Genomic DNA, 127218 nt, shown 5'->3' with positions numbered 1-127218 from the left:
ATTTTTATTGACTATAAGAAATACAAAAGAACATGATACTAGGAATACAGTCTAAGTAGAATTTCTAATTAATCTAACATTTAAGACAATTAAAAAAAAATGTATTGCTTGTTATGAGCTGCCATAAATCATGAGTCTAAATCTACAACCTCTGTCCTGTTCCATTCACAAGAACCACAACTAGATCAAACGTGATTAGTTCAGGGAGTTGAGAGGAGCTGTTTCTTGGAGACTACAGTATAGTTAAGGGATGAATTCTGAAGCCTTTGGCTATGTCATGGATTACATGAATTGCTCAATTGAACATGAAGCTAAACACTTCCTGCCCGTTGCTCTGCCTGAGATATTTATCATGATACCTGTCATGGATATGTACACAGTTTATGGAGAGTGCACATTTACACAACAAACAGTTTGCAGAACACATTCAAATCGGTTAGGCAGCTAAAACCCAATCACACTTAAATAGTTTTAACTTCTTCAGTTTAAGAAATGTAGGAAATGGGGGGCACACAATTGAAATGTATATGGGGAGGATTAACTAAAAGGGCAGCATAACGTGAAAGTCACCTGAGCACAGGCGCCACAAGGTTCTACCAACTAATTAAAAAGTATTACCGGATGTTGTTTTTAGCCTCAGATAGCATATAGCTAATATTGTATTGTATATATGAGTAGAGGGAGAAGGACGCGTGGAGTTACATACTAAACACACCGCCTCTACCTCTCACTCATTGATGCTGCAATAATACTATTGCGTGTTTAATAACTGATAAACCTCAGAAGGATTACATAATACAATATCGTAGGTGAGAGCTTCAAGAGTCCGCTAACAAGAATGCGGTGGTGACGTCATAGGAGGATCCACCCCAGACGACGTCAGCCAATAGAAGAGTCCGGAGAACCCCATGTGACAACAAGCGACCAAAAGGATCCAGCCCCTGCTACCAACCAATGAGAGCGCGAGACCGGAGCTCGCCTTATTTTGAAGTTGTTTATTTTATGACCGGGGGATGGTTCTATAACAGATGTTAGTATTGTGAAATCGATCTCTTTTTTTATTCCGGACCGCCAGACAGTAACTACTGATGAGCTCCACTCATTCAGCAGCCTGTGGACGCATGTTCCGGGCTATTGAGCCACAGCTGTGAAACTTTTGTAAAACGTACTGCTGCATCCGTTTATTAAATACTCCTTTTAAAACTTATATGAGGAGCTTCACTTCCTTTTCGTTTTATATCGACTCCTGGGCTTTGAATAAAAGAACATTTCTTACAATTTGGTGACCCCGACGTGATTTAAAGTGCCAGGACAAGACAGGGATTTCGCAGAGTTTCGGCAGAACCCCCAGACACTCAGATTGGATCCCATTTAAAACGGTAAGCAGAGCCTGTTAATTTCAAAATCTGCATAGTTTATGTAGCATTTTTAGATGTGTGTCTGGAGGTTAGTCGTTAATCGTGATAAAACTGTCTATTTAAAGTTAAGAGTTGAATATATTAAAATTAACTGTTGTGCGGTTCTGGGTTTTGAAAAGGTTTGTTTGTTTGTTTGTTTGTTCAGTGTTTTTACCAGTGAAAGCTGGTGAAGTGTTTGTCCTTTTAAGCCACAAATAGTAAAGTGGTTTAGGTAAATTAATACGTAAATGCCGATTAGAGGTCGGCAACGTAGCAACATTGATGCTATCATTTTGATGAGAAAGGAAGATAAAAAATTCCTATTGTTCGTTAAGGCCTGATCTATAGAGTGATCAGTGATTGAGTCAGTAAACGTAATCTTTGCAACAGAATTACGTTGAGAGTTGTGAGGACATTCCAATTGTCTCTGATTAGCGTGTTGCTTTATTGAGCAATCATAGTTGGTAATAGCATTAATATTTAAAGGAAGACCACTTCGCCAAGAGTGGCGTGGTACTTCAGGTTAAAAGCCGCAGGACCACTGTTTGTTGAAGGGAGGAATTCTGTGAGAGAGAGAGATGGTTGGAAGCCCTATCCTCTGCACTGATTCTGGAACTTAACAAAGCATACTTCATAGATAAGTTAAGATTGGATTAAATCCGACTAAGTAGGATTACAAATTTGGACTATATAAGAATAGCCCTAATAAAAATTACGCAACTTTATATCATAAAACCTGAAATTGTCCACTTAAACCATCTCCATATCTTCATTGTCTGTATATGCAGGTGGATCATCCTGCTCTTCGATCAACAAATGTAACTGCTCTCTTAACAAAAATTGACCTTGATGTTGCTCTCTTGAGAGGGCCGTGGTGATTAGACGGTTAGCCAAAGTGCAAATACATTGTATACAACAACATCCACATAGTATCAAGATTGTAGCCATTCCCACAATAGATAACATTGCACTCATTATCATGGTCTTATATTTACCGAACATTCTTTCAAATGCTCCTACAAAGGGGTCCTCCACTCCACTATTGTCTGCCAATTCAATGCTCAGGGTAATAAGTCCCTTTAATGCTCTGGTTACGGATCCATCTGGGGAGGTGTTATTTGGGATGAAAGTACAGCACAAAGTTCTGAATAGTCTACATACACCCCCTTTTCAGCCAAAAGCATCCTATTTTGCCAGGCCATTAGACTGGTTTTGTCCAACTGCTCGTGCAGCCCTTTCACTGCATCTCGGGTGTAATTTATGAATCTTTGCTGGTTATAGTAAATGTAGTTAATCCATTCAACATTCTTGTTCACTGTTGGCCAGAGAAATATCGTTTCGAACCCTGCGGTTATCTGATTTCTTGCTTTAAACTCATCTGGAACTCCCCTGGGCACCCCAATATAGTCAATATAAACTGAGGAAATAAAACTCCCTCCTGGGACTGACCTTTTCATTCTGCTGGTCTTGGGGTGCAGCGTCTGGCTGTCATTGGTACTGCATAGAAGGGCATCACTAACTGCACCAGTGCACATGTTCCTCTCCAGTCATGTGGAAGGACTGGATATAATGTTTTAGCACCACAGTACCACCAAACATCTGCCCTGGGGTATTGCATGTCAGCCACAACAATTCCTGAAAGAATGCCCTGGCTGGTTACTGCTGTTGTGGAATTGCACCATCGTAACGTTCCCATATTAGTGCCTTTCGTGTGGTTCTTCACAATACAATCATAAAGTCCCTCATAGGGAGTGAAAACAGGTGGAATGTCGTTTTCTTTTATGATGGGGTACATTAATGCAATATCAGTACAGCCTGCTGGGGATTTTTGTTCATAGAGTCTATACATGCACAAGTGTCCTCTTGGGTCATTGTAAGCATTTAGAGGGAAAGGCACAGTGCCGAGACTGGGCCTTGCAGCAGCACATGCCATACAGCCTGACATCTTACTCTGTTCTACGGAATACACAACCCAATCTAACCATGCATTAATGCCTTCATACCCTGTTTCCACCGCTATAACCTTCTGCAGAGTCGATGTACTCAAATATGTCACCAGTCTGTTATTATCCTGTGAGTAAGCCTGCGCTGTTCCTGTATTAGGGACTGAGATCAGGGAAGAATTTGAATCTGCTGGTTCTTCGGGGGTAAGATCAGGGACTACGTCCGCTTGGGGTTCGGTTATTTCTACCAGGACCGACCCATGCTTTGAATAGATGAGTGAGTGTGTCTTTAAAGGAGATTATTATAGGATTCCGTTGGTTGTTATCCCCACGATAGTGCCCTTTAGCTAAGGATATCTGAGTCTGAAACGTCCCCTGTTTCCCTGTACGTGGAGAAGTGGTATCCCCTTCAGCCCTAGAATTCCAGTACACTATGTCCCATTGGGGCACCAGGTGTTATCATCTGGTGTTCCCCAGGGGAAAATACAACCGTATACATCATGTCCCGTCCAGTCTAGCGGACCCTTTCCACAATTCACCACGTCGCATAAATCCAGACTGACAGTGACAGCTTTCCCTCGTGGAACCAAGATTACTAACCTCCCATCCCCTTGGTCGGCCGATCTTCGAGGTCTGAGGAGAAAGGAAGGTTCCTGTAATACAGCTTGAAATTCGTGATGATGATTTAGTTTTAAAGGAGGACCCCAATTTTGCTTTGGCTTAATCACTGGTTGTGAACCTCTTTTACACACATTCATGACAATAACAGGAGTTCAGACAATGAGAGTAAAACAATGTAAATAGAAATAATGAAAGTAAGATGTCAAAAATAATGTAAATAAAATAATAAAAGAGAAAAGTAAAAAATAATGGCTTCTACTTTATGGTAACCTCTGAACTCCAAAGGGAATTTGCTTTTTCAACAATTTCCTGCAGTTAGTGTTTATGACTTTTGTCTTAACTCTGCCAAATCAGTCCTAACTTCCGAAAGGTGTTGTGGGAGCACAATGTGTAAGGTGGTACCAATTAGCTCCTGTTTTACCTTTAACCCGGAGTGCGTGAGAAGTTCGTTCAACAACTTCGCACGGTTCCGACCACCTAGGATCTGCCCACTTTCGTTTGTGGACTGTGATCCTCACCCAATCACCTGGTCGAACAGGAGCCTCTTCTGGTGTCTCACACGGTCTCTCCTCAGATTTTCGAACAGACGAAACTGAAATCATATTACTCAGAGCTCTGACATAATCATCCACCTCAATCTGTCTCAGGTCCAAAACTGGACCATATCCCCCCTCCCTTAGAGGTCCCAGCATTGGTCGCCCAGTTAACAGTTCATGGGGTGACAAATGTGTTTTAGCACTCTGAGAGGTTCTCATTGATATGAGCGCCAAAGGCAAAGCGTCAATCCAGTTTACTTTGGTACCATAAGTTACTTTTGCAATTTTCCCTTTTAGAGTTCGATTTGCTCTCTCAACTATGCCTTGAGATGCTGGGTGATAAACTGCACCAAACTTATGAACACAGAAATGTGTAGTATACCATTGTCTGATCCGATTACTCGTGGAACCCCATATCTTGGTATAAGTTCTGTTTGGAGCCACTTAATGACCGTTTTTGCATCTTCTCTCCTGCAGGGGATGGCTTCAATCCACCTGGTAAAATGATCAACCATTACCAACATGTATCTAAAGCCTCTGACTACTTGGTCTGCTCCCATATCTGTGTAATCGATACAAATTTCCTTAAATGGAGCATCTCGGACAGGATAACTTCCCATTTGGCACTTATATGCCTTTTTTACATTGAATGCACCACAGGTGTCACAATCATTCACAAAGTTTTCAACCATCTCTCATGTAAGGATGCCACCACTGTTGCTCAATGTCTCTTGTGGTTCTTGATATATTTATGTGTGTGGGACAATGTGATTGCTGTATTAGCAAGTGGAATAACTTTGCAGGTGCTACTAGGCGGCCATCATGTGCTCGCCACAGGCCATCTACTTCTGTTGCACCTTGAGAATCCATTGATTTTGCTCATATGGTCCCGCAAATTTCTGCATCTCTTTGATATGTTCGGTGGTTAGCTCTCCTTGAGTGTCGCTGTTTATGCATATCATTTGTTTATCGTATCCTCCTGCCTTCTTTGCTGCTTTATCCACTGCATCATTTCCCTTTGATATTGTGTTATCCAATGCCTCAGCATGGTTTACTGGTGTTTTAGATGATGTCAGAAACCCTCTTCTTATCCACTGGGGTCCATCTACGTATATGCACTGCTCCGTGGGCATATGCTGAATCTGTATAGATGTTGACTGTTTTTCCTTCTGAATGAAAGTGCAACTACTTCAGCTAGTTGAGCCGAAGCAGGTTGAGTGAGGATCTCTGCTTTTAAGAGTTTGGTATGTTCTCCCTCCTGCTGTACAACTGCATAGGAGGCCACATTTCCATCATCCCCCTTGTAGCAGCAGCCATCACTAAATAAAGTGATGTCCGGTTCAGCCAGAGGGTGTTTCTAGATCCGCTCTTATCTTCAGTTCCTTTTGAGACACAAATCCACAGTCATGAGGTATGTGATCATTCGAGACCAATCCTTTGGCAATGTTTGATAGGCCTACTTCATAGGTTATGTGTGGTTTTAACAAGCTACTTTGAATTTTGATTTTTCTGATTGGAGAAAATGTAAATGCTTGCGAATTTAGAAATGCCACAACTCCATGTTCTGTGTTTACTTTCAGTGGGTGGCACATTACCACATGCGCAGTCTTCTCGATGGCTTTCGCTAGTGCAGCCAGATGTCTTGCACATCCTGTCTGCCCTAGTTCTATAGTACCTAACTTTGAGCTGTGATACATCAACACCTGTCTCACTCCCCCTTTTTTCTGAAACAGGGCTCCATTCACTACCCCTCCTGATTCAGAAACATCAAGGAAAAAATCTTTGGTATAGTCTGGGGTTGAGAGGTGTGCCGCTTGACCTAGAGCTTGTTTTGTTTTGATGAAGGCTTCTTCGGCCTATGTTGTCCATTCCAGTATGGCAGTGAGATTGCGGTTTCCAGCCTCTGCAACAATGTTTCTCAATGGTTGTGTCAGGTCCACATAGTCCGGTATGTATCCTACTGTATCCCGTCAAGCCCAGGAATGCAAGCATTTGTTGAACCGTTTTCGGTTTTGGTTGAGACAGAATGGAAGATCTTTGTGACTGTGTCAGAGTGAGGCTATTTGCAGAAATCATTCTCCCTAAGAAAGTGACCGTTCTCCTCGCCATCTGTGTTTTCTCTCTTTTTACTTTATATCCTACTTTGACTAATAGGAGTAGCAGTTGTTTTGTTGCAGACAGACATGTTGCAGCATCTGGTGCGGCCAGAAGTAAGTCATCTACATATTGTATCAGAGTTACTCCCTCTGGTAAATGTAAAGCACTCAAATCTTTCTTCAAGGCCCGATTGAATAACCCTGGACTGTCTTTAAATCCCTGTGGCATACCATTATAAGTATATCTTTGTCCTCTATATGTAAAGGCGAATATATTTTGTACTTTTGGATCTAATGGTAAGCAAAAGAATGCATTAGCTAGATCTATGACCGTAAAATACTTATGGTTTGGATTTAGATTCTGTAATGCTACATAAGGATCTGGAACAGGGATATTAGCAGTCTTAGTCGCATTATTCACTTCTCTCAAATCATGGACCATTCTCCATCCTTTGTTTCCAGCCTTTGGTACTGGTAAGATGGGGGTGTTCCAATTTGAGGAAGTAGGTCTAATTACTCCTGCTTGTAATAACCCCTTAATGGTTTTCCAAATTCCATTCATCTGTTCTTGCTTCAGTTTGTATTGAGGGCGCCAGCGTGCATTTTGATGGTCTTTTACTTCCACCGAAACTTCATGATCAACCAACCCAACATCATAGTCTCCTGTGGTCCATAGATGTGTTGGAACTTGTAACAGCATGTCTTCTGTGTCTGGATGATTTGTATGTTCTCTTCTCTTCCATGATCCCTATCCAGTTCTTGTTTTTCCAACTGCCCTTTTTCCAAACTGTTATTTCCTATTCTCCACATTGTTTGGTCTTCTGATTTCCACAGGAGGGGTGAATGTGTGGGTAGCCATTCTGTGCTCAGGCCTGTCTTCACCATTGGTCCCAATGATCTGGCTTCAGAACCTATGGCTACAGCCAAGGTGACATGAGGAACAGATTCTTTAGATAGAACGTACCATTGTTGTTGTTATTGTGTGAGTTTTACAGCTGCTGCTACCCCTTGTGGTCCCACATATACAGTATGTGTATATATATACATCATATGTATATATATGTATGTATGTATGTATGTATGTGTGTGTGTGTGTGTGTGTGTGTGTGTGTGTGTGTGTGTGTGTGTGTGTGTGTGTGCGTGCGTGCGTGCGTGCGTGCGTGCGTGCGTGTACGTGTGCGTGTATGTATGTATGTATGTATGAGTATATATATATATATATATGTGTATGTATATATATACATATTGGACTTGACTGTTATGTGGTCCTCTATGAGCTGTTGGTTTCTCCAGCTCTACAGAATGACTGGTTTTCCGAGTTAAAATGATTCATAAAATATTATACTGCCTCTTTGCCTGGGGGCCGCACAGACTACAGTGTTACATAAACAGATCCTTAACCAGCTAGATTGCAGAGCTACATTTCTGAAAGGATTCTGTGTAATCCCTTAGGCAGAATGCTTTCTCCTGGGCAGGTAGAATGCCTGTCAGTGAGGAATTCTGGTGTTCAACCTGTTCAACGGCTTCCCACTGCAGGTTCACTGGTGGGACACCCACAGAGAAATAAATAGTAAGTAACTCAAAAAATGGCCTTTAATCACAAAGCTGCTGCTGAAGCTCTCAGAAAGATGGCTCAGCTGTTGAGCTTGAACAGCTGTCTTTAGCTTTAGTTTGAGGAAGGCTCCCTCCAGTGGCTACATGAAGTTAATCTCCTAAATACTCCAAGTAGGTCTGACCATGACAGAATCATGGTGATTTGTTCATGAGTTTATACAAAATAAAATAATACCTTTGGTGAAAGACATGTCGAGGTACTTGAACTTTACTTCAATTCACACATCTCCATCTTCATGGGGGTAATGGTTGGTTATAAAGTATATCACAAGAGTGCCTTAATGTTGCATGACTTGATATGCAGAATAAAAACACCGACCTGAACTCTGTAAAATAAATCAATTTGCTTTAACATTTTGTAAAAGGATAGAGGGTATTATACGCAAAGATAAAGACACATTTGTGACTTGACTGCTACTTGAGTGGAAGATATTTTCGTTCTGACCACACAGGAGAGACATTAAAAACAAACAAAGACCTGTATGGAAGTAGGTTTATTTGCTAACTCACATCCTGTGAGTTTTGTTCATCCATTTGAACGTACAAGAACATACTGGTCATAATACTGACGTCTGTCATCATACACAGTGGATCACTACACAACAATAATCACATCACAAAGGTCAGACACAGGAAACCAAAAGCAAACTGAATTTCAACAGGAACAACACACGGATGTTTACTGACACAATGCATGAGACAATCCAACAAGTATGTACCACTCCAATGCTCGGTCTACAGCTACATATATATTCAGAGGGGCTTCATGTTGGCATTTCCAAGTTTTTCCGAAACATCACTGCAAATATGATTGTTTGTACCGTATGGCATGGTTGCGACTGTAAGGGAAGCACTAGCAACAAAGGAAAAGAGATGATTCGTAGAGGACAGGTTCTAGAATATCCACAGAAAATGTCAAAGCATGTTTTGCTCTGTGAATCAGTGTAATAATTCTCCCAGTGTACTCTGTTAGCTTTCATTTACAGCCCATAATCCCTGAATCTCATTTTATCACCTAAACTAATTCACACACGTCTATTTTCTAAAAAAGAACTGCCCACAATAGACAGTAGACATCATTACAGACAAATAAAATATTGTCGAGCAAAATGTGATCAACATCAACACAGTCGTAAATCCTACCAGAGAAAAACAACAGAATTTGATACAACATGAAGTGTATGTGATGCATCATGCTGGGGGGGTGGTTTGTTGTTACTGCTGAGGGCTGAGGATGGACCACTGCTCCAAGTATTTGAGGGCTTTCAGAAGGCGAGAAGGGATGCAGATGCAGGGAATCCTGGAAGACAAAACATGTGGGATGATCACTTTTTAGTCAGATTATCGTAGGGAAGTATTGTAATGATAATAACATATACAACATTTAAGGAAAGCCCCTTTTTTAATGTCTGTTTGTCAACTCAGATTGCTCTTATAGACATCATTTTTTCTTTTTTCATCATTTTTTGTGTCTGTTTGATCATTCCAGTTTAAACCACATTCTTTCAGTCACCTGAAACAGTATCTTAGTTACTCTTAACCATACGCTTACCCGAGTTTATTGTGTTGTATGTTGTGTTCCCTAACTTATACTTAGTCCAGTTGTGATGTGCAGATACCACAGTAACTGAGAACTGTAAAAGCATTGACAAAAAATAATCAATTGTTTTTAAAAATCATTGCATATAACAACAACAATATATTCTTGATTTTCACCCAGGTTATACGGCCCATTATATTGTCCTATAATGTAATTTTAAATATCCATGTTAATTTATTATGGATATTGTAGAGATGACTTCAACTTTCATAACAATTATAGATGCTCAACGGGCTCCTGGAAATATTTGAGAGGATTTCATGTTTGTGGGGCCGATATAGCATGACCATTACCACTGCCATGCTATTGTTCATAGTTTTCTGATGCAACCATGAGTTATTACTGACATTTCAGTTGCACTCACTGTCAGTTTTACAGGCCCCCAATTATGCAAAATGCACTTTTCAATGTCTTTTCTACATAAATATGTGTCCCGGTGTGTAAGGAGACTCACAGAGTGTCAGAAAATACAACCTCTTTTCCTGCTTACCCACATCTCTAAAAACAGGGGTAGAAAACGGGCTGATCCAGATTTTCTGTCCATATGACATAATAAGGAAAATGTGGGCTGGCTTTACATTGAACACCTGGCAACATCCCACGTGCATGACATGTCCCAACCTATTGTCCCCCATATACAGTTGGCGAGCTGAATCTCCCCCCCAGCTGTGTGTGTGTATTCAACAGGATGTCTGCAGGAGGGACTTAAGAGTAAAGTTGTTAAATATATATAATATATATAATGTCACTGTTCTAGCGGTAAACACTGGAGAAAGAACAAGCTATTTGCTGTATCAGAAACAATGCGCAACGTGTTCTGGAAGTAATATGGTCTGTGTTTACATTAGCAAGCAGCGCTAACACTCAGAGCTAACGCTGTACTGGAGAGACTGTGTAATATAAAAGGTCTGTATGGAGCCAAATCAGGGTCATGAGTTTTGATCATACCAAAAAATACAATTTATTTGAAAGTTCAAGTGTTTATCATGGACTTTGAAAAATAAAATGATGTATTCAAACACAAAAAAAGTATTAAAATAATTGTTCAGGTTGAATATTATTTTGGTTCAGTTCAGCAATTTTGGGGTATAAAATATGTATTATCATAATTCACTTTTATACATATTTTGATATCTGAATCCTTATTTTTTTCAGTGGCTGATTTTACGTTTTCAGTTTCAAATCTCGTTTTTTCACTTTCACTTTAACCTCTTTTTTTCCCGCTTTCAGATCTTTTTTTTTCCGCTTTCAAACTCGTGGCACTGATGTTGCTTGGGGGGCGGGGCTTACCAAAGAGTAGTTTGGTCAGTGTCTGTCATGTCACCTTCATGGACATTAGGTAGCGCAAGAAATATAACTCAACACTTTCTATACACAATCCAGCCAAGCCAATACACGTTCACGGAGCTACGTGGAAGTGGGAAAGGACATCACTAAATAGCGGATACGTAATTTCACATTGTAGCACAGTTTATTGGTTTTATACCACGATTGTTGACAACTTCGATACTCAGCATCTCGCTTAACTGAACTTTGACACTGGTATCAGTTTGTTTACAACCAATCACGGCATTATTGTGTATAGAAAGTGTTGAGTTATATTTCTCGTGCTACCTAACATCCATGAAGGCAACATGACAGAGGGAGGGCTGTCACTCAGGATGCCAATCTACTATTTGGTAAGCCCCGCCCCCCAAGCAACATCAGTGCCACAAGTTTGAAAGCGAAAAAAAGATCTGAAAACGATAAAGTATCTGAAGGCGAAAAAAATGTGAAACCTGAAAAACGAGATTTGAAACTGAAAATATAATCGTTTTGAACCTGAAAATGTAAAAAAAGCAACTGAAAAAATTCAAGTATCAACATATGTAAAAACGTGAAATATGAAAATAAATATTTTATTCCAAATACCGTTTAGCTGAGAAGAGATCATGACGCTGCAAAGGGGCGTGGCCAGCAGCAGCTAGTTCATTTAAAGCTACAGTCACAGAATCAGCACTTAAGGAACAGGGCTGAGATAGAGGGGGATGAGGCATGCTACAATGGGGGATCTGTTTGGTATTTTGAGCAAAACACTTCAGAGACATGTTACATATATTACAATATATTGTTCAAATATAGCATGATTGAGGACCTTTAACTCAAAATAATGTGTGACTTGCCTGGATAAACTGTTGACTGTTTATCAATTTGTTTGTTGATTCTTATAATGTGAACTTGGTTGCATTAATGTCACTGTGTCGGACACATCTCAACCTTTAATATATTTTGTAAATTCACCTGATAGAAATGTTCAACAAAACAATGAAAATGAAACCCAAACACAAACAGCTGCTGTGAGTACGGCTTGTCATTTTTTGTAATGTATACATCATTAGCAACGTAAAAGTGAAAAAACAACAGTTAATGAACCCTGATTCATTTCAGAAATACTTGGCAAAGCCACTACAGCAGATGTCCTTGTGTATTGCTCTTGTTTTGGAATTTCGGTGAAGGTTAATCTTCAGGAAAAGCAACGACTAGTTCAGCTGCTACAGCTGACATGCGACCTGATCTACCTTTATGAATGCTGTGTGTGCCAGTGACAGAGTGCTTCTCTCTACATCTGGAAGCTTCAGAAGCCAGACTTTGGAATACACACCATATATCACATCAGGCTGTGACCATTTATTTAAGGGGAGGGACACAATAAACACTGGTTAGAAAATACAAAGACAGTATAAAGTAATTGTGTAAAATAAACATAAAATACAGTAATTGGTATTTCTTTCTGTACAGTTATTTATTTCAGCAACTTTAAGCTACAGTTCTTTGTTTCAGTATTTAATTATTTTCATTTATAGTACTTGTTTTAGTAACTAAGTTATGATTTTATTTATTATAAACTTTTATTTACTTTCAAATCTCTTTTCATTCAGCAGGCGGCTCTTCTGGGCCCTCTGGAGGGACGTTGGGGTCCAGGAAGTCTGGGTGCTGTAGTTCCTTTAGATACTTCGGGGGGGTCAGAATATGGGTGGAACCTATGGAGAGAACAGCCTGAAAGCTCAGCAAGGACTCAATCCTGAATCTTGGGTTATAATACACATCATATATTAGACTGGTCATGACAACAACACAATTCACATGGTCTTGAAAGTTACAGGTTCCTCATGAATAAGACTGTCTGAAGTCCAGCCCTGCTGAATCAAACATGTCAAACCACATTAAGAAAAATAATGAATAATACAACACAGTGAACTATGAGGTTGAATATTGTGTCATTGTGAATAATCCTTTAGATTTAAACTAAGCATTTATATTTCTCTAGCTGAACTCTTTCTTCTGAATACGCATTTGAACTGTATTTCATCTATGTATGCAACAGTAATGTTGAAATTGAGTTTTAGACACGTGGATAGGAATAACATTTACATTAAACACTGTCAAGTATGTCTTGTGTTAAAAAATCATAAAAAATGGTTATTCCAATCATGTTGTCGTGCTCTTCAGTAGTGTGTGAACTCACCGATCAAAGCCTCCCACTTCCCGTTGGCCTGTGTGACCTCATACACGCAGCGCATCTCGCTGTACGTCATCCCTCCAATAATAAAAACGATGATCCTGGGCCCTGTCTTCATCTCTGTGGGGCCCCTGTTCTTATGCCAGTTACCATAGCGAGCACTGGAAGATGTCAAACAAGAGCATACAGAAGCATTAATTGCAAAATACTAACCATGGTTCAACTCTACTAAGTTACTTATAAGATATCAAAGCAGTTCTTTGTATTTTAAAGCGTTACACAAAGTGTAGGCTCCATCCATTGAAGACTACACACCTTGATGGAGCGCTGGCTTTGGAAGATGCTTGTCGCTGGGAGATGTACGGGTACTGCTTCGGGTCAAGTTTTTCCTCAATGGCATCCTGTGGGAACACACTCCAATTACTACAGTTTGCACCAAAGACAGACACCATGTTACATATCTTTCCCAAAATAAAGTCACATTCAGAGAGGATGGTTAATAAAACTTCTAAAAGATACCATAACGAAACTAGTTCATTTCCCACTGAAGCTGTGGGTGTGGATGCACCAGGGAGAAGGAAGGTTCTGGATCTGAGCTGCTTTACAGTCAGGCCCACACTACCCAGACATGTTGTCCTAGGAAAGCAGGTTCTTTACTCATTTTCTCTCACTATTTATCTATTGTGCTCAAGTGTCTGTCAACACTTGCTACGCAATAGCAAAGAGGCTAATGGCTAAAAAATAGCTTTTGTTAATCACCGAACAACAACAACAACAACAACAAGGTCTGTAACCCAAACAGTAAACAACAGGGTCATGGAGCGGAGCGACTGTAGCACACTGTGACTGAACTTGTTAGAGAACAGATTGCAGAGATGCACGCCCCGAGGTCTGGGTTTGTAATGTTTGTCATGGGCAATGAATTAAATTATGTTTTAATATGTCTGTTACTCTTTATATGAACTCAGTGAAGTGTAACTCAATGTATTTTTTAATTTCTGTCAACAACAAAAGGGGTATTACCCAATTATTGCATTTTTTACAACAAACACATCATGATAGCCCACACTGGCAAACTGAGTAGCAAAGAGTAAATTGCCCACCTCAGTTTCAGTTGGTGCAACTCTTGAAATGATAGAACTCCAATATAAGTTAGAAAAGTCGTTCCACCGAGGCTTCATTTAAACTTGAGCATTCTGTAGCTGCAGTGCATTCAGCTGATATTATCCAAGAGCTTGCTCTCTGTATCTAATTCTGCCTGTAAGTACTGTTAATCATCACATACACATTCCAAATGGCAAAAGTTACTGACCAAACAGTTCATGTAAAATTCACCAACTTCCACCAGAGAATGTAATCTTGTCCAAAATTGCTCAAACTGCCAAAACATTTTAAAGATGAAAGCAAAGCATAGTACGGTGTAGCGGTCAAAATCCTAGAAGCTAACACAGAAAATTCACTTAAAAGTAAACTGCCGTTTGTTCCACAGTAAATCTTAAGAGTCACCGTTTGTGCGTTTATTTGCGTGATCCAATATCATTTAACAAAAGAACAATTACAATTCTTAAGCCTTTCCCTTGGCTTTTCCTTAAGGCCTGAATCAACTGCTCCCACCACCACCTGTCTCCAATACAATAATCACCCAAACATGCCTTCAAAATAAGAGCATGGAAACTAAATTAAGTTTCTTAAGTAACAACGCTAAATAACAATAATAATAATGCTAATAATAATAATAATTATTATTATATATTCATTATTAGCAACAACAGCAAGTAAATAAATGATTATTAGATAATATAAGGCAATATATAGCTCCAACATACGGTATATTACAGATATTAAGAGACTATGCTGTAATTGTCTTGATCTGACTCAATTGTAGGCCACATTACTTAGTTACAGGAAATTGTTTAACATTAATAAATGTTATTGAAGCATAATGTTTGAAAACAGCATGAGATGTACCTCCATGAGGTCCTTCACCAGAGGCGTCCAGCGGGACAGCTGGTAGGTCTGCTCACTGATCCGCTCCTTACGATCTGGCTTCTTGGCCTTCTTCACGGTTACCTGTGCAGAAACAGAGTTGATCACACTCGTTGAGGTTAAAAATATTGGGGCCAAATGCCACAGACAGAATATAGAACACCAGCAGCAAGGGAGAGTGACTCTTCATTTGGTTCATGATGAGAGACTCAGCTCACCTCAGAGACAATGGGGATGCCCATGTGGGCCATGTTGGAAATGATGTCACTGTCCTCTGGTGGGATATTAGCATGCTGAAGGAGCTTACACAGGTTCTCCTCAGTCACACCTGGCACACACACAGACATTAACACATGCAGCATGCACCAAGGAGGAAAACTAAAAGTGAACAGCAGTGGAGAAAGAAAAACAAATTGTGATGGCATGCACATTCAGTACTCTAGCTGTTCCTTTCTGCTTTTGTCATTAAAGGAGAAATAAACCTCCTTCAGAATGAGTTGACTTGAAAATCATTAGGAACAGTGAATACCATTCTTGAGGAAAATGTAGAGCAGGATAATGCGGATTTTGTCAGACACAGTGACGTTGGCATCCAGTAGAATGGGTACAATGAGTCTCATGGGATCCTTGATCTTCTCCCCCTCTGCATCTATGCCCATCGCCAGATCCTTGAAAAGAGTCAGAAGAAAGCAAAGCTTAACTTAAGTTCCAAATAAGTTTCAACAATACTGATCAGAGCTTCAGTGCAGTAATGCAGTGTAGAAGTTAAAGAGCCTCTGGAGTCTTCAGGGAGCTGTCTGTATCTCTCTCTCTCTCTCTCTCTCTCTCTCTCTCTCTCTCTCTCTCTCTCTCTCTCTCTCTCTCTCTCTCTCTCTCTCTCTCTCTCTGTCTCTGTCTCTCTCTGTCTCTCTCTCTCTCTCTCTCTCTCTCTAGAGGCAGGCCATTTTGACTTCCTGCTCCACTGAGCAACTTTCATAGGAATGAATGAGGTCCCGCCTCCAATGTGTATCTAGTCCTCTGTATACCTCCATGGGGCAGACTGGCAGTGTAGAACCGTTGCTCCTTTACACGCGAAGAGGCAGCGGCTCTATTCTGATTACTCCCAGATGACTGAACTACTCACCTCAACACTAAGTGAGAGGCCGACCACCCTCCGGTGGAAACCCATTTTGGCCGCTGGTGTTTGCAATCTCATTCTTTTGTTCATGACTATGTACAAGTATAACAATGTTTAATACATGTTATTTTTGCCCCCTTGAATTCTACACACTGCTCCTCTGAGTAGTCGATGATGATATACAGACAAGATAATGAATACAACTGTCTGTTGGGGATTAGTTCCATTAGATGGGATTTTCATGTAGCTGGTGAAATTCATGTCCATTTTGTTTCTAAATTATGATATAAAGTGCATGAACAAAGCACATTTGGAAGAATGACTCTCAAAATCAGGAAAGGATGCTATCAGCATTGCTTTCTACATTCAGACTGTATTTGTTCATATTTTGGCAAATTGTGGAATGACCTTCAGAGCTCTTTAATTTCCAACGCTATAACCCTGGAAACAGATCTAATTTAAAGCATCTGTGTGATTTACCTGCTCTATACGACAGAGTTTGTCCACAGTGCCCTGGTAGCGGTTCATACAGTCTTCAGCCAAATGCAGATGGGTTGAATACTGAACAGAGAAGTGAGCTGAGGTTAGTGACACAGTGGGCAAGCCCAGCTCAAAAAACATGCTTTTCAGGGATCATAAATACACTTTTGGAAATCTGCACAATAAAGTTGACAGCTTCCTAGTCCTGGATATTGAGAATGTGTGTATATACAGTTAGGCCCATAAATATTTGGACAGAGACAATGTTTTTTAATTTTGGTTCTGTACATTACCACAATGAATTTTAAATGAAACAATTCAGATGCAGTTGAAGTGCAGACTTTCAGCTTTAATTCAGTGGGTTGAACAAAAAGATTGCATAAACATGTGAGGAACTAAAGCATTTTTTAAGCACAAGCCCTTCATTTCAGGGGCTCAAAAGTTATTGGACAAATTCAATAACTGAACATAAATGTTCATTTCTAATACTTGGTTGAAAACCCTTTGCTGGCAATGACTGCCTGAAGTCTGGAACTCATGGACATCACCAGACCCTGGGTTTCCTCCTTTTAAATGCTCTGTCAGGCCTTTACTGCAGTGGTTTTCAGTTGCTGTTTGTTTGTGAGCCTTTCTGTCTGAAGTTCAGTCTTTAACAAGTGAAATGCATGCTCAATTAGGTTGAGATCAGGTGACTGACTTGGCCTTTCAAGAATATTCCACTTCTTTGCTTTAATAAACTCCTGGGTTGCTTTGGCTGTATGTTTTGGGTCATTGTCCATCTTTATGAAACGCCGCCCAATTACTTTGGCTGCATTTGGCTGGATTTGAGCAGACAGTATGTCTGTGAACACCTCAGAATTCCTCGGGCTGCTTCTGTCCAGTCTCACATCAGCAATAAACACTAGTGACCCAGTGCCACTGGCAGCCATGCATGCCCAATCCATCACACTGCCGTGTTTTACAGATGATGTAGTATGCTTTGGATCATGAGCTGTACCACGCCTGCTCCATACTTTTTTCCTGCCATCATTCTGGTAGAGGTGGATCTTGATTTCATCTGTCCAAAGAATGTTCTTCCAGAACTGTGCTGGCTTTTTTAGATGTTTTTTAGCAAAGTCCAATCTAGCCTTTCTACTCTTGAGGCTTATGAGTGGCTTGCACCGTGCAGTGAACCCTCTGTATTTACTTTCATGCAGTTCTCTCTTCATGGTAGACTTGGACATTGATACGCCTACCTCCTGGAGAGTGTTGTTCACTTGTTTGGCTGTTGTGAAGGGGTTTCTCTTCACCATGGAAATGATTCTGCAATCATCCACCACTGTTTTCTTCCGTGGACCAGTACTTTCTTTCTTTCTCAGGATGTACCAAGCTGTAGATTTTGCCACTCCTAATATTGTAACAATTTCTCAGATGGGTTTTTCCTGTTTTCGCAGCTTAAGGATGGCTTGTTTCACCTGCATGGAGAGCTCCTTTGACCGCATGTTGTCTTCACAGCCAAATCTTCCAAATACAAGCACCACACCTCAAATCAACTCCCGGCCTTTTATCTGCTTAATTGATGATGACATAACGAAGGACTTGCCCTCACCTGCCCATGAAATAGCCTTTGAGTCAATTGTCCAATTACTTTTGGACCCTTTTAAAAGAGGGTGGCACATGTTAAGGAGCTGAAACTCCTAAACCCTTCATCCAATTTGAATGTGGATACCCTCAAATGAAAGCTGGGAGTCTGCACTTTATGTCCTTGTCCATTATATAACTATAATTGGAATATGTTTCAGTAAACAGGTAAAAAAACAAAACTTGTGTCAGTGTCCAAATATATATGGACCTAACTGTATATAGTGTATCCATGACATGCTGAAACAGCACTCACCTTGCTGAGCTCTTTCTGATACTGAGGCATCTTCTTCAGCATCTGAGCCAGCTCCTTCATGGTGGTCTGAAAGACAAAGAAGAGTGATACACTTTAGTGATATCCAGGCTCATATTGTATTTCTCATTTGTAATTAAACATCTTCTAAGCTTTAAAGTTAAAAAACAACATGCATTTTTCTCACACTGTTTAAGTAAACCTTGGTTTGGCCTCGATCTGAAATGCTGTTTTAGTGCCCCCTTCAGAGTCTGATCCTTGGGCTCTTTTTTCACCCTTGTGTGTGTGTGTGTGTGTGTGTGTGTGTGTGTGTGTGTGTGTGTGTGTGTGTGTGTGTGTGTGTGTGTGTGTGTGTGTGTGTGTGTGTGTGTGTGTGTGTGTGTGTGTGTGTGTGTGTGTGTCCTCTACCTTTTCTCCAGTGTTCATCTTTTTGCTGGCAGAGAAGTCTTTCAAAGAGCGAGTCACAGCCCTGTGCAGACACACAAGACAGAAATGGATGAGGTCAATAAAGGAGGAGGCTTTGTGATGGAGCTGTGGGGGTGTGCCTGTGTGAGGAGAAAGACAAAAGCCCTTACGTTGACACTTCTGCAATGTGTTTGTGTCTCAGAGTCAGCCACAGGTCGTCATCTTCATCTAGCAACACCTCCTTTGTCCTCGTCTCTCCCATCCCACTGGTCTCAAAACTGACAGAGAGGGTGAGAGAGGTTTACAAAGAGAGAGAGTTTAACCACATATACACTGACGAACATTTATCTTTCTGTTGTGCAGTGCACTATTGTTTTGTTGTTTTTGCTACACACACAGTTATAACCAGAGGTGGTGTGTAAAAGTAGAAGTACTCAGGTCTTGTACTTGAGTAAAAGTAGAAGTACTCAGATCTTGTACTTGAGTAAAGTAGAAGTACCAGAGTGTAGGAATACTCTGTCACAGTAAAAGTCCTGCATTCTAAATGTTCCTCCAGTAAAAGTAGAAAGTACTCTCATCTAAATGTACTTAAAGTAGCGACAGTAAAAGTAGTCATTGTTTGATTGGTCCATTTCAGAATAATATCTCTGATATGTTTTATAATTATTGATCATTAAAGTGTTCTCAGAGCTGGTAAAGGTGCAGCTAGTTTGAATGGCTTTGTATACTGCAGGGTAGCTGCTGAATTTACTCCAGGTGAACTAAAGTCTGATTTAAGGGCTGATCATATTTACCATCATTAATCCAGATCTGTAAAGTAACTAAAGGGGTTAAATACATGTAGTGGAGTAAAAGTACACCATTTACCTCTGAACTGTAGTGGAGTAGAAAGTAACATATAATGGAAATACTCAGGTAAAGTACAAGTACATTCTCAACATTTGACTTTAGTACAGTACTAAAGTAAATGTACTTACAGTAGTTACTCCCCAGCACTGAGTATACCCAAACTAAGTGACAGTCACAACAATGAATACATTCAAATACAGATATGGACAAATGCTCTGAATCCCAGCTGTTCCTCTGGGAGAGTCTGTACCTGTACACGTCATTTTCAATGCCCAGCAGGTCGTAGGACATGGCCTGCAGGGTGAGCTCATGCAGGATGGGTGACACGGGATCAAAGCTACGGTCCAAAATGAGCAGCTGAGTACGAGACTTGTCTGGACCCTGAAGGCATCAGAGCAGAAAATAAACACTGGACACACATTGGACTCAACATTTAATATTGTTACATTTCCCAGGATCCAGTCACCGGCCCGCCCAGATCCATGTTAGCAGCCCATTGAATGACCAGTTAAATGTATCTTTAATAAAGCATGTTAAATACCCCTCCCGTAGGACCAAATGTGCATAAGCAACTCTATTTCATACTGAAGTCTGATCATATCAAAACACTGATATGATCAGACTTCTGATTAAAAATCTCACATTTCCACTTATTATGACAATTAATATAGTTTGAACTAAATTGACTATTTATTGGTTCATTTAATATGGTCTCTAAACCAATATGGCAAAGTCAAAACAACGTGTCACAAAATTGTGTTGAGTATGTTTGAAATATCCCCATTAGGAGAGGATTCATGTCACATACTTCTGTGCCATATTACGGGGGAATGATGTTTGTTTTATAGGGCATTATAAAGCTGGATAAATGTACACATATACATATTTTTCACCATAAGTAATTTAGCTCCACTTCCTTACCTCTCCCATGGTGGGGTCATCAGCCTTGTAGCCGTCGAGCTTCTCCTGAAGCATCTGAGCCAGGACTGCACAGTCTTTGTAATCTCTAAACGCGCACACACACACACACACACACACACACACACACACACACACACACACACACACACACACACACACACACACACACACACACACACACACACACACACACACACACACACACACACACACACACACACACACACACAAACTGCTTCAGAGAGTAGCACAGTATACAACTTGTTAGATAATTACGAAATTAAGAACAGGCAAGTTCAGAATACTGGTTCACTGCAAGGTGAATAAAGCCACACAGGATGGGCTTTGCCTGTGAGTTACTGTAAAGACAGGAAAGTATGCTGAACATCCTGTTAGATTTATCCTCTCATTAAGACAAAACGGCAAGAGACACCAAATGCACTAATGCTATATATAAAAGAACATTTGTAACATAATTGCAAAACAAAAAAACAAGACAAAGCCATAGTGCTGCTGGCTGGGCTCACCCTCGGTACCGGACTCCAGGGTACTCTTTGAGCGTGGCACACAGGGTGGCGATCTGCTCAGCACAGCGCTCCAGCATGTTGTTCTTCACATCAGCCTTGAAGGGGCTGTAGAAGTCCTGAAAGGCATCAGCTTTGTCCAGAGAGAAGACCTGACAGAGGACATGACGGAGAGACAAACATAAGATCGATTCTCAGCTGCAATCCGCCGCCCAACAGTTCCACTCCCACACTGCAGACTGTTCGTCTACAAAGAGCTTAACCTGCATTTATTAAATGTATCTGTTTGTTTAATTTGAATCATAATTGTTTATTTATTTATATAAATATTTGTATTTCTCTCGACCTCTGTTTCTCTTGCTCCCTCTTTCCTCTACCCAACAGATTACAAATTGCATGGTGTATCCGTTTCCTAGACAAGATAAGGTCTACTCCAATATCAAAAAAGCTTACAGAGCTAGGCAACTCCCCCATCTAGGACAATCAGACCACATGTCCCTGCATCTCATACCAGCCTACATTTCCATCAGGAAAAGAGCTCCTGTAACAATCAAAACAGTGAGGATCTGGCCTGAGGGGGCCATGGAACAGCTGCAGGACTGCTTGGAGAGAACACTCTGGGAGGTTTTTCAAGCAGAGGACCTCGAGCAGTACACAGAAGCGGTCCTGGCGCACATCAAGCACAGCATAGACACTGTTAAGGTGGAGAAAAGCATCCAGGTCTACCCCAACAGGAAACCCTGGATGACAAAAGAAGTGCAGAGCCTTCTCAAGGAAAGAAACAACGCTTTCAAGAAAGGTAACCCAGATTCATACAGTACTGCCAGAGCCAATCTGAAGAGAGGGATCAGTGAGGGCAAGGCTGATCACAAAAGGAAGATTGAAGAACATCTCCTGAGCAACAACTCCAGGGAGGTCTGGCAGGGAATACAGCACATGACCAACTACAGACCCAGCAAACCCTCGGCTGATGGCAACGCCTCCCTAGCGGAGGAGCTAAACTGCTTTTACGCCTGCTTTGAGAGGAAGACACCGGTGGCCGCCACATCAACACCCCCTCCCATAGCCAACAACAGCCCACACCCAGTCAGACCAGCACCCCCTCCCACAGCCAACAACAGCCCACATCCAGCCCACAGCAGCCAAACGCTCACGCTGGAGGTGCATGAGGTGAGGCGCACGCTGAGAGCGGTGGACCCAAAGAAGGCTATGGGCCCTGATGGTGTCCCAGGACAAGTACTGAGAGATTGTGCAGACCAGCTGGCAGGGGTCTTCACCAAGATCTTTAACCAGTCCCTCTCTCAGGCCGTCGTTCCATCCTGCCTGATGATCTCCACAATCATCCCAGTACCGAAGAAGAACACCATCAGCTGCCTGAACGACTACCAACCAGTTGCACTCACACCCATCACCATGAAGTGCTTTGAGAATCTGGTCCGGTCCCACATCTCCTCAGCCCTCCCTCCCGATTCGACCATCACCAGTTCGCCTACAGAGATAAAAGATCCACAGAGGACACCATCGCCACAGCTCTACACTCTACTCTGAGCAACTTGGAGCCGAGAGGGAGCCACGCACGGCTGCTCTTTGTGGACTACAGCTCCACTTTCAACACCATCATCCCTGACAGGCTGGTGACCAAACTGCTTGAACTGGGATTTTCACTCTCCGTCTGCCTGTGGATTAGGGATTTCCTGTCGAACCGCCCCAGAGGGTGAAGATAGGCTGCCACACCTCATCAAGCCTGAACCTCAGCACCGGCTCTCCCCAGGGCTGCGTGCTCAGCCCCCTCCTCTAGTCCCTCTACACTTACGACTGCACCCCTGCCCATCCCAGCAACTCCGTCATCAAATTCGCAGACGACACCACGGTGGTGGGGCTCATCTCCGGGGGAGACAAGTCTGCGTACAGAGACGAGGTGGTGAAGCTGTTGGAGTGGTGCACGGAAAACAACCTGGAACTGAACACTGCCAAAACCAAGGAGCTGATCATCGACTTCAGGAGGAAGAAAACAGCCACCCAGCTCCTGACCATCGGCGGGGACGACGTAGAGAGAGCCTCCGACAACTGATTCCTGGGCGTCCATCTGAGTGACGACTTGACCCGGAGCACCAACACCACTGCTACCACCAAGAACGCCCAACAGAGACTGTACTTCCTGAGAGTACTCAGGAACAACCATCTCGCGCAGGAACTGTTGGTGTCCTTTTACCGGTGCTCTATAGAGAGCATCCTCACCTACTGCATCTGTGTGTGGTTCTGCAGCTGCACTGCCGCAGAGAGGAAAGCGCTCCAGAGAGTCGTCAACACCGCCAAGAAGATCATCGACTGCCCTCTCCCCTCCCTGGCTGACCTGTATAGCTCCCGCTGTATTAGGAAGGCCCACAGCATCCTCAAAGACCCATCACACCCCGGGCAGTGCCACTTTGAACTACTGCCTTCAGGCAGACGATACAGAAAAATGAGAGCCAGAAACAACCGGCTCAGAGACAGCCTCTTATCCAAGAGCCATAACTGCGCTCAACATGCCCTGAACACTACCACAGTATCCTTCTCCGTCCATGTTATCCTAGATATACTGACCGTACTTAGAAATAACCTGCCTCCAAACACTTTAACTACTGACACTTTGTTATTTATACCTCATATGTATAGTATGCATATTTATATTTTGTAGTTTTTAATTAATTAATTATTTATTATATTGCTCTATTTTTACTATTCTTGTTAACGCACTAGGGGATTGCTCCAATTTCGTTGTTCTGGAAACTCGTTTTTTTAGTAGCAATGACAATAAAGAACATTCATTAATTCATTCATTCATATATGCCCCAATCTATGCCTCAGTCCCACAGACAGCTCACTCGAAATATATAAATGCCCCCCCACCACGTTGTTTTATTCAGTTTCCTTTAGTCGCCATTGGTATTTTGACATGTGTCTTACTTTGTCAATCATTTTGTCTGGATGTTACTTTGTTCTTGTCGCAACTGTGCTGTATTCACTTGATCAAACTGATGTTTTTTTTGTGGGGACCAAAACGTATAAATGTAAATAGATTTCCAATCATTGTAAAATAATTAAAAAACCTGATATACCGTGATACCGTTATCGTTTTGTAAAATACCGTGATATGAGTTATTTGTACCGCCCAGCCCTACTTGATCACTCAATAAAATAAAAGATACAAAATAAAACTCAATTAATAAGAAGAAAGGATTGTATTTAACATGGCAACGCATCAATATACTTTTTTTAGAAACTTCTTTTATCAAGAGTTTTTGTGATCTATATGGATTTTAAAGGAAAAAGAATAACTTTTGGGGAATCTAATATTGTTGTGTTTGTGCCGGAGCCGCTTCATCCAAAACAGCACTCCAGTAAGAGAGACGACACTGGAAGGGAAATACAGTCTTTTCATTTTATTTTGTGCTTGTTTCAATACAGATGTTTTTCTTCATGAATGCATTCTTTATAGTGTCAATATAACCGCATATAAAGAAAACGGCAAAAAAGTCCGGCGCACATCTAAAACAGATCAACGACCCTGGAGCTGCGCTACTTAGCTGTTCCTAAATGTGCCTGACTAAAAAGGATAAATAATATTACGGATGAACAAGAGGAATTTACAACAGCCGCCCCCAAAATAGCATAGCTATTATGTAAACAGGATAAATTCCCTAAGGTGCAACAGAAGTCCAAGGATCAGCATCGTCGTCCGGTACAGCTGGTAGCTGGACAAGATGTGCCACAGGTCGCAGGTACGTCTTGTCCCAGACTTGAACCTCAGCCGACCTGATGGATCCATCAGCACCGGCATTAAGCGCGACGACTCTCCCCACTAGCCAGTGGGCATGTGGAAGCTGAGGATCAACTATCACTACGACAGTACCTTGGAGAAGACCATCAGTGTGCTGCCGCCACTTCTGGCGAACTTGAAGGGATGGTAAGTAGCTTATGAGGAACTGCACCCAGAAGTGGTCAACCATCATTTGACAGTGATGCCATCGCCTCTTGCTGATGGTGTCTGTATCATAGGGCACTTGCGGCAGGGAGGCATCCCACCGCCCCATCAGCAACATGTTTGGCGTCACAGGATCTGGATCGACGAGGTCTGATGACACATAGCCTAAGGGTTTGGCATTTAAGATGCCTTCCACTTCGACTAGCAAGGTGAGGAGGACTTCTCCCTGGACAGACTGAGCGCCGATCACCACTTGTAGAGCCTTCTTGACCGATTGTATCTCGCGCTCCCAGGCCCCACCAAAGTGGGGAGATGCTGGAGGGTTAAAGTGAAACTTGATCTGTTTCTTGGCAGGTTCCTCTTGCAGTTGGGCTTCCATTCCAGCAAACGCCTCCTTAAGCTCCCTATCTGCTCCTCGGAAGTTTGTCCTCTGATCTCAGAGAATCTGGAAGGGGGTACCTCATCGAGCGATGAATCACCTCAAGGCCAGGAGGAAGGCATCTGCGTCAATGCTGTTAAGCAAATCTAGGTGTACACAGCGAGGGGTGAGACCAGAGGTGGGACCAAGTCACTGTTTGGCAAGTCACAAGTCAGACCCAAGTCTTAGCAGTCAAGTCCAAGTCAAGTCCCAAGTAAAGACAGAGAAGGGCAAGTCGAGTCCAAGTCTGAGTCACATCAAAGCCAAGTCGAGTCCAAGTCCAAGTGTCGATCTTTTTCAAGTCCTGAACAAGTCATCATGTACTCTTCACTTAATATTGTAATTATTAGACTATCGATCATAATTGTAACTTATCAATCTAATCTACAGTCTAATTTTATACATACAGATTGAATATGTTCAATGTTTCTGTATTGAAATCTTTTACGATATACACATGCGCCTTAAGACCTTCAAAGTATCTTAGAGAAGAAGTGAGAGTGAATATTGGGTTTGAATTGTATGCACGGAAGGCACTAATGTGACCATAAAGTTAGTAAAGCACCTTAAACAGTGAGGCATATGAGCTGTGTGGATGTCTGAAAGCAGTGCTTGAGCATGCCAATTACAGAACATAAACAATTTCCTTTAATTACAATGAGACTTAATATTTCAATAAACAATGTTTAATCTGCATTACAAAACTACATTACAAAAACAGCAGAGAGAGAAAAATAGGGGCAGTTACGAAGTGTACTAATGTAACGGGGTGTGTGTGTGTGTGTGTGTGTGTGTGTGTGTGTGTGTGTGTGTGTGTGTGTGTGTGTGTGTGTGTGTGAGAGAGTGAGTGAGTAAGGGGTAGTGTACAGTGCATGTGACAGCAAGGAGATGTCTGATGAGCTCAAGATGAATTGCATTTGCAAAAAATCAACCTAGATAACAGTGTGTCTGAGATCTGTGACCGATTGTGGCCGCATTATAATACCACCATGGCTGAAAACGTGCTCTACCGGGGCACTGGAAGCAGGAACAGCAAAGACCCTCATGGCCACAGGGAACAATGATGGAAGGTTACTCTTATTCGTTGCCCAAAAGAATAGAGCATTCTGACCTTCACATTTTTCAAGATAGTGACTTAGCTGAAGTGCAGGACTGTCAACAAAGTCCTTCTTGGGTCTTTTGTATGTTGCAAACAGGCCCTCCTCTTGGCCAGTGGAATCTGCCTGCAAACCATTTATTGGGCTGTCAGTGATAACTGGTGACGAAAAGAATCTTCATGCAACATAGTAAACCGCTGTTTAGTGTGTGATTTATTAAGTTTCCTTTGCAGATCGGACGGAAAGCTCTCGACTAGGCTTCCCTTTCGCGGCGCAATTGCATCTTTTCCGTAGGTGAAATCCGGGAAAATCGTGAATATTAATGAGGGGAAAGCCTGGGATTATCCAATCACATTGGTTAAATCCCTGTTCCAATCCAAAAAGGCCAAATTCCGCCACATGATTGCATCGCTCGCGTTTGCCTGCCTTGATTTCATATCCTCTGTAAGAAGGGGTCGAACGACTTATGAGGAAGAACGGCTGTCCACAGGCAGTTCCAATTTTAACAGACTTTATTGCAGGGTGATGAACTGAACATTGATGTAGGTTTGGTAGGGGTTAGCGTGTTATACAGGGATGTTCTATTGTGTGGTTTTGTGTGTGTAAATGTGTGTGTGGTCTCTGTAACATAGAGAGGAAGCAGAAATCAGTAAACAGGTAATGTAGAGGGATGATACAGTTGTCGTCTACATTAAGAAAGGGCACAATTGGCTGGCCTATGCTGCCCTCTATTCGCCGAAGGCCGCAACACCATAGCACCGACATATGCAATTACACAAGGTCTAACTATTATAACATACACACATAACAAAGTACAGGAATGCACACGATTCTATATAATAACTGCAGTGTACATAATAATGCTTACATTAGCCCTGCACTTAATGGGTGGTAGCATTATACATTAATACAGGAGAGGAGACAAGCCCGAGCGTGCCTTACCGAACCCTGGGCTGCCAAGTGCTCCGCATGGCAAGGCTAGCTGCTATGGCTAACTAACCTCATTTATGGAGTTAGCGGGGTAATTGCGGACATAAACTTCCTGATCACTCAACTGGACAAGCCTACATGTACTTACATTTTTCATGCACGCACACGCATGTCCACAACACACAGACTCCGCCAACACTATAACACAGTTATGCGGTTATAACACCATAGTGACAGTCCGATCGCCATCAGTCTCCTTGCTTCTACTAAACAGCAAGTGCACGTTACTAAACTACGCAACATGGTTGAGGGCAGAGGGCAAGTCGGCCATAATAGGTATCACTGGCTTCCCCATCCACCTACTGCATCCTGTGCAAGTCCTCTGATGATGCTTGACGGCCTGTCTCCCACGCAGGACCCAGTACTGGCGCTTTGTTACAGTGAAGACTTTGTCGGGCCCTGGATGGAGCAAGCGCTCGTCCATGTCTTTAATGAGAAGTTTTGTGACTGCATGTCTGGGATCGAGAACGATGGGGTGAATTTCCATAGAAAGAGGAAGTCTCTAATGCGGCGAAATCTTCCACCGGCGGGGATCAGGCCCATTGCAGCATCAATCTCTAGTGAAAGCATACTGAACTTACCAGAGTTGTGGACTCGAGTCACATGACTTGGACTCGAGTCAGACTCGAGTCATGAATTTGATGACTTTAGACATGACTTGACAAAATCTAAAAAGACTTGCACTTTGACTTGGACTTTAACATCAGTGACTCGCATTTGGACTTGGACTGGCCCCTTTTGACCTGAAAAGACTTGCTACTTTCCCCAAACCCAAAGATTAAAAAGTATGTTGACGTGGACCGCGCTATCTCTCTTTGCACCTGTGTGCAACTGTGTGCGTAACGTGTGTGTGGCACGACATCCAATCAAATTAGATCCACGTTGTTTTGATCAGACAGCATCCAACCAATCAAAGTACTGGACAACCACTGAGGCGGAACAAACTATAAGGCGCCAAGTAGGCAACAATGATACCACGGGTAGTTTCGTTTGGATTTAAAAACGTTGAGGTGGTCAACAAAAAAATAACTCTAGTCTGTAAAACATGCGGGACGAAGATAACAGACGGAGACGCGACAACTTCCAACTTCGTTCGACATTTGAAGTTACACAAAGAACGGTAAGTTTTGAATGAAAGCCAACACTAGCTTATTGGCTAATTGCTAGCTAGCTACATATCAGACTGTAAACGTCACCTTGGCTTACGAACACGCTAAACCGTATCTCCTGTGGGTTCATTAATGGATAAGTTCACTATTTTGCACTTTGAGCCCCCTTTCTGGGTCGTCTTGGATGAAATAGAAATGTTGAAGATTGGTCCAGTCTCCAGCTTTTGGCTAATTTGGAATCACCCCCTGCTTCAGAATGGTTGGCTGCAGGCATTAATAACATTGTCCTTAAAACGATGAGCAACTCACCGAGTGGTAAGTGGTTTTCGTAGTTGTTTAAAAAAAATATATCGGCGAAATATTTGGTTTCCATCTGTGTTATTTGCTATTGTGGAACTAGCTATGTTTTCAGATACCTCACTGAGTAGGCTATTAACTTCCGCTTGATATTTGGAATACAAAATGGCAAATTAAACACGACAGAAACTGTATTTCGCTAAGACACTCGTTTTGGAGCATCACCACTAACCAGTGACCACTCAGTGAGTTGCACATCTTTGAAAACGAACGTTTAAGGTTGATTTAAGGATCGCTTTATGAATGCCCGTACATGAAGCATGGGGGACCAATCGTTAAAATTTCGGTGTCAAACACACTATTTCATCCTAGACAAACCAGAAATGGGGCTCAAAGTGCAAAATAGTGAACTTATCCATACTCATATTGTAAAAGGATAGTTTTGGATTTTTTGAAACGAGATTGTATGTACTTAGCAGCTAGTCAGTGGATCATACATAGTAAGACTTTGAACCTGCATGACTCTGATGTCAGCCAGGTCAGTCCAGAGATAGGTCTGGGTGATGCTTAGGGTGAGCTCTCGATGGATGAGAGAGGATAGCTGGGCTCCTGTCAATGCTGCAAAGAGCTCCAACCTTGGCATCTACTGCTGGCGCTTCAGGGCCATCCTAGACCTTGCCATAACAAATGAAACGTGGACTTTGTCACCAACCTTCGTTACGAGGTAAGGTACACAACCATATGCTTGTTCGGAGGCATCACAGAAGACGTGCAGAATGTAGTCTGTGGCTTCAGTTGCAGCCTCCAGTGGCGTGTAGGTTCGTGGCAGGGTGATGTCTGCCAGCTTGGGGAGTTCCCTCTCCCAGCTGGACCAAGCCTGAACGATGTTAAGAGGAAGGTTCGGGTTGTCCCAGCTCCTCTACTTTGCCCACAACTTCTTAACAAGCACTTTGGCCCTCGTAGTGTAGGGAATGATGACTCCGAGAGGGTCATATTGCCGGGCAAGCACCTTGTATATGTGGTACATAGTGGGAGTCGCGCTCTCCATCGGCCTCGACCGGTAGCCAAGTCGATCAGTTGGACAGTGCCACAGCAAGCCCAGAGCTGGCTCTTGAGGGTCAGCACTCTTTTCTGCTAGCCATAGCTCCATACTCTCTGACCGAGCGGTGGAGGGTAGATGGGAGACAACAGCATGGATATTGCTCGCCCACTGCTGTATCTCAAAACCCCCTTAGGCTAGACATTGACGCATCTTGTTCACAAGGAGCTTGGCAGATTCAGGTGTTGAAAGGCTCTGAAGGCAATTGTCCACGTAGAACGACTGCTCTATTGACTGCAGGATGTCCTCATTTCCCTCTGCGTGGTCTTTGATGTGCTTTTGCAGTACAAACGTTGCGCAGCAGGGGCTGCATGTTGTGCCGAATGGCAAGACATGCCATTGGTACACATCAGGTTTTTCCTCCCTCTGCAGGTTTCTCCAGACAAACCTCAGCAGTGGCCGGTGCTCAGGCAGGAGAGGAACTTGATGGAACATTGCTTGTTTGTCCCCACTGATGGCAACAGCATACTGTCGGAATCGCAGGAGTACACCGAGAAGGGATGGTCCAAGTGTTGGACCAGGGACGAGTTGTTCATTAAGGGAGAGACCACAGTTGGTGCAGGAACAGTCGAAGACCAGACAATCCTTGCCATTGTGATGAACGAGGTGATGGGGGATGAACCAGGATTCGTGGGACTCATCCACTTCTTCTGTAGAGAGCTTGGTAACACACCCTGCATCGATGAGTTTTTGGATCTCCGCTTTGTAGGCTTTGGCCCTAGCTGGATCTTTAATGAGTCTGCGCTCTGTGCTGCGAAGCACAGGCATAATTGAGTCAATAGTGGCCTTTAAGGGTAGATCGTTCCTGATGCAGGGAAGAAGTGTAGCACACCTCGGTGTGTTGCCAGCCTTCACCCTCACAGTGCGGGCTTCCAGGATACTCACTGCTTCCTGGTCCAATCGGAAACGTACTGCTAGCTTTTTCACTCTTGAAGGGGAGCACATCAAGCTCCCAGAGACATTCAACATGTTGGTAGAGGTCATCTGCTGCTGGCTTGACAGATGTGAAGTAGCATGAAGTAGACTGAGATGTTAGCCCATCTGGACCCTGAAGTCCCCAGTCGAGTGCTGTATTGATGGCTGAGGGTCCACCTTTGGGGCCGACCCTGACTGGCTCTCTGGATGGGATCAGATGGGTGCAATCTGTGCCAATTAGCAGTAGCGGATTAACCTTACTGAAGTTTCGCAGCGGAAGCCCCTTCAAGTGGCGAAAACGCTTCTGGAGTGCTGTCACAGTGTAGGACTGCTCTGATAGGCCTATCTGACCCGCTGTGAAGGCACCAGTAATGAGATTCTGCTTATCAGGCTGTCAGAGAGGCCAAGTAGAAGCCAACAAACTCACCAGTGAGGCTGGCCACATCTTTCAAGGTTTCAAGGTTTTATTGGTCATATGCACAGCATATACAACGTATATGTTGGCAATGAAAATCTTATATCCCATGCTCCTCCAACAACTCAACATACATGGTGCAAATAAGATAAATAAAATAGTGCAAAAAGAGAGAAGAATATTTACAATAACAACAATAAAGATTTGAGGATGTGAAATATATACATATGTGGAATACATTGAAAGTATTTAAATACTTTACACTGTTGAATGAGGAGGTATGAACAGATGCATATATTATGTATAACAGATGTATATGGCAGATATGTATAATATATAGATATGTGTACTAGATCTTGGCGGATTGTCTGTAAGAAGAGAGACTCGGCTTCCCCTTTGAATTCCAATTGCTGAACTGCAGCTGTTCAGCTCCATCGTCCAGAATCGCGTAGGTGTTTAGCGACTTAACCCCCTGGCTGATGATGACTGGCACCACCTTGAGTTAGACCTTCCTTCCTTGCTTGGAGTTGGAGAGCGCAGCACGATTCTTTGGCGTGATGAGGTAAACACCTGGACTTGGCTTAGCAGCACAATTGAGAACTCTGAGGTGGATTTCCTGGCACTCACTGCATGCTTTCTTCAAGTTACAAGCATCCTGCCTGTGGTTGGTACAGCCGCAGTTACGGCAATATTTGCCGTCCAGGTTGTACGGGTTTAGGCTGTTTGTGTTGAGGCGACCTTGAACCTGAAGATGCTCCACAAAGCCGTCCCTTGAATGCATAGGGAGCTTGCTAAGGAGCTGATCAACATGGCCGGTCGACATCACTTCCATCCCGTTGGGTCCCTCCACCAACGTCAACATACCTACTAATAGGTCCACGCATCGTGCAAAGCTTTGGAATGCTTCGTATCTCCAGCTTTGAGGTCAGGAGAGTTCAGTATTGTTGCAATCTCGCTCTGTACGAGCTGGTGTGGCTGTCCATATTGGCGTTAAAATGCCTGCATGGCGGCAGTGTAGGGCTGGGCGTAATGCCCGCAGAACTGGGCTATTAGCTGGGCCTCATCCAGCACTAGTTGTTCCATGAGAACACAGTAGGCTACTTGTAATGCCCATAAGTTCAGAGTGGTTACTGAGTAAGTCGTCCAGTACCATCTTCAGGTCAGTAAATTCTGTCGCTGTCTTCCTCCATGAGCTCCAATTGTAGCTGCTGCTATTTCCTGTGCATCCATGGCACTGTCGTGGGTGAAGCTATCTGGCTCGAAGGACCAATATTGGGGAATCTAATAGTGTTGTGTTTGTGCCGTAGCCGTTTCATTCAAAACAGCAGTCCGGTTAAAGAGACGACACTGGACGGGAAATAGTCTTTTCACTCTATTTTGTGCTTGTTTCAATACAGATGATTTTTCTTCATGAATGCATTTTGTATAGTGTCAATATAACCGCATATAACGAAAAACGGCAAAAAAGTCCTGCAGACATCTAAACCAGATCGAGGACCTCGGAGCTGCGTTACTTAGCTGTCCCTAAATGTGCCTGACTAAAAAGGGTAAATAATATTATGGAAGAACAAGGAGAATTTACAACACTAACATTTGGGCTTGAAAATGGATAAGCTAAAAATAATGTATATATTATAAATATATATAATTATATAGTATAAATATTGACCACCAGAGACTTTTGTCCTTCAAACTGGTATCCAAACGCTGACATAAAGAGACACTTCCACACACACTCAAATAATACATGTGTGCACCCATCTGCTACTGACTGTGTCACATGACAGCACTCTGGGCTATCTCCTGTCACACATCTGATCTGGGCTCCCATTGGCTGCAAAGTATGAGCATTGGTTATGTCATCCAATGAGCTAAAGGGGGGGGGGGGGGGGGGGGGGACAACAGAGGATTGAAGCCAAAGCTGCTGATCCTCTGTAGCACTGCCCCCCCCCCCATTGTAAATCTGCCATCACCTTTATATTTCAATCTCGTCAATCTTTCAAGTTGTCAAGCTACTAGGGAAACAGAAAGGTGACACTGGATTTCTTTTGCTGAAGAAAGACTTCATGTTACATCTGTTTAGGTTGAAAGAAGGGATGCTGTTCCCTCAATATCCAAAATGATAACTCAATAATTCACATATGTTTTTGAAATGGCTATAATCAAAAAATGATGAATGATCAGATAAACATATGTAGCCTTATCCAAAAGTCTAGACGATGTGTACCTGAGACTCGTAGGGCAGAAAGGCGACGTGGATCTCAGTCAAGGCCTTCATGGCTTTGGAGGCGCGGGATTTGGTCAGCAGCCCAAACAGAATGTCTGGGATCGCTGGAGAGCAAGACAGAAAAACATAACAGGTAGGAAAATGGTATATCAATCGTGAATATTTCAACTTTATTACATTAAAATTCATACAGTTGATCAGTATTGATTTATGAAATACAATTGTTCACAGTTTGAGTACTACACAACTTGTACAATTATTTATAAAGTCTTCTGTGCGCTGGAGAAAAACCTTATGATGTCATTAGTTCTTTTCATTTGGTCTCAGAGGCAGTGGTTGTAGGCCTGCTGTTCAAAGTGGGACATGGGGTTGTAAGAACATGCAAAGTCGCAAAAGTAAAATCTCGTAAAAACAAGAAGTGTTTCAGTGAGACCTGACCCAGGACCCCAGTGCTTTAACATGAAAAGCCCACTAAGCGAGGCTTTGTATGAACATTGGGGAGACGACAATGGTACAAGGTACAAATACTTCTACCAGGAATGTGTGCTTACACAGATGTCAGTGGGTAGTACAGAGAATTGTTGGATGACGTTGCATTGCTGTAAAAGTTGAACATTTGCTGTATATATATCAAGGAGGCGAGGAGGCGCACGTTCGAGAAATTAGGAAGGGCTAGACAGGAAGTAAACACCAACAAGAACACGGTATGGGCTCTACAGTTTTCAAGGACTTGTTAGCGGAACAGAAACTGGGAACAGACTTGGACAGTTACAGAAAACCTCTATCGGTGCTGTCATTCCTTTTAAATGAAATACTCAGTAAAAAAAATTCAATTCAAAAAGGGAGTCGTTAGTCTGTTTAGTATGTGAGCGTGTAATAAGCTCAATGATCACCCTGTCGGGGTTCTTTTTTCAATCATGACCGCCTCGCTGCACGTTATCCCTTATACAGTTTGCAGCCTGCTCTACTTCACTCTCTATCTTTTTAAGTATGTTGGATTTAGGAAAGATTTCCACTTTCCACATTTTCAGATAGTGTGCAAAATTGTAGACTTGTCTAATCCAATGACAAAGTCGACGAAGAAAGGGACATAACTGCCAAAAATATCATGATGATGCAGTATTCTACCTATAAGAACACGTTGCTGTGTGCATGTGTGTCTGTGGATAGATTGTTTAACTGCCATAATGGCCTCACCCTGCAACTACAATATCAATTGTACGGATGTGTGGTTAACATCAAAATAAAGGTTGACCTGTAGGATGGGCATGTACCAAGCTTTGGGGGTTGGGGCAATTGGATGGTTTCTACTTTAAGATTGGATCAGGCACAAGCCGCTCCTGACAGGAACTGGATTAGGGTATTTCAACAAAAAAAATATAAATGTTCAAGGAGTCACTTTCACTATATCAAATATATCTCTATAAATGTGTATGTTGTTGCTGAGGAATGGATGTACTCACTGTCGGTGAAGAAGACGTGAGCCCCTCGGTATCGTGGAGACTGCGGGTCTCTGAAGTCATCGATCAGACCCTCAACAGACTGACAGCAGAACAGGGCTTTAGTTTAGAAGTTATTCATTCTGTTCAAAAGATAGTGAAATGAAAAAGCCCAGAGTGCTTCTTACTTTATCTTCATGCAGAACTATAGCAATATATGCCTGCCAGGCAAGATGTTGGTTCTAAAACACTGTATCGTAAGATACTATGTGCAGATATGTTTTTGTTTTCAAAAACACTTGTCTGAATATGAACATCAGTTTTAAAAGAACAAAAATGTAAATCTTCATAAACCACACTAACCATAAAACCAACTGGAACTGCATTTTGAACTTTTCCGTTGTCAGTTGCTTGACAAAATAACAAAAGACTGGAGGATGAATGAGTTGCTGACAGAATGTCTACAGTTAACTCCTGAGGAACCTGTGTGAGGAGCTGTGGCACGTACCTCATCTGAGGGGGTGATCAGGTAGATGGCCTCCATGCTGGGGAGAGGCTCACGCCGCTTGCCTATATCTTCTACAACTGGAGAGGAGGGGCAAACAATAATCAATATTCATCATCAGAAAGGGAACCAGGCCTTCAAGCAAGTCCTTCGAAAAAACTACTGCCTTTTCAGTCACGCACAGAGGAACAGACGAGCTGTTGATTTACAGCGAGGGTGACCAGATGAGATTGGCTGAAATTCGGGACGGTGTTTGGATGACGTCATGGGGGGGGGGGGGGGGGGTACAGGCTGGGGGGCTTGGTGTCCGCGGCGCACGGCGGCCTATTAAGCGACATAGACTGTACACACAATAATGTTATCTAAATTCATGACTGGCTGCAGGACGACTCAACCTCTACGGACATATTTAATGGTTTATCAGCAATAACTACTCAAGATTCTGATTTAGTATAATTTCGGGACAATTAGGGCTGGATTCGGGATTCAGGACAACAGCTTAGATTTCGGGACGTTTGGTCACCCTACTTACAGCAAACATTTAACCAGTGATAACAAGATCCTCACATGTATCTTCCTCATGTCATGTCAGTGATGGACAGCATGCACCGAGTAACCGAGAGCTCAGTGCTGCGACGAACAGCAGCATAGAGCACCTGAACTCATTAGTGCGGCTGCATGGGATCTTTATTTCTGATAGACATGTAATACTTTACATTATAACACATGCAAATCAGGATGCATATTTATATTATCAACCTACATATAATTTTGGTTTGCAATAGAAATATAATGACTTTTGAGATAAACATTTTGGGTTAGCACAATGAGCAGGGCTTAACCCTTAGGAGTCGATGGTCTCGCCGGTGTGATCAGATCACGTGTTCATGTTCATACTGGCGCTGCATAAAACCAACAGTCCGGACAACATTGCCGGCTGCTTGTGTCGAAAGTACTGGCTTGAAACTCTATGCCAGTCTTTGTTTCATCCAAATTGACCCAGTAAAAACGGAGATGCGATGGTTTCAAGTTTATACAATAATATTGTTTTCAAGCGCTCAAAAGTTTGAAAAATGGTAGCGCATATTTTAATCTCTTCGCCGTATTTTATCATGTTACAGAGCGGAAAAAGACGCTGGAAACTCTAGACCCTGCTCAACAGGATGCATTTACCAAGGAGGGGGAGGGGTATTTATGTAAACGGAGCTATACGAAGCCAGACGAAGCAAGACGATGAGACACGTAGAGACACGGCGGGAGCCGAAGAGAGACGGCGGGAGATTGAGACAGGCGAAGATAGACGAAGAGAGACGGCTGGAAACGAAGAGAGACAGCGATTGCAGAAAAGTGACAGACAAACATTGAGAATTATATAGTTAAATAGATGTACAGTTTTGAAGATACAATACCTTACAATACTCTGTGTCATGGTGGACAGAACTTTGAGTAATGAGTGAAACACGTCTATGGATGCACCTGCTATTTGTTCATAAAATGTGTATATAGGTTCATGATACCTCAATCAAACTTTTACATTATCATAGTGAAAATATATATATTTCCAGCTTTCAAAATGTTTGGTTGTGCATGTTTGTGTTACCCATATGAAAAATAACATAATTTTAAAATACGTTTTTTGTGTGATTTTGGGTCCAAAATGTTCATATAGTATGTCAAAATGAAAAAAATAACTATCAGGTTATATAGGTGAGGTTCTCTTTAAAAAAAAATATATATATATATATATATATATATATATATATACCAAACATTGACATGCTAAACATTTCTTAATGGGATTTAGTAAGACAAAAAAAAAAAGTAGCTTGAAAACGGCCAAATTAGCCCAAAGACTCCAAAGGGTTAATAAATTGCACTTCTCATTGCGGCTGCACCTCACATATTACTAATCAGAGTTGTGACATTGTGATAGCCATTTCATCCAACATTATAACCATTAAATCGTACCATTATTGGTCGGTGTGTTTCTGCACAATGAGACACGTCGTGAGCCTTTGAGCATAGCAATGCTAACGCCCTCCTGACGAGCTAGTTCTGCAGTCTACTAAATTCACATGAGATGAGATATCAAATCTTCAGCCTCTGAATTTAAAACAAGCTATTCCTTTAAATCAACACTTAAAAATCACATGAAACGTGTTTGAAAAGCCATTGTGAGCAATTCAACACAGTTCCTCCATCCATAATTACTTAAATTAAACCATCTAGAAATGACGCATCTACCCTATAGTGCCTGTAAACAGATCCTTCCAGCTGACCTCAATTCATTTATCCTGCATAACATATGGCTAAAGTTATTTCAAAGCCGCACCTGTACAGTAGTGAGGTGAGGGGCCGGGTTGAACTTACTTGTGATTCCCTCGGACATGATGTCTGTCATCTTACAGCACGAGGAGATCATTCTCATGCTCAGCCTGTCCACCACTAGCACCTGCAGCACAGGGACACAGCAGGGGGCTTAAAAATCATTCTCTTTTACATCTTATGCATATCAAGTGTGAAGATCGTAGGGGAATGACGCCATATTTAATCACTGCAACAGGACCGTTACCTTCCATTTTCCTTTTTCTCTTGCCTTCTTGATGACATCATTCATTATCTCTGTAAAGAAGGAAAAAGTCATTATAGTCAAGACCTCAACATAAAACCTGGACTTCACATACTATTGTCAACTCTGATTGTCAATGGCAAAATGCTAATTTGATCTCAGGCTTGTGGTGAGCTGTGATAAAGCATAGTATAACCATGATGATCATCTTTTATCGTGCTTTTATTGAGTCAATGTCATGGTTTGGTAACCTGACTTTCAGGAGCAAAAACTGTCTCAGTCAGATTATAAATTGGTTCAGCAAAACCTGAGAACCTGTACCTCAGGCAGTTAAAGCAGTTATCCGATGACGATGACTCTCACCGTCTGCACTCAGAATTGAAGCTTCTTCCTTCAGGCCAGAGGTACATTTAGTAGTCCCAAAGAATAGAACCAAGCGGTATAAAAATAGCTTTATCCCAGCAGCTACTGTACAAATGAACAAATCCTAGCAGCGTCACACAGATTCATTTGCTTATGTATGAATTTTGAATGTCCATGTTTGTACAAGAGTTTTCTTTTTAAATGTCTCGAGATTTGACGGAGCAGGGTGTACTGTTATTAGAGATGTGTGTGTTGTCTGTGTTCGTTTATAGAGTGTGTCAGGATGGATCCCTTGTCTTTATATCTGCAAACTAAGTCTACCTACGGGTACAAATAAATAACCTGAACCTATGGCGAATGACTTTGAGAATTTTTAGTAGTTATGTCCAAGAGAAATGCCAACATGTTGATTTACTTCTGCTTCTACCAGATTTCCTGCCACAGATATGACATGTCTCAAACTGCACTGTACTGCCCAGATCTGATGGCACAGGCAGTATCAGCAAGGGCTTATGGGAGAGAGCCCAAAGAGAGACAGAAAGAGAGAATGAAAAACAACAATATAAAATTAATAACAACAACAACAACAATAATAATAATAATAATGAAATGTAATAAGCTGTTCCACACAGTTTCAAGATATTTGGTGATGTGATTGATGTGGGGTCTGCATCGTGGGGCCCCTGTAAAAGACCCATTGTCAGAGCCGGTTCCCCCTGGCTCAGCACCACCTCCATCCGTTTAATTTATTTATCTGGCCATCAGCCGTACTCTTATCTTACATTTGAACTTGAATGGCACAGCATGAAGTTACAGTATAGCCTTGTTCTCTGTTGCAGCTGCAGGATTCAAACTAGGAATAAAACTCTGCTCCCCTCCCTAGGAATAGCCGGCAAAAAGACTTGAAACTAAGTAAATTTGTTCTCTGCCTGATTTCAGAATGTTTGTGGGTGCAATGGCAAACAGATCAGTTGGTACGCTGCTGTGCATATCAATGTATTCTTCTTGTTCTTTGTGTTGGTTATTGTAGTCTGTATCTTTTTATGCTGCGCTCTCCCTCATAAAAGAGAAGGTTGATGTCGAAGGGTCTTACCTAGATAAATATGGGTTGAATAAAAAAGTATTTTGCAGGTATTGTTAGCAGAATTAACGATAAAGCAAATGCTCAATCCAATTCTAGGAACAGAACTTCCTTCAGCATTTAAACATTTTTGGCAAATATGACTGATACACCGTATGTTTTCAGTACTAAGCAATAGGTTGGTGGGAAATCATTTATTTTGTAGGATTCACTATGGATTCATGTCCAATATGATATATTTACTGTATATTGTTTCACTTTATGATGGCACACTGCAAAGGAAGCTGGAATTATTATTTTCTAGATGAAGTTTATCGAAAAATACAGCTCCGGAAAAAATTAAGACAAATAAGGTTTGTCTTTGAGTTAAATAACTTTTTTTTTTAGTATTCTATAAACTACTGACAACATTTCTCTGTGTTGGAATTCAACAGACACTGCAATGGCTGATATATATGTAGAAATTGAGATTTAAGAATAATGTGGAGTGGTCTGTACATTTTTTCCAGAGCTGTATATTGTCCTACTTTTAAAAGTGATACAAATATTAGAAAGACAAGCACACAATGTCACAACACCCTGATCGAATCCCTCTGCAGGAGTCAGGTTATATCTGCGCAGCTGCAGCAGGAAAACAGAGGGACAACGTGATCCCTTATCACCACGGTAACACAATTAAACCATATACTCTTTGATATGATAAATAATAGCGTGTTATTCATGTCTATTTGCGTCTAGATCACGATTCTTGGCTGCCCCTGTTGCCGTGGCACTGCCCCATATTATTACTTAGGGGTGGCACCTAGAAGATTATCACATGGACTGGCTATGTTGTACATTTATTGTTTTTTTAAATACACGCACAACAATCTGCTTCACATCAGTCCATCCTTGGAGGGTGTGACGACTCACACTGTTACCCTAGATGTAACTGTCATGTGTGAAATTTGGCTGTATGAAAAAAATGTCATTGATTGATTGATTGATATTAGAGTCAAAATGACATTTAGGAACACCTGGAAGATGCTGATGCATGAATCACACTGATGAGACAGAATCCAATATTCGACTTGTGAAGAAAGGGGTGAGTATCTGTCCTCTGTCAGACGGACATGAAGGGACGCTGCAATCACTGCTCTAATCTGCCAATCCTCCCAATCCTCTTACCGTCCTCCATCCCAGCTATTCCTGTTTCTGTGTCCACACACACACACACACACACACACACACACACACACACACACACACACACACACACACACACACACACACACACACACACACACACACACACACACACACACACACACACACACACACACACACACACACACAGTGTGTGACAGACATAAGGGCAGATGGAGCAGAATGTATTTTACCCTTCTCATGTTTGGGAGTTTAGGCTACATTTTGCATACATTACATGTTGTAGTAGGAAAACATCCAACATACACATGAAGGTGTTAATTTGTTTGTAAATAAGCACATGTTTTTATTAATATATTGCCTCATTTTCACATCTACATATATAACGTTTCAGAAAACTTGGCATACAAAAAGGTTTCGTGGTGTTATCTTTCAGTTATTCATTTTTTTACTTTTCACCTGTGGTGTCTCCAGGATTACCACAAATGCTTCCATTGGGGTGCATCAGATGTTTGTGTCTGCTGTCTGAGGGGGGGCTGGAGGCAAGGAGGGGGAGAGGCCAGGTGAAGCAGACAAGAATAGGAGGAGGTGTGTGTGAAAGAATGGGACACCACCGTACCAGAAGCTTTACGGTGGGACAAACAACAACCGGCTGTAATAATCCAGATGCAAAGTTTGATTTAGACATTTGAAAAAATAACTAATTTATTTCTACCGCTGTAATACTAGAGAGAGTCAGAGGTGTGGAACAGGTTAGCATTCACAAACCTTATGTAATGTCTCTCAGAAAACCATCCCTAATGGATCTCAAGATGCTGCTCGCAAAGCCCAGACCCATGCCGACATGTGCGCCTCGGATGGTCCTACCTCACAGGTTGGGATGTCTGTCTTCCAATATTGGTGTTTCCATAAAGAGGATATATCACAAGAAACTCACTTGTGATTGTTCAATTACATCCTGGTATCTAGAGAATGCAGCTAATGGAAACCAAACCAAGGCTCTGAGCCCCAGCAGGGAGCTGAAAGGTACTGATAACTCATGTGGTTAGTCACTGCAGTAACTCAAAAACACTTTGAGTATCAATAGTTTCCCCTCTCCTCTAAACTTCCCAACAGATACCCAGTAGGTTACTTACACAAATACTTTGGGTATAAGTAATTCTCAAAAATTCCAAATTGCTAGCCTGCTCCTTTGTTCCACTGTATTTTAGCAACTGGTTGATTTTATGCGTTGAATTATACGACACCATAATGGAAAATGAATGACGTGGTAAATGCCGGGTTGTATTATGAAGTACAATACTCAGTAGCTCAGTGAGGGCTTCAGATGCTCAATGATTCAAATCCCTGCAGAGACAAAAAATGTTTTATGTTGTGAACTGGTACCTGGTTAAGTGACAGTTCACCTCCTGGTACTTCCTAGATGCCCTTGAGCAAGACACCAAACCCCCCAGCTGCACCATTTAGCAAAGCTATGGAAGCCCCTTCACTCTCACCTCTCCACCAATGCATGCTTTTTTGCATGTGTGTATGTTCGGCCTAATGTGTATATCATGCATGTGTGTGTTTGAGCTGTAACCAGGGTTGGAAAGTAACGGTGTAAAATGTACTGTACTTTAGTGCATTTTTAAAGGATGTACTTTACAATGTGTGCAGAATTATTAGGCAAGTGAGTATTTTGACCATATCATCATTTGTATGCATATTTTCCAACTCCAAGCTGTATAAACTTGAATGTGTGTTAGATTTGAACAGATCAGGTGATGTGTATTTATGTAATGAGGGAGGGTGTGGCCTAAGGAGATCAACCCCCTATATCAAGGTGTGCGTAATTATTAGGCAGCTTCTTTCCCTCAGGTAAAATGGGCCAAAGAGAGATTTAACAGACTCTGAAATGACACACATTGTAAAAAGTATTTCAGAGGGATGCAGCTCTCTTTAACTTCTTTGCCAAAGATCTGAGAAGAATCAAACATTAAGCTACCAGGAGGCCGTTATCCTCCACTGCTGTCATATTCCAGAACTGCGACCTACCTGGAGTGCCCAGATGGACGAGATGTTCAGAGCTCAGAGACAGGGCCGAGGTAAGGACAGCTGAAACCAGACCACCACTGAGCACGACACATCAAGACTGGGCCAAGAAATATCTGAAGACAGATCTGTCAAAGGTTTCATGGACTGATGAGAGGAGGGTGACTCCTGATGGAACAGATGGATGGGCCCAGGGCTGGATCAGCTCCACTTCCACCAGCAAGGTGGAGGTGGGGTTCTGGTGTGGGCTGGTATTATTGAAGAGGAGCTAGATGGACCTTTTGTGGTTGAAGATGGACCCAAAATCAATTCCTGAACCTACTGACACTTTTAAGAAGACCCTTCCTTCCCTCAGTGGTACAGGAAGAAGTCTGCATCTTTAAGAAGACCAGGATGAAAGAATAAGAACATGGCCCCCTTCCTCACCTGACCTAAACCCTACTGAGAATGTGTGGGCCCTTCTTAAGCGGAGATTTAGGGTGAAGGGAGACTCCTCTCTGAACAGAGTCTGGGAGGCTGTGGTTGGTGGTCCACAGATCCAGAACTGACAGACTCCAGGAACTGAAGGCTTGGGACTGTCAGTGAAGAGAAGGGAGGCTATGTTGGTATCTGGTCTTTTTTTAAATGTCAGAAATGTTTATTTGTACATGTTGAGTTCATTATTCTCACTTTAACAGGGGAAATTAAACAAGTGAGATGGGAACTGTTTTTTCCTTTAGTTGCGTAATAATTCTGCTCACTAATAGTTGCCTAATAATAGTGCTCATAGATATTCTCCTAAGAAAGCCAAAACCTCACTTTCACTTTCTTAAATATTCATGTTACGTTCATCAACATTTGGATTGACTGAGGGCTCTGTAGTTGTTCCATAATAAAATTAATCCTCAAAAATAGAATTTACAAAGTTATGCTACTTCATTAAAATTTGGAAGCAAATATTGTAGTTTTTACTCACTGCATTTATTTGACAAGATTTGTTACTTAGTACTTTTGGAGTTTCATATTATAAACACAAAAATTAAATAGACAAATGAAATGCAATGTGCTATAACGGATAGAGACACCTGGCAGCATAAAAAAACCCAACCCTGTAACAGATATTCCTACATTGTAGTATTATGTTTATTTTCTATTATTACTTAAGTACAACATCTGAATACTTCCACCTCTGGCTGTAACTGGGTGTAAACAGAGTGAAACCTGGAGTCAGCCTTCTGAGTTATTCAATTATTTTAAAGCCATTAGCTATTTTAAGGCAACCCACATGAAGGTACCACTTCATCTAACACACGTTTACTCCCGAGACCATGACCTGGAGCCCTGCGTCATCACAATGACTACATGATGTGTGGTAATGACCAGCGCATACTGATGGTAGAACAGCAGAAACACGCACTTGCTCAGCGGACAGTGAGGCTCTCCTCTCTGAATGATGTCAGAGCACTTAATCCGCAGCCACAGATTAGTGAGGCCGGATTTACACCAAATCCTGACTGTGCTCTATAACCGACGTTATATACAGCAATAAAGGCTCAAAAAGCAATGTAAACTCCACTCAGTCTGCCAAAACAGACCGAAATATTTGTGTGTGAATCCATTTTACATTCTGAGGGGGAGACAGGCAAGCATGGCTCGGATGTGTCCGTGCGTCCATGCGCATTGAACTACCCAAAATAAAAACCAGTTGAGCATATATGCATCGCTTTACATTACCACCAACAATCAGAAAGAATCATAAAGCAAGCTGCCTTATTCATCAAACCCTCATGTTTGTGAAGGGTTTAGCCCGTCATTCACTACTTTAAATGCTTTTAAAATAACGACCAACAAAACAGCTATGGAGTATATGCCAACCTTTCAGTAGAAAAGTACAAATATACTTATAAATATAATAAACTCACTTTCTCCGACAATGGCTTTTAGACCTAGTGGTGCCATGATGCTGCGCGTCCAGATCTCCACAGCGTACTGATCAGCCAATGCAGCTGCTGTCAAGCTCTGCATAATGAGCCACGCACATCCGTTCCGATTATTCCAAAATAAAAGCCTTGTGTGAGTAGTGGCAGTGGGCTTTTGGTTAAAATACTTAACAAACTGGTTATTAAATGGACATCTGTATGTTTCACCATCAGTGTTGAAATGACATACTGTATATCCCCTGGGGCAAATCATCTGAAGTCCCTCCCTGTCAACATCAGCTGAGCAGACGGCTCACAGCATCCACTGTAAACACATTTCAGCAACCGGTTGCTTCAGAATGGTCCCAAAAGTTTAAACACACAGAGGGGAAATTTAAATTCTGTATCGGTTGTCTAACCATCACTCAATGTTCTCTGTGGAGAATCTGTGGAGTGATGAGGCCCGAGCCTAGACGACAAACTCAAACTAGCCTATATGCTGCCTCTAATAAACATATCAAAGAAACACGTGAGCTGTCTGACTGAACGTGCATAGTTGTATTACTTTTATTGTATAAAACTTTGAAAGAAAGCCTTTTTTGCTTAGCTTTACATTTGGAATAAAAATGGGGCTCTATATCTTACAATGGACTATTGTTATCAGCTTCTGTTTTGAAAACAATATCTCAAATCCAGAAACCCGGTGCCTGCTGACTAGTTCTTACCTGATTTCAGAACACATTTAAAATGAAAGGAAAAAGAAAGGGCAAATTGAGGGAAATAAACACATTTAATCAGTTAAATCTTATTAACATATATTGTTGAAGTTATCTTTTAACATTTAAACATTAATTAAATACGTATATTCTTGATATAGGAAGTAGCTACTTCCTAATATCAGAGCTTATAGAAGATATTTGTTACAGTTCCAGAAAAAGGGCCGTCATTAATAGCATTTGGTGCCATTTAGGGCCCCCAAGACATTATTGTATTGGCTAATGCTTATTTGTAAGAGTTTGGTTTTACATGTTTAGTCCCCCTCATAAAAAATAATGTTATATATTCACATTTCTAAATAATCACTCAGATGTTAGCACAAGTAGGCCAAACTTTCCATGTCCCAAGTCATGTTTGCTCGACTTCCATAACAGATATATAAAAAAATCAAACTAATTCCGTGTTATTTATTCATTTGTATTGTTTAAAGTTTAAAAAAACAATACAAATGAATTTAAAAAACGCCCAACAAGTCCACCCTGTTACTATTTTGCACAGCAACAGTAATTATTTGAACTAAAATCCTGAGCTCAACCAAAGTATTGTCTTCATTCTTTAACAAGCCATCATTAAGATTAAATAAAAATATCATGGAAAATGGCAATTTTTTATATTTACATTTGCATGGCTGCAATGTCACCGAATGAAAGTCCATGAGAGGGCAGCAGAGGAACAGCATACATCACTACAACACGCTTTCATTCTTCTGGGGTAAACATGTCATCCCAAACTTTTTGCACTTTTTTTTTTGCATTTGTTCTTTCAGAGCTGTGTTTTTAAATATGTTTGAAATATGCAGGCCGATTATTGCCAGAATGGTTTCAGGCTATTCTTCAGGGGTCCTCCCACAGATGTGTCTCTGCTGGCAGTGTAGGGAAGGCTTGAACACAGTGTTAAACCTTCAAGTTGAGAATCAGCAGTGCGTTAATATCCTAATAGTTCTAACAGACTTCAGACTGAGGGATTGAAGGGGAGAGTTTAATTCCCCCACATGACCTGAACGCAGCGCAACTGGGAAGGGGGGGTTTAAAGGAGGGTGTGTCCCTCCCCCACAGCTCCGTCAGTTTGTCCCTCAGCTAACTTCCATTACCTTCTGCTTCAGTCGTTACCGACCCTCTGACTGCAGGCTCCGGGCTCCGGTGATGTTGGACAGCTGGTGACAGCTCAGCTTCTCCAGGAGTCTTCGTTTTTCCGGCTCGGTTCCCTTCTTCAGACTCTACCCATACCAGGAGTCCATCTGTGGTTCTGAGTTTCCTCCAGCATGGGGGACGTGATTTCCAGTCACCTGGATGAGGGCAGGCGCGAGCTGATCTCAGGTGAGTCTGAGCGTGTTCTGGAGCTTTGGCTCTCTTGGTCGGGCGTTTTGAGATATGTGCGTTTCTGACATCCGAAATGTTCAACTGAAGCTAGGAGAAATGAAATGAGTGTAATCTGAGCAGGATGTTTGTGTGACTCTGGTTCTTTGTACTGTTATTTTCTATTTACCGACTAATTAATTTGAGTTTGTCTTGAAATGCATGTTGTAGCATCAGTTAACGTAAAGTATCGCGAGGAGTGGACAGCCCGGTAACGCTGGGTCATATCTGACTCATAGCAGGGCTGGGTGGGTTCATCTGAGTATCATAGGCTACTATACAAGCGGAGGTGGGAGAAGTACTCATGTCTTGTACTTGTTACAGTTCTTGTTGTAGTTCTTGTAGTAGTCATTGGTGCAGATTGGTCCATTTCAGAATAATATCTCTGATATGTTTTATAATTATTGATCATTAAAGTGTTCTCAGAGCTGGTAAAGGTGCAGCTAGTTTGAATGGCTTTGTATACTGCAGGGTATCTGCTGAATTTACTCCAGGTGAACTAAAGTCAGATTTAAGGGTTGATTATATTTCAAAGCATTAATCCAAATCTGAAAAGTAACTAAAGGTATTATTAAATGTAGGGAAGTACACCATTTACCTCTGAATTGAAGTGAGGTAGAAGTACAAAGGTGTGTGTGTGTGTGTGTGTGTGTGTGTGTGTGTGTGTGTGTGTGTGTGTGTGTGTGTGTGTGTGTGTGTGTGTGTGTGTGTGTGTGTGTGTGTGTGTGTGTGTGTGTGTGTGTGTGTGTGTGTGTGTGTGTGTCACACTCACAGTTTCACTCCTTTAGTCAATTCCTGTTAAGGAGGTAATAAAAATGAGTCAAAGACTTTTTGTGTACATCACTTATCAGACTTGAGGTAATGGTGTTGATAGATAGCTTCATCACTGAGTGCATTATGCCGGCTGGTGATTTATGAGCAGCTGCTGAATGGACCACACCTTGCTGTTAGAGAAGCCGCGTCTTGACCCTGATAAGAATAACTACTGGAGTCATATGTAACCAGTTAGCGGCGTGTTGGACTTCCCTCATAACCTCGAGTGTGAGGTCAGCGTGGGAGGGAGACATGGGGGTGTCTAGTGGGTGGAGATCACATGGCCAACCTCTCATTTCCTCTCTGGAAACTGGCATGAGAGCACATGTGTTGTACTGGTTACTCTCGTCAGGCGTATGCACGTACACAGTCTCATGGAAAGCAGATCTATTATTGCTTGACTATTTGCTGTTAGTTAAAAACCAATACACTCCAACAAATGCACATGAATGCAAAAAAACACTCTTTCTCTTATTTACTTATTTGAGTATTTTGATTTATGTATGTTTTTATTCTCTGTTAAATGCTGTGCACTGAAACGGTTTCTGTTTATTTCTACTACAGCAATCAGAGATGGTACCTACAATATCTGTATTAAATAAGTGTCTATTCCTATTGTCTTTTCAGATGCAAGAAACAAGACATAAACCAACAACAACAATATATATCGACATTATCTATCAGCCTCGGCCGTCCTGCTCTCTCGATGTTAACCCATTTAGTGGACACTACTTTACACTAATATTTATTTGGATTTTGACATTTGAAACAGAACACATTGATTTCTATTTGTATCTCCTTTTAATGGTCTTGTGACCCTTCTGAATTCAATTTGAGGGTCCTGACCCATGGATTAGCACACACAGCTCTGAGCAACTTATTGTTGTTGTAAAAAATAGTTTCCTAATTATGGGAATCATTGCCGAAGAGATATTAAAAAAATCTAGAATTACACCACAACAAAAAACATTATAAAAAACCCACAAAAAAACACATTTTCTCAAATTTTAAGTAAGGATCCCAAACTTCATATAATGCATAGAGTAGTGGGTGAGGGGCCAGGAAACAGGAAATCCCAATGTGGTGTGTTTTTTCTGCCACTGTTAAACCCTAACGTTCTGTAGGGAGTGTTAGGGGCCCAACAGACTGGCTCTGTATTCTGGAGAAGAGTGGCCCTCACCTTAAAACAAACCTCTCTGTGCAGAGCTGGGTGTGTGTTGAACAGGTTCAGATAGAGGAAGTACCTGTTGCTGGGACCCCACAGAACACATACTCTTCAGATTGAGATGGAGCAGGGCGGAAATGATGTCATGATGTAAACTTCAGCACCAGCCACAGAATGTTTCTGCTGGGGTTATTTCACAATGACTCCCAGACAAAGAGATCACTCGGAGACATAAACAAACCACTCCAGTTTAAATGAACTAATCCAGATTAAAACTATCACGTTCAGTCAGCCATTAAACAATCGTATCCTCTACCATAATCTGGCAACATTACGAGACAGATCTGAAAGGAGTTCTCCAGCAATAATGGGCCCCTTAGGAAAATTCTACACTGCCGTTACAACATTTCTAAGCCCATAAAACAATTTCACATTGCATTATTTAATTTGTTACTGTCGATAAATCTTCCCTCGTGTTGCAGAGGTTTTGTTCTGAATAGGGGAGGGTGTGGTGGTTCTGGAGAGGGCTGCCTTCATAAAACTCAGGCTGTTTGTTTTATTCAGTTTGGAAACAAGTAACAAGATGCAAACACTACATTAATATATTATCACCTTCTTAAGTTATTGCTAGTTTGTTTCTGTTGCTTTTGTACGCTATTATTCCTACATCCAGCAGACACAAGTACCATCTGTATTCATGAAGTCATGTCTCTGTCCACGTGGTGTCCCCTTATAGCTCTGTTATGTTCTTCCCACCCTCCTGTCTGTCAGGTTCAGTGGTGTACTAAAAACAGTGTTTACCATTGAATACTAAGATTACATTGTTTACAAGAGAACACAGCTCTTCAAACGTCTAGCCTCTGATGTTTCCTCTCTTTCAGTTAACTCTACTAGTTTAGTTGCCATCAACGTGAACCTGGAAATATTGAGTTCCCCAATGTTTTATGATAGAAATGTAAAATAGGGGTCCCCAGCTCATAGAAACTGCCGGATGCTGTCTTGAATATGTTGCACAATAGCATAGGTTGCGTTATTTAGCATTAATCGCATTACAGCTTATATGGATAGTAGATAAAAAATGGCGATTTGGAAAATGTTGTCCTTGGTTTGAGGGCCATGCAGATGCTGAATCCATTTCTGACATTTTCAGGATCCAAAATGGCAGTTTTAACCAGGAAGTGGCCATATTTGTACTCTCATTGTGCTGATTCTGACTTCCAAAGTAGTGTTGCTATAGGGTAAAATGAAAATGATTACCCCTTCAAAATCGACCCAAACTGCGGGGAAACGTTTGAAATAAAACAGCCCTCTAATTCGCCTCATAAACACGCTTAACTCCAGCTCAATGTGAACTCACTGGTTGCTCCAACACATCCTTTCACAAGCACAGCCGTCTTGCTTCAGCTCTGATGGGAACACAGTCTAAATTTATGAGTCAACCTATGGGGCTATTTCAGTGGAATGTTTTTGTTAAGGCACTGTGGAAAAAGAAGGAGGGGGCGGGGGTTCTCTTGTGAGTCTATTAAATAGCAGTCTGGTCTCAGCTAAGATCTCTATGATCAACACAGGCTCAAGCTGTCAACCTGCCATCAAAGAGGAGAGGATCTGAGTACTGCAGCTTTGATTAGAGGACATTAACACAGTGATGGGTGGCACATGGTGGCATCCTAAGAGCAGATAGATATCCAGCTGCAGAACAGAGTGAGTGACACACAGCAGCAGCTCACAGCGCCTCTGATATCTGCTTACCTCTAACACTTTCATCTACTTTATAAAGAGACCTTCTCTGGAATGTGACCCAGTATTACATAAAACTGTGATTGTGAGAGGTTGCTGGCCCAGATGCATCTTCTTTCCGTTACTGTTTCACTCATTAATGGGTTACATTTAAATTCTCAATGTCCTAGATAATTGAATCACACAATTGGTTAATGTTATTCAGTTTTAATATTCCACGGTTTCTGAAAAAGCGTGTTTTTTTCCCCCTGCAGTTGGTTCAGGGGATAGCTCTAAATACCTACTTAACAGTGATGTAAATTAAAAGAAGATTTACTCCTTGACTGTAGTAAGTAAATGTTTAAGGGAAATAATAATGGTAAGCATGATTATCCAGAAATGTACATTAAAAAAAAAGATATAAATTGATTTGGGTTTAATGGTGGGAAATAAGTGTTTGATCCCCTTTCAGAACATGCCTCAGTTCTTGGTGGAGAAAGCCTTGTTGGACAGCACAGAGGTCAGACGTTTCTTGTAGTTGGTCACCAGGTTTGCTCACATCTCAGGAGGGATTTGGGTCCTCTCCTCTCTGCAGATTCTCTCAAAATCCTTAAGGTTTGGAGGCTGATGCTTAGCAACTGGAAGCTTCAGCTCCCTCCACAGATTTTTTATGGGATGGCCTGTACATGGGCCTTCTTCAGCAGGGACCTTGCGGACGCTGCAGGATTTTAATCCATTATGGCGCAGTTACCAATAGTTTTGAGGTTGTAATCTGATTTATTGACTGTGAGATGCCTCCCATTGCATTTGTAGAGTCAGCAGTACGTCTTTTATCCATCTATTTAACGAGTTGACAGCGGGAGTACTTTCTTAAAGTGAGAGGACTTATTCAACCGGTCCTTTGGAGCCATAATTCTTGTTGGTTGCAAGGGGATCAAATACTTGTTTCCCCCAATTAAATGCAAATCAATGTATATCTTTTTAGTAAAGGAGATTTCTGGATTTTCTTTCTGATATTCTGTCTCTCACTGTTAAAATAAACCTACCATTAAAAGTATAAACCGCTCATTTCTTTGGAAGTGGGCAAACAAAATCGGCAGGGGATCAAATACTTATTTCCTTCTCTATAGATCTGTCAGCTGTGCAGGACTTTTGGACCTCCATCAGTAGCTGCTGAAGGCCACTCAGCCATCGGAGATGCCTCCCATTGCATTTGTAGAGTCAGCAGTATGTGTTGTTCTAAGTTGAGTTACATTAGGCAGTTTAACTTGTCAGATATGTTCTCAAACATTGTAGATGCTTCTGTGTATGTCTTGCAGAAAGTGTAATTATCTGTATTCTTTTTATTCATAAGGGAGTGATAATACTGTGAACAACAGTGTCCACAAAATCAATTATTGTGCAAAGGTTCAAGGGATTTATTATCATGTGCACAGTAGCTACAGTGTAGTTATGGCAATGAAAATCTTACGTCCCGAGCTCCAACAATGCAACATAATATAAATAAGACATTTTTTTTTAAAAATGCAAAAAGAAGGATGTGTTTTTCTGACTGTCACACAGGCTACGTCCGCTGATGCATATCCTGATCCCCATCAGTGAATGTGTTTCAGTCTGAATTGCCACTGTTAAAAATCAAAGTGCCGTTATGAACGTTTCTCTGGTGTTTGATGGGTGATGTTAGCACATCCGAAGCTATCTGACTATCTTGAATGCTTGTTGGTATGATATTGTGGCATAAGCTCTTTTCTACTGGTGTATTTTTCATTATGATCTTACTTGTGATAGTCTGACATGGCATCCTGTGTAGCCCATGTATTGATTCACCCTGATAGCTGCTAAAATATATAATATCGTCAGCCTTACTCTGGAAGTTAAGTGCACTCTGACAGGAATATTATACAATAGGACTTGGTGGATCTGGATCATAGATAATCATTTCATTGGGATTAGCTATAGGCCTACTTGCATTTACCAGAATAACTATGGGCAGAAGGCATTGAATAGTGAATTGGAGAATTCAAAAGGACTTAGGAAAAAGACTGTGGTGCTTTGAGAATCCGACTGCACTTACACTATCCACCGTATTTATGATGAAGGACATTATTAATGTGCGTCTGCTGTGGGGAACTACAGCTTCTATAAAGCGGACTACTGAAAGCGCATCTACTCTGCACCGTGCTCTCTGATGGTGCTGTTTTATGCTTTATGAACGAGGACAACAGAGAGCCGCATGATCTTCATTACAAAGGCTGGAAGTGAAATAAAAAAGGAAAGTGAGTTATGCTCATCCCCCTCACCCTCCGGTCCACACGTATTATTCCACATGAATCCCGATGCCAATACGTATGATTATATGAAAATATTTAAAATAAATACAAATGTGTTTATTATAAACTAGTTATGCCTTAACCTATCACTTTGTATATCACAATTCAAACATGTTTTGAAACGTTTAAGAAACCCCACACAGCTCAGTTTATTTGATCATTTCAGAAATAAGTAACGTTCATATTTCTCCTCCTGATTAATATAGAGCTGAACGTTCAAAACAAGGCACTTTAGCAAGTAACGGTATAAGTTTTAAATTGCTTAATAAGCATAACCATACTTTCACGAAACGCATTTCTCCGTCACGATCGGTTGTTTCCGTGAACGGCCGAATGTTGTGTCACGGTAAATGTTGTGGCCGCAAGGCATTGTGGGACAGCATTTTCTCCTTTTCTAAAGGAAGGTCCAGTGTTTCCTAAGCTAAAGGAACCTTCCTAAAATATTCTGACTTTTTCACTGCAACCCAGGTCTCAGATGTGTACAGAACATGTCTCTGATTGGCTGAAACAGATCATTTTGTCATAAATGACATGAAGAGGTGGATTTTGCATAAACAGGTGACGTTTTAAAACAATTCCAAATAATTATCACACAAGTATAAAGATGAAAGAGCTGCCTCTCAGACCTATGAACTGCTATTTGACCTACACTGAGTGTTTGTTCTTTTCAAAAAAAATGTATGAGCTTTGTTGATCTTATAACATCGATGATAAACTCTTTTATGATAAGTGTTGACAAAGTCTACCATTTAGCCATGTAAGCAGACCCTGAAACTGTAATGCTCATTATTTGACACACAATGTCAAACCAATGGGCTTTACTTGAATGCAAACACGTCCACAATTATTGTGTTGGTTGATACTCTAAATGTCGAATATTTCTCGAACATTGTCAGTACTGTGGTTATGGAGTGTGTGTGTGTGTGTGTGTCTGTGTGTTTCAGCTCAGACCAGGGAGGTGATGGGGGAGTTTGGCCGTCTGTATGAGCAGCAGTATGCCGTTGCTCTCTTCAACAAAGTTCGCTTTGACATAGAAGGAGGAGCTGGTCCTCAGCCTCAGCTGCTACACCGCAAGGTAAGACCTCTTCCACATGACCTCTACACACTGCACCTGCTGGCTACAGGACCTGCCAGCATTTTATCAAAGTCTTTTCAAATAAATGACTTGTGACAGTAGTTATTATTTGTGTATTCCCTAACTTTTCATCCAATGCACATCAACAGCTTTACAAGTTGATGTGTAAGTCGTTCTGCCAGTGTCGTTCACATTAGTGCCAGCCCAGCACGCTGCCAGACCATCAGACCATCACTTCTACCTTTAACCAGCCCAGAGAGAAACACACTTTATATACACTACTTGCTGTTTTGGAGGTCCAGGTGAACTAGTGGACGCCCTCACTGTAAGTGTAGTGATGCCAGTGATGCCTGCGGAGTGGATAACGCTCTAATTATATTCTTGGCAATAGACACTTTTTTCAAGGGACATTGCATGTAGGTTTTTTTTGCGTTAAAGTCACGTAACAACATTTTAGTTGAACTGAAAATACATGTGGCAATAAAGGTAAATACAGCAGCTGTCACATGTGTGCTGTGTTCTGCAGAGGCTGGAGAACCTCCCATCTTGATCCTTATTTTATTTATTTGTAGGGCTTTTTTTCCATTCTCAGACAGAATGCTTGTAAATATCTTTGTCTGCTTTTTACAGTCTGGAGACTGATTAGGTCCTTGTTTACAAGTGTAGTGAGAAATGCAGTCAGCTTTCTTGAGGAAAACCCTCTTAGTCTAGTCTCTGGGGATCAAGAAACCACCAATAATAGACTCATTTTAGATATGTATTTTTATAAAATATAAACACCGTCTTTTTCCTGCTTCTATGGCAATAAAAAAGCTCCTAATGCCTCCTGCCCGTGCAGTTTACCGTCATAAAATGTTTTTGCTTCTATAAAATAAGATGTACCTTTTATCAATCCCTGTGGGGAAATTCTGGAGTTAAAGTTTGTTGTCTTCCACAGATTGCTTTGGAGAACCAATCCATTTTCTCTGGCTCGCTTTTTCACTATCTGGAGGAGAACAAGAAATGGAGGAACCGCTTCGTCTTTGTTCCAGACTCCTACAACCTCAACTATTACGACAGCAAAGCAGTGAGTCACTCAAATTTGGTTTACATTATTCTGCTTTTACTCACTTTCTAATATGTGAACTCGTCTGCCCAGGCCCATAACAGACACCTCCATCCTAAAGGAACCATCAACTGTGCCGGTTACAAAGTGCTGACCTCCATGGAGCAGTACCTGGATCTGTTCAGCAGCAGCCTGCCTGGTGAGAGGAGGATGAGGGGAGGGGGGATCATGATATGATATTTATTAAGTCGTTTTCTATTTCAGGTTAGAATAAACCAACTGTTTTTGAATGGATTTCAGAACACAGGACTTTCTCTGACACATTACGACCTGTCACTGCTTCAAATATGCTTGTGTTTGTATATGCATTTGTCAGCTGTTATTTCTTCATAATTTAGGATTGATGATACGAGGGCTACCAACAGTCAAAAAAGTGACAGCCTTCATAATTCCTTTTCATTAACATTGTTTGTTAACATAATGAGGTCAAATAAATATGTGAAAGGAAAATGAAAAAATACAAACCTCTCTTCTACTGGTGGTCCGTTAACACTCCCTGCTCATTTCACTCTGTTAGGAAATCTCCTCAGCAGAAAGGAGCGTTGGACCACAGCCTAGGTTTTCGTGCTGACTCGGTGTCATACTTCTTGCAGCAACATTTGTCAAGATTGATCACATAGAAAAAAAATAAGATGGCAGCAGCACCTTGATGATGTCATATTCATCCCTGACTGATATTCCATTCAAACATTACAATGTTGTATATTCCTTGTTTTTTTTTAGATTTGTTCAGTATATGCTGACTGTTCTGTGTGTGTATGCCAGCGGGCCCTCCAGTGAGGTCCTCTGTCAGTGTGTCATGTATTTAATCCTCCAAACATGAGACTGGCTGTGTTTGAACCTGCCAGAGCTGCTCACTCCCTCAAACTGCCTTCTTTATTTTAAGTCTAAACAGTTTGACTCCAGCTTGATCTCATTTTTTGCCGTGATGAAAATTTCACTGAATCTGTGTTTTTCAATTTATATTAGTGTTTGTGATACAAACGTTGTTTTCCTCTCACGACCTTATTTTCACAGAACCTCGCACCTCCTACATTAGAGAAACATACAGGTGAAACCAATAAGCTTCTAACTGTTATTGTCCATCGAAGTTAATGAATACTTAAGGCCAACATATCACTTACTCAATGAAAGGGAAATGTTCTCTCGAGGCTAAACTTTTAATTTGCTCAAAAGAGTGCTTCGTTATGTGTAATCTACTCTAAGGGCCTCTGTGCTTAGTTTCATATCAAACCTGGAGGCGAGGGCCTCAAAATCTATATTTAGATTAATTGCCCTCATCATCGTTGCTCTTTCATTGGTGAGGGTTCATTTGTGCTTGGTACAACTCAAATACATAGAGGTGAAAGAGAGAACAATGCAGATTGTTGTAACTTGGTCATTATTCCACTACACAACACCGATAAAAGATCTTAGCAGGGGCCGAGTCTTCAGAAAAGCCTGCACATTCTTGCGTATCTTTAAAGTCTCACAGAAATAAACCTAGAATACAACAGCATGACAGGCGTCGCTTAGTTTGTTTTAAAGGAACTTTTGTTTTATCTGCCATTTCAAATCATGTTCCGGGTGTATGATCAGCGCTTGACAGAAAGCGCAGTCGTTACAAAAGGGTGGAAAAGACCCCCGGCCTTCATAACAATGAGAGTAATGTCTCATGGAGCACAGCAGTGGTCTCTGTAACTATAATATGCAGACAGTTCCAACCTGTTGCTGGGTGAGATTATGTCGCATACATGTCTGCAGGTATGAAAGCCAAGGTGGGAAGCTCCCCCTTCCTGAAGTGTGCCACCCAGTTCCCTCTGATCCTCTGGCACCCGTACGCCCGCCACCATTACTTCTGTGTGGAGACGGAGCAGCAGAAGTGGCACGCTGTTCTCCAGGACTGCATCAGACACGCAAATGATGGTGAGTCAACACACAGTCCTGCAGACACAGGTTTATGAATATGTTTGGGAAACAATAACGTGATTCCCTTTTAACAACAGCTATATGACAGGAAGGAATTGGATAATGTTGTTGTTTTTGTATCTTTACAAATGCTCCAAATGAGTCTACATCTTGGTTCTGCATGGTTGGAAGGATAAATGTAAACTGATCTCTGGGATCTGATCTGTGGCTTGCAGGGCTCCTTCACCAGGACCTTTTTAGCTGACACATTTGTTGTTATTATCCTTTTGTTTTCTGTGCTCCCATGGCCTCCGGCAGATGCCATATTTTTTAGTTTGGTTTGGACTGATAGTAAAATCCATCTAAAGATTTCCCCTTTTAAAAATATAGCAAACCAATGTTTTTACTAAAGGAAATACTGAATATTGTAATGTAAACTGAGCTGATTTCCCCTTCATTTCTTCTTTAACTGAGCATTGAGACTATTTGTTTGATTGGATGTTAATCTTGGTTTTCACATCAGCCAAATCTAAAAATAAGTTTATCAGTATATTAACAGTCACGTGACACTAGTTAAGAAAACCATTTGTGTACCACACACAAGTTAAACACATAAGTGGGTTGTTAGCTAGACAGAAGTAACTTGTTTATCCAATCATCCTAAGAAACCAGACCATGCTTTGGAACATGAACATGTGTTTGTTCAGGGTGTGTTACTACACACACCTCCCCTCTGCTCACTAAAACGGAGCGCCATCACAGTCCCTCTTCAAACCAGTTTAGTGCTCTGGCCACTTGGAAAGGAGACTGACACTATGATGTGATACAAAACTGTGTAGTTTATGCAAAATGTAATAATGTAGTGCGATGTGTCAGAGCTGCTATGATGCAGCACTCAGTGATACTGTGCAGTGTTAAACTGGCATTGAGAGATGTGTAGTGCCAGAGGCCGTCATTGGTTCTCTCTTCAGTGTGTTCTGCTCCGCTCTGTCAGGTGTTTCTCTTTAAAGCATCTTAAAAGCTATCATGCTGTGATCTGCAAAGTATTGTATTGTATTGAGTGAGTTCTGTTTGCTAAAGGCCTTGCCGTGTAATTAACTAATAATATATGTGTTTTATATAGCCTCATATCCAGAATGTCCCTCAGTAGCTTTTATAACCTGTACAACAATGGGTTGTGCGATGGCTGACTCAACAAACAACCAGCACATGGGCGGGGGAGCGGGACACAGCTGAATGACTTCATATGTTCTCTGTGAGACCAGACTTTAACTGCTCTGTCAAATATGGTGTGGGTCAACCAACCTCACACCAGGTCCACTAGTCCCTCCACACAGAGGCTTCTGTCAGGACACTGGGGTTCTGTGGGGCCCAGTTCACCTGGGGAGTTGTTGGCCCTATATTGAGTCCTGATAACCATCTTCTATCCTGACATTTTTAAGGTGCACAAATGAATTTGGAGACTGCAGTATTGAAACATTACCCAACTAAGGACACTTGGACAACACAGACCTTCAATGGCTCCTGGGGGGCTGTTCTCCTTGTATGTGTATATGCTGTATGTGTTCTCCTTTGTTATGGACTGCATATAATAATAGTTAGATGTAATCCTGGTTTGTTTGAAAGTTCCTCAAACCGTTTAAGGCTACCTCTAAATAATGTAAATAATTTTGAGAAGGTCATCACAATTCCTGTCTCTGCATCTACTAGGAAATCTGCCCCCCCATCCCACCCCGGCACAGACTTCCTGACTTTGTCATAGTCTGGAGTTCTCCCACACTGTCCAATAAGGCTGAACACAATTTCAGCTTTAGCTTATATTATTTCCCAAAGCACTCATTGATGACATGTTTTTTCCTGACGTGTATTCTTCAGTGGTTGCCACACAACCTGGAGGATCAAAGTTAAAGTTGAACCGCCTTTGTATCATAGAAGCAACTGAAATACTGAATTCTTATAGCTGAAAAATGTGTTATCAATAATATAAGAGGCCCCATTCTGCTTTCCTGTAGTGTGTTCTATAGGTTTTAGTGCATGTACATTGTCTGCAAAGACTAAAATCCCTGTGAGCCCCTAAGAACAGAGTTTCTGACAGATGGTGAAAAGAGGTGCTGCAGCACGGGCAGTGTGAGAAAAATAAAGAGCTTTCTGAACATTAAAGCATGGACACATGTCCCAGTAGAGACACTAATATGAAACTGAAAATGGGTCCGTTAACAAAAAGCTCCGTTTTATCCCAAGTTAACCTAACAGTGTGAACACAAGAAACTGAAGCAGCTTTGTGGAAGTTCAAATCATTTATCATTGACGTTCATATACAGTACTTTTTTTTTAATTAAGCAAGAAACTTTCTTCCACATGTCCAAATAGATTGTGTGCTGAAATGCTAACAGCTACTCGTATTCCCATGGCAGGTTTGACCGAGGACAACAAAGTGCAAACTCCAGCCTTCACTGATGCAGTACGACTCTATCGCCAAGCTCAAGGGCACTATGGCACTTGGGAGATGATGTGTGGTGTGCCTTCACAGGTAAGCATGGCAGTACATCCTTTACACTGTCCTCGGTCCTCTGTCTCTGGCTCCGCCCTTTCCTCTTTAAGTTGGAATGACTTAATCCAGTTCATACATATACCAGGCCTGGTTCCTCTGTAGTGGGTGATTTAAAAAAAATCTGACTTGCAACACGTTGCATGTAAAAAAAATCTTCCATTTATCCTGCCTGGTTTCAGAATCGTTATGTGGATTACTGCCATGTAGGTTTTTATTTTTATTTAAATAAATAAAAGTGTACTGTTCAACATCTTACTTTTTAAATATTTGTCCCGCTAACTGGACTTCCTGTTTTCAAGAGCAGCTGGTGCTTTGTGAGCCCTAAAAGGTCATCAGGCCTCCTTCCTCCTCCTCTTGCACATCACGTGATCATGTGACATGATTTATTACATTACATGTCACTTGTTAGACGCTTTTATCCAAAGCGACTTGTAGGGTTATAGACGTAAGAAGATGTTTAACTTTAATGCCTGATGTATGATATTGGTTTATTTTTACCAGCAAATGATTATTTCTACTGTCTACTTTGACATCAGTGATGTTGATCTGAAAGATGTCAGGTTCAACCAGACACACACATCCTAAGAAGTTCCATTTCTTTGTCACAGAGACACAAAAATAAAGAGACAATCTAAAACATGAGCATGTTGGCCTTCAAAAGAACCTGATGCATCAGAACTGGTCTTAAATATCTGGACTCTGTTATGCATCCAGAAGTTGGAAATCAAGGTAGGATTGTTGAGGAGTCTGAAAGAAGTGAGCTCCCCAGACTTCTGGAGCCTGCTGATCCTCTCTGCTCACAGCAAGCAGATTAAGACTTAATTAGCCAGTGGGAGGATAACACACTTTTTGAAGTTGCATTGTGGGTAATGTAGGCCCATTGTTTGACAATGAAACACAATGCATGGAATATCAAAACAACATTAACAACCCTCCATGACAGCACAGACCCTAGTATAACATGAACATCACAAAAACATAAGGAACATCAGCAAGTTTATGAGCTGCCCAATTCTGACAAACGACATGTGATCAGAGCTGGCTGTCGGGATAGGAAATGCCTCCTTTAGTCCAAGCTATACCTGCGTCCTGATGGGGGAAGTGCAGATTTAGGAGAGAGAGGCTGCAGTGGATCTGCTGAACTCATTTAGTTGTGGCAGCATTTGCCCATCCTTTGTAAAACGTATTCCACGCATTTAGTTAGTTTGAAACATTTTGTCCTTTAAACACAACAAATCAGAGTTGTTTAAAGCTAAATCTCAATGCTCAGAGAAGCATTGTCTCTGAGATCATAGGATAGCATAACTTCAATGACCCATGGCCCTCCAGCTGAGTCTGAGTAAAGCATGTTATCCATTCCAACGAGTGTATGTGCTGAGTGAGGTGACTATGATTGTGTCACTGAGTTGTGTGACTTGTAGATCCTGGCTAACCTGGTGATGGAGGGCCTCCTCCCTGAGCTGAGGGAGCTCATCTCCCCCCGCCTTAAAGGCAAACTACACGAGAGGCAGAGAAACTGGATGCTGGTGAGAAACTACTACATCCACATTGTGTGGCGAGCAGAATACAATGATATTAATGTTGAATCCAATCCCTTTTGCACCTGACTCTCCTATCTCACTAGTGTTATGGTTAACTTGACAGGGTAGGAAAGGATCAAAGACAGCATTAGTCATGTATCATCAAAGTTTAGCTTGATATTATTTAATACAAAATGTGTAAAGTTGTATAAGTTGCTGAGATTTTAAGCAAATGATTGCTTGGTCTTAGGAAAACATCATGGGTCTTACTCACAAGGGATGGAAACAGCCACTCTATGCCTGTAAGATCATGTCCAGCTCATTTCAGCCAATCAGTGCAGGAGAGTACATGTGGTTCACTTAAAGTGAGCGCCTGAAGGACCAGGAGGTTCTGCTCCCCAACATGTGATTCCTGTCTGTGCAGATCAGTGATGCAGCGTACAGCCTGGTGCAGGGGCAGTGCCAGGCCCAGTATCAGGCGCTGCTGCAGAAGTGTGAGGTGGCCTGCCCCTCTCTGGAGGCGTCCATACGCTGCGACATGGACCAGATCATCTCCTCCAAGGAGCACGTCACCAACAAGATCAGAGGTTTTTTCTCTTCATTTCCCTGTTTTTATGCATTTTAAGATGACTAATTAATGAAATGTATGTGGTCTTAGGTGCGCCCCTAGAGTGACTACAGTTGAATTCTGAACTCTGATTGGCTGCTGTTATGTAGACAGAACTGCTGTTACTGCTCAGCGTTTGATTGCCACATTGCTTGCATGTCCTAGATTAACTAGAGTTTTCTCCTGATTTAAACAATTAGACAATATCCTTCCCTGATACATTTTATATATGCATGCAATGCATTAAACTAAATTATTTTATCTGCCTTTTTCCACATTACTACAGAAGTAATGTGGCTCCTACATGTATGAGCTTTATTGCTTACTCATGCAACTGTTCATGACATTACTATATGGGCCCTTACTTTTTTGAAATGTGACTTAGTCCTGCTTTAACCATTCGACCCACCGGCGTGTTCATGTTTTTTGCTCAAAAGTCAACACAACGATCCCATTAAGCCCAGCCAGTAAGTGACAAACAGAAATAATCTGTGGACTTTCAAATGTCCGACTGACGCTGTGTGGGGCTCAGAGCATTTCAAGATAATAATATAAAGAAACACCGCCACCCCCCCCCCCCCCCCCCCCCAGAGGTGGTCCTCCCAAAGGCGGACAAGTTGCTGAAGGTGAGCATCCAGCCCTACATCAGCTCCATCCTGGATGCCCTGATGGAGCCCACCAGCCGAGGGTTCTCTGAGGTTCGGGATGTGTTCTTCAGAGAGCTGGTGGACATGAGCAAGCACACTCTGAATAATGGCACCAAGGAGGCTGTGGCACAGGTGAGAGAGAGAGAGAGATAAAAACTATTTATGTCCAATATGGTTTGTGAAACAGCTGAGTAATAAATACAAATATAAACTATTAAAAATAATACTCTGCCCCCCCTCCCCCCTTTCTCTCCTTAAGCACATGGAGAAGATCTCCATGCTGGCTTTCCACCCGGTGAAGATGCAGAGCTGCTATGAGAAGGTGGAGCCGCTGAGTCTGGAGGGTCTGCAGCAGAGGTTCGACGTGTCCAGCCCGTCGGTTTTTGTCCAGAGAGCCCAGATCCTCATGAGAGAGGTGACACCCTGACTCTGTTACCCATGTTGCCTTGCTTCCATCACTGGGTTTGGTCATGGATGGCACTAGAACATGTGTTTTCTTTTTTGGCAAAAGAAGTTTAACCAGACCCTTATTTATTTTTTCTACCATTTTTGATATTCAAAAATCATGAATCCTTCATTGACCCCACAGCAGGGAAATGTGTATACATCACGTATAAATATTATGACAGTGTTTGGATCAGTTACAGTTTGAGGAGACAACAGTTGGCATTTTTGTAATTGAAAAGTTTTTGTCAGCCTTCAGTGGGAAATATGCCCTCGTTATCCCCTGGTTGTAAGTATCAGACGAACCGTTTAACATTTCAACTAGAGTCTTTTTATAATTCAGGTGATCCAACCCTTTCAAACTAGTGTTACAGAGTGTGTCAGTCAGATAAATGCCTACAGTTTCCTTTTGTTTGTAGTGAAGATACGAATAGGATGAAATAGGAAAAAGATCACGTGATTCCTCAAAGTACTGCACTTCTCTTCAAGAACTCTGAAAAGGCTGTGTGTGTGTGTGTGTGTGTGTGTGTGTGTGTGTGTGTGTGTGTGTGTGTGTGTGTGTGTGTGTGTGTGTGTGTGTGTGTGTGTGTGTGTGTGTGTGTGTGTGTGTGTGTGTGTGTGTGTGTGTGTGTGTGTGTGTGTGTGTGTGTGTGTGTGTGTGTGTGTGTGTGTGTGTGTGTGTGTGTGTGTGTGTGTGTGTGTGTGTGTGTGTGTGTGTGTGTGTGTGTGTGTGTGTGTGTGTGTGTGTGTGTGTCCTTCAGTCTCTGAGCCTTTGCACAGAACAGGCTCTGAAACGGGCCTCAGTCGCAAGGATCCAGAGGCATCCCAACCCCATGGAGAAATCACTTATCAGGACCTCCACAGTGAGGCCCTGGGCCATTTGGGGGGGGGGGGACTACACTCCCTCAAGGTCATTCATAGTTCAAGTGTTTTTAAAAGCTGCAGTCAACCTTTAAGTTAGCCCCCCAACCCATGCCCCCCCCCCCCCCCCCCCCCCCCCCCCAGTGGGCATTCCCTTGCTAACAGACATTCTACCCACTGTGTGAGGTCATGTTTCGGGGCTGCTTTGTGTCTCTCCAGTCTGTCAGTGTGTGTAACATGCAGTGATTACATTCTAAAAGCTGAACAGCTTGCAGTGTGACATATTTGGTTCCAGTCAGTTTACAGAGGACGTTTCACTGAAGCGTTCGTCAGCTCCATGATTATGCGACAGGACAGAGATCAGCTGATCTAGGTGCTGTGTGCTATTATATCCGAACCTTCATATGAATAAACATTTCAGCAGATGTTCCTGCATCAGTTGGAGCAACAAATTAAGCGTGCTAGCGTGCTAACGTGATTCCGTTTTTTTGCAGTTCATCTGTGAAGCTGCACTTTCGCTTCGGCATTTTGTGTGCAATGCTGCTCCGCTGTCTGCTCCCTCTGTGTGCGTGCGTGCGTAGCAGAGCCGCCCACAAGGCAGCCTCTCGGTAATTACGTCACGCAACAAAGTGCCGTAGCATTCTGTGCAAAGCGCCAGTCAATTTAAGTACACGCCTAATGGTCCCATGAAAAACAGTGAAAACCGGACGTTTTCATGAATGTATAAAACCTCCTTGGACGCTCCGGACAGGACGTAAAAAGAGGACATGTCCGGGCAAAAGAGGACGTTTGGTCACCCTAGGTTATACAGCAACGACAAGTAGAAACGTGTGTCTGAATGCATGTGGGACTTCTGCATCACTATGGCAACACTGAGGATACAATATAGAATTCAGAGCATAGTAATTGCTACCTTTCCCCACTAGGTGTCTTTTTGACCTACATAAACAACTGGGCAACACACCAACCGTGTATTAAGCTTATCAAATCTATATATCTGGGACTCTGATCTTAGTTTTACTAGCCATTCAACAAGGTGTCAATTAAATTAGTTTTCTTCATGGGGACTACAGTACACGGACACCAGCTTCTTCTGAACATATATATATATATATATATATATATGTGTGTGTGTGTGTGTGTGTGTGTGTATATATATATATATATATATATATGTGTGTGTGTGTGTGTATATATTTGTGTATATATATATATGTGTGTGTATATATATATATATGTGTGTGTGTGTGTGTGTGTGTATATATATATATATGTATATACTCATTCTTCAGCAGCAGCTGGTGTCCCCAACTCTTATCTTACAGCAGCGACATTTGTTTGAATTTCTCAAACATACTGATTTATTTAATAAGTCCTTTTAATGTAATGCTTTGGTGTCTGTCTCTCTCTGTCTCTGTGTGTCCACAGCAAATGGACGATGCAGTGTATACATTTGAGCAGATCCTCCACCACAGTCTGGAGTCTCAGGGTACAGAAGGGCTCTGTAAGACCATCCAGCGCTGCCAGGACAGAGTCATTAAGGTTAACACACACACTAACAAGTTTACTGATGTTTTCAGGTGGGGGTGTATGAGTATTTATTCAGAGTCGATGTGTTACACAGGCTGCAGTCCATTTATGAGGATTCGATCATCTCTCTTGGTGATCCCATTTTAGTTTTGGAAATAAGCAGTTCACTCGTACAATATTTCATCTTGAAAAACTCCTTGGGTGTTAATAGTGCTTTTGTGTTTTATTCAAATATTTTGGGTTCAGAAATTTGACTATGACAGCAGCACAGTGAGGAAGCGTTTCTTCCGCGAGGCTCTTCTCCAGATCTTCATCCCCTACATGCTGAAGCAGCTCGGCCCGGCCTGTGCCTCGGTGAGCCCCCGAAACCTGCAGGACTGATGAGTACTTGTGATGTACTCATTAATCCTTAATGTGTACCTTTTTTATTCATTAATATATATGCCTTCCCTTAGTTGAAGTAGTTTGGTATATTGAAGTGTATTTTATTACTTTAAATTGTATATTTAGTATCGTACAGATACTCTGCCTGCTGCTGCTCTTACACACTTAATTCCAAATTTGGGATCTATACAGTTTATCTATCTCTCTATATACAGCTCTGAAGAAAAATGAAGAGAACACTTCAGTATTATCAGTTTGTCTGGTTTTACTGTGTTGGAATTCAACAGACACTGGAATAGCAGCCATACATGTATAGATAAAGATTTAAGAAACATGTGGAGTGGCCTCTTCATTTTTTCCGGAGCTGTATCTTTAAAAGTCATGGGGTAAAGGAGGATGCTCTATATGTAGCGTAATATTTGAAAAGGTTTTGACTCTTGTTGTAAACACCAGGAGCTGCCACGTTTCCGGGAGCTGATCTTCGAGGACTTCTCTCGTTTCATTCTCGTGGAGAACATCTTTGAAGAGGTGGTGCTGCATTCGGTCATGAAGAACATCATGATGGGTCAGTGTTCTCCTCGTCATTCTTCCTGTCTGATGAGTTCTTCAAAGGGTTGGCCTACAGTCTCTTTCAGTTTGTCGAGCAGTTTTGACTCGTTAGGTGGATAAACGCTTGAACCATGTACTATTGCAATACTGTAGAACGCTCCAAATCTCAGATGTGAAAACAAAAGAGGAGTTGTATCCTCGCCCCAAGAGACCTGAGGTGGGGGATTGCAGGCTTATTCAATGTGGTGTTTTCAGGAAAGCAGTATTTGTGTGTGTATATTTATGAGACTACCAATGATCACACTGACACACGTGTTGACCTCTTGTGTCTACAGCTGTGAAGGAGGCGGCGGTCCAGAGGAGACACAATCTGTACAGGGACAGCATCGTCCTCAGCAACAGCGACCCCAGCCTGCATCTGCTCGGAGAAAACCCCTCCATTGACTGGGCCGAGGAGTACGGAGGAGCCCAGGAGGAGGCGCAGCTAGCAGGCGAGGACACTGAGGAGGAGGAGGAGGGGGGGGAGTCTCAGAGGAGGAGGAGGATGAAGCAGGTTGTCTCCATGATCCAGGTGGAAGGCTCCCCAGTGCTGCCAAGTGAGTCCTGCATGGATGTGCCCAGTGTCGACGACATCCCTGAGGAGAAAGAGAAGGATAAGGATGGGGAGGAGGACTCGGATAAGAGCGACCAGGATAAATCTGCAATTCCCAGCGCTCCACAGAACCCTTCAGACTCGCCCAATGTCACGAAGGAAGAGGGAGCTAAACCAGAGGAGAGGGGCAGAGAGGAAGTCTCACTGAAGCTCCAGTCAGCTGCAGAGGAGAACAGCCGACCCATGGTGGAGGTACAACTGCCTTGCAGCCAGGAAGAGGCTTCAAAGGAGGCATCAGAGGAGGCTTCAAAGGAGGCCTTGGAGGAGGCGCCAGAGGAGGCGTTGCCACCGCCACCACCGCCTGAAGAAATCCTTCCTGGAGCCATGGAAATGGATCCAGAGGTCCCTGAGCCAACCAACCTCCCCTTGCCTCCACACGACGACAGTGGCTTCCAGTCTCCCACCTGTGAGGAGGCAGAGGGTGAGGAGGGTGATGTGGCCCCTCTCCTAGAGGAGCACCCTGAGGGGGAAGTGATGAGTGTTCCCGCAGAAACAGAGCCCTGTGATGAATGATCTCCATTTGAACTGGATTCTGCTTTGTTCTGTTTTTTATCTTTACTTGACAAATATAAAATGATACATCTGGTGGTTTTATCAGTTTCAGTTCCAGGCACGGTAATCACAGATCTGCAGATCACTCTCACCAAGTAGGGCTCCATCTCTAATGGTCATATTATTAAACACTCTTCCTGAATAATTTTCACAACTTTCCACCTGACAGAAAGTCCTCAGCAGACTCTGAGCTTTCATTCAACATAAATTCCACACTTTACTTTCTCTTCACCGGGTATGAATGTGAGCACAGTGGACGACTGGGGGTCCGTTAAGGTGTGCTTGGTGGGTGACAGGCTGCAGGAGCACCCCAGTTTAGCGGCCTTTGGTGAATTATGTTAATGGTTATAGCTCTTGAGTTAATCTCGTAGTACTGTGATGCCTTCGATAACCTTCAGCAAATTGATTGTTTTATTTGTTGTTGTAAATACCGTTATTGGAAAATCACCTATTGCTTAAAAGAAAATCCTCTTCTCGAATGTGGAACATGAATTCTTTAATTGTGTCAAAGTACTTGCTGGCATCTAAAGACTTGACCATTTCTTTTGTGTTGGTGGAAAAAAACACAAAAGAAATATGTACCTTTTGTATATTATGTATAAATATTATGGACCAGGGAACTACCAAGTTTTCATTTTACATAATTTTATATGATTTAGTAAGTGCCTCATCAGATCTCTCCATCGCCCATTTATTTATTGTTTTGTATCCCCTCTTTGACCAATGTACTTTTAAATTTTTTTACTCTTGTGTGATTCAAATGACTTTTAATGATGATAATAATAAATCATTATCAATTTATTATAAGCAGTAGTCATAGTTTTGTTTTATTTACATCTATTTATTTTTCAACAATGGCATTATAATAGGTCACATACAAAGAGGGAGGGAGGTATGTATGTTTGTAACTAACTAACTAACTCAGACAAACATTCTTGCCCACTCAAAGAGAACCAGGGCTTTAATATGTCATGTTAATTTGATTAATTAAATTGTGTGGCTGGTATTTTTGGATAATGTCTGAATCAAGAATTAAAAAGCACTGTAACAACATACAGAGGAAAGGGTACACTGCTTGTATCCTACATGAAATTTGTCACATATTATTATGATATAGATCTAGAAAACGGACAACAAAAACACCACCCTCCAGCAGAGCTGTGGTGACATCCCACAGCGTTATGAACCGTGGTGTTCAATGCTCCTGCCACTGACTGTGGGAGTCTGAATGTAAACAGATCTGAATTGCGGGGACAAGACCTGCACGTTTAGATTTGGACAACTCTATATTTGTATGCAAAACAATTAAATGTCACGTCATACTGTTAGGCTGAAACTAGACCTGCATAGACTCCTTTCTCTATACTTGATTATAGGCTTAAACTGACTGAGTACACAACCATTTCTCCAAAGTCTATGTGCCAGCAGAGAGCACCAAAGTACTCAATGGGAACTGTTCCCTTCCAAAACATGGATCGCTTGTGTAAGACAAAAAGGGTCAGTTCACCCAAATGACAAAAAAAACTATATTTCATAACTAACCTCTGGTGGTGTGTAGATTTGAAGTTTGCATTATCTAGGTTTGGCAATATTGGTGTCTGGGAGTCCTGAATCCAGCACAACGCTTTGGAGGGATAAAAAAGCCTGCGGATCCTGAAACATCGTGCTCCTCCATTTCAATAAGATGAGACAGATACCAAACTTGGACAAACAAAGCAAGTGTCAGCTAAATGTTCAAAAATAGCAAAAATGTGGAAGAACATTTCACCTGTGATCTTCAGATATATAAACAGAGTTGGGTGTAACGCTTTACAAAAGTAACGGAGTTACAGTAATGTATTACTTTTCGCTGTAACGCAGTAATATAATGCATCACTTCTGAAATGTGGGTAATATAATACCTTTTAGAATTCTCAGTAACGCAGTTACAACACATTTTAACCCCAAATGATGTGGTGTTTTGTTTCTAAGAATTCACAAACATCACGAGACATTCCGACACCAGAAAAATAATAGTGCAGGTAGAATAGTCACTCAGTAAGCCTGTTTACTATATTGTTTTGAATACTGTTTTCGACATACAAAATCAAACTATGAAAAGGCTCTACATTACTTGAGAACGCTTCTCTGGTAGGCTGAAGATGATCTTTTAACGTATTGGATCCTAAAGCAGTCTATAATCATAAGCAGCACCTGAAGGCAGCTCTAAAGAGCGCAGCGTGCTGACGTCATACTGACGTGCCACTGCTAAAGCTCAGCAGAAGACACCAGCCTCCATCAGTCATCCAGTCGTCGGTGTATCCTTGTTGGCAGTCCGCGGTAGGTTGCACAGACCCCGTGGTGAACTCTCTCGAGGCCCTGGAGGACCCGTGCTGCTGCCCCCGGCTCCTGAATAGTTTTGCTATTAAAAGTGTTGGTTTTTCTGAGTCCTCTCCTCCCTCGCTAGGGGATGGAGGGGGAATGATCACCGCCGAATTTCCTCCCCCACCTCCTCCTGCGCATTCTCGGTCGCTCGGTGTCCGCACTCAGGCCCCGGAGCTCTGCCCGGGATGAGGAACCTGCTCCCCCGGACTGCGGTGCTCGCGGCCCTGCTGGCGCTCAGTTCCTGCCTGACAGGTAAGAGCTGCAGTGGGCCTCAGCACCCCCAAACCGCCCCTCTGTGCCGAGACTAATGCTCAGATGACATGTGATATTGTTACTGTAATGTTGAGTCACGCAGGAACCTTCAGCAGTTCATAATGACTGGTCCTCTTGACACTCTGGTAGGATCTGTAGCCTGCGGTCTCCGAGGGACCTTCAGTGTGCACTCAGGTGACCTGATGGATTATGGATTTACATTATATTTCAGCGCAATGAGACCGTACTTTATAGTGCCTGGTTGCAATTATTTTTAACTAATTTGTTATGAATAATATAATTGTTGAACATTTTGGTAAAAAGTAACCTTTTTTTGCTATATTTATGTTTGATGTGTTGACATGTGTTACAGGATTTAGAGCTGAAATAAGTACAAGAATATTCACGTTGTGTCATTGTGACTCTTATGTTGCCTGTTTAATCTAAGGCTTTTTGCTTGATAAAATGCCAGAAAATAGTAAAAAAATGACAACTTCAAATAGACCAAAGTGATATATATATATTCAAGCTGATTGTGTTGTTTGACACTGTGTTGCTGAATGACTATGGCTAACATTATAGAGAGTACATCATAAGACAGTTGAAACGATTTTGGGGATGAAAGCAGATGTCTTAGGGTGTGATGGCGGGCATGCTATAGTGTCAGAGCCTCTGTTACCATAGAGACGTGTGTGCTGTGCTCTGGTAGTCCTCAGAAACACATTCCTGCTGCCAGAGCTTAAGAGCTCTCTCTGACCATGGGATGTCACAGTTTATTCTGAGGCTCACATTCCCATCTTCATAGTGCTGGACCTTCATGACACTGATGCAAACTGTTGGACAACACATCACAGTGATGTGAGTCACACCACAGCATTTAATGCAGATCCTCATCATTTAGGCCAGTTCCTGAAATGTAATGTCCCATTCCACCTGAATAAAATGTCCAATAAACAACCATAACCAGCTTATTTAAAAACAGTTAAATGCAAAACAATGTAATGACATACAACAAAAAAGACATTTTTAAATAAATGATAAAAAATAATATATGATAATGTCTGTATACCAAGAAAATTACATAAATGTATTGCAGCCTGAAGTGAGCTATTGTTTTTATACAACAATCACCAACTATGACAATAAGAAAGGTATAGTTACATTCCATCTAAATGAGTTTTTCTATGAATAAATAGTAATGTACAGTTCTTAAAGCATTTCATTCCCCATTTTGAATTGAGACAACAACAACAACAAAAATAAGGAACATTTTTACTGAGGTTAATAAATCAAGTTAGTAGTAAGGTCATTTTCGCATAGACTTCTATAAAATCCGACTTCTTTTTGCAACCAGTGCAGTCGCCCTCTGCTGGACATAAGAGAGTGTGCTAGAGAAGAGTGCAGCCCAAACGGGTTTTAGTTTTATTAGTGTCAAATATGGTACAACACGGCAACAATACCAAAAGCCTTCCTTGTACAAATATCAAACACAGATATCACCAGCAAACCTGGCATACGTAATTTAGTACGATAAGATACATGAGACGCCAAGTTGGTCATAACAGAAACATCAAAATGAACATAACAAATAAGAACAGGTGAGCGCGACATGAGACCCAGAAGGAACAAAGACTGAAACCGCCCCAGCATTGGAACAAGGCCATAATGACGTTCCTTTTTCTCTGTAACGGGACCAATCACTGCTCCCTCCAAACCCCATGTCACGCCGACCTGCTGCCACTGGCAACGGGAATACATTTCTAAGAATTCCATTAAAGAAATCATGTCACGCTGACCTGTCCAAATCATAGGAAAACGATATCGAGAGTACAATCTACTTTACTTTCTTTCGTTATTTCTATATTCAAATGTACTGCATAGTTACCCAATCTGTGTCTAAGGCCGTGTGTCCACCAAGATGTTTAAACGCCGGCGTTATTCTGAAAGCGCCCAGCACTGGCATGTTTTCAGCGCCGGCGTTTTGGTTGCTATGATACGGAATATCTACTTCATCTAGCTCCATCTAGCCACTCTATATGGACTATTTTCATATCAACTGGCTGACTGCTGCTTACATGGTAGACCCATGGTGAATGACACGTTGCTCCAAGCATGGTTTTTAAGATTTGCGTTGTGGTAATCCGCAGACGCCATATCAAACAGAGTGGAATACTCCGAGACCAACAGAATCATTTTTTCCTCCATTGTTGTGACGTGACGTTATTACCGCGGTGTGTACTTGTCCCGCCCCTCCTCCACTGTGATTGGACGGTGGGGTATAAAGTGACATTTGACGACCGTAGCGTTTTTCCCAAAGTTGAACATTTTTCAACTCGTGAAGCGCGGCACCCTGGCGTTTTTTTCAGCTCGCCGACCTCAAAAAAACGCCAGCGGGCTTGCGCCTCTGCGTTTTTTTTTAGCGCTCAGCGCCCATCAACTGCCGGCGTTTTTTTTACGCCACGCTCCCATTGAAAACCATTGAAAAGAAAAACGCCGGCCCAGGAAAAAACGCCTGGTGGACAAAGGGCCTAATGCTTCCAAGCCTGTTTGCTTCTACTGAAGAAGTACATTTTTAAAGACATCTCAAATATATATTGGTTTCATTATCATGATAGGTTCAGCAATTTCCTGTTACAGCTGACGAAAATTACGCATTCGTAGCCTTTTCTGTTGCTGAAGTACACACATTTGGTGACCTTGTGAGTATTTCTGCCAGCAGGAGGGTGCAGGTGTGACTCTATCAAAATCATCAACAGGGAGTGGGTTCATTGTAATACCCAGTGCAACCGTGGGCACATGAATTAGATTTTTATGTTGTTTGCACTACAATGTAGCTCTTTGGCAGTGTTGGGTGTAACGTGTTACAAAAGTAACGGTGTTACAGTAATGTATTACTTTTTACTGTAACGCAGTAATATAATGCATTACTTCTGAAATGTGGATAATATAATACCTGTTACAATTCTCAGTAACGCAGTTACAACACATTTTAACCCCAAATGATGATGTGTTTTGTTTCTAAGAATTCACAAACATCACGAAACATTCCGACACCAGAGAAATAATTGTGCAGGTAGAATAGTAACTCAGTAAGCCTGTTCACTATTGGTTAAGAGGGCTGCAGAAACAGATTTCTCTGAGAAAAGAAAAGAGAAAGACAGGAGTGCGCGCAGGCCAAAGCAACAGAAGGTAACTTTCTCTGGGTCTGCTACTTGAACCCCGAGAAGTTCAGAGACTCGTGGCAGAGTGTTGAAGATATGCAGCCTCTGTCCTCTGTAGAATCGCAGGCTTTTAGAAAGCTTGTCAACCAAATCCCCGTTAACACACTAATGACAAGGTGAGCTAACGTTGCCATAGAGAATCGTTCATATACAACAGGTCACAGGGCCGTGCAGAGGTTCCACTAACATGTTATCAATAACACACAGAGACGTAATTTTACCGGTATCAAATATTATTTAGCCCACTTAAACGGAGCATGAGTTTAATTTCTAGCTCTTTTCCTTATTGTCAGCGTGTACAACGTCCTCGACAACTCCTGTAGTCCTATTCAGCCACTTGTTAACACCCATCGTTTTTCAGACACGTAAACTCTTCAAAAATCACCAATGGGGTCACTGCTGATGTATTTAATGTCGTAAAACACAACGCGATCCGTCTATTAAATTTGTGTCAACCACAGACCTTATTTTGAGCTATTTTTCAAAATCCTACGGAGAAATCCCACTGAGTCTGAGACGAGGGAACCGGAAGTGGTAAAATGCTAACTCACCTCCGGGTTTTAGGACTTGTTCCTGCGCCACTCTATTACTTCTGAGAGAGGGGCCTTTATAAATCCCTGTATGTTTCAAAGATCATGTCATTCTGCAGCACAGTGGGGAACCGCTGAACCAGGCTGTACACCACATTAAACTTGGTTAGAGCCTGGGTAGTGAAGAAGGCCCCTGTTGCCCCTCTTAGTCTCCTGGATGGGTGTTGCTTCACTTGACAACATCTAGACACCTGCATCTGGGGAATATAATGCTTCTGTTGGTTCAGTGAATTCAGCTGTGTGTTTTAGCCTAATTGTATTGTATTTGTTTACATTTTTAGCCACTCAGGGAATAACTATTCTGGATTGTTTTTTGGCAGTTCAGTGTGTAATACCTTACCGTATAACTTTTATACTCAGTTGAGTTCTGGAGTAAACCATCACTTTCCAGAAAACCACAACTTGACCTTTTAAAATTTCAATTTGTATACAAATGATAAGCTTACAACAAGTCCATAAAGGAGTGTTTTGCTAAGCTAGGCTAACCACATCCAGCTCTGCACTGATCACACAGACATGTGACTGATACCACTCTTCTTATGCTCAAATGAGTATTTCCCACATTTATTCTGCCTTTAAGAAACAGAAAGATGGTTCCGTCGGTATGAGCACAGCTCTGAGCAGTGCGACCCTCTGCATGTGTCTCACAGGGCCCCTTTCACTCCCCAGTAAAGCCGTCTGGGACAAACGTCTTGTGTGTGTATTGGGATATAGAAACTAAATCTGAATGAATTTGAATGATCACTTGAAGTTGAAGAAATCCTCATTGTGATGGAAACTTCTGAAACAATGGAGTCGAAACACAATGAGAACATGGGAGAGCTGGAACTTGAACGCAAACACTGAAGGTTTAGTTAAGTTTATTTATTTATAGCAGAGTTGTGGACTCGAGTCACATGACTTGGACTTGAGTCAGATTCGAGTCATGAATTTGATGACTTTAGACTTGACTTGACAAAATCTAAAAACACTTGCACTTTGACTTGGACTTTAACATCAGTGACTTGCATTTGGACTTGGACTTGCCCCTTTTGACTCGAAAAGACTTGCTACTTTCCCCAAACCCAAACTTCTCCAGCAGTCAAGGGGAGGAGTCAGACGTTTGACTCCTCCCCAGGTTGGTTACCGCCTCGATCTGCGGCCTGCAGTCAGGGGCTTCTCGAACAAACTATAAGGCGCCAAGTAAGCAAAAATGATACCACGGGTAGTTTCGTTTGGAATTAAAAACTTTGATGTAGTTTCTCTGTAAAACATGCGTGACGAAGATAACAGACGGAGACGCGACAACTTCCAACTTCATTCGACATTTGAAGTTGCACAAAGAACGGTAAGTTTTGAATGAAAGCCAACACTAGCTTATTGGCTAATTGCTAGCTAGCTACATATCAATGAGACTGTAAACGTCACCTTGGCTTACAAACACGCTAAACGGTATCTCCTGTGGGTTCATTAATGGATACGTTCACTATTTTGCACTTTGAGCCCCCTTTCTGGGTCATCTTGGATGAAATAGAAATGTTGACGATTGGTCCAGTCTCCAGCTTTTGGCTAATTTGGAATCACCCCCTGCTTCAGAATGGTTGGCTAGTCTACTGCTGCCTCATTGAAGTCGTTTATGTAATTTAGGTAAATCACAACAAAGCTGAACTATCAACGAAGACATAGAATAGCACAATTAAACTTAATCATTGAGCCAGCAGTAGACCAGCAATTTCTGTGTGATGCAAGTACAATTGCTGTTTTTGCCAACGGAATCAGGTGTGCTGGAGAGAGTGAATTAACAAGCATACTTCAGTTTCCTGTCGGAAAGGGCTGCTTGATGGCAAGGTAAAGCAGGAAAAATATCAGTTAATATAGTAAGTGTACACTGAAAATGGAAATGTATTTTATCAATGTAATGTTAAAACAAACACAATCTTACAGTATACAATAGAATTCATCATAATACAGAAATAAATATTAACACAATGTTAGCATTGATATATGAGGAGATTTCAAATGCAATTTATGTGTGGCTATAAGGGACTTTCTGACATCTGTTTTATATGCTTACCTGTTCCAGATTTGAAGAATACCAGATGAGTAGAAGCATCATAGATGAACCACAACAGCCTTCAATCTCACAATTCTTGGACAGTCATGTAGCGCATAGGGCTGTCACTTTACGTTCGAGAATCGATTGTACAATCGATTGGACCGACCAACACACGTTTCGAAAACGAAAAGAGAGAATCAATTTTTACCAAATAACTTTTTCAACGAATTAAACAAATACGTTTTTTTTTTTTCATTATGATTATTATTAACATAACTTACAAACAAGCAGAAAAGAAAAGAATTCCAAAAGTGCAGTAGGCATTGCGACGGCTAAAAAGTAAATTCCCACCAATTTAACGCACCGGAAACAGCCTGATAGTGTCAAACGGCTGCCGCGGCTTAGTGTTTTGCCAAAAATGGAGGGCAACGGTGATCAACCTGCGCGACATGAGAGACGAGTGATAACCCCTAATCACATGAGGAGTTTGATATGGAAGCACTTCGGATTTTGGGCAGAAGGCAAAACTATGGAGAAGGACAAAGTGGTATGCAAACTGTGCGATCGTGAGTTCCCATATCACAGCAGCACTACAACTATGAGGGGGCATATGCAGACTCAGTATGTTCTGGTCCACTGTCTGTTGTGGGGAATGTAGCGATCCTGCGTGTTGGCTAAGAGAAATATTTTCAACCTATTTTTATGTTAGCGAGTCCTCAAGTGAATTTTAAGTTTTATTTTCAAACTATTTAACATTCGCCTGCCTATGCGCAATTGGTTTCATATTGATAATGGTAAACACAGCCAGAAGCCTGCAGTAATGTTTTTGGTCATCGACGTTATGGCAGTCCATACTGCTTATTGTTTTTCGAGAATGCTCCTGTTTGTTATACATGAACTTCACGCAATAAATAATCAGAAATGCTGACCTGTACGTCTCTTGGCCCTCTTTACGTTAGTCCTAATGGCAGTGTGTTGGCCTTTATTTTGAAAATGTAAACGTAGACGTGGATAATTGATTCTACAATCGATTCAATGAAAATTTAAGCCTAAAAAAATCGATTGTGATTTTTTCAAAAAGTGACAGCCCTAGTAGCGCATTAAAGCATGAGTCATCCACAGCAGAAACCTATCAGTAATGCAATACTGTCCGACTTGATTATTGATTGCAACCTTCCCCTGTCTATTGTGGAACACAAGAGTTTTCGGCACTTTCTGAAAGTAATTGACAGTAAGTACAGCCCAGTGTGTCGCAGAACGTTGACACCAAAAACAGAGAGCCTCGCTGGGGAGAGACGTTCAAGATTAAAAACCCAATTAGATAGATAGAATCGGAGGATGAAACCCTCTTTATTAGTCACATACATGCACACAGCAGAGCACACACAGTGAAATTGGTCCTCTGCATTTAACCCATCCTAGTACTAGGAGCAGCTATTGTGCAGCGCCCGGAGAGCAATGGGGAGGGGGGATTGGAGGTGTCCGGTGCCTTGTACCTTTCCAAGTAGCAGTCCACTTTCCATATTTCAAGTCTGTTTGGGGACTTGAACCGGTGACCCTACGATTCCCAGTCCAAGCCCCTACTGACTGAGCCACTGCTGGACAATCTCTCTACTCCCAAAGCGAGAGCTGTGTCCGGGTCCTCGGTAGTACGTCGGACCGATTTCCGGTGAGGGTTGGCCTCCGACAGGGCTGCGCTTTGTCACCAATCCTGTTTGTGATATTCACGGACAGGATTTCGAGGCGTAGTCGTGGGGATGGGGTCTGCAGTTCGGTGGGCTAAGGATTTCACCACTGCTTTTTGCAGATGATGTGGTCCTAATGGCTTTATCGGTCTCTGACCTTCAGCACTCATTGGATCGGTTGGTGGCCGAGTGTGAAGCGGCTGGGATGAAGATCAGCACCAAAAACCTGAGGCCATAGTTCTCAGCAGGAAACTGATGGACTGTCCACTCCAGGTAGGGAATGAGGCCTTACCCCAAGTGAAGGAGTTCAAGTATCTTGGGGTCTTGTTCTCGAGTGAGGGAACAATGGAGCGTGAGATGGGGCGGAGAATCGGAGCAGCGGGAGCGGTACTACAGTTGCTTTACCGCACCGTTGTGAAGAAAAGAGAGCTGAGCCAGAAGGCAAAGCTCTCTGTCTACCGGGCCATCTTCTTTCCTACCCTCACCTATGGTCATGAAGGATGGGTCATGACCGAAAGAACGAGATCGCGGATACAAGCGGCCGAAATGGGATCTCTCCGCAGGGTGGCTGGCATCTCCCTTAGGGAGAAGGTGGGAAGGTCAGTCATCCGGGAGGGACTCGGAGTAGAACCGCTGCTCCTTCGCGTTGAAAGGAGCCAGTTGAGGTGGTTCGGGCACCTAGTGAGGATGCCACCTGGGCGCCTCCCTAGGGAGGTGTTTCAGGCACGTCCAGCTGGGAAGAGACCGAGGGGTAGACCTAGGACCAGGTGGAGGGATTATATCTCTTCGCTGGCCTGGGAGCGCCTTGGAATCCCCCAGTCAGAGCTGGCTGATGTGGTCAGGGAAAGAGAAGTTTGGGGCTCTCTGCTGGAGCTGTTACCTCCGCGACCCTGACGGATAAGCGGGAGAAGATAGACGGAAAAATAAATGCGTTGGCATTACCTATTGAAAGACGCAATACAGCATTTAGTCATATCATCCAGTCCATCATAATCAGTTCCACATTTACACAGTTTTGTGGATCATGTAGATCTTTGTGAGATATCAATACATTTCATCTAGTGATCTAGTCTTGCAAATATGGAACAGTATTTGCTATATAATTAAGGTTTGTATGTCCCTTTAGAAGAAGTGGTTAGATTTAACATTTCAGGTGAACTTTAGCTTCATGTGCCGAGTCATTGTGTGACAAAATGACTGTCTCCAACAAGCTGGAGACATTTCAGCCATTCTTTTGTCTTTGGTTCTGGAGATGACGTGAATCCAGGTCCTCTCTGCAGTCTATACTGTCTCCATCAGTGTCGTACATCTTTGCATAGATTACTGTGTGTGTGTGTGTGTGTGTGTGTGTGTGTGTGTGTGTGTGTGTGTGTGTGTGTGTGTGTGTGTGTGTGTGTGTGTGTGTGTGTGTGTGTGTGTGTGTGTCCTTCAGACCACAGTGCAGAGGTCTGGCTGACGTACCAGGATCATCATTTGGCAAGAATGCATGTTTTTAAGAAGTTAAATTCAAATTCTTACAACAGCTGTGGATGATAGGGTGCTGGTTGTGGCAGCATAGTGTGTAGTTGCAGTCCTGTAAAATTCCACAGAATGTTGCCCTAACCAGTTTCAGTATTAACAATTTGTTATTTTTTATTTTTTGTAACATTCTTAAAACCTTCTTTTAAATTGTCCTGAGACATTTGTCTCACAATTGACCTTTCTATTGGACACACCATCCTGATAAAATCTTCCATCCTTGACTCATGCATCTCTTCTGTGACTCACCCCCCTGATGATGTCACACCGCCTTCGTTGCCATGGCAGTTGTCCTGGCAACTAATGCCTAGATTCCTGTAGCGGAGATGAGAGCAATTCCGACAAGGGAGCTAAAGGGGTTAATATTGATAGTGGGGACTAATGAGTTTCCCCACCAACAGTCCAGCTTCACTCTTGTATCCGCAGTGTGTGAGCTCCAATGTCTTCTGCTAACTTAGCAGCATGTGACTGGATGTCATTCCAAAACAACAAGTGCAACAGATAATTATAAACATATTCTCAGTAAAATATGGAAGGTGTGTAAAAGAGGACAAACCCGACTAATCTCATTTCATTCACCTTCTGAAACTGACAGTAGTTTTATGAATACTATAGTATTAAATAATTGTATACATCCAAATAATGTAGTGATATGAGTTAAAGGGGGGGAATAATGAGGACATTACTGGTTTTTCTTACTCAGAAAGTTTCTGATTGAAGGTAATGTTAACATTACAATTATTTTTCATCCTTAATAAAAGTATCAAGTTTGTGTAGTAATATATGTATATAACGCAAGTTCATACTCTAGTGATCATTTAAAACACGTTAACACTAAAACAAAGACATAAGATAAGAGAAACCTTTATTGAACTCCCGTGTGCATTTGAGGATAGCACAGGTAAGAGTTCACTCATGGATAAACTATGTGGGAGTCATTTGGTGTTAAGTATCTTAGACCACTGTCCCTCATTGACACCCTGAGCCAGAGCCCGCCCAGCTGCTTTGCACGAACCCATTGCAGGCCATTTGCAGCTCAGTGTTGTCTGAAGTGTGAAGGGAGGTGTCAGTAGGTGCAGAGGGGCAGTGTCATGTTTCTTCTTGCATGCTTTGCTGTTGCTATGATGTCAGTCTCCCAGTGTTAAGGTTCAGTTTCTTGAATAGTCATTGTGGATTTCTCCACAGGATCTCACCTGTGCCCTCGGAGTTTAGACTGTGCCCGGGCAGGACGGGGCTTCTGCCAGCCTGGCAGCTCTCAATGCGGACCCTGCCTGCGCCCTCTGCTGGAGAACGCCCATGGCCGCTGTGTGGTCAAGAGGAGGCACGCTGCTCACGCCACTAAAGGTATGTGGTGGCATTAAAACCCTTACTTACTCAAAGTGCTAACTTATTTAACATCAAATGTAAACACTGCATTAGGAAAGACTCATTGTAATCTGTTTCTTAGACGTTAGAGGATTAGAGCCTGCTGCTTGGTGTACATCAGAGCATTTTAAAGAAGTGGTTGTAGCCACCGGGAATTCAGCCATGGCACTATTGCTTTTAAGTTTCAAGTTTGAATGTGGGGTGAAATGTGTTGCCCAAAGACACAAGGCCATGCTGACTGCAGAGGGTGTCAAGGTGGGATGGAAAACCGGTGCTCCCCTGATCAGCACACTAACCCACTGAGCCACAGTGTACATGGACAGTAGGAATTTGAATTTGGATATCTTGGCCGTCAGTGTGTAAAATCAGTGGTCCCCTAAATGAGTACAAGTGTATCATATTAAACCGTGGACATAAAGAGAATACGTGTTGATGTGAGTATAAAACACTTAATGGGATCAATCATATACAGGTTTTAAGTGTATTCCAAATATGAGTGTGACTCTCTGATCAGTGTCCCTGCCCCTCTTTGCTTCCTCCACACATCTTCTATTCTAGCAAAAGGTGCATTTAGGGACTCCTAGTGGGAGTAATGCCAGCCCTCAACTTCCGTTTAGTTCAGTCAACAGTGTGTTTGAGGTCATGTTCAGCGCTAATGATTGCTGAGTCTGTGCTTTCTTCCTCTGCCAGTGCTGCTGGGATGTGATAATGAGTCAGTGAATGTGGGGGCATTTTTCCAGAGTATGTGAGTGTTTGGAGAAAAATGACTGATGAGATAAAGCTGGAAACATTACAACCTGTCGGCCTATCCTATTTGATACTAGATGATATGTAATAATACACACGTTGATCTGAACTGATTAAATAAGACAATGTGAAAATAATCCAAACATTATTCAATAGCTATGGCTTGATCTCAAGCCGTTTATTGCTCAAGATTTCAACAGTCCGTATTGTGTGGCGGGGGGGGTTCTAGCAGTGGCCATGCTGGTTGTAAAGTCTGACCGCTGCAGGAAGGAAGGACCTGCGGTATCTCTCCATGAAACACTGAGGGTGCAGCAGCCTGTAACTGAAGGAGCTCATCCACAGTTGTGGTTCCCTTCCTTGCTTTTCACTCCTCGAAGGGTCAGGTCTGAAATGTTTCTAAATCACAGATAAGGAACTTGGATATTCACAAAGTATTTGTAGCACTTCATTTTGTGTTATGTGTTGATATGTTGCAGCCATATGCTAAAATCCAAATCATTATGACAAAATAACTTCTAGCATGAATATTTTTTATTTATCTTCACAAAGATGCTTCTACACCTTGATTTGAGAAAATCAAAAGACGTCAGAGGAAGTGCCTGCAGAGCTGAAAGATGAAGCTGGGTAACCATGAGTAACACGGAAGCTGTTTCTGGAAAGAGATGTTGCTGTTCAGATCTGTTGATGGTAGATGTAGGCAGAAATCTTAGAGACAATCTGGTTCCTCCTCCACCCTCCCCTCCCTGCAGCTGGGCCTATGCTTTTCCTTAATGATTCTGAGCTGCTTCCACCCACGCAGCCGGGCAGGACAGTAGAACAGAGAGCCCTCCACGTGCACACAGTAACATACCAACACATCTATTTACCCACTCACACCAAACTTTGATTAAAAAATGCATTGATGGAAGTGATTTGACACATCCAGCCCACAATCCAGCACTCGCGACACACCCTCATTCAGCCTCCAGCCCCTCATACACTGTGACCAGTTCCACCAGCACAGACCTGCACACAGGGTGCATCCATCCATGATGTACACACACACACTCCTTGCTCTATTCTTCCAGGACACACATATGGCAAACTTTCATCCTTCATCCCTGTGGACCTTCTTCCCACACATAAGTGTAATGATACAGATGATGCTCTTAAACAGGAAATATAGGGGACATGAACAGTGATCCACTCATTAAACAATCAGGACTGCAGTTGTTTCTCATGCCACATGAAGGGGATGTCACCTTTCCTTTTCAAGTCATGACTTGACCCTCAGCAGTTTTCTGAAGGATTCAGGACAGGTGAATGTATTTTGCAGCAGGAGCAGCAGGGCCACGGCTTCAGTTTATCTGTGTGACTCAGATGTTTAATAGTAACATACAGCATTTTTATTGCCAATCTGACATTTTACCATGTAACACTTCAGTGGCCCCCCTCAATTCGAAAATTCGGTAGGTCTAGTGAGACGGACGCCACGGAGCCAGCCAGTTACTTGAATTTCTGGTACTGTGCTCGCTACATTGTTACACACCATTGGGGCCTACTCCACTCAGCAACTTTATTCAGCGCAATTTTTGGCCGTTGGACGGCCTTTTTTTATAATGTCCATCTTTTCACTGAATGGTCGTCTTGGAATTGCAACAACATCATCTTCACCATTTCTACGCAAACTCACTACGTGAATCACTACGTAGCATTTAGCTAGACCCTCTGTCTCGAGCCAGTGAAGTAACGGGATGCAGATAGCAACAAGCTGAACTATGATGGCCTTCAGGTCAAGAGAAATTGCCAAAAGCCCCCTGTACAGCGGGAGTTTGGTTTGTCTGCTAGTGGAAAAACTGGTGAAGAACACCTGCAGGCTCATTCTGAGGAAATTAAAACACAGTTCACAGTTTCAGATGGAAACTTGAATATTATATTCCACTTCTACCTAAAAGTCAACTTTTAATTTAACACCAGCTTCTGGTGAAGCTGTTGCTCTAAAGTTAAAGCAGTATCATTTTACATATGATGTTCAGTTAATCGTCACTGGGTTTAAGACTACAACCTACATACAACTCATTAGTCTGTATATTAATATCAAAACTAAAAATGAAGAGGAGGGTAGGAGAAGAAAGCCTGTGTAAACCCGTTTTTCTACTGTCCTCTAATCATAGCGTTTATTTTAGATTAAAGATTGTATTTATTTTCATTGCATTTGATGGTAAGGTAATGGTGGAGGCTGTGTGTCAGTGGTCTAGTGCATTGATCCTCGGATCAGGGGAGCACTGGTTCAGTTCCCACTGCAGTCAGCATGTCATAGTGTCCCTGGGCAAGACACTTCAACCCAATCTGCTCCTGTGGGGATAGCCCACATAATTGAGTGTACAGCTGAAAAACACGCCTGCACTGAGGGGGTTCTATCTGCAGTGGTAATCTAAAATGTGTTGTCATCAGAGTTTTGCAATATGCTCTCATCTTTCCCATTTGAGAATTCACATTGTATGGAAGGACAGCCTGCAGACTGAAGTCTCAGATGAAGAGTGGATAAAAGCTTTCATTGCCGCTCATACCGGGTCTATTGGTTATACACCACTGACTTTAAGTTTTCGGATGTCTGCTTCTGAGTTTGGCTAAGACCAAAGAGATGGTCATTGAATTCAGGAGGAAGAGGACGTTTCCCAGCCCCTGTGCATCCTGGGAGAGGATGTGGCTGTGGTGGAGGATTACAAGTACTTGGGATTGCACCTCGACAATGGACTGAACTGGAGGGCCAACACTGACGCTGTGTACAAGAAGGGGATGAGCCGACTCCATTTCTTGAGGGAACTGAGATCCTTCAACGTGTGCAGCAAGATGTTGGAGATCTTCTACCAGTCTGTTGTTGCTAGTGCACTCTTCTTTGCTGCCGTCTGCTGGGGGGGCATCAGGGCCGGTGACACAAGCAGACTCAATAAACTGATCAGAAAAGCTGGCTCGGTCATCGCCATCAAACTGGACAACTTTGAGGCTGTGATGAAGAGGAGGACTCTGAACAAACTGTGCCCATCATGGATAACCCCACCCACCCTCTCCACCTGAGAACATTCCTGTCCACTCCAATAACCCTGTACAATAATTCCCCTCTGGCTGGCAGACAACTCACTGCTCCATAGCCTCTCTGTGAACTGGGCTTAACATGCACTTAACATTGTACATTTACATTATACTGATTTACATTATTGCCTTTTTGTACATTTGTATATTTCTCATTTCTATTCATTTTCATTTTTTAGTTGTAATTATTTGTATTTGTTTTACTTCTTTTTGCATTTCACTGCTGCAATGAAAAAATTTCCCAGTTTGGGATAAATAAAGAACTTCTGATTCTGATCTGATTAATACATGACTGAAACTGTGAGGGAAACTTCTGAAGCAATGGAGACGAAACTCAGAGAGACACAGGAGAGCTGGAACTTTGATGGCAAACATTGAAGGTTTATTATGAAGTTAACGGACAGAGAATTGACAAGATGTTTGCTGCAGCCACGAGTTGACAGAGTGGTTGCCCAACTAATTCTCAAGAACTCTACTCCAGTCCGAGGTTTTAACTAGTTCTGAATAGACAATCAACATTCATCAGTTGCCAGACTAAACAAACATGTATCCTAAATCTAACTAAAGCTGTCGCACATGGGAAAATAATGTACGTCAGGGAACCTACGTTCCAGATAAGAAGGGCTTCTCGACGTCCCTGAACAATAAGCTATCTCAGGTCAGCTTGTGCTCCGTCCTAGACCAGCATCAACAAAGCACCCAAGCTGCCTCTCCTTAAGGGATATTACAGCACCCCCAAGGCCAAAGAACTATGCCATTGGAATACGGACGGAGGAAGGAGAAAATTATGAACTAGGTCAAAGGTTAAACACCTAAGCAAAATATTCCCTAACAGAAACTTGTACAGAATAAATGGTTGATGTGAACATATATGACCTCAGTTGATTTAAACGGATACAACAAAAATATACCAGATATATGCAGAAAATGCCTGTCACTGTATTTGGCAGTGCAGAAAGATTGATGGAGAATTGTTCTGGGAAGAGGTACGAGAGGTTTTACTGGACCCGACGTTCAGTAACGAACTTAACCGAACATTTATAGACCTCAGCTTGCTCTACGCCAAATTCTGTATTGCATTGTTTTTAAAAGGCTCACATCACTCATCAACTCCTGTAGACTTGACAACGTGCTACCATCACACCAGCAGTATGTGGATATTTCCAGCAGGAGGGCAAACATCCTGGACCTATTCTACCAATATCACCAACGAATTCCGGATCCATTCATACCCACCGCGAAGAGATGCAGACTACAACGTCTTCTGCTTACTTCCGCTGTACAACAAGTACTGAAACGTCACAAGCCACAATGCTTCAAGGCCCAGCAGTGGTCGGAGGATCCCTTTACACAACTCCAAGGCTCCCTGGCGTGCACCACCTGGAGTATTTTCAGTGGAGATCTGAATGACATGTCATTACAGATTACATAAAATTTTGCATAGACACTGTCATTCCAGTTATATTAATAACAAGATATCCTAACAATAAACCCTGGATTACTCCCCAAATAAAACAGTGCCTGAAGGAAAAACATAAAGCCTTCAGCCTTAAAGACTGGACTGGCCTCAGATTTGCTAATCGGAAAATAAAAAATTAGGTGTAAAATATAGCAGAAATGTGGCATCATGAACACTCGCTTTGACACTCAAGATTTCTCTGCAGTAAGTGAGGAATGGCTGAGAAATCTACCTCCACCGGACCCCTTTTCAGAGGATGACGTACGGCATCAACTCAACCGGTGTAAAATAGGTAAAGCCTGTTGGCCTGACAGCATCCCAGGTAGGGTGCTGATGTCCTGTGCCCTGGAAATCGCACCCATTCTCCACTCACTCTTCTACCAATCCTACCACATGGTCACATTACGCACTCTCTGGAAAACTACAACCATCATCCCAGTTCCCAAGAAACCCCGGCTCAAAGGACTACCGTCCAGTTGCCCTAACTTCCATAATCATGAAGTGCATGGCGAAACTGTTGCTCACCATCCATCTTCCAGTTGTCACCCCTCAACTGGACCCCTTTCAATTTCCCTACAAAGCCAGGAGGGGCACAGAGGACGTTGCGTCCAACCTGTTGAACCCCCTTCTCCAGCACCTGGATTCCCGGGTCACCTTCGCAAAGGATCCTCTGTCTGGACTTCAGCTCTGTGTTTAACACCATCCAAAGGCACCCGATGATCCAGAAACTGCACAACCTCAACATTCCTACCCGTCTGATCGATCTCCTGCACAACTTCCTCAGCGACAGACTGCAAACTGTACGAGTGGGCAAAACAATATCGCCTGCACTCACCATCAACACCGTAGCACCACAGGGTTGTGTGCTGAGTCCATTCCTGTACACACTCTACACAAATGACTGCAACAGTCCGTCACCCATCATCACCTCCCTCAAGTACTCAGACGACATAACCATTCTTGCCCTGCTCACAGACAACCACTCCGTCCTGAATTACCACAAAATCATCACACACTTCACCAAATGGTGTGAGGACAACCATCTCTACCTCATTGTCAGTAAAACTCAAATAAATCATTATCGGTTCCCCCTCACCACAGCAGCCCATCATCATCAATAACCAAACAGTGGAAACAGTCGACAGCTTTAAAAGCAGTCAACAAAGATTATCAGTTATCCGTAAATTCAAAGGACTGTACGTTCCCCCCTCCCCTCCTACTACTGTACCAAAGCATTATTCAACCCATCGTCATGTATTGCTCTGCCTGCTTTCTCAATATGCTCACTGTCACCAACCGGACCAAACTCACACGCATCACCAACACTGCTGCCAGGATAACTGGACTCTCTACACGCAACCTTAACAGCAGGGCAATCACGCATCGCAACCACAACAGAACTGGACATCACACACCAACTCAATCAGTACCTTGCCCCACTGCCATCCAGGCGTAGGTACAGAACACTGAGACATAAAAAGTTTCCGGCAGCCATTTCTGCCTTAAATAACAGGCCTCACTAACTGTAATGCCATGCGTGTCGTCAATCTGTTGTTGTCTGTGTTTTTGTCTGTGTTATTGTTTGTTGTTTATATATTGTATGTATACTGTGTACAGTGCTGTGAAAATGAATTTCCCCCCCTGGGACAATACATCTAATCTAATATAATCATTGGTTGCGACGGTTGCTGTCAGGCCTCCCATTTGAGAAGATATCCTTCATATTAAGAGACCGCATGTGTTTGAGAATGTAACGAGCCTTTATTGATAATGTAAAGGATCTAAATGTATGTAAAGGTCAAGAGGATGTATAGATGCAGTGCCGGTTCAGTTCTCCAGATGTTGTCATTGTGGGTCTTTTCTTTTCTGCATAATGTTTTCAAATGATTACCTTGTGTCATACAGATGAAGCATGTTTGTTATTTGTCTTTGTATTGTTGTATTAAAAGTCCAAATAAGAACATTGTGAGAAAAAAAAACTAATTGTGGTTTTCTGTTCCTCCAGGTAAGGTGAGCACCTATCCTGAGCTGGATGAGGAGATCGACTTCCTGTCTGCCATCATCAGTGAACAGAGAACTCTGTCCAGGCTGCCAGGTACTGGAAAGCCCCTGTTCATATTCAGCACTACACCCCTGCTGGCATAATGACTCATCCCCTTCATTCCTTATCTCAGCTCCAGCCTCCCAAGCTTCTGAACTCACACCCGGCGCCCCCCCTCTCACACCATCCACCACAGAGCAGCCCAGGAGCCAGAGTGTCCTGCCCACCAGTGAGGCTCCACCCACCTCCACCACAAACCACACCACTGCTCTGCTCAGCGATCCCATCATCCTCCCGTACCCCCCCCATGACCAGGTCTTCATCAGTAAGTCTTTTCTGTAATGGGTTTATATTCACAGGTCAAAACAAGTATATCCCTGTTTCTCAGAGTCCAATGAAATTGATTTCTCGTTCCAAAATAAGTTTCAAGATTCACTTTAATATGATACCAAAGAGAGAAAGCAGGAACATCTCCAGAATTCTGAGGCTGGAAACTGCATTTTCGTCATTTTTGCTTTGAATGTACTTTAACTAACTTTCAAAAAACAATAAATGGACTATCAATTTAGTTACAGTTTTAATTTTATGTTGATCTTCCAATTGATTAGTCAAATGGTTGCTGCCTGATCTGAAAGACAGCGATGTTCAGGAAGTTTCCATTATCATTCAGTGTTGAAGCTCTAGAGAGTACTTCATTTAAGTGTGTAAATATTTTTGAATCTAAACACTGTCGGATGATAAGACCGTAAAAATATCAGCATCTGAGTTTGTAAAGAGCAAAAATATAATACTTTGTCTGACCAACTATGTGAAGGGGACAGGAATACCAGCACTGAAGCAAGCAATGTAGTGCTGTTGAAGGGGGTCAGCAGCAAGATACATTTTAGTCCCTTAAAAAATAAAAAAGGCCTACATTATACCTAAAAACATTTTGAGCTCAATATGCCATATTTAAAATATTTTCACTGCTTTACCTTGCTGCATTGACTGTGGCTCTGACAACTGATAAGTGTCTCATTCATCCAGACCAGGGTGCGAACTGGAGGGGAGCAGGGGGAGCTATAGCTCCCCTAGTGGTGACATGAGCTCAGTGGTTAATTTGAGCCGGATCCTGTTCCTCTTCATTTTGGCCACCCTGTGTTCCGGCACCTATTTGGGCAGATCCGGTACCTCTCACAAAAAATAAAAATAAAAAAATGGTTAAAATGAAATAAAATATACAGATATTAATTTACAGAAAAAAATCCCAAGAATTTCATGTCGTTTATTAAGATTAAGATTTGAAAGAGTCGGAGATCTGTGTTGACGCACTGAAAAGCTGGACCAACGGACAAACGCGTTCACTTTTGAAATTCGCCACATGAGGAGCACTTCGCAGAGAGGAAGAAACTAATTAAATGCAAGCATGTCAAAAAGACAGTTAAATTTACTGTCTTTCTTCAAAAAGAAGGAAGAGGTAATAGACACTTCAAAACGAGTCAGAAAAGCCTCCACAAGCAGCGACGAGGGCAGCTGCAGCGGTCATGTTGATGGTCAAAACCAGGAGGAGGTTAGCGCCGCAACAGCTAGCCAGCTAGCTAACCGACAGCTAGCCAAGCCCGGGCAGGAGGCTGGCACCGTGTCAGCAGCGGGTCAGGTTCACCGCCAGCCGGAGCAGGAGCCAGCTACCGTCGGCCAGGTGGACCACCAACAGCAACCGGTGGGTACCCTGGCATCAACTAGCCCGGTACAACAGCTGGAGCAGGCAAGTGGAACCGCGACATCAGGCTTACAGCAGGAAGAGTCAGTAGGAGAGGAGAGCGTAGAGGAGTGTGGGACGTCCAGCGACAGGTCAGGGATGGGATGCACAACTGCTTGGACAGAAGCTCAGCTAAAAGTGAAGCAGACTTACTATCCCTGGCTTTTTAGGGGAAAATCAGGTTTGGGTTGCACAACGTGTAAGGCGGTGGGGACTTTGGGGGCAGAGAAGACGTCGGGGATGAAACTGGCAAAAGAGTGGGTTTTATGCACAGTAACCTCATCTGCTTCAGATATTATAAAACAGCAACGCGCACTTAGAAAAAAGGTATTTGAACATGCCCGTACCAAGGCTCACCTAGCAGCAGCAAACATTCTCGAAAAGGCAAAAGTGGACACTTTAGGACCAGTGGCGGTGCGTCAATAGTGGGCGCTTGGGCGCCGCCCACCCTGACTTTTTGAGTTAAAAAACGTTATATATACAACATAATTGAAATAAGAAATGTACCGTGTTTATGGGTTAAATGTGTATGGGAGACCACTGTCAAGAACCGCTAAAATGTGTCCGGACATAATATATTGCCATTCGCCTTTTCTGAGAATAGGCAGGTCGGCTACCGTCCGTGGGCGCCGATAACATGGGAGTCTATAGGAGAGCTTATACTTTTCTCAGTCATTTTAGCAAGGATAGCTTTTCATTGGGGGATGAAACTTAGATCTGTGGGCGCAAATCTTTGCGCCCACAGCCAATGGCATTGTTTCTTAGTTCAATGTGACATTCTTAGATACGCGATTGGACTACCTACACTCAGACTTTCTCCTCAAACTTGTATGCTAAGCGGAATTGGTTAGCTGGTTGTACAGTGAGCAATGCCTTTTTTTGTTTCCCTTGTCTGTTATTTCAAAGTCCTGGGACTGAAACACTTTGGACTACAACCGGGATGAAGGATCTAAAGCACTTCACACAAAAATGTAAGAAGCACGAATGTGGCCGCAGCCACCTAACCAACTGTCTTAAGCTAAACCTCTAAAAAAGTGCTATTTAAACCGTGCCGCCCAACTGCGCCCCCCCCAAAAAAATGTTCACCAGCCGCCACTGTTTAGGACAATCTATAATTAATAGTCAGTCTGAACAGATGGCCACTACAGCTCGCGAATTTCGCACGGCGTACAAGGAGGCTAAACGCCACCGTCCCGCATATGGCTTCGAACAGGAGATTGATTGCCAAGAATTAAATGGACTCGATATGGGGAGTATTTTACATTCCAATGTTGCATGTGGAAACATACAGAAACATATTTCTGAAGAAATGAAAAGAAAACTGTTTGAAAAAATAGTACAGTGCACTCCCAAAATCAGTGTAATGCTGGATGAGTCAACCAGTTTAAGCAAAAAGAGCTGCTTGATAATATACATTAGGGCTCAGTTGCCCGATATGGACAAGCCTACAAACATTTTTACTGAACTCGTAGAGCTAGATGATCTAACTGCTCAAGGTATTGTCCACAAACTGTTGTCTGCTCTGGAGCGCCTGCATTTGACACAGGATTTTCTCTCTAAGACCCTCATTGGAGTAACTTGTGATGGTGCTTCGGTTATGTTAGGGCGTAAAAGCGGAGTGGCGAGTCGGCTCCAGGCCATGTTTCCCAACATTACTGTGTGGCACTGCTCAGCCCACAGGCTTGAGCTTGCAGTCGCAGACGTAGTGAAAGAGATGGGTGCTATAAATCACTTTAAAATATTGATGGACAAGATATATGCACTGTATAGCACATCTAACAAAAATCGAATGGAGCTGAGAGAGTCAGCTGAGAGCTTGGATGTCCAGCTATGCAAAATAGGTCGTATTTTAGACTCTAGATGGGTGGCATCAAGTTTTAGAACCGTTGAAGCAGTGTGGAAGAACTACCCAGCACTTTACAAGCATTTCAAAACTGCATCAGAAGATCCCTCCCGTAACAGTGTCACAAAGCAAACATACAGTGGGCTTGCTATGCGCTTATCTTCGCATGCGTTTGTGAACAATTTAGGCATAATGTGCGATGCATTGCAAGAATTATCTGAGCTCTCAGTCGAGCTTCAAAAACGAGACATTACCATCATTTCAGCACACAAGTCAATTTGTCGGGAAATCAGGGTACTTGAGGCCATGTCGGATCGGCCAGGTCGCTACACTGAACTGAGCCAAAGGGGAATTGAGGAAAACTCTTTCCATGGCATCACGCTGAATGGAGGAAAATCAAGCGACAGATCACTCGACCCCAAGCAGTTTTTTCTAACTGTGGCCAAGAACTTGGAGGACCGTATGTTATCTCAAGGAGGCCGGATGCCAGATAAAACTGGATATAACAAGTTCATTGAGGAGTTGAAGGTGCTTTACGCACAATACTGGCCCGAGGACGCAGGTGCGCTGTATGGAGAGACTGAGGTCGAGTCACTGTGTCAGCGCTTCAACATTGCCAACCCGCGCGCAGTCATACGGGCCTACAGAAGGTACAGAGACTCAGATGGCAAAGACCCCCCCGATGAGCTGATGGAGTTACTTGTTGCTGTCAACAGCATTCCAATTGCAAGTGCTGAATGTGAGCGCGGATTTTCACAAATGAACTTGATTTGCACTCCCAACCGTAGCTCTTTGCTCACATCCACCATGTCATCTTTACTCTTCCTAAATCTTGTTGGACCCCCCCTGGCTAAATTCAATCCAGTCCCGTACGTGAGGTCCTGGGTGGCCAAAGGACACAGAACTGCCACAGACACACGCAGTAAAAGTAGAAAAAAAGAGATGGAGGACAATCCGGACATGCTCGTGATGTGGGGTGTTTTAAACAACTAAATATGGTGAGCAAACATACTGTCTATTAATAGCCGCCGTGCCAATCTTTGAATAATAAATATTTTTTTTACACGTTAAACCTGTTGAGAAATTGATTGCTGGCTGTATACTGAAGTCCCACCTGTGGTGATGTGTTGTTGTTGTGCGTTGTGCGTACTATCCTAAAATAATTGTAAATTATCGTCATAACATTTATACCATGGATACTATTTGAAATCGAGGCTTGTATGTCCCACAGCGTTGCAAGTGGACATTTTCATGTTGTTTTCAGCACCTTTTATGTATACGTTCCGGGACCTGTACGCGTCTCGTCATCCCTGAGCTGTCATGTACTTTGCGTTCCGGCACCTTATGATTTACAAATTAAGCACTGCATGAGCTCCCCTGGGAACATGGTTTGCGAAATTTTAGGGGAGCTCTCTAAAATATTGATATGATGACCAAATAAATGCCATTTTGGGTAATGTTTTTTTCAAAGGTGTAAAATAAGTGAAATAAAATTCTATTCATAGTTGTCAGGCTGTATGACGTCAAAAGGCCCAGTTGGCGGGCAAGAAAGGCATTCGATAGCTGTCTAGTTCTACCACCGGAATTTACCTAGGATCACCGATTACCTTTCATTCAAAATCAATGAGTATCTCTACCTTAATGTGTTCTGACTGAGTAATACAATGCAAGACAGTTGTTGTTCGGTTGGTTGTTCAAATCGGCGAGGAGACAAGCCAGGACTAGGCATATCAGCAGCAGAAAAAAAACCAGGTTGTGGTTACAGTCAATAAGACGTGACCCCTGCCTTCGGAGATGCCATCAAAGTTTGGCAGCCCTCAAAGTATACACGTGAATAGTTGAATTTGCAAATAATTATTTTCTTACAAATCAGCCCTCTGTCTCAAAACAAGCTTCAGCAGCTAACTGGTAAAGTGTAGGCTGAACTAGGTTAGCCTACTGTTATCCTGGGAAAGCATAGCATCCTCTGAGCTAGATAACTCTCACCCGCAATTTGCGATATTCAGCCAGTCTATGAAACTACACGATTCATAACACGGTGACGGTGGTTTAAGTATTTTAATTACATAAGGTGAACTTACCATTTGATAAAACGATCACTGCAAAGACACATACTTTGAGGGTTGTTTTGACTTTGGAAGCTTTTCTGGGGTAGGAGCATCGTCTGAGTTTTCTTTATCTGCTGGTAGCCTATGCGATAAAAACATCGTCCGGACTTGTCTCTTAGCCGATTTGAACAATCAACCGAGCAACAACTGTCTTGCATTGTACTACCTTATTCAGACAATGTTAAGCAAAGAGATATTAAGTGATTTTGAATGAAAGGTAATCGGTTGGTTAATTCCAGTGGCTGACAGCTGTGGAAAGCTTTTCTTGCACTCCAACGTGCATTCTGACGTCACGTGAAAACTATCAATTTAGAGTTTATGATTCATGAAAAAAGTGTCGCCTGCTTGCCGCTGTTTGCAGCTCCGCCCACTACCAATTCACTCACGTGATCGTTTATTTACTGTAGCACTACATGTTTACAAGGTATTGTTGCTGCTGCTGACAGTATGTTGAAAAGAAAAAAACAACAACTTACACTGGGCAATTTCTTTAAAAAGACTGCCAAACAACTTGATAAAGAAGACCAAACGAATGTAGCTGGTGGAAGCACATCCTTTGTGACTGCTGTTACAACAGTACCGAGAGAGGAGGGAGCTAATGTCAGTGCTGCTAGTGCTAACTTGACAGTTAAAGATAACTTGTGTGCTGAAGAGACACAAGAAGATGAGCCAAGAGAAAAGGCTTCTAACGTGATGACTACAATTACCATAGTAGAGGTCGAAGGAGATATGGAAGAAGATGATGATGTTGCTGATGACCACCCCACTTGTGCTTCCTCTTCCTCCCTGCCTGCTGCTCGAGATCGGGGGGGTGAAGTTGCTGCGGTGGTCCGGCGGCTGCCGGATGGCTGGACCAGCCAACAGTGGAGTGAGTGGATCACACGCCTCCCATGGCTATTCTCCAAGGATGGATCCATAGGCTGTACTCTCTGCAGGGATGCTAAAAGCCTTCTCCTCAGTACTGATAAAGGTGGAGTGCACTTATCAGAAGAATGGATGAACGGGGACGTATCCAGTAAAACTAAGAACAACTTGCGTAAGAAAATCTACAAGCATCGGGATAGTGTGGCGCACAACAGGGCAGTTGAACTGGCAGAAACAAGAAAACAAGCAATACTGCCGAACCAGATTCTCGCAATCAACGGAAAGTTGCTGGAGGAAACGTCCAATGCTTTCCGATCTGCGTATATGATAGCAAAGGAAAGGATGGCATTTAAAAAACTCCCACCTGTCATGCAGCTTCAAGAGATCAATGGGGCAAAGGTAGGCGCTGTACACAGATCCGACAAATCCTGTGCTGAGATTATTGGCCACATTGCACTCGAAATGCAGAAAAAGTTTGTATGTAATGTTAAAAAGGCCCAGTCAAAAATAAGCATCACTATTGATGAGAGCACTGTGCACGGACGTGCATATATGATTGTATATGTGAGATGTGACGTGACAGGAAAGGGAGATGTGGATAATGTGTTTTTAGGCCTCAAAGAGTTAGTCGAGGGCACAGACGCCGAGTCCATCTACAACAGCCTGAGAGAGGCTCTACGTGTTGCAGGTTTTGATGACGAGTTTTTGTCTAACAATCTCATCAGCATAGCCACTGACGGCGCGTCTGTCCTCACTGGCAAAAACAGTGGGGTCATTGCTCGCCTAAAACAGGACTTCCCCAAAATCCAGTCTATACATTGTCTTTGTCACCGGCTAGAATTGGCAGTCCATGACTCTCTTAAACTTGTTGCTGGATGTAACCACTTCGAAATTTTTGTTTCAAAGTTGTACAGTTTGTACAATCAGTCCGCAAAGAATGCGAGACTCCTGGAGGAGGCAGCAGCGGAGTTGAATATGCAGCTTTTAAAAATCGGGCAGATTTTTACCATCAGGTGGGTGTCAAGCAGTTTTAGAACTGTTAAGGCCGTCTGGAACAACTACCCTGCTTTAGCAAGACACTTCAAAATCGCAAGTGAGGATCCATCTCGTAATGACACGGAAAGGAAGAAATTCCTAGGGCTCCATAAACAACTCTCAAACGCTGGATTTGTAGCCGATCTGGCTTGCATGAAAGACATGCTTCGTGAGCTTCAGGCCCTGTCACTAAGGTTGCAGCAAAGAGACATCGACATAGTGAGCGCGAATTGTCAGATTCAGCAGTGCATCGATGTACTTTCTGCTTTGAAAGAGTGTGGAGGTAAATCAGCACAGAAGGCAGAGGACCGCATAACACAAAGACTGTTCAAAGGTGTGGAGCTAGTGGAGTGCAGCGGCAAAATTAAAAGGGGTCAGTTCTATCAGTCTGTGATCGACAATCTTAAGAAGCGAATGCCAGAGTCAGATCTTGTCAATATGCTCAAACCCCTCAACAAGCGCTTTTGGCCACAGGACCGCAACGCACTTATAATGTATGGGGAAAAAGAAATACGGGCCCTTGCGAAAGAACTCGGTGAATCTGCTAGTGAAGCAGTACAGGAGCTTCGCGACTGGAAGTTACAAGATGCTGCACCTGCACCAGGCAAAACGCTGGAGAAACTGTCCATTGCAAGCAGAACTTACCTGCCCACTTCATCGGAGTGCGAGAGGGGCTTTTCAGCTATGAATGACACGGACAGTAAGACTCGCAATAGACTGCGTGAAGCCAGCACCTCCTCACTACTTTTCGTGGACCTTAATGGACCTCCACTGGAGAGATTCGATCCAACGCCCTTCATTACATCTTGGCTGAAGTCGGGTCATCGTCTGTCCACATCATGGGCTAGTGGACCTAGAGCAAAAGCAACTGAGCCCAGACCGCTGTGGTCGCTTTTGTGTTAGGTAAGACCCGCTTAACTGAATTTTGCTGTGTTGAAAAAAATGCCAAAAATACCATGCAGCGTCTAATATCTCTCTCTCTCTCTCTCTCTCTCTCTCTCTCTCTCTCTCTCTCTCTCTCTCTCAAGTGGCTCCATGGACCATCAGCATCTCTTCCACCATGCAGCGTCTTGTCATCTGTCTGCTCTCTCCCTCTATGTGCATCGTTGCGTATTGTTGTATTGTTAATATTAATATATGTTCATGGTTGGTGCTGCGCTGCCGCACCTATGGCGTGTGTTCGGCTATAGGCTAAAGCCCATGACATGTGAAATGTAGCCTATGTATTTTTAGTTATTTTAAATTGACTTAGGCTAATTAAACAGTCAAACGTTACATTGGTGGTCCGTGGATTATTTATTATCAAGTTGATTGAAGTTTGCGTAGCCCATACATGCTTGGTAAATCTGTTTCTGTTTCATGTAAATGTAGACCTTTGGCACCCCGTGTGCAACGGATTTTCTATTTAATAGGCCTATGTCACAGATCAGAATCCCCCCCCCCCCCCTCAAAAAAAAAAAAAAAAATCCGGCTCCCCGGACACCGTGGTATAGTTCGCACACTGATCCAGACATCAAAACATCTGAAATATTATTCAAATGCTTTAAAGAATAATTCATACTAATAATTCTAATTTTAGTGTTTCTTCCCCTGCACCAACATTTTGCAGCCAGCTATTTTATAGACAGACGTAATTTTCAATCAAATTCCATAAACTTTCAGAATTATTTCTAGTGTTAGGCATAGGGACACATCGCTCCGCAGTGCTAAACTGTGCAGGAACCAGGAGAAGGAAAACCTGAGCCTTCAGAAATCTTTATTTCTGATCAGAGCGGAGAATGTTCCTGAAAGACAGGCTGCTCAATATTTTCTACGCTGCCAGTGAAACCTCCAAAAGAAGGCTGCCTCGAAACAGCTTCACAACGGTGTATATTTAATTTCTGTTTCACACATAGAAATTCCTCTATTAATTAATTAATGAGGAAATAAAGGCAGATTAGATTATAAAATAAGCAATATTTAGGTCTTGATTACCTGCAGGTGGCTTCAGCTTTAATGTTGGTGTCCTGTTCAGACTGACTCACAACAACTCATGGAATACTAACAGACGCAAGATGTATCAAAGAAAACTAAAAGGTATCTGTTGTTGTTACAACGTAGAGTAGAACACACACAACCCTGTAGTATACATCCATCTTCACTGTGACAACAAGGTGCCTTGACTGCAATGTATTTTTGAGGTGTAAAAACCCTTTTTTTCCCACTCAGGTACAACCCCCTCCACAATGCATTTGCATTCGATTCAATTCAAGTCGATGCCACCTCAATGCAAATGCATAGGAACAAAGCTGGGCTGTATTCACAGATATTATGGAAAAACTCTCAGAACCAAAACATTAGTGAGCGAGGAAGGGAATGCACTTTACCTGAGGGGGGGTTTACTCTGTTGCCCAGTTTAAGGTGCTCTTGTAAAAAAAGTGTGATTGGTTGATTAAGAAAAAAATGGACAGCCCATATCGCAGATGTGATTCTCTATTAACCCTTAAGATATCTTAGGAACATTTTTGTGCCATTCTGTTTTTGGTTTTCAAGCCACTTGGCTGTGTTGAATGAATATAGCTCAAATTTGCCAAAGGGTATTCTTTTTGAATTTTCTTTTGGCATAATAGGCCAGTATGTTGACAAATCTCCACAGTTTTTTGTGATTGAAAACACAAAAAACTAAAATTAATTTCCATAAAATACTTTGCAAGTATTATTTTATTATTATTATTATCAGAATCATTATTATTATTATAGTTGTTATTGTTATTGTTATTATTATTGTTATTATTATTATTAGGCAGCAACATTGATTTTGATGTATAGTCTTATTTTGTCAGATTTAATCAAAAACTCACATTCTTGGTCCTAAGGACAGAATTTGCCTAAAATGTCTAAGCCAGTGGTTCTCAACTGGTGGGTCGCAGACCCATTTCGAATGGGTCGCAGTCAGATACGCAAGTGATGGAGAATAACTTGCGTAGATGGAGAATAACTTTGCGGTAGAACTACTCTTTATACATCCAGGTCATCCATGGCTTTCATTTTGACCCACAGAACAATGGGGGCTATCTACCCTTATCCACGACTTTAAGTAATCCACACAGCTTCTCCTCTCTCTGTGAGGAGCAGCAGCTTCAGCTGTAAGAACAAAGTAACAAAAGATTAATGGCATTAAATATTATTAAATATGTCTGATAATAATAGATGTATTTTTTTTTTCTTCTCAGAGTGTACCAGAAAGCATAGTTTACATGTTACTATTTCAAAAAATCTCAGGGGTTGGGTTTCCAACTTGTCACATTTTTCCTGTGTAGTGAGTTTCCAGGATTGGGTCCAAGTCTGTCTTTTTATGCAATACAAAACACATGTGCCTTTTTTATTTCATGAAGTTCAATTGTGATTCTACAAAACGTGATGATCACCACCAGTTTAAACTTTATTTACCTTAGCACTAGTATGTCAACATACTGGCCTTTAAAGGGTTAAAATCCACAAAAAATATTTGATATGTATGTGTCAGGCTGAAGTAGTTTTAAAATATTAAGTTGTTTAAAGTGGAAAAAAAAAATCCTATATGATATTTTTACATCACTTTTTGGGAAGGTGACATTTTTTGTCCTTAGGAACAGGTTAGGGTATTTAAGGACCTCTTTAGGGTTAAAGGGATAGTCCGGTGAAAATTGACCCCTGGGTCTTTTTCTGCATGAAAATTTATCAAGTAAGCCCTCCAGAGAGTTTTTTTCGTTCATCAACCAGTATTGAGCTTGCCCAGAAAAACCGGGGGCAACGCTAATAGCCCAAATAGCTTACAGTGCATTTGATCGGGGCAGTGCGCAGAACGCTTCCAAAACAGCATTTTTTAACCACTAATATTGCTCGAAATAGCACCAAACCTCTGCAGTAGCATGACTAGGGTCCCTACACATAACACGGAGCATCAACAACGTAGTTTGCAAACCCGAAGTTTATTAAAAAGAGCTGTTTTACAAGACTCACCAACTGCCCCCCATACCAGCTCCTCTCCAAGGAAAGTCCGCACAAGTCGATTATTGAATGCCCCGGAGTTCAGTTCAAGGAGGAATGTTTGGAATGTATAATTCCATGGAAATTCATGTCTAGTGAGTGTTGACACGGAACTGAAAGGAGTTGCCTGTAACTTACATGCAACTCCTTTCATTGGAATTATACATTCCAAAAGCATTCCTCCTTGAACTGAACTCCGGTGCATTCGATAATCGACTTCTGCGCACTGCCCTGATCGAATGCACTGTAAGCTATTTGGGCTATTAGCGTTACTCCCGGTTTTTCAGGGCAAGCTCAATACTGGTTGATGAATGAAAAAAACTCTCTGGAGGGCTTACTTGATCAGTTTCCATGCAGAAAAAGACCATGGGGTCCATTTTCGCTGGACTATCCCTTTAAGACATGGTGTGATTAAAGGTTTATGTATTTTATGTAATGAACATCTGTGTTGGTAAATTGAAAGCCATACTTTAAAAGAACCTTCATAATACCTTAGAGCACAGGAGCCTCTGCACATGCTGATAGATGGTATATGTGTTTGCTCATGTTTATTTACCATAATGGACTTTTACTTCTTACTCTACAACAGGGCTGTCCAAACTATGGCCCGGGGGACAACTGTGGCCCATGGTCCATTTTGAAATGGCCCTCAGCAAATTAAAAAAGTCTAATGGAATATGGCCCACACCTGAACCTTGTGCTTATATTGTCGTTCTCAAATATATATGTAAACAGATATGACACAGTAGTATTCATGTGTTAATAAGCTCAATGTCAAATAAATTCCGTCATTTAAAGTTGAAAACATTTTCTAACAAATCTCAGTTGATGATAAAAAGCCCAATAACTTATGTTCACAATCAGGTTGAAATATACCCTTCATATGTGCCCTTATTATCAGCACTCTGAGGCTCCTGTTTAAGGAATGAGCTGCAACACTGTCTGTAACAAAATAAATGAACCCTACGGAGAGCTGCGATGGAGGCTGTTTTTTATAAAAGCATATTCAAGTATCAAGCAACATTTAGCTACATTTAAATGGTTTTAATAACTTATAACTTAACTTATGAGGCAATTAACCTCTCTTCTATAGTGAGGGGCTCAGCTTTTCATATGTTTTTCTGTTTGTGGCCCTCAGTGAAAACAGTTTGGACACCCCTGTTGTAGAATAATAATAGGGCTAGTCAGTAGAAGCATAGGTTGGCATGGGAATCTAAAAACCATCAAATCAGCAAACAGCAATAGAATCAAGTCAAATAGCAGAAAAGCCATCTACACGGAGGAACATGAAGCTCAGGGAGTTGACCAATCTGAAATCAGTTTGAGTGACACTTGGAAAGAAGGACGTCATCTATCTTGATGCGTTTGAAAGTACTCAGACTTACAAAATATCTCCTTTGTCTAGCAAAATGTTAGCACTCCATGCTGTGATATCTTGGGACTGCCCTCAAATTATCTATGGAGCTCCAGAACAGAAGTGGTGTGTGTCTGTCCTTTAGTTGTGCCTCGCTCCATAACTCCTATCAATGCTGTTTTCTATGTCCCTGTGGGGCCATATCACAGACAATGACTCCTTTTTTTTCTCAGAAGCTCTCCTTAGAGCTTTATAGTCTGCTTCTCACAGTTCCAGAGCTTTGGTTCAGGATCATGTCTTCCTCTGACACCTACAGATTTCCCCTCACACTGTGTCTGTATGTCCTCTCAGTCCTCAGCAGTGTCTTCATGGTGGTGGCTTCGCTGGCTCTGATCACAGCAGGCGCCTGTTGGGTCAGGTAAGATATTTATTCCTGCCTTTGTAATCTGAGGCACCAGACTCACTTTTAGGATTAGATTTGTTACATTTTATTTGTTTATATTCAACTATAGTCATATTATGATTGAGGCATTCAGGTGGTTATACAATACTCATGCTGATGTTCAGGTGTATATCAGTATGTAGTGTCTGTACTTTAAAGAGTCCTCTCCTGCTGATGTTCAGGTGTATATCATTATGTAGTGTCTGTACTTTAAAGAGTCCTCTCTGCTGATGTTCAGGTGTATATCAGTATGTAGTGTCTCTACTTTAAAGAGTCCTCTCCTGCTGATGTTCAGGTGTATATCAGTATGTAGTATCTCTACTTTAAAGAGTCCTCTCCTGCTGTTGTTCAGGTGTATATCAGTATGTAGTGTCTCTACTTTAAAGAGTCCTCTCCTGCTGATGTTCAGGTGTATATCAGTATGTAGCGTCTCTACTTTAAAGAGTCCTCTCCTGCTGATGTTCAGGTGTATATCAGTATGTAGTGTCTCTACTTTAAAGAGTCCTCTCCTGCTGATGTTCAGGTGTATATCAGTATGTAGTGTCTCTCCTGGGACACGTCTCCATGCTTTAATGTTCAAAAAGCTCTTTATTTTTCTCATACTGCCTGTGCTGCAGCACCTCTTTTCACCGTCTGTCTGAAACCAGAGCCCAGTCTGCTCTGATTTGTTAGCTGGCTGACTCTGTTATGATTGGTTGGAACGCTAGCCAAGAAAACTCAAGTCTTTCATAGCGATGTCATTCTTGCAGAAGTAAACAAAGGAGTCCAATATACCTCGGGACTTAGCCTTTGCACACCATTGACATGCACAAAAACCTATAGAATACACTACAGGAGAGAGAACACCACAGAGAGCAGAACCCCTTTAGATGGAACAGTTGTGGTTGTTTCGTGATGTACTGTATTACTACGTCCCAGTTTGGAAAACAGACCAGAGTAACTGCATAGAGGCTAAGCAATGTCCTGCTGTTGACAGGAGCAACAGCCAGATGTATTTTATTCACCTCAAAGAAAGGCACACGTCACTCCTTTGAAATGCAGGCTTCTCTTTATTTAGAATATGATCAATGTTTCACCATGCTGTCTGGAGAACTGAAGCTGGTGTCTTTGCTCCACCCAATGCCAAGAAAATGTATTTGTATTTTTCTATTGAGCGACCTTGCCTAGAGGCGTGCTGCAGGTACACTGAGTATAAGTAGCTCATACAACCCTACTCTCTGAACTATTCCTTTAATGTTCATCATCATTTCAAGGGGCTCAAGTTATTCCTTTAGTTTTTCATTTAGGTTTTATTGTGTACAAATCTAAATTGTCCATCTGCCAGTTAAAATATCCCAGAGACAAACAAATTCCTGCAAATCAAGTACAAATATTTTTAAAACATTCAAAATCAAAATGTGTATACATCTGCCGCTAAGTGACTTTTGAAAACTTGTTTGCAGATTGCAGAAAGGAGTGCGTCTGACCCAGAAGGCAGACCGCCCTGCATACAGACTGATGAGAGCGCAGGCCTTCGACAATCTGGTGAGTAGTATTAGTCTGTAGCGCTAATGGGAAAAAAACCTCCACTGGGATGTTGAAAAGGTGGGGGCTAACATGAAAAAGCATTTATTAGATTTCCAATTAAAAACCTGTGTGGCAAATATCATATATTTACCTAAATAGTTTGATCGACATTAAGTGGGAGAAGGACAAAGACAGAACAGCTAAAACAGTCTCAATCATATAACTTTACAGAAAAGCAGCCTTTAAAAGCAGACCAATAAAATACGTACAATATTTCAAAAATGTAATCTAATCTTATATCCTGATATCAATACAACATTGACACTACTGAACTCCTTTTGAAAGATAAACAATGATCACATGACTGTCCTCCGCTTCAAGTTGTATTCAGCCTCCTTTGTTCCACAGACCACCAGCATCAGCAGCTCAGTTAAGAAATGCTCTGGAAAGCCACAGTACACATTCCCACACACACTCCGACAGTACGTTTAGAGCCCTAAGAGGAATCACAGCTGCCATTCCTGCAGTTTGAGGACACAGTCACAGCATGTGAAGTGAAGGTCCGCTGACAGGAAGTGGATGATTACCACTGACTCTCTCTGCTCCCCTCTGCCCCTTGTGTTCCAGCCTGGGGACAGGAAGCTGGCCCACAGTGCCCAGATGTACCACTACCAGCACCAGAAACAGCAGATGCTCTCCTTGGAGAAGTGAGTTACCTGCCCCCTCCCCCTCTGCCTCCTCCAATCTGTTACCCTGTAAATATTTAGCGTGTGTGTGGTTGTGTTTGACCTTTGCAGACACAGGGATGAGCGGAAAATTGCTGACTCAGGAGCATCGACAGATGAGGAGAACGAGGACGGAGACTTCACAGTGTACGAGTGTCCTGGATTGGCCCCTGTGAGTAAACTCGCCAGGTTATCTTATATTAGCAGTCATACTGTGTGTGTTATTTGGTCATTATAATTATCCATAAACCAACCATATTTCAGGAAACAGTTTTTGGGAAATAACTACCATTTATTTCTAGTCATATTATAAAAGGACCATAAAAACACAAAAAGTCAGGCAGCATATGGGTTTGTTTCAGCTTCTGTTTTAAATGTCTAGATTGTTATCGAGTCGGTGCTGTGAAAAAAGTTGAATGATCTAGGGCTGACCTGATTGATCCTCCTCTTAATTTTAAGAGTAGAAATATTTATACAGGAGATTGGCATTATTGTTTCCTCGTCAGTGATCAGCAATAATAACTCTTTTTGATTATTTATTCAGTAAACTCACTATCAACACAACCCTACCCCCACAGCCGAAGAGCTAGTAAGCATCAGCTGTTAGCTGTACAATAGCTGTTAGCATCCGAGTGGCAGCACTGTTTGAACCTAAACCCAAACCTTGGCTAAGTTTATGCCAGAAGCTAACAGAGGATAGATTGAGTTACATTTATGATGCATTCAAGCTCTATTCAGTCAAATAAAGTATCGGGTATATGTACCACAATAAACCATATTAAATCACAATAAGAAGAAATATTAGAAAAATAATCATGCAAATATCCACTAAAGATGACAGCAACAAAGTTAAAAAGGATAACATTAATACGCTTAAAGTGTTTGACTCTGACTTCGGGTTGTTTCGGATTGTTCAACTGACCCCAACAGGCGAAGAAATCCATGACTGCAGCTTTAGATTACAGGATTGGTAAACCTGATGTTCTAAATGTCTTGTTTCCAGCTTGTACCGCTGCCCCCTGCTGGCCAAAGATATTTTTAAATGCCAGTTTAATGGATGTCAGTTATTATGAAGTCAAAAATTCTGTTGTGAAGGACAAATGGGCAGGGAAATGTGATAATATGTTGGATCTTTTGCTTTCACCCATCCACTCATGTATTGCAATTAAAACAACAAAATCAGTTATTGTGTTACCTTTATCAAAATTCCAAGTGCTGTACTATTTAATCCATGTTGAAAATCATGAAGATTAAAAAAAGTTTCTAGAAAGTGTAAGAGATGTATTTGTAAAGAAATCAAAATAAAACCTCATTCCTGTGCGAACATGACCATGACTATAACAGAGTTCTAATAAAGAAGTGTGTGAGCAGCATCTGTTCCTCTGTTCCCGTTTTTAGACTGGAGAAATGGAGGTGAAGAACCCACTGTTTGACGACTCCACCCTTTACCTTCAAAGGGTCCACAAGTAAACCTGGACTCGAGACACTTACCACTCTGACACATAATCCTCGTACACTGCTGTGCTCAGGGCCGGATGAGTGTGAAAGGGACATAGAGGCGGAAGAGGATGAAGAGTGAGGCGTTCATGGACATGTAAAGTCACACCACAGGGCTGGTTTCTGTTTGAAACAGGACTGAATCAGGGAACAATGCCTCCCATTCTACAGCTGCATTCTGTTTTCAATCTCGTCATTGTTTCTTTTTAGCTTTGTTCACTAATTTTGCAATCTGCCAATATGGAAAAATTCTGAATAACTTCAGCCAGGTAACCAACATTGAATCACATATCCTGAGTGAATAACAAAGGAGAGTCCAGTAACAGTTCAACTGAGCTACCACTATGACATTCTGAGTTGATTGGTTGATAGACCTCCATGAATATCCATGTTTAGTGATTATGACATTACGTGTCCCCTTTTTTCCAAAAGGATTTACATACATTCAGTACTGTGGGCAATCCCCACAGGAGCAGTTTGGGATGAATTGTCTCCCCCAGGGACACAACGACACACTGACTGCAGTTGGACTGGAACCAGCGCTCCCCTGATACAAAGATCAGCGCAGTATCCCACTGTGCCACAGCCTCGTATTGATAACTTAATACTCCTTAATTTATTGTGTTCTCACTGCAGGCTTTGATTTTATTCACACATTTTTTAAATCAGTTTTTACTATTTTATGAACACACCGTGATCGTTATCAGTATGTTAGCTATGTAGTTCCTCTATAAATGAATTGATGACGCTGTGTTATGACATCTGAAAATCAATATGCATTTACATTTCTAACAAGTCTATCGTGCAAACTTGCAAATGATATATATATATTGATTTCAAAGGAATTTGAAACTTCTTTACCGAGAACTCTGAAACAGAGTGTGTATATACAGTATCTCTGAAACATGGCTTGTCTCCATGGTTTTGTGATCTGTAAATAGCTGCTAACATGTACAGGACAGAGATCTTGTGTTAGTACTTGTGTTCCGCTTGTTTGTGTCAGAGCTTCAATTGTTTGTTTCCTTATTGTTAACTGAAGGGTTTGAAGGGTTCCTGCACTTGTGCAAAGGACAGTAAATGTCTCAGTAAGTAATGTCCCGGTTTTGAAAACATAATTCACCTATTATCTGTGGAGCATTATAGTTTGTAGTGTAATAGTTTTGTAGATAAGAGCCTAGGTATCAGCACACTATATCACATAGCTCCTGCACATTTAACCCTACCTAGCCTTCTCCAGATAAACATGACAAACGGCCTAAGTCTACTGTATGTAGGTACAATGCAAAAGTGCCTTAAATTGCATTATTTCTAACAGCCAGCAGGGGGCGTCTCATGGGGCTGCATAAAGAAGTCTGGTGGTATAGAACTCAATGAGAAAATGACCCTATTACTCACTTTTTTACCTCAGTAAACATTTTGATTATCAGTTTATCCTCTCACTCACTAGTTCCATCTCTTCTTCAATTCAGCAGGAGATTTATTTGATAAATCTTTTTCCCAGGTGGAGTAAAATAGACCAAAAGCAGAGTGTGCTTTGGGGGGCAACATTCTGGTTGAAAAGTCACCAACAACATGTTGTCGTGTTAGAACTTCCATCCTTTCACATTGGGTTTTTTTCTTACATATTTCATCGTTTGCAAATTTAACTAACATTTGGTCTCCTCAACATTTTTTGTGTTTGTTAAGCACAAAATAAGTTTGGAAAAGTCAAAATGCCAAATCTCAAGGCTACAAAGCTGTAATCCACCAAGCAGTTGGTGATTGGCGTGATGTCCTGTGGACTTTTGGCCCCAAATGCATACAAGTTTTCCCTTTCCTGATCATTAATAGTATACATGATGAGTGTTATCATGATGGTATGGGCTATGTTACACATATGACCTCTTGGATTCTCTGCTTTTACCTTTACTGAAGCTGCTATCCTCACCTGGCTTAAATACTCTTTTAGGACTGGAACTATCTTTCTGTATACTGTATGTATGCTCATATTACACTTCCAGGTTGATATTTAGCCTCAGTGACAGATGTTTGTCAGGAAACTTGCAGGAACCCTGATCTAACTCAGGAAAGCTGTACTCTTTAGCCCCACCCCCTCTCATCTCTACCACATTTAAAGAGATGGTTTAACTATTTTAGATGTGGACACATATCTACAATATGTAAAAAGAAAATATCTACAGCAGATACCAGGGATTATTAACAGGGAAGATCTTCAACTGTGTTGTAAGACTGTTTTATCCAAACATACTGAACGTGTTGAACAAAACAAAGGGCCGTCTATGGTTGGAGGATTAAGGGAAGAGGAGAAAAGATACAATTCTGATGATGTTTGCCTTTTTTACATGTTATATAGCTCTGATTACTGAGAGCCAAACGGTTGCCTTGTTTAGGTCATTCTCGCTCTGATACAGACTGTTTCTGACTCCATCTAATTAGTTCTACACACTACGGAAAACATATTACCACCGTGTTAAGCCTGCATGTAAATATACCAGAGCTGAAATGCATAAAATAAATATTTATATAATCTCATGTGAAACATGGTTTGACTCTTTTTTTTCCCTTATTAACATTTTTACAGGGTTTTGGAAACACAGGCATGTTTTAAAGTGTTCATTGACCCACACGTGCCATCAGGGACTTTTCCTTAGAATGAACCAGTAAACACAATGGACAGCATGTCACGTGGAGAAAGAAGAACATGTCTTCCTCAAAGACAGAACTTGTGATATCATTGTTCAGCAATGTGAGTAATTCTATTCCATGAACCAACACCACATTGTACGTTGGCACTATTCTTAAAAGATTGAAATTTACCCTTTTCCTTTAAACAATAGGACTCAACCCTAACCCTAAAATCAGGGCACCACTCTCTATTTATATAAATACATAATTGACATGTCAGCATAAGTAATAAATACAATCTTAAAATGTGAAGTCAGTAAGTTAATAAGTGAACTCATTATACAGAGATGTAAATACTTAAAACTCACAAAAGCACATCAGCATGCTTATAAATGAAGGATTAATTTACTATTCAAGAGTTCGGTTCATGGTTTCTGTTGTGTTTTGCGATTGCAGTTTATGCCTCATTAAATGTAGTCTATAAACATTACCATTCAATATTTTATTGGGGCCAAAAAGGTCGTAGAATAATGTTTTGTCACTGAGCCGTCCATTTAGTCCTTTTCAACTTCATTGATCATATTTCTTGGGAAGAAAGACATCCTGTCAGGTCAACAACGTAGGCAAGGTATCACAGCAGGACCCCTGTGAGGATGAGAAGTAGGGGGAAGTGTCAGGTTTCTGAAACTGAACCGAAGAGCAGACACTGTGAAAGGCAGATGGTAGAAAGTTAAGTGGTTTTATTGAACAAAAAGGAATCCGGGGTGGAGTGGGCCGGCTGGCTGGAGGAGTTGAACGGGCTGTCAGATTCTCCATGTACGGCAACGATCCGGCAGAGACTGGCTGTTGCACCAGGCTTAAATACTGGAGCTGGCTTGATTGCTGGGCAGGGGTGCTGATTGTTGTACCAGATGAGTACGAGCTGGAGGGGATGTATCTGCCCTCTATGATGCAAAATGTGTACCTTAATCTGTTAAGATTTCTTTAGGGATGTCAACTCTAGAGAATAGCTCCACTAAACACCGAACTATATGCTTGACCTGAATGGAACGCAATGGATAGACATCTGGATATCTGGTGGCGTAGTCATTAATAACAAGGGCAAATCTGTGACCAGATGCCCAGCCCACGGAACAGTATGACCCAAATGCATGATTTCTTCGTCCTTCCTTTGTCCTTTTTTGGAACAACTAGCCTAGGTTTCTCTATGTCTGCCAAATAAAAAAGGTTGTCTTTTTTTTTAAATCGTCACCCTCTTAAAATAATTGCCTAAGTCATTTCTTTACAAAAATGATTTTTTTTGCCTAAATCATCTCCTCATGATGCTGGCCACCTCTGGTAAAATTGCCTACATCCTCAGTTAAACAGATCATGCCATTCTATCCCTTTAGTATAATTGCCTATGTCAAGAGTGTGACTTAGGCAGTTTATTTTACAAGCTTTTCAAGATGGTGGCTGATACAAGAAGAAGACAATTCTACACAGATGCTGAAGTTATTTCCATGATTCAGGGCTCTTCCCATATTGGTAGGTGAAGATGTTTACTATAATATACGCTAAGCTATAAATATTGCATAATATTTCATGTTTTTATTCAGTCTTTTTAGTTCAAATCAGTTAAGCTAGGAACTAGCTAAAAAGCTAGGAATTAGCACAAAAAGTGGAAAGGCTCCAGAATTTATGGTTTTTACAAGTGATATGCTTTCTGTTAACTCTTTTATGTCTTATCAAACAATATTTGAACAAGCAGTATTGTTTTTTGTCTAATTTTCTCCACAGTACATCATCTAATTGAGAAAGATTTCAATACTGTATTGTTATCTACAATCTAGAAAAAAATCACAAAGGACCCTCTTTACTTTTGTGCTTTTAACTAATGAAAATTTCAGTTAAACATAATATGAGTAATCATAACATGATTTGACTGGTATTATAGTATGCCTGTTCTGCTGTGTCTAGAGGCAACTTGCAAACCATTTTGTGAATCCTAGATGTAGCTTAATACAATTGACCACAAGGCAATTCATGTTTCTCAGAATTATCACACATTTTTGAAGGGTTTAAATATTTTTTTTCCTTTTTGGTAGGAGATGCACTTGACAATGATGACACTAGTCTGTCCTCATCTACTGAGGATGACAATGAGACCTTCATTAAAGAGATGATGCAGCATGTAGATAATGATGCAGCATCAGCTCCAATGGATGATCCACATCCACACCATGAAGAGGAGATATCAAATGATGATGGTGATGATGTCATTCTAGATCCGGACTATACCCCAACCTGTGATGAGTCCTCTGAAAATGAAGACAGCCTAACTATGGTGGCAACAACTTTAGAACAGCAGCATGAGGATGAGGATGTTGATTTAAACAATGCAGGCAAAAAGAAAAGAAATAAACGCCTGAGTCCAAGAACATGGAAGCAAAATGAATCCAAGCAGAAACGTCTCAAAGGAATGTCATACAAGAGCAAAGGTGGCAAAGAAATAAGTGCAAAGGCTATGGGTCCTCCCTGCAACTCCAAGTTCTGTCAGCGAGTCTCAACTCGAGACTGCCATGTCCTTACAGAAGCGCAGCGGCAGTGGGTATTTGACAAGATTTGGGCAATGAACACCTGGGAAGAACGTTGGTTATACGTCACCACTTTAGTCACAAAGGTTAACATAAAGCAAAAAAAAGTTGCAGAGGCATCCCGACGCAATTCATCATTGTCCTACCAACTGAAGCTTGAAGATGGAACAAGTGTTAAAGTGTGCAAGGCACTTTTTTCCTCTACATTTGGTCTCCCTGAAAGAACCATTACAAAATGGCTGAACGACTCCATCGACCCTGAAAAACAAGCAGCAGCGCCGTCTAAATCTGGACCTAAGAGTGGCAAGCAGACAAAGGTTGAACCTGATGTCAAGGATTTCATTAAGAACTGGTTGAGGGACCTGCCCAGTGTTGATTCACACTACTGCAGAAGCACAGCTACCTACAAACGCAAAATAGTTGCAGATATCTTCACCCCAAGAGACTATGTCATTATATTCCAGACTGCAAGAATCAGGCCATCACCTTACCATGTGAAAGTGCTCAAGCACGATGAGTTCCTGAAACTGAATGGATCCTACTTCTGTAGCATCAGACCAGGCAAAAAAGCTGGAGACCCGACTGTGCATGACTTGCGGGCTCTTCAGTTTAGCAGTGAAGGCAAGGTCCATTTCAAACTGTCCTTCTCAGAAGCCTCTGTGTGGGAAGAACTGCCACAAAGGGTACAGGTGCCAAATGAGCCAATGGTATGGATACGATTGTTTCCATGTGCTCTGCCAATCAAGGAGAGAAAATTCCAGGACCTCCAGTCAATGAAACCCATCAGGCCTGTCGAGTGTCATCACTTCTTTGACAATTTGCCACACTAATAGGCATCAGTCAAGAACCCAGCAAAGAAGAGCTGGAAGGAGAAGTGAAGAAATGCACATGCCTCCTCAGCATTATGTTTAGTTAGTTTGTTAGTTATGCTTTATTCCTGACAGAGTAGAAGGTTTAAAATTGCCTAAGTCACAAAGGCATGTAATTCTGTCATGTTCCATGTTTGACTGACCTTGTTGTTTGTATGTCAATAGACATCTGTTGTTATAACTGTTTTGATTAAAATTGTTGGTAAATATCATATATTCAACAAATGGTTCAGTTTTTTGTGTTTCCTGAACAGTCTGAAAAAATGACTTAGGCGATTATTTCAAGAAGGTGACGAAATGTTATTATACTTTATTTTGAAGTCTTTAACACATTACACAAACATAACAAACAACATATAGGTCACCAAAGGCAATACAGAGGGATCCATCTATCCAAATCTGTTTGAAGTTCCTTTGTGATAGTGCCATAATTCATACTATAAATATTGGCCAGGTTTTTTGGTATATTAATACCAAGGTATTTAATGCTTGAGGTATTCCACTTAAAATTGTACAATTACTGTATGTTCTCTTTTGGTGAATAGTTAGAAGAAAGAGTTTGGGTCTTATTAATATTTAATTTATATCCTGATTAAGATCCAAACTGTTCAAGGCAGGACATTAGTTTTGGCAGGCTTGAGTCTCGATTGGAGAGGATCACCAAAATGTCGTCCGCATGTAAGCATATTTTGTGCTCAGTGGCGTTTTTATATGTACAAAACTGGTGGGGCACGAACAATTTAAATATGTATATATAGGCTCCTTGTACCTTTATTAATGGAATAAAGAGCGCTATCACAAAGAAAAATTGAACAATAACAACAACCATAATGCCTCAGCATGAAAACATCAGACTGTATATAGTATAAGTAAAACGCAGACAGTCGTCACCATGGTTACAATAGCAATCGTTCCAGCAGAACAATAGCCTAAAGGCAGACAATAGGCAAGCTGTGGACACTAATCAGAAGAACGCAGTCCAAAGCAACAATGTAGAGACGACTAAACATGATCTTAAAATATTTTTAAATATCTTTTTTAAACATATTTTGGGAATTATTATTTTAATACATTTCTGCTGATCGTACGTGGGGCTAATGACGGTCGCCACTGTTTGTGCTCTATTTCTTTAATAGAAATTCCGGTTATTTCGACATTTTCTGTAATTGATTGAGCAAGTGGTTCTATAAATAGTGCAAAGAGAGTGGGACTTAAGGGACAACCTTGTCGGCATCCCCGCTCCAGATCCACTACCTTTGAGAGGTTACCATTTACCCTAATCCGGGCCGTTGGTAAATGGTATAGGGATTTAAGACATCCTATGGCTTCTTCATTAAAACCAAAACGGCGTAACACCAGATACAAAAACTCCCATCGTACAAATGCCAGTCAAATGCTTTCTCTGTGTCAAGACGAAGATTGAAGATGATTGCTAATGATTCAGATTAGTTTTTACTCATATTATCAACCACGAACAGTGCAGGCCTCACTTTATCCTGAGTCTGCCTGTTTTTAATCAATCCTGTTTTTTGATCAGTGACTTGTGTTTTCCAACCTTAGGAATCACATATATTATACTGTTTCCAGGATGCAGGGGTCCCGCCCCCCTCGAGGCTATAATTGAAGCACTTAGTATAGGTATTAACAGGTCCCTACATTTCTTGTACCATTTTGCTGGAAACCCATCTCCTCCTGGCAACTTACTATTTTTCAGTCTAGATATGGCACTGTCGATCTCTAAATGTGTAACTCAACCCCTCCGCCTTATCCTTAAGTATCAGAAAATTAACTCTTGTTTTTGCAACAACTTTCTGTCTCAGTGTTCTGTGCTCTGTGTTTGGGTTCAACTAGAAATCAAGACTGACAGTACAATCTGAGCATAAAATGGACCCAGTAGACAGACTCTGAATGTGCCCTGGAAGTATCACAAATTAAGAATGCCCTCTTTAACCAGGGCCAACTCCTGGAACAGCATGAGCAAACATTGAGGGCCCTCACTGACAGCAACCAAGCCATGCTGAATTAAATCAGTTTGCTACCCTTCCAAATTACAGCTCTAATGACTCAACCCCGCCCCCCCCCCCCCCCCCCACACACACACACACACACACACACACACACACGCACGCATGGTTTTTGTGTGATTTTATTTTGAAGTGTTTGCACTGTTTAATTTGATCTCGTTTTACTTCCTTTTAGCATGCTTTTATTTTGAAATGTTTTAACCTACTTCCACCATGATGATTAAGGATAATCATCATGGGAGCACCCCATTTAAAAGGAGGCACACAGGAGAGAGGAGAAACAAAACGAACAAGAGAAGAGAAGACGCAGACAGGACATATTCAGAGACAAACAGCAGTCCAGTGGAGAGTGTGAAACCAAGGACTGAAGAGGGCAGAGTTTAGATAGATAGATATGACTTTTATTGATCCCAATTTGGGAAATTCTTTTGTTCCAGCAGCATTAGAGCTCTGTCCTTATTTCGTGAGTAACTAGCACTCTCCAAACAAAGACCTGACTGCTGTTTATTTGTTTTTAGAGTGGGAGCTAAGCTAGAGGAACAGACGACGTGTTTTCCCCCCTCATCAAGTGCCTGGATTTTAAATAAAATACTTTAAGCCCTTTTAGCTGGTTTAATGTCAAATAATAAATTATTTTAACCTTTCAAGCTTTAGTTGTTTGGCTGTTGATTGCCCAGTCTCGCTCTCTACCCGATTTAGTAGAACCCTTTCCCTCTTCCTACATTTCTACCCCCCTCCCCCTTACATCGCTGCACCAGAAAAGTATGCTGGAGATCTTGGTTCCTGTGGAGCCTTTTTGTCACAGTATTCCTTAGTTTTTGAGCAGCAGCACCTCTCGTATGCCTCTGAACGCTCCCGCATTGTTGATCTGATTAATTCCGTGACTGGATCTGCTCGGGCCTGGGGATCTGCAGTGTGGGAGAGCCAGTCAGCGGTGTGCTTCTCCTACTGTATGCAGCCTTCATAGCCGAGATGCAAAGAGTTTTTGATCACCCTGTTCACGCAGTGTTGCAGAGCTGGCTATGGATTTCCAGACACTAGCAGCAGTTTGTCGTTGGAATGATGTGGCTCTGTAGGGGGCTTTTCAAAAGACATTAAATGAGACCATTCAAGATGAACTTGTCTCCCGTGATGAGCTTGGCTCCCTAGATCAAATTATTTCCCTAGCCATCAAGATAGACAACCGTCTTCGAGAGCGTCACCAAGAGAGGGCTGCCCAGCATCAAACCGCCCTAACCTCAGCCCCTCTTCAGCGTTTCCCCCACGGAGAAATGGAAAATCGCCAACCACTCATAAACCCAGAGCCCATGCAGATAGGCAGAGCTCATTTGCAAGATCTTGCCTTTACTATGGTCAGGCTGACTGTTTCACTTCCACATGTCCCACATGCCCAGTAAAAGAGTCGGCTCGCCAGTAGTGAGGGAAATATTGGTGAGCCCAGCAGCAAGTTTATATTCTCCCCGTATTCAGCTCCATGCCTCCCTCCAGTGGCATCCCAAACTTTACCCCTTCTTGCTCTTACTGATTCTGGAGCAGATGAAAGCTTTATTGACTGTAATGTTGTCAGTCGCATGCAGATTGGGACGAATCTCTAGACACTCCCCTAAAAACCAAAGCTTTAAATGGTAAGATGTTAATGCAGGTTATCCACCAAACTGTCCCCATTACACTCCGAATATCAGGGAATCATCTAGAACGGATCAAGTTACACATCATTGACTTGCCTCAGACATTTCGCTGGCTTCGGTCACACAGTCACCAGATCGACTGGACTGCAGGTAAACTCACATCCTGGAGCACATTTTGTCATAATAACTGTTTGCATTCTCCCCTGCCCCCTGCTGCCTGAGCCATAATCCCAGCCTGAAACTACTGACCTTTCCACTGTTCCTAAACTTTACCATGATCTTGCTCCTGTTTTCAGTAAACATCAGGCCCTGTCTTTGCCCCCTCACCTTCCCTCACCACCTTCCTACCATTACCGTCCAGCCTTCCCAACAGCCAGCTTTACAACATCTCTCGACCTGAACCTGAGGCCATGGAAAGGTACATCCAGGACTCCCTCAAAGCTGGAATAATTTGTCCCTTGTCCTCTCTGATGGGTGCTGGGTTCTTTTTTGTTGGTAAGAAGGATGGTACCCTAACACCCTTGTTTAGACTTCAGTGGTCTAAATAACGTAACTGTCGAGAACAAGTACCCTCTGCCTTTAATCAGTTCCGCTTTTGCCCCTCTACATGGTGCCACTGTTTTCTCAAAACTGGATTTGCGGAATACTTACCACCTCCTCCGCATTCGTGAAGGTCATGAGTGGAAAACGTCATTCAGCACTCCCATCGCCATTTTGAATACTTCGTAAATGCCCTTTTGCCTCACAAATGCCCTTTCTGTGTTTCAGGCCCTTGTAAATGATGTGCTTTGTGACATGCCCAACAGGTTTGTGTTTGTCTATTTGGATGACATCCTGATTTACAACATACAGTGGGGCAAAAAAGTATTTAGTCAGCCACCAATTGTGCAAGTTCTCCCATTTAAAAAGATGAGAGAGGCCTGTATATTTTTATCATAGGTACACTTCAACTATGAGAGACAGAATGAGAAAAAAAATCCAGGAAATCACATTGTAGGATTTTTAATGAATTAATTGGTAAATTCCTCGGTAAAATAAGTATTTGGTCACCTACAAACAAGCAAGATTTCTGGCTCTCACAGACCTGTAACTTCTTCTTTAAGAGGCTCCTCTGTCCTCCACTCGTTACCTGTATTAATGGCACCTTTTTGAACTCGTTATCAGTATAAAAGACACCTGTCCACAACCTCAAACAGTCATACTCCAAACTCCACTATGGCCAAGACCAAAGAGCTGTCAAAGGAGACCAGAGACTAAATTGTAGACCTGCACCAGGCTGGGGAAACTGAATCTGCAATAGGTAAGCAGCTTGGTGTGAAGAAATCAACTGTGGGAGCAATTATTAGAAAATGGAAGACATACAAGACCACTGCTAATCTCCCTCAATCTGGGGCTCCACGCAAGATCTCACCCCGTGGGGTCAAAATGATCACAAGAACGGTGAGCAAAAATCCCAGAACCACACGGGGGGACCTAGTGAATGACCTGCAGAGAGCAGGGACCAAAGTAACAGAGGCTACCATCAGTAACACACTACGCCGCCAGGGACTTAAATCCTGCAGTTCCAGACGTGTCCCCCTGCTTAAGCCAGTACATGTCCAGGCCCGTCTGAAGTTTGCTAGAGGGCATTTGGATGATCCAGAAGAGGATTGGGAGAATGTCATATGGTCAGATGAAACCAAAATAGAACTTTTTGGTAAAAACTCAACTCATCGTGTTTGGAAGAGAAAGAATGCAGAGTTGCATCCAAAGAACACCATACCTACTGTGAAGCATGGGGGTGGAAACATCATGCTTTGGGGCTGTTTTTCTGCAAAGGGACCAGGGCGACTGATCCGTGTAAAGGAAAGAATGAATGGGGCCATGTATCGTGAGATTTTGAGTGAAAACCTCCTTCCATCAGCAAGGGCACTGAAGATGAAGCGTGGCTGGGTCTTTCAGCATGACCATGATCCCAAACACACCGCCAGGGCTACGAAGGAGTGGCTTCGTAAGAAGCATTTCAAGGTCCTGGAGTGGCCTAGCCAGTCTCCAGATCTCAACCCCATAGAAAATCTTTGGAGGGAGTTGAAAGTCTGTGTTGCCCAGCGACAGCCCCAAAACATCACTGCTTTAGAGGAGATCTGCATGGAGGAATGGGCCAAAATACCAGCAACAGTGTGTGAAAACCTTGTGAAGACTTACAGAAAACGTTTGACCTCTGTCATCGCCAACAAAGGGTATATAACAAAGTATTGAGATGAACTTTTGTTATTGACCAAATACTTATTTTCCACAATCATTTGAAAATTAATTCATTAAAAATCCTACAATGTGATTTTCTGGATTTTTTTTTCTCATTTTGTCTCTCATAGTTGAGGTATACCTATGATAAAAATTACAGGCCTCTCTCATCTTTTTAAATGGGAGAACTTGCACAATTGGTGGCTGACTAAATACTTTTTTGCCCCACTGTATATGTCAGGTTCTTCAGCGCCTATTTGAGAACAAGCTATTTGTGAAGGCAGAGAAGTGCGTTTTCCATGTCCCAAAGATTTCCTTCCTTGGTTACATCATTGCCCAGGAAGAGGTGCAGATGGACCCCTCCAACGCATCTGCTGTGATGGAATGGCCAGCCTCCACAAACAGTGAACAGCTACAACGCTTCCTGGGGTTTGCCAATTTCTACAGAAGATTCAGAATCAGAATCAGAAATACTTTATTAATCCCAAAATGGGGAAAAAAGATCATTGCAGCAGCCAAATACAAAAAGAAGCATAACAAATAAATAGAAATAAAAATAAAAATGAGAAATATACAAATGTCAAGGTGTGCGTGTTATGTCCAGTTCACAGAGAGGTAGGTACAAATATTCCTTCCTGGTTATTAACAATTTTAAATAAAATGTCAATATTTAATCTATCACAATAGTATATTAATATTGCGATGCATAACAACATACTTTATGCATAGTAACTGATACTACATTTTAGAGGCCAATATTGAAAGGGTCCCCTGTGATGGTGATGAAAGCATTTGGGTGTAGTGTTTGGAGTTTGGCCACAGTGGAGTGGATGATGTCTCCAGCCAACTCCGCATCAGCTGATGGAGGAATGTAGTGGGCAACAACAATGGCATAGTGAAACTCACGGGGCAGATAGTAAGGACGTAATCCAACAGCTAACAGTTCAATGTCCGGGCTACAGAAACGCTCCTTCACGATAACATGTCCAGGATTACACCATCGTTCATTCACATACAGTGCGATCCCTCCTCCTCTCTTCTTACCGCTCAGAGTAGCGTCCCTGTCCGCCCGAACGCTCATGAAGCCGGGGAGAGCCGTGCTGTTGTCCGGGATATGCGAGTGCAGCCACGTCTCTGTAAAACACATAAGGCTGCTCTCACGGTACTCCCGCTGGGTCTTTGTCAGCACTGAGATCGTCCATCTCATTTGCCAAGGATCTCACGTTCCCCATTACCATCGCCCAGGGCTGGACTGGGACCAAAAAATGGCCCTGGCATTTTTGGCCATGGCGGCCCACAATGATTATTTATACGATATGCTGAGGCACACGACATACCAGAGGATATATGTGCACATTGTGTTTCAAAAAGTAAAAATAAAGCGCAGTAGCCTACATGGAAGAGCTGTTAAGAGTTTAACATGTTAAAAAAATGTATACGCTCTTTTACTTACAGAGACTTTCATCTTGGGAGAGATGGCTACAGTGCCACAATTCCCATCTTGAAGTGAAAGTGGTTGTCAAAGAAACACTGCTAGAAATGTCTTTTCAGTATTTAATAATAATATAAAAGAAATATACTGTTTATACAAATACAAATAAGACAATTAGGCCTACAATAAGACCATGCATCCATGTAAAAAAAAAGCTCCTCAAAGTGGCACCATATGCTGAGACAAAAGGCTGCTAGACCTTGGTGCTAATGAAAGAAAAAGAACACATGTGAACTCCACATCAGGGAAAGGCAAACCCAAACCTTCACTCCAAATATGCTAAATGTGAATAATGCCTGTGAGCCACACCAATGAAAGGCACATCCCTGGAACATCCCTGAGGGACAGGGCAGCTGGTTGAGAAAATGTTGAATGGCCCTCCAATAATCCTGAGAGAGGAGGAGAGGAGAGAGCAAAGCAATAATCACATTACTTTCTGTCAAAACGTGTAATTAAACCACTCATTCAACACAAATGTATTTATTTATCATGAATCTCACCTTAAAAAAGCAGTTTCTTCATTAATTCGCTCTTCTCCGCAACTCTGTCAATCTCTGTGTCAGTATCAAGGGACACAAGGACATCCTTCTCAATGGCCATCAACATAAAGGCTTCCAGATTGCTGGCAGACAGGCAACTCCTCAGTCTGTTTTTGATGTAGCGGAGGGTTGAAAATGACCGCTCACAGGACACCTGAGTTATTGACAGGGTCAGCAAAAACTTGTATGCCAACCCAAGTAGGGGGTATGCGTGAGTCAGCATATTAAATCTGAGAAGGATTTTGTAGCGCACTGCCACTGGTCTGGATAAGTGGGAAGTTTTTGGGATGTAGGAGGGATACATCTGCATACAGGGTGCCATGGGTGAGGAATCTTTGGTGCATGGCCTCAACAGCTGTATCAAGAATCTGGTGGTGAACATTGACCTCATAGGCCTTTTCTGAATCACTCAGGCTTTCATCCTGGGCCATCTCTCCTGGTAAGACTTTCTTCCCCCTCACCCTTTTTTAAGGCAGTGCAGCCTCCACTTCCAAATCTAGTTCATCGTGCTCCTCTAGCTTTTCATTTGCCCAATGGACAAAACAGTCAGCTGCGTCTTTGACTGCCGGGAAATCTCTTGCTATCTTTTTCAGTGAATCTTGTGTTGTGGTGGCCATCCTATGTGCTGAGAGGATGTCCATTCCTCTGGTCTGTAGGTATTTTGATAGTGGTGAGGTGAACTCAAATATCCGGAGGAATAACTGAGCTGTTAGGACAGTTTCATATCGGAGTAAGCCATCTCGGTATCCTCTGGCTTTGGTTTGTACATTTGATCCAAGTGTATCCAGCTTCATTATGGCAGAGAGTGTGGACACCACTTCAACAAAGAGGCCACCAGGTCTGCCATAGTTTCCGAAAACTTTCCTCAGGGCATGATGTTTAGCCCACCATCTCGTCTCTCCAATTGTTGAAATGCGTTTGTGCCTCTTGTCCTGGCTCTCGGTCTCCCACACACTCACCCTTGTATATGATTCCCTGATGAATACAGCAATGTTCAGCAGGTCAAATAGTGATCCACTTTCAATAACACTCTGGGTGGTATCGGACAACACAAGGTTCAGGACATGTGCATAGCACCACACATGCTGATGGGTGGGGTATTTGGATGCCATTAATGCAGAGAAACCTCTGTATCGCCCCTGCATATTAGAGGCTCCATCTGTGGAGTTGCCGATGCACAGGCCTACTAATTTCAGACGTTCAAGGACTTCAGTTAACAGAGTCACAAATGACTGTCCTGTAGTTGTGCTGCATTGTACGACTGCAACCAGCTTTTCATGGACTGCATCCGTGACAAACCTCAAAATCACAGAACACTGCTCTTTCCCTGTAATATCTTGAGTTGTGTCTAGCTGCACAGAAAACATCCCTGCTTTCTTAATGTCTGCAGAGATTCTCTCTTGAATTAAATGTTTGATAGCATCGATTACTGCATTCACAGTTGTTTTGGACAGGAGGGTGATCAGAGAGCCTCTGCCTTGTGTGCCCGAAGCATGGATCTGCTTGCTTCTTTCAATTACACTGCTGAGGTGCTCTTTTAAGCAAACATCATATTTCCCCAACAATATAAGTAGTTCTAGGAAATTGCCATGGTCGAGACTGTCGATGTTCAAGGTGTATGTAGCTTCATTGTGCTCCTGTCTGTAGCTTAAGCCTCTCTTCCCTATCACTTTCACAACCTCCACTACACGTTCCAACACCTGCCGTCTCTTCTTAACCTGCTCACTGTGTCCTGTCAACTGTCTTCCCTCAAGGAGGTGACCAATGCTTGCTCTGGAGCAGTTTAAAAAGTATGCCTCAGCACATTTTCTGTGTGTCATGCCTCTCTCATGCTCCTCTATTCTTTGGTGCACATGCCTCCAGTCTGTCATTCCTCTAATGAAAGTACTTGGATCATTGGGTTTGCTAAAAGCAAGGCAAAGAAAACAAAATAAAGCATGACGTTGACCACAATAAGTCAGCCATTTCCATGCCATGCCGTCCGTTCTAGTGAAGAGCCCCTGGACGACAGGATTTGTGGCATCCTGTTGTGGGTGAAACTTAAAGAATTCCTGCCTCTTTGTGGAATCAGGGCGGCTAAAATAGTCTACATCTGCCTGATCTCCCTGTGACTCCTCCACTCCTATTTCAACAGTCTGGCTTGACTAAACACAGAGAAAGAGAGAGAGGCAGGAATGTTAATTTCACTAGTGTTATTTCTCTGGTTACCAATAATTTATCATCCATTTCGGGAAAGCAATGTTTCACTAATATTACATGAAAATAATAACTGTAAGCTATAACACCTGCAAACTATAACTTACAAAAATAACACTGTAAGTTGGACACCGAGTCTATAGCATTATTTGAAAACAAAGGCTATTAAAACACACACACACACACACACACACACACACACACACACACACACACACACACACACACACACACACACACACACACACACACACACACACACACACACATCCCAAAATATTTTCATTGTTATGGGCTATCATAATTTTTGTGTCATTCTAGTGTCTTTCTGAGTGCGTGCGTGTGTAGCCTACGTGTGTGTACCTGCCTGTATGCGCACAGAAATGTGATAGGTTTGCTTGTTGTACTGCATCAAGATTGACAACAATTTCGACCAATCATGACTGACTTCAGATCTCAAAAAGTTGAGGCCGACCTCTCGTTGATTTGTGGTGGACGGGGAGGGCTGAGAGATGTCATTGGCCAACCCCAATGTCCGTCAAGAAAATCAACCAATGGGCCGTTTCGTGTCTCAAATACCGTCGCGGTGGATTTTTTTCCCCTTCATTATTAAATTATGACAGCCCCGGCCCAAAAATGTTCGTCGGCCCACCGGGCATTGCCCGGTACGCCCGATGGCCAGTCCATGCCTGCCATCGCCGGTGTTCCAGTTTAACTGGATTCCGGTTCAACTGGTGGCGTGTGGAGATCGTATTGAAACGCAGGAGACGTTCATTACAGTTGAGCACACGAATGCGTGTCTCGTTTAATCACACAGTCAAAGTTAAAACAAAACAAGATAGCGCTGTCCTGTAAACCAACAAGCATGGGGCTCCACGTCATCGTAAACACAGATTAATTAAAGGGACCACGATCCCTTTTTACAGTTGTACTTTCAATCATAAACCAACGGTCATACTTACAGGCATGAAACAACAGTGTGTAACTTAAGAAGGAGGTGAATTATGTATATTACATTCACTACACACGTCCCCCCAGAATTCACCATATAAGAAGAAAAACAAAAAAACAGTCATCGGTGAGGTGGTCGTATTAAACGGCCACAACGGCTGTGCCGTACAGGAGGCAGAGGAGGCACTACTGCGGCAGGTGTCTCACCATGACACGGGTGTGGGGCATGCAGTGTGGGGGTTTTGGGAGGGAGGGGAGCAGGGGGTGGGGGCAGACCTGGAGGTCGCCCGCGTCTTGGGGGCTGGGCCAATTCAATGGGCCTAGCCACATCCAAATGAGCGGGTTTGAGGCGGTCAACAGAGAGTCGCTCCGGTTTGCCACCCATGCCCACCACAAAATGTTTATCCCCTGTCTCCAACGCACGGAATGGACCTTCGTAGGGCGGGCGTAGCGGTCCCCTGTGGGCATCGTGGCGAATGAAAACATAATCAGCCGTCTGAAGGCCAGCGGGGATGTGCGACTGAGGGAGGCCGTGACGGGAAGTAGGGATAGGAGCGAAAAGCCTCGCATTGTCCAGTAGCGTGGCTCGCTGGAGAGTTGCAGACCAAGGGGCAGTGGTGCTAGGGACAAAATCCCCTGGAACCCGCAACGGCTGGCCATAAACAAGCTCTGCGGATGAGGACTGTAGGTCCTCCTTTGGTGCAGTTCTGATGCCCAGCATTACCCACGGGAGCTTGTCGACCCAGTTGCAGTCTTTGAGGCTGGCACGAAGAGCAGCCTTCATCGACCTATGAAATCGCTCACAGAGTCCGTTCGCCTGCGGGTGATATGCAGTAGTGCGGTGGAGTTTCACTCCTAGGCTCTGGGCAACAGTGTTCCACAGCTCAGACGTAAACTGCGCGCCCCGGTCAGAGGATATGTCTGATTGAGTGCCGAAACGGGCAACCCAGGTGCCGATAAATGCACGTGTCATCTCCACAGATGCCAGCGATGTCAGTGGCACAGCCTCAGGCCAACGGGTGGTCCTGTCAACCATGGTCAACAGGTAGGTGAAACCCTGAGAGGAGGGCAGAGGGCCGACCAGATCAATGTTAACATGGTCAAACCGTCTCTCTGGCACTGGGAACAACTCTAACGGGGCTTTAGTGTGGCGGTGTACTTTGGCCCGTTGGCACTCAACACAGGTGTTAGCCCAGTCCCGAACGTCCTTCTTGAGGCCGTGCCAAACAAATTTTGCCGCAACCAGCCTCTGTGACGCTTTAGAACCAGGGTGGGAGAGACCATGGACGGCATCAAAAACTTGTCGTCGCCAAGCCATGGGAATGATCGGCCGAGGGGAGCCTGTGGAGACGTCACACAGGAGCGTGGTGCTGGTATCGCCAAAAACCACATCCTCCATCATCAGCCCAGTAGTTGAGCTCTTAAGGTGTTGCACGTCTGGGTCTGTGGTCTGGTCCGCTGCCATTCGGCTGTAATCCAAACCAAGATGGACTGCCCCTGCCACAGCCCGTGACAGGCAGTCAGCCACCTGGTTGTCCTTACCTGCAACGTGCTGTAAATCCGTGGTGAACTCGGAAATGTAGCACAGATGACGTTGCTGGCGGGCGGACCACGGCTCAGCCACCTTGGCCATGGCGAAAGTCAGCAGCTTGTGGTCGACAAAAGCGGTGAAGTGTCGCCCTTCCAGCAGGGAACGAAAGTGTCTGATGGCGAGGTAGAGGCCAAGCAGCTCCCGGTCGAAGGTGCTGTACTTCCGTTCACTGGGGCGCAACTGACGGCTGAAGAAAGCAAGCGGCTGCCAGGCCCCGCCTACCCACTGCTCGTAGACGGCACCGACAGCGTAGTCTGAGGCGTCCGAGGTGATGGCGATGGAGGCTGAGGGAGAAGGATGTGCCAGCATGGCGGCGTTCGCCAGGGCTGTCTTTGTGTCAGCAAAAGCTTTGACCCTGCTTTCAGTCCAGTCTACACCGTGCTTGGGCTTACCTTTCAAGGCCTCGTGCAAGGGCCGCATGAACTGGGCGGCTCGAGGAATGAACCGGTGGTAAAAATTCACCATGCCCAGGAACTCCTGCAGGGCCTTGACAGTGAGCGGGCGTGGAAACTGTGTCACCGCCTCCACCTTTGGCGGTGAAGTGTCGCCCTTCCAGCAGGGAACGAAAGTGTCTGATGGCGAGGTAGAGGCCAAGCAGCTCCCGGTCGAAGGTGCTGTACTTCCGTTCACTGGGGCGCAACTGACGGCTGAAGAAAGCAAGCGGCTGCCAGGCCCCGCCTACCCACTGCTCGTAGACGGCACCGACAGCGTAGTCTGAGGCGTCCGAGGTGATGGCGATGGAGGCTGAGGGAGAAGGATGTGCCAGCATGGCGGCGTTCGCCAGGGCTGTCTTTGTGTCAGCAAAAGCTTTGACCCTGCTTTCAGTCCAGTCTACACCGTGCTTGGGCTTACCTTTCAAGGCCTCGTGCAAGGGCCGCATGAACTGGGCGGCTCGAGGAATGAACCGGTGGTAAAAATTCACCATGCCCAGGAACTCCTGCAGGGCCTTGACAGTGAGCGGGCGTGGAAACTGTGTCACCGCCTCCACCTTTGATGGGAGAGGGACTGCACCATCCTTGGTGACTCTGTGTCCCAGGAAATCGATGGTGGAGAGACCGAATTGGCACTTGGCGGGGTTAACAATTAGCCCATGTTGGCTGAGGCGCTCAAAAAGTGTTCTGAGGTGCGCCAGATGCTGAGCTTTGGACGTGCTTGCTACCAGGATGTCGTCCAAGTACACAAAAAGAAAAGGCAGGTCTCGTAGGATAGAGTACATGAGGCGTTGAAAAGATTGAGCAGCATTTTTAAGGCCGAACGGCATTCTCAAAAACTCCAACAGGCCAAATGGCGTGATAACTGCTGTTTTGGGAATGTCCAGTGAGTGTACCGGCACCTGATGATAACCCCGGACGAGGTCAACCTTGGAAAAAATCACCATACCAGCCAGGTGTGATGAAAAATCCTGTATGTTCGGGACTGGGTATCGGTCAGGTGTCGTTGCCTCATTAAGCCGCCGGTAGTCGCCACACGGGCGCCAGCCGCCACCGGGTTTGGGGACGATGTGGAGGGGTGACGCCCACGGGCTGTCGGATCGGCGGACTATGCCCAGGCGCTCCATGTTAGCAAACTCAGCCTTTGCAACGGCAAGCTTGGTCGGGTCGAGGCGCCGAGCACGGGCGTAAACGGGTGGACCAGTAGTGGCGAGATGGTGCTCCACACCATGCTTCACAGCAGACGCCGAGAAAGTGGGCTGATTGAGGGCCGGGAAACCAGCCAGTAGACGTTGGAAGTCATCTGAGGATGAGAGCATACTAGACAGTTGTATGGAGTCAGCCCCGCGGAGCGTGCACCTATATGAACAAAACGTGACGGCGTCAATCAAACGGCGGTTCTTGACATCCACTAACAGTCCGTGTGCACACAAAAAATCGGCACCAAGGAGGGGAAAAGCAATGTTGGCTGTAACAAAATCCCAGCCAAACCGATGCCCTCCGAAACACAACTCGACATATCTCTTTCCATATGTGCGGATGGGGGTCCCATTAGCAGCTTCCATAAGGGGGCCATGGCTGTCGGTCGCAATGTCCAAACGGGATGCAGGCAGGACGCTCCTCTGTGCTCCCGTGTCGCACAGGAAAGGTCGTCCGGAGATGCTGTCACGGATGAAAAGCAGCCTGCCTACGCGGCCAACGCTCATGGCCACTACTGAGCGCCGGCCCTGGCGTTTCCCGACCCGCCGAAACTGCATGGAGGACGGCATTTAAGAGCCTTCGGTCCAAACTTCTCATGGTAAAAACACATACCCGAAGACTGCTGGGGGCCTGAAAACTGCTGCCGACCTGTAGACTGCTGCCGGCCTGAAAACTGCTGCCGACGAGAAGATGTTGCAGCAATGAGTGCGGAATCGTCCTGTGGCACAGGAACGACGTGCGCGGGAAGGAGCGCCGCCATGACACAGTGCCCGTGACTCGCCAGGAAAAATGTATCAGCCTCTTCAGCCAGTCTCCGACAATCAGTGATTGTGGTGTTTGCTAATGCAGCTCTGACTTGGGAAGGCAGCTGACGCAGAAAAGTTGCATGAAAAGAAAATTGGGTCTGTGCTCACCTAGGAGATCCAGCATACGGTCCATGAGCTCAGACGGTTTGCTGTCACCCAGTCCCTGAAGGCAGAAAAGTACGACGGAGTATTAGGGCCACATATGAAGAAAAAATATATTTTTGCCGTGACGAGATTAAAGTCGACACGGCGACTTTAAAGTCAACATGTCGACATTAAACTCGAAATGTCGAGAATAAAGTTGAAATGTCATGTCGACTTTAATCTCGACATGTCGAGATTAAACTCGAAATGTCGAGAATAAAGTTGAAATATTATGTCGAGTTTAATCTCGACATGTCGAGAATAATCTCGACTTTATGTCAATTGACACTGAAAACTATTCAGAGAGAAAGCAACCGCTCCACAGGTGCAGTTTGAGTCACGCATGGTTGGCCTATCGGTGGAACATCTTTATGTGAAGGTAAGTCAGACGTGCTGCTCCATGTCTATGTGCTGCTCTGTATTTTCACTGGAAGCGGTAGTTTACAAGATCAATGACGTAAAGTCTCTTTCTTTTACCAACCGCGCAGTTTTTGGACTTGAAAGAATGTCAGTCAGCGTGACAGCTTTTCTACGAGGCCGGGGTGTCCCCCAAGAAGCCCTCTCACTAATGGAAGAGGAGAAGGTAAGTTGTGATCCCTGATATAGGAATGAGGAGTTGTCGTCATAGTTGTTGAGCCCCGCCATGTTGGCAGGATGCCGGTGTATATTTCTATGAGAGGCAGCTAGCTAGCCTCATTAACATGCTAGCGAGACCTATCATGGCTAGCTTGCCCATAGACATAGAATAGCGTCTGCTGCCAACATGGCCGAATCGGCACGTGACTCCTCATTCCTAATAAAGACAAAATGCCGCAACTTCATCTTTGGTCGAAAAATAGTAATTGTCATTTTTGGGATATTGATAAGGGGGTATCGTAAAAGTTACCGTAGCCTGCTTAATTTAGCTAGC

General features: G+C 42.7%; 3 protein-coding genes across 7 annotated transcripts; 2 read left to right on the top strand and 1 right to left on the bottom strand.

Moving 5' to 3' along the window:
* Positions 1-8696: 8696 nt before the first annotated feature.
* On the bottom strand, positions 8697-45110 carry stxbp1b (syntaxin binding protein 1b). Of its 3 annotated transcripts, none has more exons than XM_063897362.1 (20): positions 45028-45110; positions 38509-38558; positions 38307-38388; positions 35940-36016; positions 35456-35534; positions 33993-34096; positions 21465-21613; positions 20938-21022; positions 20267-20397; positions 19338-19445; positions 19171-19231; positions 18766-18831; positions 16890-16970; positions 15822-15960; positions 15511-15620; positions 15275-15376; positions 13622-13707; positions 13313-13467; positions 12704-12827; positions 8697-9507 (listed from the first exon to the last, which is right to left on the bottom strand). In XM_063897362.1, the coding sequence occupies exons 1-19, from the start codon at positions 45062-45064 to the stop codon at positions 12718-12720; spliced, it is 1812 nt and encodes a 603-aa protein (XP_063753432.1). In that variant the 5' UTR covers positions 45065-45110; the 3' UTR covers positions 8697-9507; positions 12704-12717. The 3 variants fall into 3 exon arrangements, with proteins under 3 accessions (XP_063753432.1, XP_063753434.1, XP_063753433.1); XM_063897364.1 differs by lacking the exon at positions 45028-45110 and adding an exon at positions 43130-43267; XM_063897363.1 differs by lacking the exon at positions 45028-45110 and adding an exon at positions 40966-41052.
* A 1737-nt stretch (positions 45111-46847) lies between these two features.
* On the top strand, positions 46848-68351 carry niban2b (niban apoptosis regulator 2b). Of its 2 annotated transcripts, none has more exons than XM_063897360.1 (14): positions 46848-47117; positions 54125-54255; positions 55193-55321; positions 55394-55499; positions 57104-57265; positions 59662-59777; positions 61220-61324; positions 61743-61905; positions 62517-62704; positions 62832-62987; positions 65306-65419; positions 65654-65761; positions 66245-66356; positions 66676-68351. In XM_063897360.1, the coding sequence occupies exons 1-14, from the start codon at positions 47063-47065 to the stop codon at positions 67503-67505; spliced, it is 2475 nt and encodes an 824-aa protein (XP_063753430.1). In that variant the 5' UTR covers positions 46848-47062; the 3' UTR covers positions 67506-68351. The 2 variants fall into 2 exon arrangements, with proteins under 2 accessions (XP_063753430.1, XP_063753431.1); XM_063897361.1 differs by having other exon boundaries at positions 46849-47117; positions 54130-54255.
* A 1487-nt stretch (positions 68352-69838) lies between these two features.
* On the top strand, positions 69839-107552 carry npdc1b (neural proliferation, differentiation and control, 1b). Of its 2 annotated transcripts, none has more exons than XM_063898115.1 (9): positions 69839-70160; positions 80395-80553; positions 87858-87947; positions 88027-88218; positions 101195-101261; positions 102728-102809; positions 103419-103498; positions 103589-103688; positions 104915-107552. In XM_063898115.1, the coding sequence occupies exons 1-9, from the start codon at positions 70094-70096 to the stop codon at positions 104984-104986; spliced, it is 909 nt and encodes a 302-aa protein (XP_063754185.1). In that variant the 5' UTR covers positions 69839-70093; the 3' UTR covers positions 104987-107552. The 2 variants fall into 2 exon arrangements, with proteins under 2 accessions (XP_063754185.1, XP_063754184.1); XM_063898114.1 differs by having other exon boundaries at positions 103559-103688.
* Positions 107553-127218: the final 19666 nt, after the last annotated feature.

Source organism: Eleginops maclovinus, chromosome 12 (genome assembly GCF_036324505.1).
Source record: "Eleginops maclovinus isolate JMC-PN-2008 ecotype Puerto Natales chromosome 12, JC_Emac_rtc_rv5, whole genome shotgun sequence".
NCBI classification, from domain to species: Eukaryota; Metazoa; Chordata; class Actinopteri; order Perciformes; family Eleginopidae; genus Eleginops; species Eleginops maclovinus.
The sequence above is the reverse complement of the archived record's forward strand: the minus strand, read 5'-3'. Positions and strand labels throughout refer to the sequence as shown.

Excerpts from the sequence above, each read along its gene's own strand:
- stxbp1b (XM_063897362.1), bottom strand. The coding sequence starts at position 45,064 with ATGGCACCACTAGGTCTAAAAGCCATTGTCGGAGAAA. Across the intron at positions 35,535-35,939 it reads TGATCACCCCCTCAGATGAG|TCTGTTGAGGGTCTGATCGA; the intron begins GTACGTGCCACA and ends TTCTGCTGTCAG. Across the intron at positions 34,097-35,455 it reads TCACGTCTTCTTCACCGACA|CGATCCCAGACATTCTGTTT; the intron begins GTGAGTACATCC and ends CTTGCTCTCCAG.
- niban2b (XM_063897360.1), top strand. The coding sequence starts at position 47,063 with ATGGGGGACGTGATTTCCAGTCACCTGGATGAGGGCAGGCGCGAGCTG. Across the intron at positions 55,500-57,103 it reads GTTCAGCAGCAGCCTGCCTG|GTATGAAAGCCAAGGTGGGA; the intron begins GTGAGAGGAGGA and ends ACATGTCTGCAG. Across the intron at positions 62,988-65,305 it reads CCCAGATCCTCATGAGAGAG|CAAATGGACGATGCAGTGTA; the intron begins GTGACACCCTGA and ends GTGTGTCCACAG.
- npdc1b (XM_063898114.1), top strand. The coding sequence starts at position 70,094 with ATGAGGAACCTGCTCCCCCGGACTGCGGTGCTCGCGGCCCTGCTGGCG. Across the intron at positions 70,161-80,394 it reads GCTCAGTTCCTGCCTGACAG|GATCTCACCTGTGCCCTCGG; the intron begins GTAAGAGCTGCA and ends ATTTCTCCACAG. Across the intron at positions 87,948-88,026 it reads AACTCTGTCCAGGCTGCCAG|CTCCAGCCTCCCAAGCTTCT; the intron begins GTACTGGAAAGC and ends TCCTTATCTCAG.